General features: G+C 38.8%; 2 protein-coding genes and 1 long non-coding RNA gene across 5 annotated transcripts; 2 read left to right on the top strand and 1 right to left on the bottom strand.

Moving 5' to 3' along the window:
• The first annotated feature begins 11876 nt into the window (after nucleotides 1–11876).
• LOC145991600 (uncharacterized) lies at nucleotides 11877–23323 on the top strand. The gene is made up of 2 exons (XR_014442076.1): nucleotides 11877–12055; nucleotides 22133–23323. It is a non-coding gene; the product is annotated as an uncharacterized LOC145991600 (long non-coding RNA).
• Nucleotides 23324–29232: 5909 nt separating this feature from the next.
• On the top strand, nucleotides 29233–55489 carry LOC145991599 (uncharacterized). Its single transcript, XM_083127661.1, has 2 exons — nucleotides 29233–29637; nucleotides 54035–55489. The coding sequence occupies exons 1-2, from the start codon at nucleotides 29565–29567 to the stop codon at nucleotides 54514–54516; spliced, it is 555 nt and encodes a 184-aa protein (XP_082983787.1). The 5' UTR covers nucleotides 29233–29564; the 3' UTR covers nucleotides 54517–55489.
• Nucleotides 55490–81755: 26266 nt separating this feature from the next.
• Nucleotides 81756–136682, bottom strand: Psf2 (DNA replication complex GINS protein PSF2-like protein). Of its 3 annotated transcripts, none has more exons than XM_083127660.1 (5): nucleotides 102503–102522; nucleotides 99434–99698; nucleotides 95944–96052; nucleotides 91148–91309; nucleotides 81756–82231 (listed from the first exon to the last, which is right to left on the bottom strand). In XM_083127660.1, exons 2-5 carry the CDS (start codon nucleotides 99679–99681, stop codon nucleotides 82190–82192), a joined length of 561 nt encoding a protein of 186 aa, XP_082983786.1. In that variant the 5' UTR covers nucleotides 99682–99698; nucleotides 102503–102522; the 3' UTR covers nucleotides 81756–82189. The 3 variants fall into 3 exon arrangements, with proteins under 3 accessions (XP_082983786.1, XP_082983784.1, XP_082983783.1); XM_083127658.1 differs by lacking the exon at nucleotides 102503–102522 and adding an exon at nucleotides 136576–136682 and having other exon boundaries at nucleotides 81757–82231; XM_083127657.1 differs by lacking the exon at nucleotides 102503–102522 and adding an exon at nucleotides 103223–103297 and having other exon boundaries at nucleotides 81757–82231.
• Nucleotides 136683–144179: the final 7497 nt, after the last annotated feature.

The following is a 144179-nucleotide window of genomic DNA, read 5'->3' as shown; positions in this document are numbered from 1 at the left end:
GGATCCCTTGATTACAAGGCGATGACGTAACAACTACGCCATCGGGAAGGCCACTCCTGTCCCATCGATCTTCAGCCGTTTCAATACAATAAAAGGTGTAAAAAAAAGTTGGGGAGACTTTGCCCCCCATTCCATTATGACAACCACTAAGTGCCCGAAGCCATTTCAAAACATCTCAAACAACCGCGTACGATTTTCTTCGAAACAAAGTATGACCCAATTCTTGAAAAATGTTACTGACTTTACATCATGTTTGACATGCCCTCGTGGACGCTCATTGGTCGCAAGGGCAATTGCTGATAATCTCATTGGTTCGTTGTCGTGGCAACGGAATAAACAAACCCATTAGCGGCAATCGTTAAATCAATTTCGCGCTTGGTCCACGAGTCGTAGAAGACGTGGAATTCTTCGCACTTAAATATTGACGACAGAAAACAGAACATAGTGGGGGGCATATTTCCATTAAATTTCTTGGTCATTTTTTTTCAGGTGTTACAGGTCTTGTGTACGGAGGATAAATAACATATCCTGCTTTGTTGTATCGAAGTTTTCTAGGCCTTTCCAACAACCTAAGATCGATTTGTGTACACACGACGAAAGGTCACGAGTTATTTACCTCGACTTCGCTCGATACAGCAAGGGAACAGCAGAAGTTACCTGAAGGCGAATTGGACTTGTTCCTTGGGAAGTCACTGAAGTTACTATACTCTGTCCCGGTAAACTCTGGAGCAAGACCGCGCATAACGTTAGAAAAGGGGAGAAAGCGAGTGGGAGGAGCGAAGCCGTACACGCTGCTGCAAAGGCTGGTAACTGCGATCGCTTTCCCTCCCTCCACGCAATCCCGTTCCGTCTCGAGCGTTCATTGGTCGAGCCCTCTCGAAACACTACTTGCGCAGACACTTGCTTTCGTTCGTTGCCTGCAGAGATTCCTGGGACAAGTAATAGTTTTCTTAGCTTTGGTGTTGTCTTCTTTTTTCTTCCTGAGGGAGATGGAGGGGGCTCCTTCCAGTGGCGTGTCCAGCATTTTCGAAGAGGGGGTGGGGTTACGTATACTTTATTTAGTAGTCAGTCCATATCTTGATCTTTCCCTACTCTTTTTAAGAATACTGGGCCTAAGGTGACGGTTATGACTAGGGAACGGAACTTTAGGTAAATAAATGTTGTTTTTTTTCTGCGATAAGCTAGAGACCCTCGTTTTTGCCAAAATTCTGATCATAGCCTTATATGTCAACACAGCAATTTTTTATTTTTTACATAAAAACACACATTTTCCAGTTTTCCGTATGTAAATACATATTTTGCGAATTTTCATTTTAAATACATAAAATCGCTCATTTACTTCAGCTACCTCGAAATCCTCGAAGGAAAAATGTTTATTCTCCGCACATCTTTCATATCGAGAGTGTTAGGTTTGTTTTGTCTTTGAACACGCTCGCTGGCAGACTTCTGGCGCCTCGCCTATGATCCTATTGGGGGAAAATATTACCCCCACTGGATCTAACGCACAAGTGCTAAAGTCTAAATGTACAGAAATTTTTCGGAAAAACAAGATTTTCGAACTTTGTGCCAAATTGCACGTGTTTTGGAAGGTGAAGTCGAGGAAGAGGAAGCTTTGGAAAACTTCATCGTTAGTGGCATTTCGTGCTTCAAATATGCAAGAATTGTTTCTTGTGACGTGGAGCGATATTTCTCACAATATAAGATGCTTTTTAGAGATAATCGTCACAGATTTACAATGGAGAATTTGGAAAAAACTATGGTGATCCACTGTAACTCTTCCAAAAAATAGCTCACTAAGAGGTAAGCATTTAGAAACTGATTTCAGGTGTTTAAAATGCATGTAATATTTTGTTTCTCTTACCAAATGTTTTTTTTTTTAAATTTTTGTCACATATTTTCTTGTTTTTATCACAATATTTTCAACATTTATGACACATAAAAAAAATTCTGAGTTTTTTAACACATAAAGTTCCGTTCCCCAGTTATGACTCACAATAACCTCCCCTTGGGCATGCTAATGTCTCTCCCTTCTCTTTGAAAGTTAGGGAGGAAGAGAAGGGGTGAGAAAGAACTCCAAACTTAATTCCGGCACCGAGGCTAGAGAGAGAGAGACCCAGAGATGGTTTTCTTTCTCTCTCTTTGGCGTAATGTCGCGCAAAAATAATCGTGAACATGAGCAAAAATAGTGGATATGGATCGAGAATGAGGGAGGAGGAATTACGTGGATCTGTGTGGGGCAATAGAAAGATTAGGATTGGCCAGACTGGGGTGGATGGACACAAGTTAAACTCAAACGGGTGAGCAGTGAGCTTAGAATGTCCGCTATGCGGTGAAGACGAGACGAAATTTCACATTCTCCTCCAGTGCAAAGAAACAGGGGAGGCAAGACGAAAATATACCAGGGCAATAAATGAATCTAACATTGAGAAGATAATGACAACCGTTATTAGGAGGGAGAGAGGCACAAATAAGGAATCTGTGAACTTTCCTACACTTTCCAACGAGAGCAAAGAAGGCTCAGTGAGGATAGCGAAAATGAGTGAATAAATAGGGGGTTACTAAATAAATAAATATATCCAAGATAAATCTAGGAATCAATTAGGTAAGAGTTTAGTGAAATACTGTAGTGAAAGTAAGGGAAATGAAACACGGTGTTTGTGAACTCCCAAGCAGTGCGAAGAGGAATTAGACTTACAATGGAGGTTATCTAAGTGTCCCCCTCCGATATCCATGAAACTTGGCAGGTGTATAGAGGGGTCCAAAAGAAGAAGTACGTGTTTTTGTGTTTCAGCTAAAAAAAACTGTTTTAGGGGGCAACCCTTCCCCCTTCAAATGTCAAGATGAGGAGAAATTGAAGTGGGGATCTGACCCCGAAACCACGTAAATATGGCATAGGAAGAAACAGGGGGCATAGGGCCCCTCTATACACCTGCCAAATTTCATGGAAATCGGAGGGGGACACACGGGTCAGATCCACACTTCAATTTGTCTTCATCTTGACATTTGAGGCGGGTTTTGCACCCTAAAACCGTTTTTTAGCCGAAAAAAAACCACATATTTCTTCCTTTGGGCCCCTTTATACACCTGTCAAGTTTCATGGAAATCGGAGGGGACACAGGGGTCAGATCCTCACTTCAATTTGTCCTCATCTTAACATTTGAGGGGGGGGGGGGTTGCCCCCTAAAACAGTTTTTTAGCTGAAACAAAAAAAACACGTATTTCTTCCTTTGGGCTCCTCTATACACCTGCCAAGTTTCATGGAAATCGGAAGGGGACACTTAGATAACCTCCCTTGTCAGAGGAGAAGGGGTTTAGGGAAATTCACTACATTTTTTCATCATTGTATGGTATGCACAGCTGTAAAGGCTCATACTTGAAAATAAATTCTATTCTATCTTTCCATATCTGTAATTTCTTGTTTTTTTCTGAGGTATAAGGGGTGACATATTTTAGACATTCCACACAAAATAAATTTTCCAAATTCCTTGTGTAAATACGTATTTTGTAGTTAATGAATAGAATAGACAAAATATGAGGAAAATTAGTAAATTACTATCCTATTTGGGACTCCACAACACACCTGTCACTATCGTGGGCGTTGTTTTGTCAGTCTGTGGCAAGGCAATTCACGCAGTGTTCTCTCAGGTCACCTAGCATTTGTCAGGAAACGAACATTGTGATGCACCTTTACATGTACTTTCAAGGGAATGCTAATAGAAGCCTTAATATGTTCAAATGAAGGACGTTCTAAAAGTTCGCAATATATTTTAGATTTAAGTAGAACATTAGATCTGTGTGCGAATGTGAAAAACTGTCGGTCAGTCATTTTTTATGACTTTTGACAATTAGGCACATATTTCCGTTGTTTTTAAAGCATAAGAAATAAGTATTTTTCAGTTTTTTTAGCACCAGAAATTCTGCTCCTTACTTACCACCATTCATCCTCATCTTCGCAATTAGCCAAAACTGCAAGAAACGCAAAGTAAAATGAATCAATTCTTCTGTTACTCTATATCTTTCTCGTTCTTCCTATGTTTAACTTTCTTTCCTTCTTCCTCTTCCATTCCTATATTTCTCTTTATTTACATTTTCCTGTTCTTCCCTTTCCTTCAATCTTGCATTCTCCCAATTCTTCCTCTATCTTCTCTACCATTTATCCTTCTGTGTATGATTATTTATCCACTATGGAGCCTCTCAGATGGCGTAGTCGTAACGCTGCCACCTTGTAGTCGATACCCGTTAAGGCCATATTAGTGGTTCGAATCCCACTTTAGGTCCAGTCCCGATAAGCCTATCTGAACACGAAGTGGACACTTAGGCAAAAGAGCCTGCGCAGACCCGGGACACCTCCCGCGAGAAGAGGAGCATGCTTCCTTATCGCAAGAGTTGAATCGATGGAGACTTTTGGCCGAAGGTTCTTTTCCTTGAGGTCGCGCTATAGTTCGATGAGCTATCATTAATGTGATACTTATGACGTTTAAGTTTCTAAGCCCACTTTATGCACAGATATTCTAATCGGAGCAGGTCCTACAGTGGTATCCGAAGCACTATGTGCCCTTAGCCGATATCGAACACGCGACCTAATGTATGAATATACAACATACATATCCAAGCTCATATGAAAGCTTGTTGGGTATACCTTGATTACCATTTTTTCTTTCGAGCCTATTTCTAGCACATGCTTTTCTTCCAATTTTAATTTTAAATAATAACAGCAGTAGCCAGTGGCGGCGATTGGGTTCCAAAACCAGGGGGGGCAAGGTGCCAAAACTGAGGGGGGCAAAGATAGTTTATTTCCCTTTGTAGATAAGGTTTAGCGTAGTCCGGGGCAAGAGTGGCGAAAAGTGGGGGGCGAGTGCCCCCTAACCGCCGCCACTGGCAGTAGCTATTCTCCTACGGCGTTCTATCTCAAGAGGCTTGTCTTTTTAGCTTGTCTGCTCTGCGCAATGCCTTGTGGGAACAAAAGTATACCGACAAGAACGGTAACAAGCAAGGTGCGAAATCCTGGGGGGGAACGGAGGAGATTTCCCCCCACCAACAATCTTGGCCTCAAAAATCTCCCCTACCAAAAATTTCCGGGGGGGGGAGAGTTTTTGTTTCAAAAAACAAGAAATAAGCAATTACTTTTAATTTCAAGTATAATTTACTAAGAATATTATCGAAAACATACACAAACATGGGCGTCCGGAAGGGGGGGCAAGGGGGGGGCCGTGGCCCCCCCCTGGAAAACGAAAGTCAACCAAAAATTACATATTTCACACATATAATTAATTTCAGCCATAATAATGTGTGTTACTTATTGCACGAACATGATAAATTCAAATTAAGCAATTTTTTTTGAAGGATGAACACTATTATTGCGGAAAATATGCCATGTTGGCCCCCCCTGGAAAAATACCTTCCTTGCCCCTCCCTGGGAAGAATCCTGCTTACGCCCATGTACACAAATTAGTGTAGTTGTGAGTGTTCAATTCCTTTTCTTTCTCAAGAGATCATTAACAAATCTACATCAATACGCACAATTAAAGTAAAACAAGAATGCTGTGAAAGTGTCGCCCCCCTATCCCTCGTTTCTATCCGGCCCTCTGGATTACTTCCTGCTTTATCCCTCAATCTCTCCTTTCACCTCACCCTGGGTGCCAAGCGAGCAGATTATATTTGCGCCGGAATTACAAAGGGGGGGGGTTTCACATAACAATTTATATTTGTATGTCCCTGGTTCGTTTACTCATATACAGCAAGTGAATATACAATTGGTTAAATGGACAGTACCGTAGTTCTTGAAATTATAACATTCTCGTAGGATATATTGGTTTATTATACGTAGTTATATATATACATATTTTACAGAGCGTTTCCATGAGTGTCTTGCATAGACCAAAATTACCAAATTTCTAATAATATAGTTTCGCACCTATGGCATAACCATCGGCCCTTCCCTTACCACTGAGTTAGCAAAACTATCTCGGTGGGCCTATCCTCAACTTAAATGATATTCCGTTACAAATGCGTTTTCTTACGCCTTCACTCCTCCTTTTGGGCATCAATTAATCAACAACCGGGGAGGTAAAAAACAGGGGAATCTAACATCCAGCAAAGCACAATCCAATAATATACACTTACATGCAATAATAACATAAAAGTACACTCATAGAAACATATTACTTAACCCTACACCTTGTAGCTGGCCAGCAATTAATTATTACAATATACCAAAACCAGTAATGGTCAATCCGACCGTTACATAGTTCCCCCCTTCAAGAGGAACAAGAAAAAACAATACACTCAAAACCAGATTAGCATATTTACAAAATCATCCAACACAATTACGCAATACCCACTAAAGTATTCAACTGTTCTCAGAGTATCTGAAAAATGAAATAGTCACTAGTTCATTCACTTTATCACGTTGTCCACAATGTTCACAGATTCACCAAGCTTCCTCTTCCTTGTGAAGTCCGCCACTGAAGTATCCTCTCTAGGATGAAGTCTTCCTGACAGCATCTTCCTTGAAGTTGGTTTTCTCTGGTTCCTGGTTCGACTACCCAACGAGTCCCTGGTTCGACTCTCGACTGAGTCCCTGGTTCGACTCCCGACTGAGTCCCTGGTTCGACTCCCAACTGAGTCCCTGGTTCGACTCCCGACTGAGTCTTGGTTCGACTCTCAACCGAGTCCTGGTTCGACTCTCAACCGAGTCCTGGTTCGACTCTCGAACCTAAATCCACAATGTGTATTTCTGTTTACAACTTGGAGACACGCAAATAAATAAACAGTGTTGTGAAAATGAAGAAAATGGGGTAAGTTATATACAAATGAAAACTAAATTTTTTTAAAAAATAACAAATAAAGGAAGATCGGCGGTCGGCTATTATGACAGCTGGGATTGCTGTCTAGGCGGCCAGACGGTAGTCTTCCTAACCCTCATTAGGAGTTGTCGCGTGGCTCCCCTTGGCTGTTTTCTGTCCCTCCACCTCGCAGCAAAAGCTGGTGGTTTATGGCTGGACAACTGGCCTGGTCCACCTTCCACAATCGGACAATCCTTCCCATTCTTTGCTCTGAAAGTATCTTCTTTAATCCTTCCAGACATTAAACATGGACCTGAGTGTTCCGTTTCAAGTTCACCATTAACACCACGCAATCTGCCAGACATAGTGTGATCTTTCAGCCACACCTCGTCTCCAATGCGAAATTTACATGGCTTACGTTTGATCTCGTTCTCTTCATCTGGGAACATCTGATGTAAGGCTGGGCTCGTTTTCTTATATTTCGGTCTCACTTCTTTCTTCATTTCGCTGGAAACTGTACAGGGAACGCAACTTCTGACGTAGCGAGCGATATCTCGTGTCATTCCAAGCCACGAATATTTCTCCCTGACTTTCGACAAAGTTTTCCGCTTCCCATTGTGTCCTGCAAATTCAGAATCGTGATGTGACGTCAATATTTGAGATTTCAAACTCAACGGGACCCATATCTTGGCTGTTCCCTTAGAATCTTGCTTGTAGTCTATCCTTCTGCACAAAACTCCCTCCTCATCCAGAAACGACTGATTGGCCAACTTAGCAACTTTCTCCTTATACTTCCTACTCCCAGAGAAATGCTTTCCCTTCAGTTGTTTCATTATTTGAGATAACAAACTGTCTCTCATTTGCTCTGAAACAATCGATGAAGTTTCTTGTAGCCTCTCAGAAACCAGTAATTCATCATTTTCATTGTCCTCTAAAGCAAAAGGCAAAAATGATAATGCATGGTTCTTCTTGTTCGTAGAAATGGAATTTTTTCGAGGAAATTTGCATTCCCTTTTTATTCCCTTCCTCCGTTTTCTCTTTACCTCTTTCGAGATTTTCAGAGAGCATAATGCACCAGCGTTTGCAGTCTTCTGAACTTCGAGTCCTTTGGAATCCACTAATTGGCCCGTATCCTCATTCGTAGACTTCCCGCTATTCTCTTGTGCATGTGTGTTGCATCCATCCAGGCTCGAGGGATCTGACGAGTTATTCCTTTCCTGTACCACGTTATTTCTCTGCATAACTGTAACAGCGAATTCTCGTTTACATGCACGCTTCGAGAACGTGTAACTCACGTCGCTATCCTTGAACGACCAACCGTTCTCCTCAATGTGCAAAATTATCCCACTCTGCCTCAAAAAATCCCTTCCAACGATTATGTCACGGAAACAATTCTCAAGGATGATAAATTTATGCTTAAATTTCATGTTATTAATACAAACAGTAGCATACATCTCGCCAGCTGATGTAACGCTGCCCACAGCCAATGAAATGTTCCATTTTCTCGTCTTCATGAATTTATTCCCATCCCTCTCTAACAACTTGGCTGTTTCCAAACTTAGCGTAGAAGCTGAAGCTCCCGTATCTGCAAATAATACAAAGCGTTTCTTGTTAATCTTACATTGAATGAGAGGTTCGAGGTCTTGTTGAAAACAGCTTTCTCCATTCAAAAAACGGCCTTTGTTTCTGCGTTTTCTCCCGGCGGGTGACAGAAGGTTTATTTGGGGACGCTGCTGACCTCCCTTTCCAGCGGGTTGGTTCCTTTTATTGGTCTGTTGACATTCCTGAAGTTTATGGCCCTCACAACGGCAGCCCCAACAAATTATCTTTGCAGAATTTTTATTGGCCCCCGCTTGCCCAAAAGTTGCATCAAAAGAGGGTCTCTTTTGCCCTACGGTCGCATCACCGCCAATGCCCCTTCTTAGAAACGCGGTTGTTTCACAGCCCTTGATCCTTTTTCCTAAACCTGGATTGAGAGAGCATAAGGGTAGCTGGTCACTCTCGGTTCCCCCTTCGCTTGTCCTCGCGGACAAAGCCAAATGTTTTCCTCCTGTTCTTCGTGAGGTGTCCTCTTCAGTGTTGCTAACTTCAGAAAATGATAATTCCGTCTCACCGGCGAGCGGTGAAAAATAAAGCCTTTCTGAATACAACCTTCTCTGAACAATGGCTGCTTCAGATTCCAATTCCTTCAAAGTCTGAAATTGCATTCCATACAAATGCCTTCGGAAACTAGGGTGTGCATGAGATAGAATATGTTCTATTACTTCACATTCGTCTGTCTCTTTTTGCCTCATAGAAAACAGTTTTCTCATTCGACGAATAAACAAAACAAGAGATTCTTCGCTCATTTGGAAGCAATTCAGAATCAAACGGTCAATTTCATTCTTATAGTCTACAGAATAATATTCTTCTAAGAAAGCATATTCAAAGTTCTTGAAATCTTCAAACGGGCGTGAAAATCTAAACCAATCCCCTGCAGCCCTCCTTAGCGAAAACGGAAGAATCTTGTCAAACAATGACTTCTCCGAAATGCCCATGACATCTTTATAATTCCGCAACTCCTGCAAATAATCATGCGGCGAAATCTTGTCATCGCTCCCTGTGAAGACTGGAATCGGTAAATTTGACTTATCGAGAATTTTCTGAACTTTTTTCTCCTCTTCCTTAGCACTCTGCTGTTCAGTGCGCGATAAAGCAAGATTATTTAATTCCCTAATAATTTCCTCCTGAGATTTATCGCTTATATCCTGATTACCCAATAGCTGTCCAAGCAAATCTCTATCAATTTGTACTGCCATTTTTTCTACTTTACTTTTTCCACTACGTAATAACATTCACTTCTGTACGATCTTCGTTGTAAAAATTAAAAAAATCTATCCGTCCGTCAGTCCGTCTATCTTTCAAACTTATAGACCTGACGACAATTTACACAACAAGATATATCCTGGACAATAGAGCCCCCATATGTGAAAGTGTCGCCCCCCTATCCCTCGTTTCTATCCGGCCCTCTGGATTACTTCCTGCTTTATCCCTCAATCTCTCCTTTCACCTCACCCTGGGTGCCAAGCGAGCAGATTATATTTGCGCCGGAATTACAAAAGGGGGGGTTTCACATAACAATTTATATTTGTATGTCCCTGGTTCGTTTACTCATATACAGCAAGTGAATATACAATTGGTTAAATGGACAGTACCGTAGTTCTTGAAATTATAACATTCTCGTAGGATATATTGGTTTATTATACGTAGTTATATATATATACATATTTTACAGAGCGTTTCCATGAGTGTCTTGCATAGACCAAAATTACCAAATCTCTAATAATATAGTTTCGCACCTATGGCATAACCATCGGCACTTCCCTTACCACCGAGTTAGCAAAACTATCTCGGTGGGCCTATCCTCAACTTAAATGATATTCCGTTACAAATGCGTTTTCTTACGCCTTCACTCCTCCTTTTGGGCATCAATTAATCAAATCCGGAAATATCCACATAATCAAAGCTTTTTCTAAAAGGGGACTTGGGACAGCAACAGGGGCTGGCATAACCAGATGCTACAGTATTTTATCCAGTCTAGCCACCAAAAGTGGACTAAACTTGAGGAGACGTTCCTCTTTCGTCGATCAATGGGGAAACACTGTTTTTTTGCTAAAGCCCACTGGCTCTTTTTATAGCCGGGGTAAACGTCCGTGGACGTGGACCCCGTAGCGTTGGAAAATTCCACTGCCAACGGTCCTTTGTAAGGCAGCTAGCTCCCCCAACCGGGGAGGTAAAAAACAGGGGAATCTAACATCCAGCAAAGCACAATCCAATAATATACACTTACATGCAATAATAACATAAAAGTACACTCATAGAAACATTTTACTTAACCCTACACCTTGTAGCTGGCCAGCAATTAATTATTACAATATACCAAAACCAGTAATGGTCAATCCGACCGTTACAATGCAAAACAATAATATCTACGAAGTCTAATTGATTTATATTGGCATAAAGCAAAAACTAATTTTTGTTTCCATAATAGAAACACTTCAACTATTTCATAATTTATTAACATGTTTAACCAGTTAGTAAGGGAATTAGTTTGCTGCGTTATAATTTATCAAAGTAACAAGTTATTTCTTTATGTGTAATTAATAATAATAATGGTAGTGTCTGCTGCCACGTTCTTTTTCTGCTTGAACCTCAAAAGAGATGCTCGTGGCAGCAAACTCGGTCTTTGTTTCATCGTGATTTCATCATGCTATGTATGCAATTACGTCTGTAACACATACTGTGAAGTTGTAGTGATAACTTTCACATAAATGTTTTAAGATTAGGTCCCTTAGCATTCTAATAATAAACCTAAATACTCTCGTAGTTAGGTTAAGTTCCGTTAGCATTAAAATATGTACATTCATTCCCACTAATCATAAACTTGCATTTTTCTCGTCTTCATCTGCTCTTAAGATTTGTAACATCCTTTTAGCAGACGAATTACGTGGCAGGAGCAAATTTGACGGTTATTCTTACTGCTGACACGTGCGTGGCTCAGACTCGGCCAATAATAATACTTATATTTTTAATTTAGTAATTAATTTTTACTTTTAATAACATTATAAATATGTATATCGTCTAATTTATATATATGTTTGTGGGGGGGAGGGGGTTGTAGATGAAGATCTTTCTCCCCCCCCCGACCAGTCTTAAATGATTTCGCACCCTGGTAACAAGTATCGTATGAGGCGAAAACTAGCAGATGAGCAAGTACTAGTGCAAGTCCAACTGGAAAATCCACCAGGAGATCTAGAATCGTGTGATTAAGGCATAACCGCAAGTGTGCTCTTGAACTTGTTGCAGCCTAACAGCTAAACGAGAACAGTAGACTTGCAACAATGTTAACCTTTGAATTCCCCTGAAGACTATTATCATCTTTTAACAATAGCCGGATAAGGCGTTAGTCAGAGGAAATAGTGGAACGAGGAAAAGAAATGGGAAAAATCGGGCACAAGAGATGAGAATTAAACAAAGGTTATTTTATTGGCGGGAAGCACGGTTCGCTCCTCCCCCGGGTTTCTCCGTTGACACGACAGAGGGCGTTAATGTCGCACGGCGTCTGGGTGGTCGATGGTTCTGCTCAGTGAGCGACGGTTGAGCGAGGGTTGTGAACGCACTGAGCGACGCTTTATAGGAAAAGATGAGGAAGCTGCTTACGTCAGCACTAGTTGTGCTCCTTCTGGCCGTGGCTATGGTCTACGCCTTGCCGCCCATCATTCGACGAGGTGGTGAGTACAAGATTAATTTTGTCAGATTTCCAAACTAAGGGCGCGTCTACACGTGCGCTTTGTTCGTGGTAGTAATGGCGTTTTCATTGAGTTCTCGGAAAATTTCTTCATGGAGGAATTTCCTTCGGTGGCCAATCTTACGCATATCTTCCAATTTTATTTCTAGTTTTAATTTCCTTTCTAGCCTCCCCGATGGCGCAGTGGTAGCGTCGTTGCCTTGTAATCAAGGGGTCCTGGGTTCGATACTCGGTGGAGGGACTGTAGGACCAGTACCGATTAGCCTTACTGTGCACAAAGTGGACTTAAAACACCAAATCAACCAACCAAATCTATTACTTTCTATCTCCATTTCCTTGTAGTTGACACGCACCAACCGGTCTGTGTAAAGTACCAATAAGTTTTTTACTCTTCACAATCGGACTTCTCAGATTTTGGCAACGAAGAGAAACGTCATCTCACTTTACAATGACATCATGCGTATAAGAAGAATTTTATCAATTCTGTTGATGATATAAACGTACACTTAATGGCTAATCACAGCAAGGCAGTTTCCAAATAACAAACTTCACACACGGATCATATTTTAATCTTCCAACTCTCAAGAAAATCAACTCATTTGTACACGAAAACGAAACAATATCTCCAAATCCAATATTTTGAAATACAAAAGAAGTAATTATCATTAAACTTACATTTCATAACATCTTCAATGTCCACAACAACATCTCTTCTTCTTCTTCATTTTATGGCTCACGCCGCGTTTGCAGTTTCTAGCCAAAGTTGCTGAGTTCAGGTGCTATTGTTAATATCTATGTTCCAAACTGTTGTTGAATATCATTCACATTCTTCGAAACACTGTCTTCCTGTTCTTATGGTATAACAGTTTTGTGAGGTTATTAATTTAACTTGCAGTGTGAATCATCGTGGCTGTTTAAATAGTAAGCCTATGTTTTCTAGCGAAACTATAAAGAATCCAAATAACTGCAGTGCGAGGTTCAGGTATTAGTGTAGATAAGGATATCGGAAATCGTACCTGTGCATGTCGTAAGTTTTTATATAGAGAGTCTTGATATCGTTGTCTTAAGGGACATTCAAAAAATATATGATTAAGTGTTTGATTGGCTTCTCCCCATTGGCAGGAGGTTGAATGCACAATCTTTAAACGAGCCAAATGTTGATTTACTAATACATGACCTGTTTGCATTCATAATATAAAAACAATCCCTGCCCGAGGTAGATTCATGTTTTGGTACCAAGATCTATTATTTCTGACTTGAGCATTCCACTTATAGGATGTGGTATTTTGTAGCTAATTTTGCACCATTACTCCAACTGTTTTTGTAACTTATATTTTACTCTGGATAAGAGATCTGTATAAGGTAGTCGGAAAGGTGTTACACAATCTTGGGTTCTCGCTTTCTTTTGCATTTGCATCTACCATGTCATGATATTTATTTTGATTACTATGCGCACGGATGTAAATGAAAACCACTTTCTGTCCATTTTGTCGAAGATGTTTCATCGTGTATGAAATCAAGTATTCAAATGTTGTTAACTTGTAAGCAGAACTGCCTGTTCTCGACAAAGCCTGCAAGACGCTCAATGCATCAACGCTCCACAAGAACGAACATTCCACATTCATATCAATGTCTATCTTCCAACATTCTAGATTGTTCTCTTTTCTATCACGTCAAGAGTTCCACACACAGGTTGGTCGTCAACCATAGTTTAACAAAAATGCGTCATCACTGACGGCCGTTACATAGTTTTTTGTCTTTATGTAGCCCGACCCTGTGGCCGAGTGGTTAGCACATCGCGCTGCGACGCCAAGGGTCCCGGGTTCGAATCCTGGTCGGGCTTGGTTGTTTGTGAATGTCCATTCATCAATTTCATCATTTCATCACTCATCCCCATCTTCGCAAATTAGCCACGAGGCACAAAAAGCGAAGTAAAATAAACTAAAATCAAATCAATCATTTGTCTTTATGTACTATTTTTCCTTTCTTTCAATCCCTTTCCTCTGTTTTCTTCATCTTTTCTTTTGTCTTCCTCTCTCTCTCTCTCTCTCTCTCTCTTCTCACACTTTATTTATCTTTATTTTGTTTCTGTATCGTTCCTTTTGTCTTTCTGCGGTTTCCTTCTTCTTCTTTCTTCTTGTTTAAACGGCGATAACGTTAGGTGGTTGTTCTTGCATAGATAATATTTTGAATACATATTATTGTATTCGTTACAAATTTTGTTTGTCGCTTTGTATATACAGAGCTCGAAAGAGGGGAATCCCCCATTTTGTCTCGTTGCCGCAATGTTAAACCATAGGAGCCTCTTCTTGCCAGGGTTTAAGCGGACAAAGCGCTGTATGTGTGTCGCATACGTACATTAGTGTCTCTCTTATTAGTCTAATTTTTCGACTTTGAAATTGCCCACAATATTGTTCTAATTGCTTTAAAAAAAACTCTTCCAAATCTAAAAATTTAAACCCGTGCCGACTTGACCTTAAAAATGTGGCACCGGGGAGAGGGAAAATATCTTGACAATTTGGAACTCTTATTTGCTTAATGTTTAAAAATTACCAGTTAAGCTTAGCATTCATATCTGAAAATCATGTCGGCGCGGGTTAACACCATCCGTTTGACCTTTTTTTTTATCTGAGTAAGTGTATCCATAAGGAACAAAATTATTGTGCATGCGCAAAAAATATATACTGGCTAAGAGTCCAGACGCCACAGCCTCGTTAGTTTGCGAAATGCGGTCCAAGATGTACAGCTTGGAAGATAAACTACTAATATATGTATACAGGGTGTCTCATAAGTAATATCGCAAACTGACACAGTTGAAAGTACACGATAATAGAAGCAAAAAAGTCTCAGTAAACATGGGTCTGCAAACGAGCCGTTTTCGAATTAATCGCGAATGTGTGATTACAAGCCGCCACTGACTTCATTGTTTGTAAACGTCGTCCTAGTTGGTAAAATGATAATAATGTGTGCAAATGTGTGGTTAGAAGCCGTCACTGATTCCATTTTGTAAACACCGAGTGCTTTACTCGTTGCGTGTTCCGAGGTTTGCTCTTTGTTTACAAAACAGAAGATTTCCGAGAGGTGGCGTTGTAATCAAACAGGATGGATATAATCAGTACACAGTTAGAGTAGACTGTTCAATAAAAGCAATGAGATCTCCAATGACTTTTCTTACTGTATTATTAGCATTTTACCAACTGGGACGACGTTTACACAATGAAGTCAGTGGCGGCTTGTAATCATACATTCGCAATTATCTCGAAAACGGCTCGTTTGCAGACCCATATTTACTGAGACTTTTTTTGCTTCTATTATCGTGTACTTTCACCTGTGTCAGTTTGCGCTATTACCTTTGAGACACCCTGTATATTTTTTTTATGTAGCCTATACAAGGAAAACATTATTGTAGAATCAAAAATAAAATTACCGAAATTCACACGAATGCTCTAGAATCAAACGTCATTTTACAGAATTTGAAATATCAAAACAGTTTTTCGAAGGAAGAGGAATTTCCGTCCGATGCCATTTCGAGGGGAGGGGGTTGTTAAGGGAACAATATATATATTCGCAGTGGCACCACATGTAACCACGCTTTCGCTAATCTTTCACAAGACCGCGGTAGAAACGACGCAAAAGGCGATATGGCACATCCGGTGGATGTGGAGCAAGACTTGAGGTCATGAAGATCCTGCCAGTCACACAGTGACGCTCTCTTGACATGCTGACGAGGTGTCGCCACCATTTCGTTGCCTGAATCTCACTTGGGCGCTCAACTGAAGGCTATGAGCGTTTTCGAAAGTGTGAACTGACAAATGGTCTCTTTATGGTCGTGAGGTTTTTGCTTGTTTGCTTGACATACGCTCAACAGCGTCTTTTGCACTTGACAACTAGTAACTCTGTGGATGATATTTATTTATTTATCATACAACAGCCTTTTGGAATGTGCCTGATTTTCAAAAATGTATATTTGTCCTGTAAACTTGCTGAATTGGTTGGGTAGTCTGTAGAGCAGGGAACGCTGGATGAGACATAACCTTGGCTTCTGAAACTCTGTCCAAAAGGTACGAAGTACGTACTTGAAGCATGAAGTGACGTCACCTAGTACAGTTCGAAAGCGCCAAGAACAGGAGTACGCAAGTGCATAGCTTGCAGTGCAGATGGAAGCTGACTCGGTCACGTGATTTCCACACTCGTTGTTCGTTTGTTTAAAATTGCGGAGATAGAAAGCCAGCAATACAGGTTGAATATACGTTATTGGTCAGCAAGTTGTTGGTTAAAGTGCTTCTAATGTGTAGAAATGTATGTGTACGAACATTTGAAAATGCAACGTGATTTCTATGGTGAAAGACAAGTGTTTAAAACGTGGGGAAAACAACGAGTACTCAGTTTTATCAACTGATCATATTTGGCGCTGTAGTCGAGGTGCAATTCGAAAGACTTTCACTTCCAGTCCACGACTTGAAGACCGCACTCCAAGACCATACTCGGAGGATGCTCGTTTCAAGTACGGTCTTGCACCATTGGGACACACACGGCCTGAGGAGCGAAAAGTTGAGTGCTACTTGTTTCGCGAGATGGCACTCGAAAGGGAATTTCCTGAAGAAGGCGGTAACTTCTGATGCTACCATTAACTATTTTATGCAGGATACATGGCCCGCCAGTTTATGTCTCTCGTGAGGTGGTTGATTATTTACATTTTTCAGAAGAATACGCTTTTGTAGGTGTTTAGTGGATAGAATTCGGTAATGGCCAGGTAGAAATGTAGAACATAATTTAGCCCATCTAAATTTGGATGGCATGCAATAGACCAGATCGGAGGCCAGTATTCAATTTTAGGTGAAACGAAAGATTTGGAAAAAGTGCCGAGAGCAGACAGGTTGTTTATTTCGGTAAAACGATATAGTAGACCCAGTATACGCATGGAGACCTTAGTGAGTGCGGAGATGTGTTCAGAAAATGGAAGTATGTAAAAGAGGAGGACGCTGCATCATAAAAACATTTTTTTTAAGAGGGACAAAAATAACCTCAATCATTAGGGCTCGCAACGTGATGAAAATCATCTTTTTTTCTGAGCCTTAAAAACAATGCTAAACATAGTCCATTTCCCTCCAGTTAGAACAAGAAACCTGTGTTTCTATTTTGCAATTTCCGTCTTTTTTGGCTTTTACATCATTTTTCAGTATTTTTTGCAGTTCTTATTGTATTTTTCTTATTTTTTTATGCTTTCCCCACCCTCTCTTCTGTTCCATTAATTTTAAATGCATTTACAAGCATAACTTACATATTTACATTTTCTGACACAATCCTTTTAGCATGTTCGCCATTAATTGAAAATACGGTCAGTAGAAAAGCACAATATTTTTCATAACTGAAATGTTTGGCAGTGGATTCAAATACTTCGTGTGAAGCCTGCCTGCTTTCACGTTCCCTTGCTGGACACTATTATCGCTTTAATCTGTGGTTTTAAAGTAAAACTATTCACAATATTAAAAACAAATTATACTCGTATGTACGCTAAACGTAACTGTATTTTCAGATGCTGGCCGACTGCGGGGAATACCCTATTCATAATATTAGGCGCATCCAGAAAGTAAGTTTCCCTCGGGTTGTGCACAAAAAGGAAACATTATTTCATTCAATGATTTATTGCCACAGATACAGCACTTGTCCAGTTACTTGTCAACATAATTCCCGCCGGAATTCAGGCACTTGTCATAGCGTGGACCAACCTCTGTGCTGTATTCCTGCGTCGCCTGGGCGCCGAACCACTGTGTGACAGTCGTCTGAACCTCTTCGTCGCTGTTGACCGGACAGGAACTTTTTCAGGTGCAAGAACAGGTGGTAATGACTGGGAGCGAGATCCGGGCTTTACGATGGATGATCGAACACCTCCCAACCGAACCTGTACAGATGTGCTGCAGTGCACCTAGACATATGCGGCTTCGCATTGTTGTGCAGCAAGATCACCCCGGCACTGAGCTTACCGCGTCGCTTACTCTGAATGGCTCGGCGCTATGTGCCCAGTGTTTCACAGTAACGGTTAGCGTTCACAGTCTCGCCTCTGGGAAGAAACTCGATGAGCAGAATGCCTTGCCTGTCCCAGAACACCGTGCACATCACTTTTCGCGCCGACACAGTCTGTTTGAACTTCGTCCTGCATGGAGATCCACTGTGACGCCAATGCATGGACTGCTGCTTGCTTTCCGGGGCGCTGTATGCAACCCACGTTTCATCCCCTGTGATGATTCGGTTTAGAAAATCGTCATCATCATGGTAACGCTGCGTTTTCCTTTGTGTTCGGGCGTCAGTTGTTTCGGCACCCACCGGGCACACACTTTCCGAAACAAGAAGCCTTTGGTAACAATGTCGTGCAACAACGACCGAGAAATCTGCGGGAAATGGCTACTGAGTTCCGTGATCGTGACGCGCCGATCCTCCAATATGCGCTGCTGCACCTGCTCCACAAGCTCGTCCATAACGGCCGATGGTGGCCCACTGCGCTCGTCGTCATGGACATTTTGCCGGCCTTCAGTAAATGTCCTGCTCCAACGACGCACCATCTGCTTGCTCATGACGTCTGGCACATACACCTGGCACAGCTGACGATGAATTTCGATCGGCTGTATGTTTTGTGCGTTCAAGAACTTGATCACCGAAGGAACCTCGCACGCGGCGGGAGATGGAATATGAGCCGCCATGTTTCATCGCTGCCGCGACTCTACTGAGGACTTTCGGGAGGCGTCTTCTAGGACATTCACTAGCCAGGGCATGTGCCTCTCACGCATGCGCAAAACCGGTTTCAATACACATGGCCTGCCACCTGTGGGCGAGTGGGAAACTTACTTTCTGGATGCGCTTAATATAATAAATAATAAAGAGGATTACACAAGTGACTTTTTTTTAATGATAACTTCTCTTCCACGGAGTATAGTCTGGACTACATTTTGCAGACTAACAAGGCTCTGGCGCCTGGACTTGCAGCCAGTATAATCCTGCGTGAAGTCGGTGATTTATCTACACACTTCCACCAGTCCTAACACTCCCTAAAATTATCAGAGGCCCAATTTACGTTCATTTTTGCTGTAAATTTATACTTACACCCTCCCAAATACGATGGAAAATATTGGATAAATCACTCTATGTACTGTTAGAAATTCCTATAGAATTTACAGTTTTTACATTAAAATACTATAAGGCCTTCCTGATGGCGAAGTGGTAGCGTTGTCGCCTTGTAATCAAGGGGTTCCGCGTTCGATTCCCGATGGAAGCACATAGTGGTTCGGATCCCACTTTAAACTGTAGGTCCAGTCCAACTGAATCAATCAATCAATTTAAAATATAACTGTATGCCTATAAGTTTACAAAAACTGACACAATCGTTTTTATTTGAATTTGTATATTTCATCATACTAAAAGATAGATAATGATTGTAAATCGCAGTGAGTACACCAGAAATATAATTTTGAAAACTGAATCATTAACATTACATTAAAATGTAATGGGCTTTAATACGTTAAAAATGACCATGGTAATTTTTACCCTAGTTAGATGACGTATTGCGTCCTGTCGTCAGTGGCGTACCACAGCAGGGATTGGTTGGAGTCATAGCCCCCAATTGACCTAGAATTTCTAAAAAAAAGAACATCAAGGCAGATAAAGATGCCAAAGCGAGGGCTGACTACTAAAAAAGTATATATAGCCTCCCCCTTTAGTAAACCCTTGGCAAGCCACTGTGTCTCGTGCCCTGTCCATAAGTGTTCGTGGTGGTCCTCTCATCATTTATCACAATTAATCCTCATCGTCGGGATTAAAGTAACCATACCAAGTCAAGAAGCAATAAACGATTTCAAAATATATTTCTTATAATTTACCTACCACTTTTCTATTTCTTCGTATAAAAATTGGAGGAAGGTGATTGATTTGCTTATCTATTTTTGTTTATTGAAAGTAATTTCTCTAGCTGTTGGTTAATCGTAATAATATGGATAAGTGGATGCTCGGTGATGTGGTGAAGGGACTCGCACAAATATCCAAGCGACCTTGAGGGGGAGAATAGAGTTTATTGCCACCAGTGCATAAAAATTAATTTACAAAATTTCAGGATTTTGTAATAGTTTCAGATCACGAAATTTTATCTTTGTAGCACTAAGAGTTTCTGAAATTTCGATGTGTGAGGAAAGGAAAGATTGTATTCAGACTCTGTCATATATGCACGTTCATATTAATAGAAAATGAGAACTAAACAGAAATGATATCTGTTCAGTACCAAAGTTAACAATCGGTTTTGAATGAGCCACAGATATATATCATAGGTGTAACTTTGGGGGAATAAGGGGGCACTTGCCTCCAAACTTTTCAGGCTTGGTAAACATTTGCACATTTTTTTAGCCTTCTTGGACCTGGGAAGCAAAATAATACAGAGTAATATTTGTGATTTCGCAAATGTCACAGTTATTTAGCAAATAACCCTGGACGCTATTTTTATGCGATGGAAAATTTTTCGATCCTGCGACACCCTCGCAAATTAGGCCAAAGTTACGCCCATGTCTCATATAAATTAACTAATTCATTTATTAATTGATAGAACTTAATACTTAAAAATCCAAAGGAGGACAGTCCTATGAGATGACTTTTTGGTGGTTCCAAATTTCATGATGGTCATATTTTGAGGAAAATGGCATTTCTAGGTTCACCTAGAAACTGCTAGATTAAGACCTTCGCAAGGACTAGATTCACAACCACTTGCAACATGTGACGGGTTCGTTACTGGCGAGATAGGTCACCTCACGTGACACGCACTCAAGATGTCAATAGCAATTCACGCGTGTCGAGTCAGCCAGGGATCAATAATGCAGAAGTTCGCAAATAAAGAAAGGAATTTTTTCATGCAGCATGAAGTAGAACAAAATTATACAGGATGATTCTCTTAAGACACGCAAAGGAAATATTTCGAAAATTACGAAAGATATTCATTTTCGGTTTTGGGCAAGAATGTAAAGACCCGAAGAGCACACAAAGTAAAACATATATCATGATGACATGCCCAAGTGTTCCCACTTGAGAAGAAAATTTTACTATTTTTTTTTTTAATATGTGGTATGAATAGTTTACGCACACACACTTATATACACATATAATGTACGTGTGTATAAAGCTAATCACTCCCCCCTCCGTAAACACTGCCAAAGTTTGTCAAAGGTTTGTTGAAATCCACTTTATGGACTGGTTGGCTAATTGGGACTGGACCTACACTTTAAAGCGGTATCCTAAATAATATGTGCCACCGAGGATCGAACCCGGGTCCTTATTATATGGCTACAGCGTTAACACTACGCCATAGAGAAGATCCCTGCACATTGCAACATACCGCCAGTGCATATGGGTGGGACGTGAAAATAGGACTCCACAGATTCAAAATCCTGGGCAATTTTCAGGTGGTGTGGTCGACACCACGCTCCGACCACCTTGACGCCCTACATACCCATTTATTAGAGGCTGGGAGAACCGCAGAGGTGCTCCATGCAGTAAGATTGTCGAAAAAAGAACAACAGGAAATCGAATCCGAGTCTCTTTTGTGGAGGCCAGACTGCCTATCGACTAGACACTGTGACTCTTTCTGTCTGTGTGAGTGTGTGTGTGTGTGTGTGTGTATATATATATATATATATATATATATATATATATATATATATATATATATATATATATATATATATATATAAACACGTGTCAGGTAATTAATAAGTGAATGATATTTCGATTTTCTAAAATATATATCTCCCTATTTGCGGACAAAGAAATCTAGTGTAAAATATTTCCAACAATTTGAAGAAACGAAGCTGTTTTGGGGGTGGACATTGCCCGCTTCCTCCCTCTATCGCGCACTGCTTTCACAACTGAAAATTTATTTACCATCAATCGTATATTGTCATGTGATAAATCTTGGTCAATGTACGGCAAGGAAGAAAATGTAAGGTACATGTCACGTTACTTTAGTTTGAATTGTTCCGAACGCTGGTAAACATGCGCATGTATTTAATAAAACCATGTTCAATTTCAGGGCTGTCACCACACAGGTCATTCTACAAGCAACACAAAAACCCACCACCCTTCGTGTCCGAGGACAATTCGGAGGACCACATGAACCGCATGTTCGAGGAAATGATGGCATACCCTCACGGACTGGGCGACGACCAATACATGGATGAGTTTGGCAATGGCATTTGAACTCCCAAAGAAGCTACCACAATGATCTCTGCTTCACAATCTTCATCGGTGTGATTGTATCGAGTGAGACCACGAAGCATATGTAGTTTCATTTTTACAGCACAGGTTGCTATTTATTGTTAAGTTATATTTATGTTGTAGTTTAATTTCTCGTTTTTTTAAATCATAGATGACGAATGTATAAAAATATGTCCGGAAGATACTTTTATCACCAACCTCATGCACAAGATGGTACCTTATTGTATGTGAAGGAAGAAGGTGTCTTAAAAACATCTGTACAGGGTCAACGAAGTTAGTAATAAGGTGTGTTTTATACAGCGTATATTGACACACTTGCAGTTCGAATTGTATCTTTTGCAAATATGCTGTATAAAGAAACAAACTGCCTGAGTACTAATTGAGGTGAGTGTACAAGTTGCGATACTTTGTCGCATTATGTAAAATTGGTACCTACTTTTATAGTTCTGTGTTCAGCACTATTTCACAATTTTGATTTGCTTCTCTTGTAAAATTTTAGCTTGTACACTTGTAAACATACACCTGACTTAAAAAATATCATTCACCAGATCTATTAAGACAAAAATTCAATATGTCGCAGTGATTTTACATACTTATTAGCACGGCGTTCTTTCTATCCTTCACGTTTCGTTTGGCCCATGCAAATAATAATTATATCAACGTTTGATTTGTCTATGTGCTTACACAACGGGAAACATTGGTTTGTTTTTCCCCAAGGTATAATACTAATGAACAGACAATTGAATAACATTTATAGAAATAGTAAAAGTATAACTACAAATCTGTACATCACAACCAAACTTAAAATTAAAGGCATTTTATAAACAACGATTTCATGTTTGTTACAACATGCAACTTTCGGACAAATTCAAGACTAATTGTGATAGCGTAAAGGCCAAAATGAATATTGAAATGAAATTTTGTGACAATAACATGTAATTAGATAAAACTTTCACAGTGTAAGAAGTAGTAGGAAAATAAATATTTTATGTTTTACATTCACGTATCTAGAGTATTTTATTTCCATATGAATTATTCTTTTGAACTTTGAAGGGATGTTGGAGCATTAGTCACAAACAGAAATTGTATGCAATGTGCAGAGGAAAGCTTTACCTTGATACATATAGGTACACACGCACACACTTTGGAAATTTTAGAGCATTTTGTTACAGATGTTCGATAATCTATCTATCTATCTATCTATCTATCTATATATATATATATATATATATATATATATATATATATATATATATATATATATATATAAATGGATGTATGTATGTGGGTGTGTAAGTTTGTTTGTTCCAGCATAACTCTCGAACGCCTGGAGCAATTTCAACCAAACTTTGTACACGGATCACTTGCAATCTGGAAAGAATACTTTGGGGGTAAGACACCCCTGGCACCCCTAGAGGTGGGGTGGGAAGGGGTGACATGTGAAAATAATTGAGAACCACCGATATTAAATTCCGCACAAACAGACATCCGTGACTCTATGCAATCTGTACAACGATAGTGTTTCTCGGGTTGTCTAACATTCAGGCTGTGTTGCGAATGGAATCCATAGTTTTCGTGACACTCCCAATGCGGTTCAACTTCAAGTTTATCACCTATCGTCATGGGGGGTGAGAGGGGGTGAAAAGTAAAATGCCACATATGACCTAGATTAGTGTCGAATCCATAGTTTTCGGAGTCGCTAAGCTAATTGGTGACATTCACGATCACATTTAAAATTAGTTACATTTTACACTATAGTTAGAATTCATTATTTTCCTCTCTAATACAAGATTGGGATAAATAAATACCCGGGCAAATGTTTTGTAATCAGGTAGTATATAATAAAATTCTCCGCTTTTATTTACCCGTAAAGTGTACCATTTTCGAGTTATTACATTTTAAAAATGTCGCAGTTTTGGATAGGCAGATTAGATTATTTCATATGTTATGTTGATTTTTCTCCAAATTATATTGCATATATATAGTATGTACATATGTATAGCCTGTGTCTCAGATACTGTTGAGTTAAGAGTTTTATTTCTTGCTCCTAGAAGTTATTTTTATTTTATTTACAGTAATAATATTCTTGAATTAACGTCGAAATATTATGCATATGTATAATGTACAGTCGGCGGTAATACCAATGGGACACACAGATCCCGAAATACTCGCTTCCCTGCAAGACGTTGTGTGTGTTGCATAACTCTACGGCGATAATATTCTTTTAGTTCCAAATTTTCAATGGCAACTTCTACCACCGCCGTAGGGTTAGGCAACACACACATCTTGCAGGGAAGCGAGTGTTTCGGGATCTGTTTGTCCCATTGGTATTGCCGGTGACTGAACAGGTTGAAAGCACAAGTGGTAAAATTTCGGTACTAGTATAGTATGGGGGTGACACCTATAAATCATATATTTCGCACTTTTTTACATTGCTAACGTACTATTTTGGAATGCGGAACATTTCCTAAGGTGAAATAATGCATTTCTAACTAAGATAATGTATATTTCTTACATTTACGAGTACTTACTGTTACTTGTTATTTCGATTCTGTAACACACATTATGGCGACAGTGTACTGGTTCATCGCGCGTTTTGCAAGTGTTTTGTCGATTTATGCAGTGTTGCAACCTTGTTCACCGGAAAATACCTACTTTCGTGCCCGGATTTGAAATTATGCTAATACCTCGCAAACCATTGACGTTAGCCTCACAAACCATTGACGTTAGCACCACGAACCATTGACGTTAGCCCCACAAAAGATTCACCTTAGCCCCAAAAACCATTCACGTTAGCCCCCAAAACCATTCACGTTAGCCCCAAAAACCCATTTTCCGTAAGGTTAGGTTAGGTTAGGCAAACATAGTTTAAAAAAAATATAATAATACTCGACACGTCATGTTCTAGTGAAAACACGGCGAGTTTAAAACACTGACTACGGGGAACATTGTGCTCTCGTGCAGAAAGCAAATGGCGGCAGCAGAAACAGCGTGTCGGACAGAGAATTTCGCAGAAAACAACATGTATTCGCATTAAAATGGATGAAAACTACATTCACGAACTTCCACAACGCTACAGAAAATAATTTCCGTAAGTACTTTCTCCTCTAAATTTGAAGAAATCCGTCACCCCTATACTATACTGTTACCAAAATTTGGAAAGAAATTTTGGAAGTGTTTTAAGTGGTCTCCTTAAAATGATGCATCTGGATATCAGCAAATTATTGATTTTCCTACCGTCTAGAAGCACGTGAGCAAAGTACACGCACACATTTCGAAGTCTGAAAATATGCCAAGGACATTCATGGAAATTCTTGTATGGATCATATATTATTGTATTTGTAATGATTTAGTGGTGTCCGCATTTTAAGCAAGTCAATTTCACATTACAAAAATTTAAACATTCCACACAAAAATTCTCTAAGCCTTTTCTAAAACACTTATATGTGTGCATAAAACCATCTTCAGGAATATTGTAAAAAGTCTCAAACAACTACAGGGAGAATGAAAAGTCGTTCATCGACAACTGTCATCGCAAATATGTTTTCTTTCCTCTATCCCGGGGCGAAAAGGAGAAATATGTAAAATTTAAAATCAAATATTGAAAACGCAGTAGAGTGTAATCGAGAGGAGAACTAGAAATGTGCAATATGTGCAAAATACCGACTGTAGCTCATAACATTACATTGATTGTAATGTTATGAGCTACAAAAATATGTCATATTCTTTGAAAACGCTAATACAATTAAAATACTGTACTACATTGAACGAGCGGATGCTGACAGCCTTAGCACCTTGAGAGATATGTGCTAACCATACATACTTGCGCGCAAAGAAATAGACCCACCGCACACTTTTGACATAAAATGTTTATTTGTTCTTACTTATCATAATAAAGCAATGTTAATAGATCTAGGTTCACTTTAAGCGTTATTAAATGATCTTTCAAACAACATACCATACTTCTTGTATTGTCTTATTTTCTTATTTTTTTTGAAAAACATTTTATGTGAAAAGTGTGAGATGGGTCTATTTCTTTGCACGCAAGTGTATATTAAAACCATATCGTTACTTTGAGCGTACAATGTATTGATGTATTGCAGTGATTCCGCTATTATTGTATACCATTGTATACAACAGGCAATCCATTGGACCTGAAAGAGGAATTGTATTTACTTTCCTGTAGTGGAGGCGATCTAATCAAATATCAGCAGCTGTTGTCTTTCTTGCATCACCATTGTTGTTGTTATGCAGGGGGCGGCGCCAGGGGGTGCTTAATTTTCTTTCGAACCCCCTACGTTCAACTGAAACATATTGAGCGCCGAATGTTAGGTACTGATGCAACACGCAAACACTGAAAGAGATTCCAATATACATACTTTACTGTACTGGCAGCAGCCTCTATAAAGATCAGCATTCATTTTTTTTTTTATTTCGCCATTGTTGTTGTTTTGAATATTTCTTCTTTTGTTTCTTCAAGTGGTCTGTTTGGTTTTCGATAATTCCCTATATCTTAATGTGAGTTATGTTTTTTTTTTCTTTTTTGCATTGTTGATAAACGGTTTATTTTCCGCCTGCTTGTTCATCCTCGCACCGAAGCAAAAATTTCAGCTGCTTTCAAAGATATCCTCTATATACATTTGGTATCACCAGGTCGTGCTCGGGAAATTGTATTTAATGCGAGTTGTAACGTGAAGGGTAGATTTCTTGTTAATACGTATATGTTCCACGTAACATGGCTAGTAAACGTACAATTTCAGGCTTTTTCAAAAACTGTTAGGAAGAGGCCCAGTGTTCACGAAGAAATTTTACAGTTCGTTTGGATAGTGTGGCAGAAGGGATTTCAACGAAGACGAAATTGCTGTGCACTTCGAGTTTTGTCCTGAAGTGGCAGACGGAAGGTACATATTAATGTACTATGTATTTTGTACCTCCATTGGTTACATTGAAAAGGTCAAAAAATTGTTTTTAAAGGCAAGGATAATTTCATTTTGTATTTCACTACATAGTTCAATAAGACTGCAACGTGTATCCGAATGTTTACATTGTATGGCCACTTTCTTAGATTATAAGACATTATCATCATGGACGTCCAGGGGGTGGGCAAGGGGGGGACAGCCTCTCTGGAAAATGAATGTCAATCTAAGTTATATACTTCACACATATAATTTCATTTCAGTCAGTAATTTAGGTTAATCTGAGGCGGCGAATAGGGGTGGTTTCCCCCCGCTCTTGCTCTTTTTGCTATTTTTGCCCCCGCACTATGCTAAACCTCATCTACCAAGGAAAAGTAAATTGTCCTTGCCCCCCCTCCCCCGGTTTTGGCACCTTGCTCTCCCAGTTTTGAAAGGTTGCATGCGTGTTTCATGTTTTCTTTATTTTCAGCATCGCACCCCCTAAATTTCTTTCCGCACCCCCTCAGCACCCCTAGATGATTAATCCTAGCCCCGCCGATGTTGTTATGCATATTCCGGTGACCTGTTTGTAGTTTTCGATAATTACATACAGCTCAGTGTGAGTTGTGTTACATTGTCTATATGTTGATAAGAAACCGTTTAATTTTCCGCCTACTTGTTCTTCCCTTTTCGCACTGCAACAACAATTTCAGTTGCTTTCAGTAGATCATCGGGTTGTGCTCCGGGAATTATTTAACACGAGCTGAATCGAGACGGTTTTTTGTTTTTTTTTGTGTTAATGCACACTTCTGTGTAAGGGAAGCAGTCTTATAATTACATGGAAGTCACTACATGATTTCGAATGTTTTGTGCGTGTTATTTCCATTTGCAAACAGCAGAACTTCAGGTTGCTTTGCAATTTTTATTACCCAACGCACACAAATTGAACAGTCAGTAGTGGTCTCTGATATCTGTGCATCGTGAAAAGGTTCGAAAAGGCAAATAACTGTTTATCAACAAAATGTCAGATGTTTATGGAAAGGGGCGAATACAGTATTTATATAGTGGACTTAAGCCTGAACTTGGCACGAACGTCAAAGTATTTCCAATTCAATTTCAATTTAATGACATGTAGGCTAAAACGACAATAATAATAAAGGTAAAATATAAGTTCTTGAAAATATATGAAATCTCACTCTACAAACCCCCCCCCCCCTACCCGGAGAAAACTCCTGCGGGCAGCCTTGCATGCTTGTTTTCAACATCGTACCCCCTTCATTTCATTCCGCACCCTCTCAGCACCCCTAGATGATTAATCCTGGCACCGCCGCTGTTGTTAATGCTGTCGCTAGCCGCTCGTCTACATTCACATGCAAACTTCCCAGTCAGGTTATAATAGCTTTCATTACTTCAAATGCATATATTTGGAATTTGAAATACATCAAAACTATTACTAGAAAATAAATAAATTAAATCTATTACATTACTTATCATCACAAAAAATAGAATAATAACTTAAACAAGCAAAACATTGAAATTAACACCTTCGCTTCCCTTTGAAATAACGTTTAAATGAATAAATTTTAGTGATGCAATAAAATATGAAGTGACAAAACCATTGCTTCGTTATGTGCATACAATGTGTTAATGCTTTCTAAATTTTCAATTTACGAACACCAACAATTTCCCAATCTTGCAATAATCTCACGTAATTTATAATTATATAGCAGCTACAAAGATTACATGATAGCTACTCAGGAAGACTGGTCAGCAAATTCAATTTCCCTCTTTCTCATTGGACAAAAAAAAGGTTGGGAAAAATAAACTGGTTCGGAAGAAGAAAAAGAAATAGACTTGATAGTCTGTGGCAGACAGTTAGGGGAATGTTATAAATCACACGATTTTACAGGGTGCCATTAAAATGAATGCGCTCGGGAACATTCAGCTGTTTTATCTACCTTGTGGATCTCTGTGATAATTTTTCCGGTATAATGGAGGCTGTTGACCCTAGAAAGACTCACACCGAACTGCCTCAACAGGCTACACGAGCATAATATTGCGTGCAGGGATTTCAGAATGCTACCTTGTAGATGCTTCTGCGTGTGTGTGTGTGTGTCATGACAGCATGTGAGGGAAGTTCATTGGCAATTTAAGTACAAAACAGCGAACTCCTGGGCAGCAGGACTGGATCTCAGTCAGTCGGTGGCAACCAGAGCTTTAGGAAGAGTACGGGCGGTGTTTCGCAAAAAGGTTTTTGCATTCTCTGTATCTATCAGGACTTGATTGCACGTTGCTCTTGCTCTAATCGAAAGGAAGGCTGGCTTCGAGTAAAGTCTTCATTCTGAAGTGAAGATGATGTTGTCTGTCTGTCAGATATTGCTGTTGGTTGCGTCTGGATTATCTCATCCTTTATGGGATTCTTTTGGTAAGTCCGAAAAGTCATTTACTTTCGAGAACTAACAATTATTTGCGTAGCGATGGTAACGAGACCGAGAAATCGAAACGAGAACAAGGCCAGACCGAGAACGAGACAGGCATCTGTAAAGCGAGACCATTGATTGCTTTGGTTTATTTTACTTCGCTCTTCTTCCACTTTTTGGCGAAGATGGGGATGAGTGATGATATGATGTAATTGATGAATGGACACTCACAAACATCCATGTCCAGGCCAGGATTCGAACCCGAGACCCCTGACGTCGTAGCGCGATATGCTAACCACTCCGCCATGGGGGCCGGCAACATTTATTACATAATCGATGGTTATTTGTTTTCGCCGAACTTATTGGAAGGCAAGAAACTGGGATCATACGGCTTTGAAGGACAGTTCTAAAGACTTAGGCACTCTACTGGTACTTATGATAATATGCATAACATATTAATCAGGAACTTTACTTTTCGTCAATTGGATCTAATCCTTTTTTGTTATTCAATAAATATTCAAATCTTTATATATTTGCCATTAATTTCCTTGCCAGGACAGTTGTTTTTATACTAATTAGGTGATCTAACTACACGCGAGCTAGATAGATAATGAATACGTGATGTGCTATTTTATACCGGGTGGTCCAAAAGTCCCGGAACAGTCACATATCGTAAGAAATACACATCGAATCGAAAAACGAAAAAATACGTGTTTAATAAGTGAAGGAAAGCAATTCAATTATATCACACTTGATTCCCCACCCCCAACCCCTGGGGGTGGGGCGGGGGGCAACTGTGAAATTTTAAATGGAAATCCCATTTTGTATTGTAGAATCGGAAAGAGAACTTCTGTTCTAATTGATTTAGACTGAAAGCGATTCCAGATTCGGAATCTGCACGTCAAGACCTTTCAACAGAATATATGGTAGACCCCCTTCCACATATGGGAAAATTTTAAACCGCCATATCTCCGTTCCTAATTGAGCCAGGAGGATGGTTGATAGCTTGTTGGACTCGGAATGAAGTCCTCTTTCAGATTCTACAATATAAAATGTGGGTTTCCATTTAAAATGTCACAGTTGCGGGGGTGGGGAATCAAGTGTGATATCATTGAATAGCTTTCTTTCACTTATTAAACACGTATTTTTTAGTTTTCCGATTCGATGTGTATTTCTCACGATATGTGACCGTTCAGGGACTTTTGAACCGCCCGGTATATATTCTATTACCATCCTTTTACCCATTCACGTAATAATAACAATTCAATATTAATTAATTTACACATTTCATTAATATTATTTTAATTTAATTTAATATAATTATCATAGTTATGTTGTTGTTATTATTATTATTGAGACACTTGGTCGAACCCACCCATATGAAATGTATTTCTAGGTACGTGCGTGCCTGACAGGCCGGGACCCCCGGCGTCGTTGCTAACCACTCCGCCACTGAGGCCAGCTAAAGCGAGACGAGACCAAGACTTAGTATCCGAGACCTCGATCTCATTCGAGACTTTGGTATAATATTGAAAAAAATACATAAACATGCCAAGTTGATATCTGCAAGATGTGTCACATATTTTGTAATTATTACAAAACCAGTCAATTGGTGAACATGTGCTGCACGGTTCCATATATATTAAGGGTAAATTCCCTTTTTTTCAAGGGTTCGTAGTGTCGAAACGAACATAAACGTCCGTAAAATTTCTCCCAGAGAGGGACAAGGAAGGTACTTTTCCGGTGGGGCCAGGAATATATTACCCGAGAATTGCGTTACCCCCTCAAAACCACGCTTTTGGTTTGAAGTTATAATTATATTATACGAGGGCTGAAATGAAATTACGTGCGTGGAAGAAAAAGATTTGAATTTTTCTCATCTGGGAATTGATTGAATAACGTAGCCAGATGTTGGGCACACTCGCCTCAATTACTACTCCGGCTGTTTGTTTCTTTATACAGCATATTTGCACAAGATACAATTCGACATACAAGGGTATCAATATACGCTGTATAAAACACAACTTATTACTATCTTCGTTGACCCTGTACTGCACTCTGAAACGTTCAATGTTGCCAATACACCTCGTAATTTCGAAACAACACATTTTTTTTAAATATGTCATATATAACCCCATAAATCGCCTTTAATGCATAAAATGAGTAAAATTTTTTCGTTCTTATATCAGTTCGATAAATACCCACAGAGACCATAGATACACATCGAAAATCTTTGCAATTTACTTTGTATAAAACATATTTTACACCTTAGTAACTTTTCCCGCACACTGAACGTTCATGTAGAGCATGATTTTCTTCATTAATATTAAGAAAATATCCACATGGACAAAGGAAATGCCCAATATAAGATTCGTATGTCTATCGCTATTTGTACAAAGATTACGTATGTTCAAAGTCTCCGCTGCGTGACTTTTTGGACACACTGTACTTGGTACTAAAATCGAATTAGGAACTATTGATTGCAAGGTGGTAACGGGCAGGAACTGAAAGTATAATGTAAATTTACATTGATATACATAAAGCGAAAATGTTCTAGAACACGTCCATGGATGCTCGGGAAGCATTTTCTTTTTCCAGTCAACTTGTGAATGCGGTTTCATTTCTTGCTCTCTGATTGGCTGTTGGAAAGTTACGGTGCTGTGATTGTGAGAATATCTTGTTTGCGCTGTAGGTTAGTTTAGGTTAGGTAAGGTTAGATTAGATTAGAAAGCATCAAATTTGAGCTAAAAATAGGAAATAAGACATTCTCACAACCACAGCACCGTAACTTTCCAACAGCCAATTAGAGAGCAAGAAATGAAACCGCATTCACAAGTTGACTGGAAAAAGAAAATTCGCGCCCGGGAAGGGCAAGGATAGTCGATGTCACCATTGAACTTGGGTCTCGTCTATTAAATAGCCACGTGCGCTACGTAGACGATTTTCGATCTTGCCACCGAAGTTATTGTGTTCGAGTCCCGGCCTCATAATGGCTGATATTTGTAAGTGTCCTTCATCAATTTCATCTCATCATTCATCCTCGTCGTCGCGATTAGTTAAAAGGGGAAGAAAACTGTCGCCAAACAGATTGTCTACCAAAACAAGACAGCCATTGGATTTTTCTTGACCTCTTTTTCGTTTTTCTTAACCTTTATTTATTCGAAATTAGCAATTGAGAAAAATAAATATTTATTTAATGAAAAGCTCCTATAAAAGGCCAGTTAAGATGAAAACTGAAGCTGTAGAGATCTACCTACATAAATATAGTATATATGAAAGCAATAGAACGAAATTACTTTCTAGTTATTCGATTTTGACAAATTCTAGGAGCATTTTCTTGTTTCTTTGTTACGAAATAATTGTGTAGTCAACTAGGTGAGACATTTTAAGTGTGAAGAAAATCCATACAAACAAGAAAATATATTAAAATAAATTGAAATAATCGAAGTATGGAACTCATCCAAGGAGCTGCGGTGGTCTGGTTGGCAGGGTGTCTGACAACCACGCGGGAGATCAGGGTTCAATTCCTGGAATTGGTTGGAATTTTTCAGCCCTTGTCCCTGCATAAATGTCCCCGATAATTCATATCTGGATTATCTCGCTGTTCTTACCAACAAAACATTTTACAATAGTTAATGTTATTGTCGTTTGAATTGAGAAATTCAAACGTGCCGGTGTAAACAATGGGAAGGTGGACTGGTGGCTGTGTATTCTTATCCGCCTAGCTCTTGTCTATTTATTACCCGATCACAACTAACCAAGAACTTCCTTTACACACACACACACACACACACACACACACACACACACACAAAAAAAAAAAATACATGTTCATTGAACATTGATGCAGCTGAGATACAAAATAACTTTTTTCTCTTTTAAATCATAGGTGCCCTCATATTTTACTTTCAAGAATTCGTGTTTATTTTCAAGGCATTTACTCTGATTTGGAATACTGTGCTTTTCTCCATGCTGCATGGGGATATTATTATTATTATTAGTAGTAGTAGTAGTATTGTCGCAGATCTTCGACTGTGATAAATTGGCCATTTTGAATTTTCTCCGCAGCATTTTTCATATTATTTTAAAAGCTCAAGGGGAAGGTTAAACCCCCTCTTGCGTACGCCACTGTCTTAGATAGGTATAAAAGTCGACGTAAAGTAACAAACAGAATTTTTTCATCTCATCTAATTCAATCTTCTATCGCCATTCACCTTCGTCGTCAAGATTCACGCAAAGAAGTAAAAAAGCGGCGTTAAATACAAAACCGGAGAGTATCACTTTGTAACTTTATGATATTTGTATTTTTGTTATTTAACGTTACTTTTCCTTCGCTTTGGCAAATCGCGACGATGATGATGGCCAATAATTAGATGAAACTGATGAAGGGACACTCACAAATAACACCCATTCCTGGTCCGGGACTCGAACCCGGAAGCTGGATGGCGAGACCGAAAATAGACCATTGAGCCGGCTCTAAACCACCTTAAAGTCAGTTTTTCTATACTTCTATCTTTCTACACTTACGAGGGAGAGTCTTAAAAGTTCGACAAAAGTTGCAGGACAGACTGTAACGACCTCAAATTTACTTGAAGTATCGACTGTTATTTACAAAACGACCTCAAATCTGCAACACTGATCAAATTAGCTTCACATCCTTTTTGTCATTTTAAACATGGCGCCTCCTGTATACACATGCACCAGCGAAGAGCAGTGATTTTTTGCCCTCTGGAAGCCTATAACATGTAGACATTCTACGGCAAATGAAATTCAATGTGTCTATGCATGCTTACCACGCCAGCAAGTTTACAAATAGAGGATGAAGTTCGACAATGGCCTCAGTCCGCACGCTGTGTCGAAAGGCCTTCGCGATGGCTGTGATTGCACACTGCATGTATACCCCAAAGACTTATTCTTCTTGAGACATACAGACACGAACTCAAACTTGAAAATGTATGTGGATCAGCAATTGGTCTATGCTAAAATGCAGAAAACTTGTGCAACTTTACATGCAGAAATCTATTTCATAAAAAAAAACATTTCATTTGACAGTCCCTCGCATATACTAGCTTTGAAAAGCAGAAGCAGAATCGCATCACAGTACACGAAAAAACCTGATAAACTATCGTAATAATGCGGCAGTTATGTGCAAGAAAACAATATAAAAAACCTCAAAGAAACGAATAACGTAACGAATATAATGTTGAGTTTCACAATTGTTCGATCAATATTTTGATCCTTATTAAATTATCGAAATAATGACATGTGGTCAGATGTAAAGCAACAAAAATTGTAGCAACGTCGAAACTATTGAATATAAAGCTAACTCGTTATTTTATGGACAAAGGAGGTGCCAGGGGTTGAAAAGGTTAAACTCTCATCTAAATATGAATGCTAATCATGAGAGTTAAAAAAAATAGTAACAGTAGTTAAATTGCAAAAATGTTCTTTGAGAAACTCTCCTCATTAGCTCTTAGTTTACAATCTTCTATATGTTTTTCTTTTTTTTAAAACACGGGAGCACAATTTATTTTTAAAGACAGATAGGTTGCCTTTAACATGTGCAAGTATTTCAGTACATCAAGGGCAAAAATAAATTACTGAAGCAATAAGTTTGAAACTGCTTTTCCATCATTCAAGTTTCTTCTTTTTAACTTTGTTAGCTTATGTGAATTGAGATGTAGCTTCAAGCTTGTCGGTTCCTCGTGCTGCTACGCCAGTGCAGTTTGTACTCTAAATATGTTCTTGAAACGCATGATTTATCAGGATTTAGGATATCTACGAGGTTCTTCAAAATTAGTCAAACTTTTGAAAAATCTACTGAACAACTGAACGTTCATGGTTTAGAAACGCAAGAGTAAAATGGACGAGGGATTAACTGTGTCTAATTAATTATTGTGTAATTTTACGTTAAGGTGAAAAGGCTAAAAAAAAAAAAAAAAGTGGTTTGAGAATGGCCATCCATCATGATTACAAATGGATTTCCTGCTCGCAGCAAGTGTGTACAGAATAAGCAAAGCCTGTGAAGATGTATTCAACTGCAACTTTCAGCTGTGGCATCCCCGTTGCTGAAAACCGGTTCTCTTGCATCCAGCTTGATGGAATCTGCATTCAGGTTGTTACCATGTGAATCTTACTTTCCTTTTTGCTCAATTTGGGGAACAAGTTTCACTCCACATCAGGGTGCGAAATCCCGGGGGGAATTCCCCCACCAACGATCTTGTCCTGAAATCCCCCCCCCCAATTCTTCCGGGGGGGGAGTTTTTGTTTTAACAACGAACATAAGCAATTAGTTTGGGATTCGAATATAATTGACTGGAATAATATCGATAACATACAAAAAGAACGGACTAGACAGAGCCTCAAATCCCCGAACACAGAAATTAGACTGACTTATTTCTTCTCCATTTCTCATCGCCTTTCGTTAGCAACCACGAATATAATAATATATAAGTATACTAATAAAACACGTAATAGCAGTTATGTGAATTTTATACAGGAAACTATTATCTTCTTAATTTTTGTGCCTCCTGTCGTACGCAAATCATTGTTCATAGCATCAGTAGTATGGCATCAAAATCTTCAATTTGAAATTACGTTTTGAATGAAAGAGTCGATATAATATATTGTATATTTTATAATTTGATTATTTAATAATTGACACATATTTAATGACATTATATATATATATATCAGGCGCGTATATTCTAGGCTACCTAGGCTATCGCCGAAGCCCAGATTAAATACAGAAAATAATCGACTATCAAATGTGACTGATGCTTCACTCTCAAACAACGACCGCGGGAAAAAATGATAGTATAAAACCCGCGACTCCTGTGCACCGTACTCCCGCGAGGAGAGGAAGGGGAGAGTGGACCATGCTTCCTTATGGCCCGAGCTGAGCGGAAGAAAAGGCTGCGCGGGGATTTTTCGTCCAAGGTTTGTTTTCCTTATGCTCGCTCTATACATGGGGATGGACTCCTTTCCTTTAAAACTACCACCAGGCTTCAGCGGTTAAATTCTTCCCCGACCAGCGCCTGGAGGCGGTCGGTGACGTATTTGTAGTGGCTTCTTAGACAGGGAACTCTTCGTTTTACAACGGCGGTAAAACGTTACAGCGATGCCAATGCGCTAACTAGCATGGGATTTTCCCAGGTAAGGGAAATTTTGAAACTAAACTACTATTACAGGAACGGGAAAAGAGTGGCTGGCATGTGAAAGGGAATTTGTCCTCTAGGCCAAAACAACACTGACCCATCGAACACATGCAGTACTCACAGGCCGCTGACCTTCACCCAACCACGTTTTACGATGTTTTCAACCCCTCTGCCTCTACATTCCTTGCCCCTCTGCTGCTTTGTTTATGACTGGCTGGGGTAGACAGACTGGCCGGATATGCCAAAGGGCATTTTGCAAGTGGAAATCCCGTTGAAGGAAGTTTAAGAACATTAGGTTTCTTACTGCGTGGATTTTCTTACGTGTATTGAGTGATTGAATTACGTCGTATGTTTTGAATGATCTGTGCTGCGTCGTGTAGTGAACGAAAATGAATGACATAATTAACGAACTAATGCCGAAACAATTTACTCTGCTCTTGCATGAGGATAAACTTCAAATCGTGAAGATATGCAGGCCTCTGGCATCGCAAAGAAGAGAAGAATGAATTTGATTTGTTATTTTGCGTTGCTCTTCTGCCACTTTAGCTAATCGCGACGATGAGAACGAGTGACGATACGATGAAATTCATGAAGGGTCATTCACAAAGAATACCCATGTCCATGCCTGGATTTGAGGCCGGGACCTCTGGCGTCGTAATGCGCTGTGCTAATAACCATTTTATCACAGAGGTTGCCAAGAGGAGAATGGAGTTCCTGTCCAAATTAAATATTCAAGGTAAGAAGTTTATTATACGCGTATATTTTATTCTCGCACGTAGGCCTACATAAATATTTCACAATATAGGCCTCTATATTTTATAAATAACCATGAAATATTTGAAATGTTTTCCTTATTGTTTTTATGTTAATGAAACAGTGATATTTTTATAATTATCAGTAAATTGTAATGTATGTATTTTAATCGCAATGCCACATTACCTTAAAATCCAAGAAATTGAACGAAAAAGAGCCTCCCATTTGAACATTATGATAAAAAGAAATAGCCCAGGTTTTAAACCCAGCATACGCCACTGATATATATATATAGTGTGTGTGTGTATGTGTGTCTGTTCCTTTTCCCCTCCAATTTTAACGAAATTAGTATCTATTGTCGACATATCGAGTAATTATTGTTCGTTCTTTTCTCGCTTCCTGAACACGCAAAATGGCGGGCAAATCTTGACTAGCGTTGTGTTTCAATCTTCTTAACAGAAAAATTCCCGCATAGCCCCGAAAACAATTCGGGATAGTATGACCATCCACGAATAGCCCCAAAAACCATTCTGGATCGTATAACCATCCACAAATAGCCCCACGCACCATCACGGTAAGGTTAGGTTAGGTTGCTTTAGGTTTGGCAATATAGTGAAAAAACTGTGTGTTTGGAAACACTTACCGGGGATTACGTCATCAGATGCTCGCAACATCCAGTTCAAGTACATGGATGGAAATGCAAGCAACAGCTTTCGTGCATCGGACGGACATTATTATAGAAAAATACATGATTTAGCGTCCAAATATATTGGAAAAATGCGAGAAAACACTTCTACGACCTTCCGAAATTACACAGAAATTCAATTCCGTAAGTACTTTCTTCCGTAAATTTGAAGAAATCCATTTCCCGGCTATGACATTTTAACCAATCTTTTTTTCTTAATGAACTCGGTAATCAACAAAATGTCACTTACCATATATTTCACCAGAGCCCTTCATTTAAAGCGACGGGCGTTGTAACGAGAAGGGTAGTTTTCTTGTTAATACGTTCTGCGTATTTGTTCCACGTAACATGTCTAGTAAACGTACCATTTCAGATTTTTTTTTCAAAACCCGTTAGAAAGAGGCCCAATGTTCACGAAGAAATTTTACAGTTCGTTGTTGGCGATAGTGCGGCAAAAGGGATTTTAACGAAGACGAAGTTGCTGTGCACTTCGCATTTTGTTCTGAAATGGCAGTCGGAATATACAATGTAAGTACTATGTATTTGGTACCTCCATTGCTTACATTGAAAAGGTTCAAAAATTGTGTTTTTAAAGACAAGGATAATTTCATTTTTTTATTTCACTACATAGTTTAATAAGACTGCAACGTGTATCTGAATGTTTACACTGTACGACCACTGTCATGGAGTGCACGACTTAATACATATCATCATGTATAAGTCCAGGAGGAAAGCAAGGAGTGCACAGACTGCCTGGAAAATGAATGTCAATCTAAAGTTATTATGTTTCACACATACAATTTAATTTCAGTCAGTAATTCTTGATAATCACTGCCGGCGATTAGGGGTGCAGTTGCCTCTGCTTTTTGCTATTTTTGCCCCTGCACTATGCTAAACCTTATCTACTAAGGGAAAGTAAATTGTCCTTGCCACCCCCCCCCATCCCCGTTTTGGCACCTTGCTCCCCAGAAAGATGGCATGCGTGCAGTGGCGAAGCGTCCTATGAGGCCGGGCCTACCCACACCATTACTCTTTTAAAGGTGTATTTACTTATTTCGTCAAAATACATGTAATGCAATGGAAAAGTTTGGAATTTTCATTTATGATAATTACAAAAAAATTCTAACCCTGTCCAGTATATGAACTTTCCACGGAGTGAGGCACATTTGCTGATGCCTCTTCTCTTTACATTCCGTCGTACGGTCACATATGCGGAAAGCCTAATCTTACGAGTACTGTACGTATGACTATAACGTGCTCCTGAGGCCGGCCTCGCGGTGTTGCCCACTAGGACGAACAGAATACAGTATGTAACATTGTTATTCGTACACATAGAATTTCCGAGGGAAAAATGTCATATCTACTAGTAAATATAATAATTTTCGTATGTACCTGGAAATTAATGTTAATGAAGGTTTCACCAACAAATGTCAATAACAATTTATGTTCAAAGTGTATAAACAGAGCATATAATTTTTGTGAAAAGAGAAAAACACGCTGTTTCATGCAACATTGTTATTCGTACAGGCAAGAGTTTCAATCTTCCTTGCATTCAGCGCCACCGTTATTCGGGCGATTTCGTGCAGTTTGCAACTTCGTAACAAGTTTGAACATGCAGGCGCGCTCCCCGTCAAGTGGAATGCTGGCGTAGGTATTGTTGTAGGCAGGCACGTATCCAGAGGGGGGGGGCTCAGGGGACTCGAGCCCCCTCCGAAATTTTTCGATTTACACCAGGTAAAATGAGGTTTTTGGCTTGTGTGTGTGTGAAAAAATATTGTGATTATAATTTAAGGAAAGATATAATTATCCAGCAAAGGCGCAGAATGTTGTAGAACCCTGAGGGATAACCCTGTTATTGATAATATTATATGTAAACTTTTCTTGCTCTTTCGGTGTTGTCGCAAAGAACTTGAGCATTATTTAAAGATTTGTCAGCATTTGGAAGATGCACAACAAAGCACTGTTGAAGGTAGCGCCATTCGTTGCATTTCTCTGAAAAGCTCGAGAGAGAACGTTCTTGAATAGAAGGTGGAGTCGAACTACTGGCAGTATTAAAAAAAAAAACATTTTATGAGCGGAACATTCCAGAATATAATATGGATATAAATACGCGGATTCAATTTCACAGTTGGTCTGTACAACAAAATAATTCAATAAGACTTCAGGAGTAAGTGTGACAGTCGATTAGTGATCAGTCAGTGTCCATTGACAGTTTTATAGATGTAGAGATTCGGGTGGGGAGAGGGGGGAAGAGGACTAGTGACACATTTTCCTGGAAAGTGCTGAAGTCTACCACTAGTACAAGTTCGGGTCCAAAGCTGAAGACATTGCCGACAGTGTAGTAATGCTAGTTTCGGCTCATGGGCCGAAGAGATCGAAGGTCTCTAAAGTAAATATTTCAGCAGTAATGGGCACTGGAGCATCATTTTTTAAAAAAGAAAAAAAAAAGAATTAAGCTGCACAGACCGACTGAAAATCTAAGTTTTGAATGATGATTTATTAGTGACCGGACCAAAAACACTCAATCACTAACTACCACAAAGGGGCAGCCATGAAGGCCGAAAATTTTATGAATGTCGAGAAGAGAAAGCAAGAAGTTGTTGCATATATGGAAATTTTAGCGGAAAAAGCAAGCTCGACCATGACTCCAAAACTAGGGTCTCTGGCATATACCGTGCCATTCTTTGTTATACCAAGTGAGCTACCGAGTCACCCTTGGCTTCGCTTGATCTTTTGCTGTCGCTGTAGAGCAATGGCACAGTATGCCTGGTGGAGCCTGCATTTTCCGCTAAAATTTCTGCATAACACATCTCTTGTGTATGCCCAATCGTAAGGTGTTGCCTGTTTAATTAACAAGCACAGAAAAAGGAGATAGAATAAAACATTCCCACCGGTTGACAAGATATTTTTCTTCTGTGGTCAACACAAGCTGCCGTTTCAAGGTGACAATGAGATTGACCCACCAGGTTTCACACCGAAGCTACAAGCTATACGTGTCGCTTGAGGATTTCACAAATCGAACACAGGCTTGTGCAGCCTGTCGTGCAGCTACGGTGTGAAAAGTTTCTGTTGATTGGGTCACTCATTGCAAACGACGTGTGTGTGCCTTCGGTCTGAATTCTTCCTAAATCTTGAAGATCCAAGTCACAAGTTTGGAAAATTAGGATTTTTGTTAAGGTTACGTTTCGAAGGTAGGCGACAACACCATAAAGGATCATATCCAAACCTGGGAGAACACATTCGAATGGATCGTCCATTGCATAATAGCTTCGTGAAACGGACACACATACATACTGAGATGGTTTCGGCACAAACACAACGTTCGTACACTGCAACAGAGGAGTCGAGTGATAAAAAATGTCTCGATATCACGTTCTGGAAGGGGAAAAAAAAGCTTAAACAGTGGCAGATTTAGGAGACAGTTGCTCTCCATTTTTGGCCCCGCACTATGGCTTTTTAATGCTAACCTTTGTCTACCAAGAGAAAGTAAACTTTTCTTGCCCCCCCCCCCCCACCGTTTTGGAGCTGAATCGCCACCATCGACCTTAAACCTTGCGAGGTTGTATCTATACCCCTGTAAAAAATAATATGTTTAGCCCCCCCCGAAAAGAATTTCTGGATACGTACCTGGTTGTAGGCCTATCGTCTATCTATCAGCGTGTTCGAAATGGGCAAGGTGAAGGAACTTAGTTCCGATCTGAAGGATGTTATTATAAATTTGGCCCTTAGAGGTTATTCGTTAAGAAAAATTGGACAACAGTCAATAAATCACACTCCACAGTTGACGGTTGAATAAACGTGATGAACGCTTTATTTTAAAAAGAGTAAGAGAAAACCCCCGACTAAGTGTTCCTCAGTTACGACCGTTAGTAGAAAATGTTTGGTTTGGTTTGGTTTGAGTTGGTGTTTTAAGTCCACTTTATGCACAGTAAGGCTAGTCGGGACTGGACCTACAGTTTAAAGTGGGATCCGAACCACTTGTGCCTCCACCGGGTGTCGAACCCGGGACACCTTGATTACAAGAAAATGACGCTACCACTACGCCAAAGTAGTAGAAAATGTTGCTGGCAAGATGATGTCCGATCAAACTGTCCGACGTGCCTTGTGGAAGCATGGATATCATGGCAGAATACCACGAAAGAGGCGGTATGTAAATAAGGTGAATCGCAGGAATAGACTTTCATTCGCGAAAGAGCACACCCACAAGGACCAGGAATTTTGGGATAGTGTCATATGGTCAGACGAGTCCAAGATTAAGATATACGGACCAGATGGGATGAATAGGGTCTGGAGAAAATCAAATAAAGACAATGATCACATTAACACAGTTCCAACAGTTAAACACGGTGGTGGGTCATTAATGATTTGGGGCTGTATGTCGTCCAAAGGTGTTGGTACCATCTAGTTTATTGATGGTATCATGGATGCATATGTCTATTTGGACATATTGAAGAACAATGTAAAGCAGAGTGCCCAAAATATAGACATGCCGCCTATCTACAAATTCCAAGCCAATGACAGTAAGCATAAGGCGCGAGTTAACATGAATTGGCTAATATGGAATGTGCCCAAACTACTACAAACACCAGCTCAAAGTCCAGACTTAAATCCCATTGAGCATTTATGGGAAATTTTGAAGAGGCGAGTCCATAAAGCACGCGTCAAGTACAAACAAAAGTTGAAAACTGTTGTGCAAGCCGAGTGGAATAAAATAAGCTCTGAAACATGTCGGAAACTGGTTAATTCTATGAAGAACAGGTGTCAAGCAGTAATTATAGCCAAAGAATACGCATCAAAATATTACAACTGTCAGTCAATTTGCTCTGAATATACTTTTTTTTATATATTATTAAGTGTACGAATAGAAAAGTTGTACAAAAAATGGCATGTTTCTTTTTCAGTTTCATTTAATTTATTATTGTCATTGGTTATACAGAATTTGGGTAAGATTTTATGTTCCTAATGATATTAGTTAGTGAATTGTAAAGAAACAATTTCAAAAGAGTGTATTTCCTTTCAGATATTAAAGCATTTTCTTTGAAAATCCGTGTGTACAAATAAGAATGTTACATACTGTATCAGCAACACTGCATTTCCGCCAGGGTTGGAAATTTGTGGTGTACCGGCATTTTTTGTAAACATTAGCCTGTGTTCGTGCAGAGATATTTCTATTTCATTGTACATTCTCCATATTTTGTACGAAACTTAGGTTTTCCTTCCTTTCATCGACAAGTGTAAGTGAAATTGAAAATTACGGAGTACTGTCGTTCTGACTTCGTTTTCTGGTCAGAGTGCTGATGGTCTTGTCGATTCACCCAACACCGTAGCGTAAACAGAAAGTCTAAAGAACTTATATGTGTAAAGTAAGTCTTCATACCAAATTATGTAAATTAAAATGCTAGCTACGCCTTATATTTACAAAGTAGTTTTACTTTCACTGGAAATAGAATAATTTATTTTTATCGTGAACGGGGATTCCCTCGCTCGTTCCCTCTTTGTGAAAACTTGCCTCCTGCTCAGGACGCTACAAGGGAGCGAGGTTCGTTCGTGGCGGTAGAGCTTTGTTTGTGATTCGTGTCTTGTGCAGCGATCAGATTTATGACAGAAGTGCCGAACTGAAATGCAAGAACAATCAAGTTCTTAATTGAGTGAAGATGTAATCATTGGTAAGGTAGGACCCACTTTTGGTCTTTTATGTTGCCTTCTTATAACAATCATTTCTAAAATGTTTTCAACTACGAGTATATTTTCCTTGGCAAGTAGCAGTGGCAAGTGACAGCAAAATATTAAAAAATATATATTAAAAGTTGTTGAAACGTTATTTAATGCGTTAACACTGTCGTCGAATAGATATTACAAGCAGATATTTTTTTTATGCAGCCGACACAAGCGAAGAGGTAGGCAGTTTCGTTTACCCTGAAGGGATAACAAGAGAAGAGGGCGGGGAATTAGAGTACAATGCAAGGGAAGAATTTTTTTTGGGGTTTAGGACAAAGAGTGTTGTGTTATGGGGTTATTGCGCGGGCCATGTCTGTTTCAGGTCTGGCGGAACAGGCCAGTGCTACAGCGCCTAGAATAACGTAGTGTGGAAAACGGCATGCTTCTGCGCTCTCTGGTTGGTTCCACTCGAAAATGATCCGCTAGAGGCGCTGGTGTTGACCCCGGTGCTTGGTGTTCGACTGCTTATAATGGAAGTAAATGGAGTTTTCGCTGCAACGTCTGATTCTTTTACATGAAGCATTTCTATGAATGTGATAATTGCTATGATATTTGGTACAGTGGTCGCGAAGATATTAACGAACATTCTAGACAGTCGACCACGTCCTGTTATCGACATACTTTCGTTAATAATACGGGAGAAAAAATACGCGTGGAATGTTCTTGGCAACTAAATTTTTGTGTATGAATTAGGTTCATTATTATTATCATCATCATCATTTCTTTTAAAGATATACACACTGAAGCATTTGTATTTTGGATATTTACTGTCTCTTTTCTTCCGCTTTAAACTAATCGCGGCGATGATAATAATGATGATTGCATGAAACGACAAGGGAAACCCCACAAAACTTTCTTAGTGGCATCGACATGAGTGTAAGGCAACTTTCAAACCAATGGGACAAGCGACACGGGATGTTCACACTGTCACACTAGTGACACACACTTCCAGACTGTAAAATAGCATTCATTGCACATGAGGGTCCAAACAGCAAACGACACGTTCATATGGCGTATTCGCGTGCTACTTGTTACTTCGGTTGGAAAGCTCCTTAAAGGAAGGGTGCTGAGACCGAAGCGACGAGCTACAGGGGGAGTTCCCAACTAAGTGACAAGCGACATGGTGCCTTCAGTCTATTAGCAAGCGTTGCTTATAACGGACAAATATTGAGTGACAAGTAATTAATCTAATTGCCCGTTAGTAGGAATTAATTGCAATTGGTAATATTAAAATCCGTCGCGAATACAGGTGTCTAGCGAACTGCCTTAGCCAGCACTAGCTTGCTCAAACACCGTTTTTCGCCCGAATTCGGATTTACATGCATTCTTATGGGAATATCAAGAAAAATGCAACTTCTAAACCAATGGACCGAATTGGATGAGATTTCAACCAGCGGAAGACCACATCATGAAAGTACTGATTCCAAGATTTGAGCCTAATCAGAACAGAAATACGGGAGTTATGATTTATTAAAGATTCATCGCCGAATTGAAAGGGAGGCGCTACCCTACCGAGTTGTTCCTGCTTTTCGTGACTGAATACAAAAGAGGAAGAGTTAGCCTAATCTCTGCGCGAGGGGCTGCTGCCAGGGGTTAAGGACCTGAGTGAGCATTGGCCAGGATAGGAGGACAACGGTCAAAGCACCAGAAACAATAAACAAGCACCTGATCATAGAGGGTACAGCGTCACTACGTTCAAATCTGGAATAAAAGGGATGATTTGGAACAGTTTTGCACAGTTTTGCCTAGAATCGCCACCAGAGTGTGAGCTACGCACGACCGAGCTGCGAGTTGCAAGCAGACTCGTGGTCTGGATTTGTTTTCCTCGAGTGAGTGTTTCAGAGCCATGGAGTAGAGCAAAGTAGAACCAGGGGATCCTTCTCCCCCTCGCCGTCAACGCATCCGTGCACATACGTGTGGTTATGTGAGAATAACGCCAGACACGTCCACCTGTGTCAATCGTCCGAAACAACGTCCAAAGTAGTGAAAGTTAATAACATTTGATATTCATGTGAAACCGCGAATGGCTCATCGCGTATGTTCGTCTCACCGCCCAAGTCACGAATCTGTACTTACGAGTGACCGCGAAGAACTGACCTATTATTGCGCAAGTTGTCGTATGGAGTCGACAGTGAACGAGTGAAGCCAGGATCCGATGAGGCCAGATGGAGCCGCCGACCGATCCACTTTCGCCAACCAGGATAACCGCGAAGTGCAACACTGGAGTGCAGATGTCTTCCAGAACTGTAGGACCACTTCCGCCCAACCCAGGTCAGAGGGAATGCAGCTAAGGTAAGATCCAACCATGTGCGTGTGTGAGAAGGATGACGACTATCTACCGCGAATCTGCGTGAATCAGATCATTGCATAACTTAAATCAGTGCTATGGCAACCCTAGACATCTGTTTTCCGGCGGAGTAATCAAATGTTAAAGATGAGAGTTTATGTTAACAGCAAACAATAATTCATTGAATATATTTATACCTTCAGAAAAGATAGAAGGGGTTCGCACAAGCAACAATTATTCACTTTATACTTAAAATCCTAAAAGATAAATTGTAATAGGCAATGTAGCCAAGACATAGCAAGAGTATGGTCAAGGTAGTAATTAATCTAACCTTTGTATTTGTCATATTGTCGCAATATGCCATAGAATGAGAGAATGAATGTGAGATCGAGTGAAAGAGGGCAAGATGTAATGTGTATTTATCTGTGCTTTAATATATGTGTATATTCAGAAACACCGTAGTCTTATGTAACGTCATTTCAGGTATTTAAAATCAAATCCTCCTAGGTTTATTCTCGGTAACTCCGACTGTTAGGCACTTATCCTGACCGTATTATATTTCATGTAGTGTTTAATTCGCCCAGCAGGTGAGGCGAAAGATTCTTGGTTGTTGCGTTGCTAAGCTCAGCTCAGTTGAGTTAGTTGAGTTAATTATGGCCGAGTGCACCAACGCCGATTATTTCGAAGTTCAGATGAGCGGGATCAATTTTGATCCACTCTAAATGAACTTGGTTTAAAGATTTGCATTGCACCAACGAAAAACGACGTTCAAGAGATTCCGTTCAAATGATCCGAGATTAATTTGTAAGGCTATACCTGATTGGTTGGCTAAAACAAATGACAATCAAGAATCCCACCGAACAGTGTGATGTGTTAAAGTATCAACATGTAGGAGAAGAAAGTAATTCGGGCCGCAAACTTATCTGAATTTGAGAAATGTACTGATCAACCTTGTCGACGAGTACAAGGATGTAGTAGGGTGTAAAGAAATAATAATCTTATAAAAGAACTGACGGCATAAGACAAAACAATAAGGAGAAAGCATGGAACCTTCTTCTACGGGACTTCAATGCCTTACGAAATGCATTCGCGAGAGAACAGCGTACGCTGAAACTCGCCCGCTCAATAAAGATATTTTATTATTATTATTACTGTATTGTGGTAAGTATTTGAATTTTTCATTTCTTAATTCTTATATATTTATATTGTCATGTCGTGTAGCAACACCATGTAGCAATATCGTAACATTGGTCTGTTCTAATTTACCTTGCACTTGCACATGTTTTGTGTTCTGGGATAGAAAGTACAGTATTTAGAAACATTTCGACTTTGCACCACAGAACCACAAATTATTATTATTATTTTGGCAGTTTTTAGTTTACTTTACACAACTCTCGAATTATCAGCATTGTACATCCAACATCTCTAGCGTTTGCACGCCCTCGATATCACTTTCCGCTCTTTTTATATTCAAAAACAACTGCCTGCGGTCGAAGCGTCAGTATCGTGAACCAGGATCGGCCACCAAAACGGTGGCGAATGGCCGTTCAGAAGATAAACTCGTTTTGATGTTCGTAGATCGCGATCAAGTGTTGAACCGTCTTCGTGCAATGGAATTTTCCAGTGATCCTTTCCCGATCCGAGTTTAAAATTTGATCTTCGTTCGTGCACACGGCCATTAGTCATTTATTAAATTAGCAGCCCGTAACATGCTTGCGAACAACAGATAGGCGACACGATAAACCGCGCATTACAACAACAGATCTAGGCGACACGATAAGCCACACGTGTCGCTTTGTCGCTTCTGCGTCGCTCAAACTGGCCCATTCCCTCAATAGCTTGCAACATGTTGCCGTGGTTTGTTGTTCGCGCATACGCGATGCAATGAGTGTCTTGCTTTAGTGAGATTGCGCACCAAAGCGACAGGCGGCACGCGACACTTGTCGCTTGAGGATTTCACCAACCGAACGCTGGCCTGTGCTTTCCGTCATGCCGCTACGATGTGAAATGTTGCTCTTGATTGGCTCCTTTCCAAGCAACATGTGTCGCTTCGGTATGAAAGTTGCCTTGGACCGAATGACCCGTGTCGCTTTGGTGTGAAATCCTCGTATCGTTTGTCGCGTGTCGCTTTGGTGTAAAATCTCCTTGAGGAAACGGTGCAGTCAGAGCTTTTGTCCCTACGGTTCGAAAGGCTGCATTGATTTCCGACTGCTCGCTTTCAAGCGACATTTGTGGTTTGTCGCCTCGGTATGAAATATCTCTCAGGATACTATTTATATTCTAATAACATAGAAAAATAAACTCTAATACGCAGTCCAAGACCTGACGTCCGGAATCACATTGCGATGTTTCTTCTTGTGTTACGCATGCTATTTATTTATTAATTTTATTTTACTTTTCTTTCCAAATTAATGCCATTTCGTGACTGCAAATCACTCCACAAATATAACTGTTTCCATCAATTCACTTACCGCCTTTCTAGAGAAACAAATCTACACAATATATTCCAAAAACTAACTAAGCCGCATTATTTTCATAACAAAATTAGCACCTGGGTCGATCGCACTGCCATCTACTTGTCATCGTCTCGGGGAACCAGTTTCTTGGGTCGTTTTCCACACTACGTTATTCAAGGCGCTGTACCAGTGCTGTCACATTGGATTGGCAGAAAAGAGCTAAATTGCGCCTAAAAATTGGGATTCTATTCTCTCAAGCAACTACATTTATTATAACCTGTTTATATGTTACATAGTAAACTGTCGTGTTGCCGGGTCCCAAACAAGGATCCTATGTTCTATTATCACGTAAAGGTGTCTACTAACACAAGGGGTAGAACAAACTAGGATGCGAAGTATACACACTGAATGAGAGAGGTCACCTTTACTTATGTTTTTTTCTTGAAAGCCCCGTGTTGGTCATCCTAACACGTTACGAAGCCAGGTGACCTAATTGTGGTCATGTCAATGTTTCCTGATCATCTTTAATTCATTCTCCATACATTCTCATCGTCACGATTAGCATAGAGCAGAACAAATGAGACGAAAATATTCAAAATTTAAATTATGTTTACTTGCACATACAGGTATCAGAAATTCATTTATCTAGAAAGCCAAGACTGGAATTAACTACAACCATTCCTTTAGTTAGCCAACAGATAACAATGGTGTTTTCCTCGGTGCGAGAAAGTCTTGCTAAAAAAAACTAAGTTGGCAGCAGTAGAACGTACCAAACTGACAGTCGCTGAAAGTGCGGAATTCTGTCGTCTGCTCACGGCACAAACGTCAGACTGACCCGAAAATTATGGGGGGGGGGGGGGGGTTCTAGCCCTTTTCACCTCAATTGCAAAATAAATTTAGAAAAAAAGTGATGAAGAATTGACAACAGGGCTCGAGCACTATTCGTTGGATTTTCGCGATGTCCCATGATTGGTAGTTCTTTCTGGAGGTGTGTGCATAAATCAGGGGTTGAAAAAATACAAACAAATAAAAAACAAAAACGAAATGAACAAAATCTAGATCGATGACATCTGGTGGGCGGGAGGAGAACGTCTAAGACATAATTATCGCACTGATGGCCGGTAAAAACACTTTTGAAAACGTCACGCCACTGCCAAGTAAAGAAGCGGCCTGGTGAGACATTGAACCACTCTCCATGACATAGCCCCCCCTCCCGTTCTTTTTACATATTCAAGCAACTAATGGAAATTATCGCACTTTTGTGCCTACCCTGCTAGGAAATCTACGCTTCGCCACTGCATGCGTGTTTCATGGTTTTCCTTATTTTCAGCATCGCACCCCCTAAATTTATTTCCGCACCCCTTGATGATTGATCCTAGCACCGCAGCTGGGATTGGTGCTTTCAGGAGTTGTGCCTCCCTCCCAAGCTGGAAATGCATAACAGCCAAAGCATGTTACATTCGTAAATACAGATGGGCACCCAGAAAAGGTAATCAATTTAATTTCCTAGTCCCTAAGTGAAAACCGGGGGCTAGAATCTAGAAGATAAGTACTGTACAGGGTGTTGCTGTATTACTCGAACACTTCCACAGCATATAAAGTTGAGCGGGGTAAGAGTGTGCGGTAGGTAAAAGTTCACAGTGGATCAAAGAATGTTGAAACCATGAGGCCAAGTGTCTGAAATCATAGAATATAATATTCTATGTACATTTCTACTTAATTTTAGTTACTATTACAAATAATTTCAGTACAAATTATACACCGATTTTCCAGTCTAATATCATTTTTAATTCCTTCCTACATGCAAACTTTTGCCCCACCGCATCGGTGGAGCAAAAGTACGTTTTCAGCATTCGTTACAAGAATATATGTTACAACAAAAATAATGTTTCAGGTTTGTTAGGTACAAATTTTAAGATTGTAACTGCTGTGATAGCTTAGATACATATATGAAATCAAAAATTAATTGTTTATTGATTTGCTTTATTTTACTTCGCTTTTGTGCCACTTTTGGCTAATTTGTGAAGATGGGGATGAGTGATGATATGATGAATGGACACTCACAAACATCCATGCCCAGGCTGGGATTCGAACCCGGGACACAGCATGGTGTGCTAAGCACTCCGCCACGGGGGTGGGCAAATCAAAAATTAAGTGGGTGCAAGGCATCAAAACAAACAACTTTGCATAATGCATTGTTCCTTGAAATCTTATGATGCCATACATTTGTCAAAGTGTGCTCGATTACTGGAGAAACAAGTTCTGGTAGTCTTCGTAACGCAGTTTGCTGAGGTGACACAAATGATGTAATCGTAAGAGCTACTCAAAATAATGTGTTGTGGTATATTCATAGATGATTATTTGTTTCTACATATTTATATACATATATTGCATTAAACATTTTATTTATCATCTATGAACAAAACTGTGTTACTGTCAGAATAAAAGCATACACACAATCATGTATGCATATCTATATTTGTTAACCCAAATGATTAATAATAATAACAACAACCCATGGCGCAGCAGCCCTTGAGGGCCAGGGCATATCTACCGACTGTTGACCTCATTTTCACATGCCTCAGCAGATCATCCAACCAGTTATGGAGCGACGTGTGGTCAGTGTAATGAACCCCAAGTCGTCCTTGTAGGTTTCCATGACTGGATTACGCTACTCATTCGTAACCCCCCAATTTCCTTATGATGCGAGTGGCCACCAGACTCACTCACTGGCTGAATATCCACTATTAAATTCTCAGAAGCACACAATTTCTTCTAAATATTTACTGTGCCCCTCCCCCATCCAGTTTTGACACCCAATCGCTGCTACTGATGCCATCCATTCATAGTTTAAAGTGTAAAGAAGCACTTTTAAAGAGAAGAAAATATACTTTATTAATATTTATAATTACAGGAAGAAAACATTAATATAAAAACTTCAAAATTACTTTCCTCACACAAAAATATTTCCAAATGTTCCACTGGGATAGCAGGATTTTCTTAAGAATGTCTTTCTTTTGTTAGTACTCACTCCCATACACCTATTTGTGCATTTGACCTTTTTTAAAAAAAGAGATCCATGCCCCTTGGATGCTAATCCACCATTAGTTCTACTATATTTTGAATTGTACTGTTATCGCAATTTGTAACATATTTATTAGTAATTTCTTTGTTTTGAAACAAACGTACATTTTCAATTTTCAACACCCATTTATTTCGGACAGATAAGTTTCTTGCAGTCCCGCACCATGGCTGTGCGGTATAAGGTGTCATGCTTTGGGCTCCGGTTATAGGATGCACGCAGGTTCGAGTCTCCTCGAGGAAGCGTAACAACTTTTCTCTTCAGATTTCGGCCTGTGTATGGGACCAGTGAGCACCCACCATGGTGAGGAAATTGGGAAGCTACGAATGAGTAGCATAACCTGGTCATGAAAACCTACGACGACAACTGGGGGTTCATCGTGCTGACCACACGTCACACCGTCACTGACTGAATGATCTCGCACCTCGGGTGAGTGAGTAGGATCAGGTGGGAGTAAGGTTGGCAGTCGGTAGGTAGGCTTGGGTCCTCAATAGGCTGTTTAAGTTTCTTGCAATTCATATTTAAAATGTAAAAGGTACCCCTGTGCATATGCACACATGCTATGAAGTGAAAAACTAAATATGCTGACCAATGCAGTAATTTATTTTATTATAAAACATAAACTAAACGTAACGTTTCAACCTTCTAGCAAGGTCTTCTTCAGACTCTGCACCAAGTACAAATGTAACAAGGTACAAAAACAAGACGATATATATATATACACAAACATTACTCCCCTCCAGATGTGTACATAGGAGAAACGAAAAAGAGGCTGAAAGACAGGTTGAAACAACATAGGGATTATGTACGACTTAAGATAGAGAAATGAGATATTTAAACACACGAGAGAAACAGGACATGACATAGAGTTGGATGAGGCTAAGCAGGGAGAAAAGAATACTAGTGAGAAAATGGAAGGAAGCCAAGGAAATAAAGAAAAAAGGTGAAGAAGACACAATGAACTGGAATGGGGGACTGAAGTTAAACAAAGAATGGAAGTTGTTAGAGTGTAAAGGACAGGAGACAAGAAGGAAGAAGAATGAAGGAAAAAGAGCGTGAGATAAAAGAGTCCAACCACATTCTATATGGAAGTAAATATGTTTAGCCTTTTTGGTGAAAGTACAGTTGACAAGGGAATGCCACCTGCTAGAATGTTCCAGAATAACTTCTAATAGTCTGGAGGGGAGTAATGTTTGTGTATATATATATATATCGTCCTGTTTTTGTACCTTGTTACATTTGTACTTGGTGCAGAGTCTGAAGAAGACCTTGCTAGAAGGTTGAAACATTACGTTTAGTTTATGTTTTATAATAAAATAAATTACTGCCTTGGTCAGCATATTTAGTTTTTCATATCATGCACACAAGGCTTAATGGTGTTATGCTATGAAGGCATATGGGGTGATGTGGAGGTTGAGCTCCACATATTCTTGATCTCGGTCATAGCTTAAATGATATGATCAGCATCACAGCCAGCTGCCTTTTACCCCCAAAGGTAAAAATCTGGTGGTCCACATCACCTGCCCTTGGATTCGAACCCAGGACTTCCACGTGGTAGCCAGATGCTCTACCAACCGCAGAATTTAAAATAGCCATTCAAAAAATTACCTCTTTTAGCTTTATACATCCTACAATTAGACTACGAAAATTTTACACAAATTCTCTATTTTTATGTGTACAAACTGAAGTCAACATAAGTGACAGAGGGCTTAGTAGAAAGATTTTCTTCCAATAATTCTAGCCATAAAGCTTCACTGCATTTATCGTTATTCCTTGATGTTGAACAACACTAACAAAGTTAGGCACTGCCTGATGGCAGAGTTTGAATGATTGTCAGCCAAAGGATAGGCAAAGAATCCATGAGCCAACTACTCATTTTGCTGTGCCACTGAGATGGAACCTTAGCCTTTGTCTCAATTATATTTCTGAGTGGTACAAAAATGTTATTTTGCAAGGTAAGGTAAAGTTCATTGTGCATATAGCACATTGAGGCCACACACATTCTCAATCTCGGCCATTTTGGAGGTGACGTGATCAGCACCATGCTACCCCACCCCTGGGTACCCATTGATTTGAGGCTGGATGAGCCCCAGAACCACTTCATGCGGGTACAAGGCTGGAAAAATTCCGACCATAGATCACCTGCCCCAGGAATCGAACCTGGGTCTCCCATGTGGCAGTCAGACACCCTACTGACTAAACCACCACAGCTCTGGGTGTGGTTTTGTGCATGTAATAATTCTGATATTTTTGTTACTTTTCAGGTTCACAATTAGATGACATTTTGACCCGTGGATACAACCCTCCGCCAATTGAATTGCCTAGACGATCCATTATGTTTACATTTCCAGTGAGCGAAGTTGGTTCGTATGCAGTCATCCCACACGAACTCCGTATAAAAGAAGATGAACAGGTGCTCAACTTGCTAGAGTTAGGAAATGAAATAGCTAACAAATTAGAGGAAGGTCAGTTTGACGTTAACCTCCCAGATGGAAGTCGGATAGCAGAAGTTACGACTGTCGTTGATCAATCTTACACAACAGAGAGTGAACTTAAGGATGAGAAAGAGGTAGGAATTAATGATGATGATTCCACACCAGCAAACTCACGTGATGATGATGCAATAATGACTCAGACAGAGAACGAAGCTCAGGTGAATGATGATACTGCAACTCCAACAAATCCAGAAACAACAACAATTCAAGACATGTCGACAACAGAGGAAAACATTGAGACTGAAAGTTAATCATGCATGCATTCTTGGAATAAAATAATGTATGGTGTATCTCAGTATGTAAATCATTAAACCGTACCAGCTGGCTGGATGGTGGTGTTGTAGTCTACGCTTATGATTAATGACAATTCGCTTAAGTTATTTAAGACTTGCCACTTTGACAATAATGAATGTAGCTGTTTCTTTCTTAATTTTGCAAATGTTTGGGATTATGATTCCAGAATATAAATCTGCTGTATGTGAAACAGGATAATTTGTGAACTATGAAACAGGATAATTTGTGAAGTAACAAATTCTGTGCATTAACCTATCTCACTCTTGAGCAGTGGTCGGAGGAAGCGTGCTACTTGTAGCTGTAGCTGTAGCGAAGCTACAAAATTCCTGTAGTTGTAGCAAAAATTTCGCTACAGCTACATTTCTTCTCGGAGTTTTGAGGTAAATTTTATATGCGGCAACAGTGTAAAAAAAAATCGACAATAACGAAGTATAACTGCTAGGGGCTTCTCTTGAATATCCATATTTTTTAATAAAAAAAGTAGTGCAAAGTAGAGAGGAGCAAAAAGGAGTAGTGTAGCGAGCTACTTTTCAGTAAATGTAGTTGTAACTGTAGCAAAGCTACATTTTTGGAAGAGTAGCTGTAGCAAAGCTACTTTTAAAATGTAGTGTTCTGATCACTGCTCTTGAGTAGCCTATGTATTGCATAAATATTTTTACGAGAAACTCTATTAGGTTTGTGAATCAATTGGATCATCTACAATTAACACTCTTTAACAGATTAAAAACTACATATTTTCTGTACATTTTTCTCTCTCCAATGTTAATATTTTTGAATTGATACTCAAATTTTTGGGTCTTATTATGAACTAACAGAAACAACTTTCCTGTATACAATTGTCTACATTGTTACAAGCTAGAGTAACATTAATTTTGAAACCACGTGGAAAAATCATGCTACATGTAAATAAAGTTTTTTTGTTTAATACTTTCTTATTTGTTTTAAACATTAACTTCTATGGTGTGTTTTGTCTTTATGGATACTCGAGAATCTACAATTTGACATGGTATGAAGCCACAGTGAATAGGAGAAGGATAGCTAAAGCAAAGTGTTAAAAAGTTGGTTCGTTGGTTCTTAATGTCACGTGTCAATATATTAAAAGCAAGATAAAATCACAACAATGATCTTGATTTGTTCTCCGAATTTTCAGATTGAGCTCAATCCTTCTTTGGAGGGATTGCAGAAAAGAATGAATGTTGCAAGGAATGGCTGATCACTACGAACATTGATTTTATGCAAATGTCATGACACTGAAAAAAAAAAAAAAAAAGAATTTATACATGTGAAGTGACATGTTACGAACACATTTTTAATTTGAAATTTCAAAATAATGCAACTTTGGCATAAAATGTGGATTGTGGACTTTTTCATGTGCTTAAAAAATTTAAAAATACCACAAAAACCAACATTCTCACGTTTCAGGCTTAAAATATAAACTGGATCATATTTATGCATGTATAATTTGCACATTTTCCAAAATTTTATTCCCCTCGCACGAAAACAACCTGTAAATTGATAATTCCCATGATTTTTCAATTTATATCAGAACATCTTGCATCACCGACCAAAGTGACAGGTTCAAACGGAAGATCGAGTGTGCACCTACAATTACATGGAAACCGTAACATCGGTATTTGTCGCATAAGAAACGTTTTACGTCATCGAGCCAAGTGGTGCAGTTCTGGTGGTAATAAGAGTACTCATCTATCACCACACGGGAGCCACAACATTGATATTTGTCATGCAAGGAAAATTGTCCATCACCGAGCAAAGTGGAGTGGTTTTGGCACAGATCAAGTGGTCACCGCATATCACATGGAGCCATAAGATCGGTATTTGTCACATGAGAAATAATGGAAAATAATTTCCTAAAAAATCGTTTCCAACATATAAAACTGTCATCAATAGCCATATAGCCATGCAACCTACAAATTAAAATGCTACTATAAAAGCACAATGAAGGTGTAATTCTAGCTATATTTTGCAGAAAATGTGCTAAATTAAAATGTTAATTTTGGTAAAAATAACATCGAAAAGTCAGGACATCAAGTTTTTATACAGACAAAATCAGTGCATGATCTACACTATATAGCCAAAAGTCACCAGACACAAAAGTGAACATGACAGTAGTGTCATGGTCTGGCCTCTGGTCATTAGTTCTGGTCAATGGAAACATGAAAAGTGATGTTTATGAGAACATTTTAGACAATAGCATGCTCCCCACACTGTGGCAACAGTTCGGAATATGCCCTTTTCTCTATCAGCACGATAATGTCCCTGCTCATAAAGCAGGCGCCATTGCATCGTAGTTTGCAGACAATCAAGTGGATGTGCTTGGCTGGCCCCCTCAAAGCCCCGAATTAAACTCCATACAACATCTTTGGGATGAACTGGAGGGTCGGTTGCATGCCAGACCCACACGACATAAAGCCACCCACGAACTATTCACGAGGCTACAGGATGGATGGAAAAAAAAATTCCACCAGCAATATACCAGAACTTAGTGGAAAGCCTGCCCCAAAGAGTAAATGCTGTACTAATAGTGAAGGGAGATCTGACATCTTATTAGTCACCTGGCTGGTGTCTTTGGAATGAACAACGTTGGGTGTCCGGTGACTTTTGGATATATAGTGTACATATTCTACATTCTAATAGAGAAAATATTATCAACATTCACTACTTACGCTGAAATATCAAATCTGTGTTACATAGAAGAAAAAAAAGTAATTGCCACCATTTGCAAAATGATATTTGGTTTGGGCCAACTCGACGATTGCACATTAGACAATACATAACCCAGAATTTACTGTTACATCTTGATGGTTGTTGAGGATATGAAAGTTACGTACCAGCAAAGACTTCTCTTCAAATGAAGAACTGCAAAGTCAGAGCAAGAAATGAGATATGCTTATTACCACAAAAGGAAGAAAGTCGCACATTGTTGTAACAATTGTCTCAGCCCAATATGTAAGTAATACATTGCAACAACTGCTTTCAATTGTAGACAATGCACTATACAAAAAGCTCTCTCTCTCTCTCTCTCTCTCACTCAAAGTAGAATTCTGAAACATAAAATGATTGTAATCATTTCTGTGTGTTGCAGATATCATCATTTTGTGTTTCTATTATGTCAGCGATTCAAAGGTTTTCACAACTTATCCAATAACCAATAACAATCACTATCATAATTATATTTTGTTAATTTTACATTAAATTTTGATGTAGTGAATTTACATTTTTCATGTAAAATAATATTTTCACATCATGAATTCATTCTGTAATTGAACAAATAATGGATGTAAACTATGATTGAAAATTTCAACATTATTTTATGTAGGTAGTACTTTGCTTAAAATACGATTTCAGTAATTTTGGATTTTTTAATTGAGTTAAAACAACCCATGAAGTTAAGAGAAATCATATGATTTGCTTAATTGGAAGTGCGAGCATCTTATAAACTCATAATAAACTGTACACAAACCAGTAGCGTACGCAGGATTTCATCAAGGGGGGTGTTATTTCGAAAACTTTCTACAAATTCACATTACCATTGTTTTATTATACCTTATTTAATTAATTAATAATAATAATAAATTAATTAATAATTATTATAATTAATTAATTTAATTACTACTAATAATTATTACTAATGCAGCTGCTATTTATGAAAGAAATAGAACAAAATTACATTTCTTTGTTACAAAATAATTGTCTAGTCAACGGTTATTTGTATATGATAAGTCAGACATTTTAAGTGTGAAGAAAATCCATAAAAACAAGCAAATATATTAAATTTGTTGAAATAATCGAAATATGAAACTCATTCAAGGAGCCGCGCTGGTCTAGTCTGACAACTTCGTGGGATATCCGGGTTCGATTCCCGGAATTGGTTGGAATTTATCCAGCCTTGTCTCCGCACCCAGCTTCATAGCAATGGGTACCTGAGAGCAACCCTGGGGGATGAAGGCTGCCGGAGCATGGTGCTGATCACATCACCTGCAAAATAGTTCGAGATCGAGAATCTTTGGGGCCCACCACACCACTACGTGTGCCTTCATGGCACGGTGCTATATGCACGGGGGAATTTACATTACCTTTACCTATGGAACTCGCCCAGGATGATGATGAAGCACGAGAATACATGTTGCTAAATTCCACTGAGTCTATGTTTTCGTTGAAAAGTAAGTTTATAGACATTCCAAAACATTTATCACTTCTAGGTGATTCACAAAGCACTTCTTCAACATTATTTAATGATGTGGATGTAGACTCAGCATCACTTGAGAGTTCACAAGGGGATGTGAAATCAGTACCGGGAAGAACGTTTGCAATAAGGTCGGCACACTGCAACGAAGCAAGGAATTTTCACAATTCTCGCGAGAGTCACTGCGAGACTTTTTGCAAAAAAAAATTGCAAAATTGAACTTTGCGGCCGCTTAGATTGTGTTTGGAATGTTGTTTTTTTTCTTCATGCTGCATGGGAATAATAATTCAAATTATTATTATTATTATTAATATTATTACTGTCGCAGATCTTTAACTATGATAAATTAGCCATTTTTAATTTTTTTCTACAGCATTTTCCATCATATTTCAAAAGCTCAAGGGGGGGGGGTTTAAACCCGGTAAACCCCCCACCCCCTTGCGTACGCCACTGACACAAACAATTACTTTTATCTGGCACAGGGTCCTCAAGCGACTACCTGAGTTATCGCTTCCTAGGGCCATGCTGATGTTAGTGTTACAACATAGCTGCTGGAAATAATTTCAGATTGGATCACTAGATTGTTTCATAGGGATGCGCACAAAAACTTCACACAGCACTTATGCAGTCTAAATGTCCTGAAAATTATCGAACATGCATAATTTTCACTATTTATCAAATTCATTCCAGAGAGAAATTAATTTTATGACTAAATGCTTATCTCAAGTGAACTTACGAATATATTAAAGCAAAACTCTGGTAGGTGGATACAATATACTCCAAATAGAAAAAAATATACGTGGTAAGTCATGGAGACTATTTTTTTCTCTGCCACACAGGTGTCATTACTGTAATGTCAGAATGTTGTGCTTCTGAATGCCACCACTAGATGCGGCATATGGGCGGTTGTTGAATGTTACCAAGCAATCAAACTTCCAGTGTGTTACCAGCACCGTTTGAAGATGGAAGTCGGTAGAGTGGAGGAGCGATCATATGTGAATACTACAGTTCTCGGTGGCAAAAATGCAGATGTCGTGCAGAGCTATGAGAAGCAATGGATCAGTGCATCACCATATTGAACAGTGGGCAAGGTAGTTACAGTAGTTCCACATGTGGATGACGATCAACAGCTAACCTGCTGTGTAGTGGAAAACACGTGTCTCTTCAAAGAGACATGTCGTCGGTGGCAGTTATCAGACTTATCAAACAATGCTTGAAGAAGAAGACAGGTGCTGGACTGTGCAGGAATTAGCTGAGCATACAGGAATGTCTACGTACACAGTGTTTTGTATTTTAACACACATCCTCAAATCGTGCAAGGTTGCTGTCAAGTGGGTTCCACATGAATTAAATGAGGTATAGAATGGTACCAGGTGGTCATAATTAGTTCCCCTATTGAGCCCTCTGGGTTGATTGATTTGTTTTCTTTTACTTCGTTTTTGTGCCACTTTTGGCTAATTTGCAAAGATGAGGATGACTGGTGATATGACACCATATTGGTTATGTGCGTATTACTCACTATCTATAAACAAAAATACATTAAAAGAATTAAATTTCGTCTACTTACGTAAGTAGACAAAATTTAATACTTTTAATGTATTTATGTGGTGATATGATGAAATTGATGAATGGACACTCGCAAACATCCATGCCAAGGCAGAGATTCGAACCTGGGACCCCTGACATCCTAAGGCTTGATTCACATCTACGCTCAAGCAACACTCGGTTCACTCTCTCCTAATGCTCCGCTCATGGTCAGGTGGTATCCACACTAGCGATCAAGCTTCACTCCGGTCAAGGTACGATTAATGTGAGTCTGGTGTCAGTTTCTTCACAGAGTACACAAATTATTCTGTATAAAAAGCCTGCCGATTGTGCCAGGTACAATGTTTACAGCACTGACATTAATTAGAAGAAAATAAAGAAGAAAGAGAATTGCAAAAATGGGGATTGATTGATATGGGCGATTTACTTTATTGAAAGTTTAAACTAATTTTTAGGATGAGGATGCATTGTGATATGATGAAATGGATGAAGGGGCATCACAAAGAACATCCATGCCCAGACCGGGATTTGAATTCGAAGCACCTGGCATAGTAGCACGTAGTAGCATGTTGTGCTAACCACTCGGCCACCGATTGATTGATTTAGTTTATTTTACTTCGATCTTCGTTCCACTTTTGGTTAATTTTGCGAAGACGAGGATGAGTGATGACATCATGAAATTGATGAATGGACATTCACACTCCCTCATGCCAGGTTTCAAACCTGGAACCACTCGGCTATTAAAATATAATACTGTTTATTGATATACTTTTGGTTTGAAATCAGCAAATGTTTATTTGCAGCTACAATGTACAAAACTGGAAATGTCAACAGTGGTAAACCCTACTTTGTTGGTCTAGGTTTGACATGAACATTTTCCACCTTATTGTTTCATATCAACATTGCTGACAATTTCTTTTATCAGAAAGTTTCCGACACAACACGTGACAGATAAACATCAGGTTCTAAGCCTAGTTTCATGGACCTGATTGTTACGCACATCGTGTGAAAAGTCATCTTCCTGAACTAAAAAAAAAAGGAATAATTTTGTTTAGTATTCCATAAATGAAGAACAAGTTCTAGATATCAAGAATGATTTTTTGCCTTGGCAGTTGACCAATACCTCCTTTCTCTTTCCACACACACAACTAACTAACTAACTAACACTCTAGCCTTCTTAAACTCGAAGGTTCATGGCTGCAGCAACACGGGCCTTCCATCTGTCCCTATCTTGAGCAATATCTATATACTCTTTTCCATCCCTACAGATTTCCTTTAGGTCCATCTCAACGTTGTCCCTCCATCTTCGTCTTGGCCTTCCTACAGGTCTCTTACCATCAGGTTTTCCAACAAGAATCCTGTAAACTCCTCTTTCCTCTCCCATTCGTGCCACATGGCCTGCCCACCTAAGTCTTCTTGATTTAATTATTATAATAATATATGGACATGAATAAAATTATGTAGTTCTAAATTATGTAACCTTCTCCACTCACCTGTCTCCTCATCTCTTTTAGGTCCAAATATTTTCCTAAGGATCTTGTTTTCAAATACTCTCAATTTATGTTCCTCTTTAAATGTAAGGGACCAAGTTTCACACCCATATAATACTACAGGCAAAATTACTGTCTTGTATATTTTAACTTTTAGTTTCTTAGACATTAAATGAGGAGACAAAAGTTTATGAAGAGAGAAGTAACATGCATTTCCTGAATTAAGCCTACTTTTTATTTCCTCTTTAATATAATTTTCACTTGTTAATATTACTCCTAAGTATTTGAATTTGGAATTTGGTTCAAACGAGTTATTATCAATAATTAGATTTTGATTATTACCTAACACTTGGTTTAGGCCTGTAAGCATATATTTAGTTTTCTCTTTGTTAACTTCCAAACCTATCTCTTTAGCAGTTTTGAAAAATATTTTAGCATTATTCTTAATTGTATTTATATCATCCCCTAATAAGTCTACATCATCTGCATATGCTAACAACTGAGTCACACCATTTAATTTTAGTCCTTCCTTAGTTTCTTTTACCTTCCTAACAGCATATTCTAAGGCAAAATTAAAGAGCAATGGAGATAATGCATCTCCTTGTATTAACCCATCATGAATTGTAAATTTGTCACACACATTAATACCCACACGAATTTTACTTTCTGTTTCACTGGTGCATACTTTTATCATACTAACAAGCTTCTTAGGTATTCCAAACTCTACTAATATATTATATAATTTCTCTCTTTTGACCGAATCATATGCTTTTTTGAAATCAATGTATAGCTGATGGACATTTTGATTATATTCCCACTTTTTTTCAAGTGTTTGTCTAATGTGAAAAATTTGATCTGTTACGTTTAAATCCACATTGATAATCACCTATAATTTCATTAGCATATGGGGTTAGTCTTGTTAAAAGAATGATAGATAATATTTTATATGTTGTTGAGAGTAGAGAAATTCCACGGTAATTATATTGCACACACACACAAATGACAATTTTGTTGTCCGGAAAAATGTGACCATCAACAGGTTTGTGTTTAGTCCCAAATTTAATTTTTTCATTGGTTATAATTGTAATTTGTTTTTTTCTTAAATTTCTTTTACTTGGGTTTATGAAATCTCAAATTTTGACCAATATTTTACGAACAGAATTGAGAGGAAAATATTTTGGGATTTTTTTTGCACAATGCATCAATCAATTTTATCTATACTAGCCTTTCTCTGTGTTTCAATAGGTCTGACTTCAGCGCGCTCATCTTCTATCCACAAAACTGGGTTACGTATCCGCTGCAACGGGCTGAAGACTGCTACTGAAACATGAGTTGAGTGTTACACACGCTCACAAGAACGATCGAGCTTCAGCAAAGTCAAGCTCCGCCCCCTCATGCTCCAGTCAAATATTATTTCCACCTGATCATGACCGAAGTGCGAGCTGAGCGTGATTGATGTGAACCTTGACCCAACTGCTAGGTGTGAATGCTTCTATTTAAAAATAATTTAATACTATTTGACCGCACCGTGATGGGAGGGTGATCTGAGCGTTACTTGAGCATAATTAGATGTGAATCAAGCTTAACGCGATGTGCTAATCACTCCACCACGGGAGGTTGGCTGAGCCCTCTGGAGACCATGGAGACCATGGGGAAGCCAAAGCTGACCGAAACAGTTCAATTTACACCAGCAGGTGGAAATATGGCATTGAAATCTGGTGTACAGTGAACATCCCAAGAAACGATCCCTGCGACCATTGATCATGCTGTGTTACGCTTCCAAAGGGTCATTCATGTTGATGGCATGCATATTGAACAATGCTGTACATACTGACATAAACTAAAAATAACGTTTGGCATGTCCAACTTCTGGTGATTGTTATTTCAGCACCACATTTCCATCTGGTGGTGAAAATTTGAACTAATGTTGTTTTATCAGCACTTGCTTCCGCATGGTCTCCACAGGTTCTAGACCAAGTTTCACTGCAATCCGTTGCTTCAAACGAGCGCCAGAAGGTGCTGAGTATGGGAACTTTGATTCTGACCACCTGGTACAAAACATGTCGCATCCATCTAGTGATACCATCGTGTGGGGAATGAGACATTAAATTACATAATTGCAATAAATAAAATATGAACATGTGCAAACAAAACTGAACTGAAATGGCAGTCACATGAATGAAAGCATGGTGCAAGGTTCAACAGAAACCCTCCCCCCCCATGAACCTCATGATCATTTTGGCTTATGGCAGTAAAGGTTTTCTTGTGTGGCACACAGTTTGTGAAGGTCATGCTATGAATGCACAGATCATTTCCGCAGTAACAGCTTTATCATGACCAATTTATTCAGGTCGAAGCTGATTGCTTTTGCTTGTCATCTGTGAGAAAACTCCAGAATTGCTGTCCAACACAGCAGATCCTGTAAAGGCATTGTTGCATCGATAGGGGGTGGGAGGTCTTAGAACACACACTGTACTCCCCAGATCTCAGTTCATGCGACTTTGATTTGATTTCTTAACTAAAGAAACCACTGTGTGGAAAAAGCTTTGCAAACAAGGACACATGTAGCCATTGGTGTTCACTGCTGACAACATACTGTGGACGACCTAGGAGACTTCTTTGAGGGGAGTGAGTTTGTACCAAGCATTAATTTGTACACTATCTTCCTTTATCAAAAGGTATTTGCCTTCTGAATTGATGATTGTCTTATGGTACCAGTTTGCAATATCCCCTTGACAATCCTCCCTTAAACCAGAGCAGCACATCAGCACACCAAAAAGGCTTTCAAACCTGAACTCCGACAATGCAGTGTTACCACCTGTTTGGCAGGAAAAAACATAGTTGCTATGAATTTCACAATAACTGATGAATACTAAAATTGAAAAATATTGTAAATATTTTGAACTGTTACAATTTTTTAAGTATCTGTATTGGCTTCAGTGGGAGTAACACCACACCTACATGGCACACAATTTTAGAAGCGATCTCGGGTGGCGACACGCAGAGCGTGTCCTTGGCAACCAGCCAGTGGCAGGAGTGCAACGTTCTACAGTTAGGAAACTGAGGCTTGCAAGTTAAACATGTCCTCTGTTTTTCTTGCACGCAAGAAGATTTAATAAAAATGGCCACTTTAAAGTTTGTCATAAAATGGGGCAAGACATTTTGAACATGACTGTCCAAGTCCCATAAATTTCCGTCGCTTAAAGCCGGAGTTATCGTTTCTCAAAGAAACACTGGGAAACAACATATCTCAACACACACACAATGACTCCTTTATTTTCCTTCAGTCTGCTTTGTTTTCATTGCCACCCTGTTGGCAGCTGAGTTGTTGTTGTCTTGGGAAAACAATGGGTGTTAAATTCGTCTCAATATATACAATGACCCATTGTCATGGGCGTTCTTCAACACTGCGAGTCTGAGTCCGTTTCAGTTCTTGTATGCTGCATTATTCTGATATTATAATCCTGTGAAGAAATATTCACTGTACTCATACATACTGTGTATGCACCATAAAAAAAAAAGTTTAATATTGGACAGTGAATTCTCTCTATCCGTTCCGCTAACAGTTAGTTTGGCAACAGCGCAATTGCACTGGCTGCGTATTGGCTGAACTTATGTTCCTTCTAAATGCCTACGTACACTGTATAGCAACACAACACAATGGATGACCCAACCCCTCAATTGGCACCCGGCAATGCCACCAGACAACACAAAATGAACTACCGCTGCCCGTGAACAAACAAAGAAGTGAAGCACCATCTCCCTCCCAGATGCCGTATTCTCAGTGATATGAAAGCAGTGAGCCTTCGAAATTAATCGGAAAAAATATCAAATTAGCAGTGTGGAAAAACAAAATTTCTCGTACAAAAGTGTATCAATGTTGGTGGAGATCATGTTGAAAAATAAAAATGAGTTTCAAATCAATATCTCACATAGTATTTTCTAAATAAACATTTGTGACCTACTTACTCTCGAATATTCGCATTTCAAGAACGGTACACACCAAGTTCCAATGTATATTGACCGCAGCTCTCAAAATTGTGGAACACCAAGTAATAATGAATGTCACGTAAAAAGACACACAAGTAATATCGAATGTCAAGTAAAAAGACACACAAGTAATACACAATGACAAGTAAAAAGAGACAAGTATAAAGAATGTCAAGTAAAAAGACACACAAGTAATAAAGAATATCAAGTAAAAAGAGACACAAGTAATAATGTCAAGTAAAAAGACACAAGTAATAATGTCAAGTAAAAAGACACAAGTAATAAAGAATGTCGAGCAAAGAGACACACAAGTAATAAAGAATGTCAAGTAAAAAGGCACAAAGTATCAAGAGTGTTAAGTAAAAAGACACAAGTAATAAAGAATGTCAAGTAAAAAGACACACAAGTAATAAAAAATGTCACGTAAAAAGACATACAAGTAATACAGAATTAACAAGTAAAAAGAGACAAGTATAAAGAATGTCAAGTAAAAAGACACACAAGCAATAAAGAATTTCAAGTAAAAAGAGACACAAGTAATAAAAATTGACAAGTAATAATCTCAATTAAAAAGACACAAGTAATAAAGAAACGAGCCAAGAGACCCACAAGTAATAAAGAATGTCAAGTAAAATGACACAAAATATCAAGAGTGTTAAGTAAAAAGACACAAGTAATAAAGAATGTCAAGTAAAAAGACACATGGATAATAAAGAACATTAAGTAAAGAGAGACACAAATAATATAATTCCAAGTAAAAGGACAAATGCACAACCAATGCCCGGTTCGCTCAACGCACGTTAAATTTTAAAGAAGCGTTAAATCAAGTTAACGCTACATTAGCACATTGAGGCATTTCTCCAACCTTCGATAAGGCTAACAGACCTCTAATGTCGTCGTTAAATCTAAAGGCATTATTTTGCTTCATTAAAGTGCTTAACAGCACGTTGTGTTGTGTCGGAAATAAGATGGCGAAATTGCGTATGCCAGCTGTTGTGTTGAAATGTTATCCCAAACTGATTTGAACACATTATTTCCATACTATGTCTTTCTACAGCAAAAAATTATTTTCTCATTTCGTATTTCATATTATAAATTCGTACTGCAAATCAGAAATCACATGTAAGTTAAATGAGAAATATTGTATCAATGTACTTTTTAAAGTTTTGTTAATAATGGCATCGTGAGCATCACACATTATTCAAATTTTATTAATTTTGCCTGTCGAGCCAAAAATATATGCTTATAGTTAATTATACGAACTTGATGTTTTTAAAATGCATATATTGGGCTTCCACCTTTAATGCACTGTAACGATAAACAAAAAATATCGCGTGACTTTTTAAAATAATGTAACCTCCTTTTACATATTTCAATTTCTATAAGGTGAAGTTATTCACCAAAATATTCGGTGTCGTCGTCCACGCTGTTTTCCAGTGGATCACATAAAAACTGGAGGAAGTCGTGGTTTCTTGTGTTTATGCTTATGTCTGCTTATAACTACCATTCCAATTTTATGTTGTTTTTTAAACTGAAAAATGTCAGAAAACGTAAGAGATAAAATTAAAATGAAGCAACTGTCCTAGAAATAGGCAATACACGTCATGTAATCACATTTAATGTAAAATAAATTTGTGACATTACACAACGTAACCTGCAATCTTTCAAAGTAGTAGGGAATTGTTCTTTCGAACTTTTCAAATTATTATCCACCTACTCCAATTAACATAATGGAAAAAAATGATTTTGTAGTGACGAGAATGCTCGACACAAATGTTCATCATTCTATATTCTGAATCACAAGCGGCTAGGGACAGCTGTAGCAAACTGGAGATGCTAAAAGCACCAAACCTGACCTGCCTAACCTAACCAAGTACAGAAATAAAGAAAACCTGCCTAAACTATTTACTTATCTAGCTCGTAGCTGTACGTAAGTACTGTAGAATAAAACATGTTGTTTAATATAACGTGAGTCTTAATATAATCACAAAATCAAAACAATTATTATGCAGTATATTGAAAATGGACTGACATATAACGGTGCAAATGGAAATTAAATTGTACTCATAACAAACTGAAAGAGCACTTAAAAATAGAAAAAAATAATGAACCATTACATGTACAAGGTACATTTACGAATGACTACCATCCGTAATATAGCTTACATATGTTGTTTCATTAAGAAAAAAAAAGCTTGAGGTCCTAAGCAGTTTCAGGTATATAGTTTCGTGCATGGACATTGTAACATTTTGACATAATACACACTACCATCCATTCGGAATTTATTCCTTGTACATACGTACAAGTGGTAATGATATTGTCTGAATGCACTCGTTATATTTTTACCAGTTATAAATTAAATGTAAAATATCATATTAATCAACCGTTCCATGTACAAGGTACATTTTCTGAATGACTACAATTTCATCACATAATGAATAACCAAACATATTGTAAAGAACCGTACTACACATGTATGTTTCATTAAGGAAAAAAGCTTCAGGTCCTAAGGAGTTTAAAGGTGTTGTCGTTTCGTGCATGGAAATTGTAAGAGTATACATATTTGTTTGAAAAACACACTACCATCCATTCGGAAATTTTTCTTGTACATACGTACAAGTGGTAATGGTACTGTCTAACAGTGCACTTGTTTTTTTGTTGTTGTTTTTTTTTTGTCTTTTTTACCAGTTATGATAAATCAAATGTAAAATATCATATTAATCAACCGTTCCATGTACAAGGTACATTTTCTGAATGACTACAAATTCATCACATAATGAATAACCAAACATAATGTAAAGTACCGTACTACACATGTATGTTTCATTAAGAAAAAAGCTTAATCCTAAGCTGTTTCTGGTAATGTAGTTTCGTGCATGGACATTGTAAAAGTATGCATATTTGTTTGTAAAACACACTACCACGCATTTGGAAATTATTCTTTGCACGGTACGTTCGTACAAGTGGTGAGGATACTGTCTAACAGTGTACTTGTCCTTTTTACCATTTATGATAAATCAAATATAAAATATCGTATTGTATTATATATTTTTTTCTTTGAAAAATATTTGTACGAAACAAAAACACAACCATTCAGAAACCTCCCTTGTACATATGCATGAACCGTAATCATACTGGTAAACATTTTACGTGCCTTCTTTTTTTGTCAGTGATTATTTGGAAACAGTAGATTTCTTGTTTGAAATGCCACATTCACATCAATGCCAATAGAAGTGACTTGCAATATTTACATATTATTTAATTGCCATGGCATAGTAAGTTAAGTTATGCATGGTGTACATTTCGTGAAACGTTCTCTTTTGTTGAGGAAAATTATTATAGCAAACACGTTCATTTCCACCTTTAGGCCTCTTTTGCAATGCCATTTTAATATAATTAAATTTATCAAACTTCAAACAGATTACCCTAACCTAGAACAGTAATTTTTATTTATACAGGGTGTCATTTTAATGGCGCCCACGGACCACAGATTCGTGTAGAGGACATCAAAACAAACAACTTTTCTCAGTAACATTTTTCACGTTGGTGCGTCAATTCGACGCTACAGCCGTTCAAAAAATACCGTTTTGCCGCCTGGATGCTGGCAACCCAACACAACATTTGATCGTATCTGTGACGTCATTTCCTGCGGCGAAACAGCGCACGGTAGGGTTGCAAGGAACACACAAATTTTGTGAAAAATGACAAACTACCAACCACATTATTAGCTGTAAAACGAAGCGAGAAACGCGTCCAGTAAACCGAACATCATAGCCTACCAGCCAGAAGATCAGCAGTCATCTCAGGGGAAGGGGGAAGTGACCCAGCGATATGAGAAATGGTAAAAACGTATTCAAAATGAAGAGTCAATATCGGATTTTGTCTCAGCCTACATGTCAAATATCAACAACAATAACTTTTATTGTACTTACAACTTACATGTGGCTGTTTACGCCCAGCTACATGTCAATTATATTTGCAAATCTCGTTGCAAGGTTGATATCTACAGGTTTGTGTCCAGATGCCGTGTGATACTTTGTGCTGATAACGGAAGTATCTGAGGTTCACGTTGTTACATTACGGCTAAAACATGTACAACCACAGTAACAATCTAATGATGAATCAGTAGCGAATATACTGCCCTGTTCAGAGTTGCAAACTATTACATGTGTATCCGGTGCGTAGATAAACACAGTCGTCGGAGAGTTTGTTTTACTACTATTTATATCCCTGTATTTTCAACCATTTTTGTCACTTGCCTCATAATGCCCTGAATATACATTATATTATGTGTTGCTTACCTTTGGAATTTTGAGTTCTTTCATTTCCATTTTGTCATCTGTTCAGTGTGTCACAGACAACTTGTATGAGAAGGACGAAGTGGATAGACTAAATTGTAGATGCCAACTTGGTAACTAGATTTGCAAATATTTGACATGCAAGCTGATACAAAATTCGATATGACCACTTCCACTTGAATTCTATTTTCTTTCTACGATTTTTCGTATCGTTTGTTTACTTCCTGTTAGGTTACAGAACGTGTTTTCTTGTTTTGTTTTACGGTACATAATGTGGCTGATTGTAGCTATGTCATTTTTCAAAGAATATGAGTGATCCTGGCAACCCTGTAACGCATCGCTTCACGACGGGATATGACGTCACAAATGCAATCAAATGTTGTGTGTGGTTGCCAGCATTCAGGCGGCAAAACGGGCTTTTTTGAACGACTGTAGCGCCGAAACGACGCTCCAACGAGAAAAATGTTGCGGAAAAAAGTTGTTTGTTTTGATGTCCTCTATACGTTTCCGTGGTCCGTGGGCGCCATTAAAATGACACCCTGTATATTTATGATCTTGTATTGGCAGTCGGTAGGCATTTAAATCTAACTTACGAAATTACAATGTAACTGTTAATCCTAATACATAACATTTTCGGTGTGCGGACGTAAATACATAACTAACATTCATTTCTTAAACATATATTTATGTGTTACACATTACTTTATTTATTTTTGTTCCTGGGATTTCATACAAAAAAAACCAAATCCGCTTACGGACAGTCTACTGTCCACGGTGCAGCCAATGAAAACGTTGCATTTCTCGTATCAAAGTATGAGAATAGCAAGGCATCAAAGCAAAACGTCTCTAACATGTCGTTACTTAACGGGCCTATAAAATCGCTTGAGCGAACATTAAAAGTTTAACAGGCTGCTAAGATTTTAGTGATGCGTTAACTATCGACTCGTTAAGAACGTTTTAAAGATGGTTGAGCCAACCGGGCACAAGACTGCCAAGTAAAAATAAATTAAAGAATGACAGGTAAAAAATACACTGATAATATAGAATGCCACACAAAAAGACATGAGTATAATCTAAATAAGCATTCTACATTCAAATATTCATCTAAAATATTACGTGTAAAGTATTATGAACACAATAAAATAAATAGTCTACAGTAGTATGTTAGTCTGTCTAATGCTACATGTAGTAAGACAAAATTAACACTGAAAGTAATTTGTAAATGAATGCATCACAATCATTGAGTTCCAATCCACTCTACAAACATATCCTTCAGACTAGGAGAATTTTATCCAATATTCAGATATTCTCCAGCTAGAAAAAATAGATTATTAAATTAGAGCTATATTCTATATTCTTGAAGTGATTGCAAATCTAATAACTTGATTCCTTTTCAAAAAAATATAAAAGGTGTTTCTGTAGTGTAAAATATTTAAGAATATTTACAGTACAGAAAGAAAATGGTTTACACATGCTAAAAATGGCATTCTGTCAAATGATCATGTATATCAAAAGTAGTTCAAACAATTGTTGGCAAGTACACTGGAATTCGAAAGAAACGCCCTCCCTTACCCGGAATTTTATATCATCTAATTTCGCCTGGTAGTGTAGTTCCCGAGAGGAGCAGTGTTTCCAAACCTATAACCGTAGTGTTTCCAACCCTGTATTGGTTGGTTGGTTGTTGATTTGGTGTTTTAAGTCCACAATGCACAGTATGACTAATCGGGACTGAACCTACAGTTTAAGTTGGATCCGAACCACTTTGTGCCTTCACCGGGACCCGTTGATTACAAGGCGACGACGCTACCACTGCGCCATCCAAGCCTGTATTGCTTCATAGAAGACGAAACCTTCACTTCTTCATTCGTTAGTTACATTTGGTTTACAGACTCACATTACAGGACACTCTTTTCCTTTATTGCATGTTTTCTGTAGCATTTATTTTTCCTTCTGCGGAGAAAATTCTGTAATTATTTTTCATCTTATGTTTCGCAGCTTGTCTACCATTTATTGGCTAATCGCAACAATGAGGATGAATGATGACTCGATTAAATTGATAAAAGGACAGTCATAAAGGAACCATGGGGGCTAGATTCATATTATTATTATTATGACTATAATTATTATTATCTTTCTTTTTTTTTACTTTACTTTTGGCTAATCGCAACGACGATGATTAGTGTATGATAAAATTCATGAAGGAACACTCATAAACAATCATACCCAGGCCGGGACTTGAACCCGGGAATTTCGGCAGCGAGATCAAAAGTTGACGGCTTACCCCGCTCGGGCATAGCGGCGGCCAATTATTATTAGTGATATTGTCTCAAGTAGTGTAATTTTTTCACCATATTCTTTCATACAATCATGAAACGGATGAAAATTAAAATGTTAAAATACCTGCCTACGTTTTTTTTTTAGCTTGCAATATAAACCCCTACTGCACGAAGCCAAATAGTGGGAATATGAAACAGAACCAAGTTAACGTATCTTGACCGTGGAAAGCGTTAATACAAAATCTAGAAAAGAGCAATTTAACAGTTACCTGATTGCTTTTCCATTTGTTGTATGGGAAGAATTGTCTGAAATGTGTGTGTAGTGGCAGGCAAAAGAGAATACAAAGATCGAATAGAGAGGCAACACTGTCACTGTTCTGCACTGCACAGACAACGCATCTCGTCGAGTGGGCGGGGCACTGTGGGTGCGAGCGAGCTGCTGTTGCTTCTGCAAAAAGAACACTGACAGACAACTGAATGATGCTCCGCATAAAATCTAGTCAATCGAGAAAGGATTTGTTGAGGAAGTGAATTGAAATATAAACACCAGAATTTGGTCTAAGCCTATAATGGTTACTTGCAATAAGAGCTGATCAATTTTTAGATGTGGAATTCCGTAATGAAAAACAGGCCGCACTCCACACCTTTAGCCTGGTAACACTAATAAATCATCTCATTATATGTGTTCGGTTATGCTGATAGTCATGTTTAATATATTACCTTCAAACATAAACAATATCATGGACTCACTCAGAGGAAGAATTCAATTTTACGCTTTACTTTCCTGAAGATATTGTAGCAATATAATCATTCCGCTCCATTTTCGTATTCTCAATTGAACTCGCACTATTTTTTCCAGACGTTGAGCCCCACCTCCCTTCTCCCACCTTAAAAATTCTTGGGTGAGAGGCTACAAACTATACTAAAACTGAATTACGGACAATACTTTACGACTCAAAGTGACATGACCTAGAACGTAGTGAAAAATCACTGGTGCAAAATTCAACGTAATGATGATAAAATGAAGGTAGGAAAATGGCTGTGCTACAAAGTTGTACATACATACACACACATAGTTAGTTACGCGTAGAAGACATTTCTTCACATTTTTCTCACCTTGGCTTCCTTGAATTCACGAAAATGTAAAGCCATGAACGTGTTAACCCCCTATATTCACAGAGTCCCAGGTTCGATTCCTGGTGGAGACACACCTGCCTAGTGGTTCGGATCCCACTTTCAAGTGTATGTCCCACTTCGGGTAGCCTTTCTGAGCATGAAATGGAATTAAAACAAAATTGGAACACGGTAACCCATCACAACACACGTGCAGAGGGCGTTGAACTTAATGACTGACAATTATTATATACATCGAACTTTCAGCGAAGCTGGAATAAGGTCTATTTGCCATGCCAAATAGTGTGAATTTTCAGTCTCGTGGTGCCTTCTATACGAAGTGCACACAAGTTATCTAAAAAAATTCAAATTTGAGGGTGAGTCGAGCTATGTTTCTTTCAATAAGACTCTACACTTCAAACATATTTTGCTCTATAGCTGTCGATTTCGAATGGGCAACTAAAACTGGTTGTTTAGCTGACCGGATTTGGAGCAAAATCACAGACTATCATAGTTCCAATCACACTAGAGACGTAGCAAAAATTGTTCGCCTGAAGATGAGAGAAGAGGTGATCTCTTGAAATGTCTCGAAATTTAAAGATAGAATATATGGTCAATCAAAAAGAAAAACAATGGATAATGTCCAATTAAGTAGAAACGCTGTTAGAACCGGTGTTCATTCACAGAGCAGATGGGTTATTTTGACAAAATCCTGTTTCCCTGCTGCCTGCTTCGGGGAAGGGGGCTTTGTGAAGATATCGTTTCTTGGCCAAGCGGTAGGCCTAATTGGTTGATTGACCACGAGTTCCTTCGTAGGTAAACGCGGCAACAGAGGATCACTGCCATAAATGTGGTTCCCGCGCCGGGAATTTAAAGAAACATTGTCACTAACTTCAGACAAACATCCAATAATTTCCTTAGGTTTTGAAGCTGATCCGAAGGGACAACAAATACCAAAAAAAGACATAAATTAAATGATCGATTGGTCCAACCTTCTGTTAATGGACGGAAATTCATATTAACAATAATAATTGTAAGCTTATCACTAAAGAGTCAACAATCAAAGCTAATACGCATCTATTGATCAGAAATTACTAGTGTTAAAGTTGTTTTTGTATCTTTTGTTATTTTATGTCGCTCTTCTGCCACTTTTGGCTAATGAGGATGAGTGACGATTAGATTAAATTGATACTATAATACCAATACTGAAGCTGTGGCTCGAACCCGGAAATTTCGTGGGATCGGAAGTGGACCACTTAACGCGCTTGGCCACCAAAGAGAACCGGCTCTGCGGCCAAAAGCGGTTAGTGGTGGACTAACGATCCAGGCACTGAATGTTCCGGGTTCGAGTCCCGCCCAAACCTTTGCCAATTTCTTAATCGTCAGAAATCCCTTCACAATCTAAGACATAACACTTTATCAAAACTTCATTCCCCTCCCCTCCACCTCAAATTTAATACTCAATCTTTCCATGCCAATGTTAGACTTCCTGTTGATATTGCTCCCTCTAAAAAAGCAATCTAAGACGTAATATTAATACACAAGAGTTGAGATTCCCTGCCCCCCCCCCAAATAATTATCAATCCAGCTAGCTGAAAATCCCGCTAACTTCATTAATCGCCCACCATAATTTCCCTATCAATGTAAGGCCTAATATGTAAGAGTTGGATGTTGCCCCCCCCCCCCCTCCGATATTACTTATTACCCCTAACAATTCCCCTGACAATCTACAAATTACTATTTGTATAACAGCAATGGCTAATTGATAACGTAATTCATCAACGTGTGCCCTGTTTACTCAGTCAAATTTCCATCACAGTCTGCGCTATAATGCATTTCTAACAACAGTTTACCTAAATAGTGGGGACGTGGGGTGAGAGATAGGGACGGAGTTGGAAGAGAGAGAGGGAAAGCACACAATTTTCTGTTCAGTGCGAACCTTTGGGATTGCTTTTTCCTAGCGCACCAAAAGCACAATACGTATAACCCAAATCTTCAATAGCGAAATTGTGAGTCAATCACTCAACTGGAATAAAAAGTATGGATTTAAATCTAGGAGGCCAGAAGATAGTTATTGCGCTACCATGTCCCAATACTACAAAAAAAAAACACTTTGCCCGCCAGAATTGTCATGCCTGAGTGACATGTAGTTTACGTTAGTTGTGAGAGTTGCTTCAATTCCATTGCCTGCCAAGAATAATGATAGCGCTGAAAGCATAAAATACGGAAATGTGTATGTTTGGCGAGCAATGAGAAAAGTAGATCCTTGTGTTTTCTTTTGGAATTTTACTCATTTTATGTCAACTTTTACATATAGCCAATGGCGACAGAGGATGCATGATGCTTCAGGGAAATTGATGAAGATTGAAGAAACAACGAAAGAGAGAACATCACAATTATCAGAGGCTAGGACCCAAGAACCCTGGCTACGCATCATGTTATGATATTTAAGTATATCACGGATTGCTGCTAAATCCTTTCCTAGATATTTGTAATGAATGAACCCCGCCCCCGTTACGAGAAAAAAAAAAAGACTATAGGATGTGAAACATTCACAATGTAATTGCATTGCTTTACATCGCTCTTGGCTGTATTCCAAATGTAGTAAGAGATCAGCGATAAGTTGATTTTTTTTTTCTTTTTGGCCAAGGTATAAGTGTATTTGAGCGCAAGGGACTACCTATTTCATCATTCATAAAGAGTTAACTTCGTTGTTACACTATATAGCACCAGGCACAAATGCATCAATTTCTATTTCGGTTATTTTACATCACTCTTCTGCCTCTTGAGTTAATCGCGTTAATACGGATGAATTATCAATTTTGAAAATTGTGACGGGACAAACTAAGTGACATTCATGCCTGACCAGAGTTCGAATCTGGAACATATGACCTCGCTTCGCTAAAAAGGCTGGCAGAAATGTATGGGAAAAGTGTAGGAGCACCAAGAACCGGTTTCACCCAGCACAGACAATGAAATCATTTACAGCGACTCGCTGTGGCAGTGTTGCTCGCCACCCCCTCGCTCGCAGGTAGCTTTCTCAGCACCCCACCTGCTGATGGAAGAGTACTGTCAAATGCTGGCACCCCTCCTCCCCCCCCTTCCTCCCAAGGTTAATAAATGAGACTCTTGCACTTTCAAAACCCTTATCGCAAGAAAAAGCTGGCATCAATTTTACACCACCATACAATAAGATTTACACGGGAAACATTTCTTAACATATTTTCTTGATTCGGACTAAGGTCAAATTAAAAATAGTCAAAGGAATTATACACAAGAGAATTAAATTACTGAAAATATGGAAAAGCGCGATACCGAAATCTGTAGTGAGTGCGAAGGGAAAATCGAGAAAAGGGGGGAAAAAAAGTATATAAGTATTTGAATAACCAGATTAAGAGAGAAAGTTATCATGGCTCGAACAATGCAAATGAAAAAAAACGGGAAGAGAACTAATATGAATTGAAATATACGAGAATCAGAAGTAGGCTGAAGGAAGCAAATTTTAATAAACGTGAAAAGAAAACATAATGAAAGGAGCGCTGGTTCGATTCGCGACGGAAGCTCATATTTGTTGTTCGAATCCCACTCTACACTGTATGTCCACATCCATTTACACTTAGAACAAACTTCGTGGAACTTTTTCCAAAACAGATGTCGCCAAAAATTTAAAAACAAAAAGAATAACTGAAGAAAAAATGCCGAAAGCGTTTTTGCAAAATGAAAAAAAAAATGGGTGTAATTTGTGAAAATAGGATACAGTGGGAAAAGACAAGCGTGACAGGCATAAGCACACTGAACGGGGAGGGGTTGGTTATGGGGGCCAGAATCCTCTCTTTGGACTTACCTATGGTGGCAGGACCAACGAGAAAAAAATCCCGAAAAGAATAACTGCAGAAATGGAGTTCGGGGGTCCGCATTAGCGCGAGTGATGTAAAAACCAATCACAACTTCCACGTCATTTTACGTGTTCCGAGCACACGTAAATTTTTAAGAAAATTCTTGATTTCAATTTATGCACAGATACATTAATGGAAACGGAACTTATGATCTAGAATGTGGGCCACCAGTGGGAATTGTATCTAGGACCGCTTGATTACAAGGTGACTTTAGGCTATCGGAAGGGCCTTTTTTTTCTGAAATAGATAACAGAATTAGTCATAATGCTATCTTTTTCGTCTGCAGGACTCTCCCATGGGAGGTGTCAAGTATCCGAGCAATAACGAAATCCGTGATACCTCCTTTCACATATTCATTCGGAAGTGGTAAAAAATTAATAAAAAACTCAAGCACAAAGGTTAATAACACTTGTTATTATTACCAGACATTCTCAAAATAAACTTGTCCGTTGAAATCAAATCAAGAGGAAAGCAAGATCTCCACCCGGTCGCGTGAATCTGTGGCTAGATTCAAGAGTTGGAAACACTATGCTTCTCGCGAGCTGCTCTTCCTGGTGAAACTAGATGATATAAAATTCCAGGTTGCACAACCGTAAGGGAGGGCGTTTTCTTCGATTTCCCGTGTACATCACAATCAGCAAATTTCCTCCTTCAACACATCACCATTTAGCTTAGTAATCCTTTGGTCAAACTGGACACTTACCTTGAATATAGTTGGGCTGCAATTAATTCGCACATAACATTGATATACACAACACAGAAATTTAAACACTATATTTTCAGTTTCACAAACTCTTGTTCGCAACAACAGGGGCTGAAAAAACTGAATTTCAGTTGCATAAATGTTTGTTTCTCATAATTATGTTCTTGCCCTTCTAAATAATTATTGGTGAATTACCTTCTCTACAAAGAACCTAAGGAAAGGTTTGAATGAAGCCATGAATTACATTTTGCTGAAAGTACAATATAAAAACATTGTTAATAATTTTATTTCAACATAATTTATATATTCTAATTTTGGGTGGATAGGTACAGTAAAAATCACACTGTTCAAAAAAGTATAAACATCAGTACAAAAGCATAAGCATACATCTTTTTTAAAAAATACATAATATTAATCTGAAAAAAAGTTCATGACATCACACACACACTTCTTATCACTCATACTCCACCTGCTGTAACCTTGTTTGCGTAACACAGTTTTTTCTGCTACCTTAAAGCTCACTCTTATTTATTTTTCAACATAATTTATATAAATACGGAGAAACTAGTACTCACTTTTATCCGCGAAGCTGTTTTTTCTTCTTTTTCGATTAATTTCAGTGGCCACTGCCACCATCCTCGTTGGAACTTGCTGCGCTGTTGCTTGGCGTGCGTCTTTTGTTCGTAGTTCTCTGGTTGCCGTTAGGTGCGCTGTGCGTCTTGGTACGTCGTCTGCTATTTCCAGGCGATAACTGCTGCAGTAGTGGAATCCAAGTATGGTGCGCTTGCCCGCTATCGATGTTTAGTTCGTGCGGGAAGTGCATTATGGCGTGCGTTTCCTTGATTTTGGTGTCTATGAGCGTGTGGGCAGTGTGTTTGACTCGAACCTTTTGAATTTTATGGCTATTGTATTTGATATGTCTAGCAAGACCGGTAGTGGGTTGGGCTTTTTTCGCATCTGCTAGGTGCTGTTGGATTCTTTCATTGACAGATCTGATGGACCTGCCGATGTAATGAGCCTTGCACTCACACTCAGCATCATATACACCTGGGTTGTCAAGGGGGGAGAGGAAGTACCGTTTGTGCTTGTTCAGTTTGTCAGTTATTTTGGAGTTGGGTTTGTGCGCTACTTTGATGCCAAATGGGAGAAGGGCTTTGGCTATGCGGTTGGAAGTGGTGGGATGGTAGGGGAAGGCAAACCATTTATATTGGTCGCTGGGGGTTGGTTGTGGCTGGGTTGCTTGTGGATGGGTTGATTGTGGTAGGTTAGGGTGTCTGACCTGTATTTCCGCCTTACTGCACCAAGTGGAGAGTTGTGATTCAGTGTAGCCATGCTTCAGGGCTATTTCTGTGATGGTGGCTATCTCCTCTCGTAGATCCTCTTCTTTGCCACAGTAGGAGAAGGCTCTTCGATAAAAGTTTAGCCACACATTGGCTTTTTGCTTAGGGGGATGGCTAGAGAGAGCATGTATGTACTGGTTGCCTGCATCCGGTTTTCTGTAGACGGTGGTTGTGAATTTGTTAAGTGCACGGCTGATGGTGATGTCCAGGAAGTTGATTTTACCAAGTTTTTCATGCTCTACGGTGAAGTTGAGCCTGGGGTGGATGCTATTTAGTTTGTTCACTAGGAGGTTGAGTTCTTCTGCCTTTTTATATACAACTATTGTGTCGTCCGCGTACCTTCCATATCGGATGTGTTGTAGTTCTGGAGTGTGGAGTATCTCTTTTTCAGCCAGGTGCATGACGATGTTGGCTAAAGGAGCTGATAGCGGGTTGCCCATCGCAAGGCCCTCGGATTGGTTGTAGAATTTATCTTCAAACTGAAAGTAATTGTGTTTTAGACAAACTTCCAATAGTCTGGTTATCTCCTGAACCTCTAGGGCCGGGATTCTGTTAGTTGTCAGCCATCTTTCCACCGAACGCAGTGCTAGGTCTATGGGGATTGAACTGTACATGTCTACTATATCAATGCTGGCTACTTTTGCACTGTCAGCTTGCACTATTGAAGTTACCAGATTTTTAGCATCGGCACTGTTGCGGAACACGTATGTAAGTTTGTGGTTGAAAAGAGACAGGTACAGACAGGTACAATAGAATTGTGAAAAATGCAGTGAAATCTAGTGCCATACTTAGTGAACAAGACCACAAATTCCTCCTCAATCCCCACCCTTCACCTGCCATTGCCTATGGCATTCCTAAAACTCATAAACCTGGAATCCCCATGCGACTTATAATAGCTGGCTTCAATTACCCCACAGTTCACCTAACAAACTGGCTAAAAAACAAAATATCTCTTTTCAACCACAAACTTACATACGTGTTCCGCAACAGTGCCGATGCTAAAAATCTGGTAACTTCAATAGTGCAAGCTGACAGTGCAAAAGTAGCCAGCATTGATATAGTAGACATGTACAGTTCAATCCCCATAGACCTAGCACTGCGTTCGGTGGAAAGATGGCTGACAACTAACAGAATCCCGGCCCTAGAGGTTCAGGAGATAACCAGACTATTGGAAGTTTGTCTAAAACACAATTACTTTCAGTTTGAAGATAAATTCTACAACCAATCCGAGGGCCTTGCGATGGGCAACCCGCTATCAGCTCCTTTAGCCAACATCGTCATGCACCTGGCTGAAAAAGAGATACTCCACACTCCAGAACTACAACACATCCGATATGGAAGGTACGCGGACGACACAATAGTTGTATATAAAAAGGCAGAAGAACTCAACCTCCTAGTGAACAAACTAAATAGCATCCACCCCAGGCTCAACTTCACCGTAGAGCATGAAAAACTTGGTAAAATCAACTTCCTGGACATCACCATCAGCCGTGCACTTAACAAATTCACAACCACCGTCTACAGAAAACCGGATGCAGGCAACCAGTACATACATGCTCTCTCTAGCCATCCCCCTAAGCAAAAAGCCAATGTGTGGCTAAACTTTTATCGAAGAGCCTTCTCCTACTGTGGCAAAGAAGAGGATCTACGAGAGGAGATAGCCACCATCACAGAAATAGCCCTGAAGCATGGCTACACTGAATCACAACTCTCCACTTGGTGCAGTAAGGCGGAAATACAGGTCAGACACCCTAACCTACCACAATCAACCCATCCACAAGCAACCCAGCCACAACCAACCCCCAGCGACCAATATAAATGGTTTGCCTTCCCCTACCATCCCACCACTTCCAACCGCATAGCCAAAGCCCTTCTCCCATTTGGCATCAAAGTAGCGCACAAACCCAACTCCAAAATAACTGACAAACTGAACAAGCACAAACGGTACTTCCTCTCCCCCCTTGACAACCCAGGTGTATATGATGCTGAGTGTGAGTGCAAGGCTCATTACATCGGCAGGTCCATCAGATCTGTCAATGAAAGAATCCAACAGCACCTAGCAGATGCGAAAAAAGCCCAACCCACTACCGGTCTTGCTAGACATATCAAATACAATAGCCATAAAATTCAAAAGGTTCGAGTCAAACACACTGCCCACACGCTCATAGACACCAAAATCAAGGAAACGCACGCCATAATGCACTTCCCGCACGAACTAAACATCGATAGCGGGCAAGCGCACCATACTTGGATTCCACTACTGCAGCAGTTATCGCCTGGAAATAGCAGACGACGTACCAAGACGCACAGCGCACCTAACGGCAACCAGAGAACTACGAACAAAAGACGCACGCCAAGCAACAGCGCAGCAAGTTCCAACGAGGATGGTGGCAGTGGCCACTGAAATTAATCGAAAAAGAAGAAAAAACAGCTTCGCGGATAAAAGTGAGTACTAGTTTCTCCGTATTTATATACTACCGCGTCTCTCTTTTCCCAATCATGAATAATTTATATATTCTAATTTTGGGTGGATAGGTACAGTAAAAATCACACTGTTCAAAAAAGTATAAACATCAGTACAAAAGCATAAGCATACATCTTTTTTAAAAAATACATAATATTAATCTGAAAAAAAGTTCATGACATCACACACACACTTCTTATCACTCATACTCCACCTGCTGTAACCTTGTTTGCGTAACACAGTTTTTTCTGCTACCTTAAAGCTCACTCTTATTTATATTCACAAGTACACACACAGTCAGACTGTTCCATTCATATGTCTTGTGTCGAAGATGCTTGCTGTTGTCCAGTATTCTGAAATTGCAAGAAAAAACTACACGTGATGCATGGAAACATTTGTTTTTACTTTTTCTTTACATACTTCTAAAAAACAATGTACAGTTAAAATACATAAATATGACAATAAATGAAAGTGAATCAAATTAGTTAAAGGTTATCTATGACCTGTAGGATCTACTTCTGAACACACAACAAATACTAACAAAATTTATTCAATTTTACCAAATCAATCATTTATACGTATCTTACATACACAGTGTGTCCCATAATTTTCTGGACTAAAGTCGTAGTGCATTTACATATTGCATGATTTGGAAAAACACCCCTTCTCCAATTACCCTGATGTTTTCTCTCTATTGCTGGTAAATTTGAACGTTGGGGAAGGATCCTTTTAAAAGTTACAGTAACACAAGTGACTCCAGCCTAGGTCACAATGTCGGAAATGACCAAAACTTTTAAAAGGATCCTTACACAGAAATACCTTTTAGGAAATATAAAGAAAACTACATTAACACTTAATTGCTTTTTTTCTCTTTGCTTCAGTTGTTTAAAACACCAAACAACGGGTTTTGACAAATTATTCAACTACTCTGTTGTAAATACAGAAAAACTAGTACTCACTTTTATCTGCGAAGCTGTTTTTTCTTTTTCGATTAATTTCAGTTGCTGTTCCAACCAGGGACCTGTAACGTAGCCCAACTTGTAACGCTGTTAAGTTACTGGCATTGGCGTTCCACACAGTACCGGACAGTTTGGACCTACCTACAACCTGGGTAAATTAGGCGTAACGTTACTCAACGACCCATTCGCTTCAGGTACTGAGTGGAACGGGTCTCGGATGGAACGGGTACGATCGTACTCATACATACTGTACCTGAACGGTGGCTACCGGGTACGAAATGGAACCACAAGTTGGTAACCGGTACTGAAGCACAATGACCAGCGCTTGTTATTAAAATACGGGTACGTGGATAGAAATGGATGAAGCGGGTAACATTTGTAACAGGAACTTACAGTACGTATCATAACATACTGAGCGTATCCGAATTAAGTTTACTGTCAATCAAAATTCCACAGCCGCAAATGGAATACCGATAAATATACACTTCTTTGTTTAAAAATTATTATAATAACTTCAGAAAAAAGTAATTCGTGATCTTTCTGGATATTATTTATCCGAAAAATATGTATAAATACTATCTAGTTTATCTTTCATTAATTTGTTAATAATGGTATCAGCTATGCAAAAATTTTGAAGACCGTCACTTTGGCAAACTATTAACAATAGAAACAATTAGTTTTAACAAGCTCATGTATAATATACTAATTACAACGACCTGCGCAGAAGGTCGATATTCGTCATTCAGGCAACCTGTTACTAGGAGGCATGTGCAGTAGGCCCCATTACTTTTAAAATAGGTAGAGAAGTGAAATTGAGTTTGACGGTAGATTATGCTAATTAGAGCATGGCAAATCAACATGATTGTGGAAAACTGGAAGTTGATGGATGCCATATTGAAAAATGTTACTTCTTAAGATAGAGAAGTAAAAATCGGCTTGGTGGTAGCTTATGGGAATTAGAACATGGCAAATCAACGTGATTCCGGAAAACCGGAAGTTCATGGACGCCATATTTAAAAATTGTTATTTCTTAAGATATACGAGTGAAATTCGGTTTGATGGTATATTATGGAAATTAAAACTTGGCACATAAACATGATTCTGGAGAACCGGAAGTTGATGGTCGCCATATTGAGAGATGTTAATTAAGATACAGCAGTGAAATTCGGTTTGATGGTAGCTTATGGGAATTAGAGCATGGCAAATTAACATGATTGTGGAAAACCGGAGGTTGCTTGTCGCCATATTGAAAAATGTTAATTCGTAGGATAGAGAATTGAAACTCAGTTTGATGTTAGTTTATGGGAATTAGAGCATGGCAAATCAACATGATTCTGGAAAACTGAAAGTTGATGGACGCCATATTGAAAAATGTTATTTCTTAAGATGGAGGAGTGAAATTCGGGTTGATGGTAGTTTATGGTAATTAGAGCATGGCAAATAATATGACTCCTGAAAACCGGACGTTGATGGTCGCCATATTGAAAGACGTTATACTTAAGATAGAGGAGTGAAATTCGGTTTGATGGTAGCTTATGGGAATTAGACCATAACAAATCAATATGGTTTTGGAAAACCGGAAATTGATGGACACCATATTGAAAAATGTTACTTCTTTAGATAGAGCAGTGAGATTCGGTTTAATGTTAGCTTATGGGAATTAGAGCATTACAAATCAACATGATTATGGAAAATCGGAAGTTGATGGACGTCATATTAAAAAATGTAATTCCTTAATATAAAGGAATGAAATTCGGTTTGATGGTAGCTTATGGGATTTAGATGACAAATAATATGATTCTTGATAACCGGGAGTTGATGGTCGCCATATTGAAATACGTTAATTCTTAAGATAGAGCAGTTAAATTCGGCTTGATGGTATCTTATGGGAATTAGAGCATGGCAAATCAACATGATTCTGGAAAATCTGAGGTTGAAGGATGTCATATTTAAAAATGTTATTTCTTCAGATACAGGACTGAAATTCGGTTTTATGATATTATGGATATTACTGCATTGGAAATCAACATGATTAGGGAAAACCGGACGTTAATGGAAAAAAATTACTTTAATATTCCTCTTTCCTTTGGTGATTGCTTATGTTAATTAGAACATGGTCAATTAATATGATATTATAAAACCCAAAGTCGATGGACGGCATAATGAAAAATGCATTTTATTAAAATGAAGAATTGAAATTCGGTTAGATTATTGCGCTTGCTAATTCGAACATGGACAATGCATATGCTGTTTGTAAAACTGGAAGTTGATAGACGCCATGTTGAAAAAGAAGTACTTTTGAGTGTCGATTTAGTTTTTATTTATTAAAAATTAAATATGAATTCCATCAAACTCAGGTTTTCCAGAATCATGTTGATTTGTCATGCTCTAATTCCCATAAGCTACCATCAAACCGAATTTCACTCCTCTATCTTAAGAAATAACATTTTTCAAAATGGCGTCCATCAACTTTCGGTTCTCCAGATTCATGTTGATTTGCCATGCTCTAATTCCCATAAGCTACAATCAAAGCAAATTTCACTGCTCTATCTGAAGTATAACGTCTTTCAATATGACAACCATCAACTTCCGGTTTTCAGGAGTCATATTATTTGCCATGCTCTAATTACCATAAGCTACCATCAACCCGAATTTCACTCCATCTTAAGAAATAACATTTTTCAATATGGCGTCCATCAACTTTCCGTTCTCCGAAATCATGTTTATTAGCCATGCTCTAATTCCCATAAGCTACCATCAAACCGAATTTCACTCCTATACCTTAGGAATCAACGTTTTTCAATATGGCGACCATCAACCTTAGGTTTTCAAAAATCATGTTGATTTGCCATGCTCTAATTCTCATAAGCTACCATCAAGCCGAATTTCACTCCTCTGTCTTAAGAAGTAACATTTTTCAATATGGCGTCCACCAAATTCCGGTTTTCCACAATCATGTTGATTTGCCATGCTCTAATTCCCATAAGCTACCATCAAACCAAATTTCACTGCTGTATCTTAAGTATACCGTCTTTCAATATGGCGTCCATCAACTTCCGGTTTTCCACAATCATGTTGATTTAACATGCACTAATTAGCAAGATCTACCACCAAACCGAATTTCACTTGTCTATCATAAGAAGTAACATTTTTCAATATGGCGTCCATCAACTTCCGGTTTTCCACAATCATGTTGATTTAACATGCACTAATTAGCAAGATCTACCACCAAACCGAATTTCACTTCTCTATCATAAGAACTAACATTTTTCAATATGGCGTCCATCAACTTCCGGTTTTCCACAATCATGTTGATTTAACATGCACTAATTAGCAAGATCTACCACCAAACCGAATTTCACTTGTCTAACATAAGAAGTAACATTTTTCAATATGGCATCCACCAACTTCCGGGTATCCACAATGATGTTGATTTGCTATACACGAATTAGCATATGCTACCGTCAAACCGAATTTCACTTCTCTTTCTTAAGAAGTAACATTTTTCAATATGGCATCCATCAACTTTCGGTTTTCCACAATCATGTTGATTTGACATGCACTAATTAGCAAGATCTACCACCAAATCGAATTTCACTTCTCTATCATAAGAAGTAACGTTTTTCAATATGGCTTCCATGAACTTCCGGTTTTCCACAATCATGTCAATTTGCCATACTTTAATTAGCATAAGCTACCGTCAAACCGAATTTCACTTCTCTATCTTAAGAAGTAACATTTTTCAATATGGCATCCATCAACTTCCGGTTTTCCACAATCATGTTGATTTAATTAGCAAGATCTACCACCAAACCGAATTTCACTTCTCTATCTTAAGAAGTGACATTTTTCAATATGACGTCTAATTTCCAGTTTGACCAAAATCATATTGATTGGCAATGCCAGGTCAACCCGAATTTAAGATCTGTAACTTAGATGGTAACATTTCTCAATATGGCGTACATTAACTTTCCCTTTTTTTTTAAATGTATTAGTTGGTAATATTCTAATTACATAAACTATCATCATGTCGAACTTTCAATATCTTGCTTGAAAATATTTTTTTTTAATATGTTCACCTTGCACCCTAATATTACGTGTATTGGTTATATAAAAGTAACATTATTAATAACAAATCTCACGATTCCATATTTATTTTTATATATACAATTTACATTTTATTACCTACAACCTTTTATATTACAACCTTTTTTTATATTAGTTCTTATCGATTTTTCAAGAATTCAACAATGAAAGTTTTAAAATGAAGAGTTACGTGAAATATATTTTCTGATTCATTCAATACCCATTTGATTTGTTGAAAATAGGTTTTGTTACAATTGTACCCGATCCCAAAGTTTCAGGTATACCCATCATGAATTTGTACCGGTATGATTCTAAGGAGAGGTACTTACCGTAACGGAACCGGCATTCAGATAAGGAACAAGTTCCATGCTTTCTGGTACGGGTATTTTAACGTTCCACTCTGTGTACCCAAAGCTGTCGTCCCCGAAGCACTCTCGGGTACGAACGGAACGGTATAGCAGAAGCGTTACTGTTTGCCTTACCAAGAGGTTCTGGTATTTTCCTTGGAATGGTCCACAGCACTTGGGCCGGTACGCGGTATCCGGTACGGAAATAACGTGGAACGGTGACAAATACCAATGAATTGCGTTACGTTACAGGTCCCTGGTTCCAACGAGGATGGTGGCAGTGGCCACTGAAATTAATCGAAAAAGAAAAAAACAGCTTCGCGGACAAAAGTGAGTACTAGTTTCTCTGTATTTATATACTACCTCGTCTCTCTTTTCCCAATTATGAATACTCTGTTGTAATTTACGAAAAATCCAGATTTCAGTTTAAGAGCAAAAATTAATTTTAGGTCATTCTTTAATAATTTTAAGGTCAGTCTACTGGTCATTTTATTTTAATTTTTTTACATCATCGACTTCCGAGCCCAACTTACATGCAATTCATCATGAAAAACTAAATATGCTGACCAAGGCAGTAATTTATTTTATTAAAAACAAACTAAATGTAACGTTTCAACCTTCTAGCAAGGTCTTCTTCAGACTCTGTATCAAGTACAAATGTAACAAGATTCAAAAACAGGGCATTATATATACACAAACATTACTCCCTCCAGACTATTAGAAAGTTGTTCTGGAACTTTCTAGCATGTGGCTTTCCCTTGTCAAATGTACTTTCACCTAAAAGGCTAAACATATTTACTTCCATATAGAAAGTGGTTGGACTTTTTATCTCACGCTCTTTTTCCTTCATTTTTCTTTCTTCTCCTCTCCTCTTTCTCTCTTGTCCTTTCCACTCTTTCTAACACCTTCTTCCATTCTTTGTTTAACTTCAGTTCCCCATTCCAGTTCATTGTGTGTTCTTCACCTTTCTTCTCCATTTCCTTGGCCTCCTTCCATTTTCTCACTATTATTCTCTTCTCCCTTCCTATCTGCTTAGCCTCATCCCACTCTATGTCATGTCCTGTTTCTCTCGTGTGTTGAAATATCGCATTTATCTCTCTCTTAAGTCATACATCATCCCTATGTTACATTTGTACTTGATACAGATTCTGAAGAAGACCTTGCTAGAAGGTTGAAACGTTACGTTTAGTTTATGTTTTTAATAAAATAAATTACTGCCTTGGTCAGCATATTTAGTTTTTCATTATCATGGAAACAAGGCTTAATGGTGTTACAATTCTTCATGCAAAATTTATCCTACACATTTGTTTGAAATACCTATAACCTCAGCAATTTCACACACTTTAACTTGCTGGTCGTCATGTATTTACTCAGTGATTTCTGCTGTTGTTGCACTTCAAGACTGGTACAGCCTAATTCATATTCCGCAGACCATTTTATATTGGTTGAACAAGTCCCCATAAACTTTTACAGACTCGGAATGAATTTCCTTTGCCGTTAAACCTTTTACGAATAATTATATCACTGCATGATATTCAATTTTATTCATTTTAAGGAATACACACAACACATCTGCTTCAGACAGCTGTATTACAGAAACTATTTGATTGAACGATTTGTATGTACAGTGAAACCTCAATTTTATATTTTTCAGGAGATTAAAAATGTAAAATCCAGGAGAATTTTACACATTTTGCACTATTGTGACCATGAAGATTGAATGTATAATAATGTGAGGGAAAAGTCATGAACATAATACTTAAAATTATCATGTAGCAACATGTAACAAAATTAATGGTAATAATATAAATTAGGAATGGACTGATATTACGTTTTTGACAACAATAATGAGAGGTAGTTCATTCTAATGAAGTAAACCCATGGCAACAAGAATTAATTAATTGATTTACTCAGGAATAAAGGAATAATATGTGGTGGGGGAGATGTATACAAGGTGTTACTGTGTACAACTGATACAACTTTCACAGCATTTAGAGGACAAGAAGGTTCTACTCACTTGCAGTACCGCACAGTCTTTGTTTGTGATTGATTTTGCCACCTGTCTGGTAGCTTTGTCAGGCATGTGGTAATAACTGTTGACTGGTCAACTCATAATTTTGCCACCAAAGGTTTAAATATCGGCTTGAGAGTAGATGCATTTTTGTGTCTCCCATTGTAGGTAGCATTTAGCTTCAGAAGGCAGGGAAGCAACGTAAAATACAAAAAAATAGGGAAATGTGAAATAAAATAGTAAAACGTTCCCTGAACAACCTACATTTTTCATTCTTAATTGAGCATGTAACCACATGACCATGCGTGATTTGCATTATAAAAAGAAAGGGAAAAAATGTATTTCAACATTTACCTTAGAAAATCGGACAATAACGAAAAGGTGGCATTTTGCACTCAGTTACAGGCTATATAAACATATTAGACTCGTAAAATTGTCAGCAATCTTGCCAATACACCAGTATGCCTACGCTGACCAAAATTGTTAAGGGTACCCATTAAAACCACAGTACATGCAGCACAACCCTACCCGCTTAGAAATTGTGTTGGTGATCATAACTGTTTTATACATGGGGATGGCATTCTAGGAGTTCTTGTATGAATATTCTCTCTACAAATTGTCACAACATGCAGTCCTTGGAAGCTACAACACTGATTCTATTCATTTGGCTCTGTGATGCAGTATTATACATTTATAATTGAGTTTTAAGAGAACGTGGAAACTTTCCTTTGTTATTTATTTTAAAAATTGATAATCGAGGTGAATATGGACAGATCAGAGAAATTAAGTGAAACAAAATAGCAACTACACAAAAATGTTGCCAGTGCATGATTAAGAAGTTTCTTATTGTCACACAAGTGCTGTTGAATATTAATATATTCTTGAAATTATGATGGTGAGCGCAGTTCTGTCCACGCATGTGTATGTAATGACATTACCAAAAACTAACACAATGGAAAGAAACAAGCAAAGTCTTTGTGTGTGCCAACTGGCACTAATGTTTAGATTCCACTAGGGTTTGGAGGTGACAGATCCATGGGGCATATTATAGTGTTTTCTGCTAGAGTTCATGGTCTATAGGCACTGTTCCCGAGTTTTCAAAATGCTAAAGCAGGCAGGGTTGCAAGCTACTTTGTGTTTCTGGGGGAAAGAGATGAATGGGAGCAAGTCACATGTTGAACCAAATCTCATTACAGTTCTATCCACTTCTATTAATGCTTTTTTGTACTGTTATAAGCATTTAATTGTGCAATAGTATGATTACCTGTGGACAAGTGTTATACCGTATATTGTGCTACTTATTCCATGATGAATGCATGAATGAAATAGGCCAGGTCGAAAGAGTTTAAATTTACAAGAGAAGAAAACTACTGCATGGATGTACAGCAATATTCTACGCAGCAAAACTATTTGCCATGATTCATAAAAGTTTGAGAACCGCTGCTCTAACAACAGCAGCAGCATTGTTTTTTGGTTGTTGTTGTGATGCAGACATTTCAATAATAGCAATACTACCATGTAGATAATGCAGTAAGATCCTTTGGTACGACTGAATTTACGATTAACTTTATTTGAATATTCCTTATTTTACATTACATTTCTGCCTCCGTGGGCTAATTGCTATGATGATGAATGATGAAGATTAGATAAAATTGTTGAACCGACACTCACACACAAAGGACATGGCCACACCAGGGCTCAAACCTACAAGTGGGGAAGTAGACAATAATTCTAAGCCACTTCCCCACTTATTTTTCTGTCGTAATTACTGTGCATTACCAAAAATATATTACACTATACACTTGTTATATTTCGTTCACTATCATGGTGTTGTTATGCACCACAAAGAACCGATTTGTAACTTACTTTTTGCAGCCGATGCAACTGATCTAGTGCATGTGGAAGAAGAGGTCGTACACTGTTGATCTCCATTAATGTCAAGTGATCCAACTTAGCATGGCTGCCTCCGCTTTTGATAAAAGCATCTACTGAGGAACGTAGCTTTGCCATCCGCATATCCCAAATATCCTAAAATAATATAAAAAATAAAATATAAAAAAAAAATAAAAAAGAGGCCCTCACAGATGGTAGAGACATTGACGGCGTTGTGAGGCTTTGAACTGACATCTACCTGTATCAACGCTTGTTGGCCCCATCTTTTCAGGACCTTGAGAGACATAGATTGCCCACGAACCATATCAGATGGTAAGCACATAAGATATCTAACTTCACGGCCTCAAAATCAACAATGCAAGGATCCATTCCAGGTCCAGAATTGTGGAATCTAAACTAGGAGCCATCTCTCAAAAAAATTAGAAAATATTTCGGAGATCAAAAGCACAATAGACTATGCAGATCACGTAATAATTGTTATGGAAGGTAACTCAAGAACAGAGTTGGAAAGAAAGTCCAGTATTGCAATAAACTCTCTCGAGGACTTGTGTGATACGGCGAAATTGACAATTGCCACCCAGAAGACCTACTTTATAATCCTAAAGGGTAAACTGAATGCTAATAAAAATCCACAGATAAAAAAAGCTTACAAGAGTATAGGAAGCTAAATATCTAGGTGTGAGATTATGAGAAATGCAACAATGACATGGATTACAAAACTTTAAAAGCTGAGCCTGTAATAAATAAATTGGTAGCAATAGGTTCAAGCACATTCAGACTCCCTATGTCGCTTATAAACCCATACATATTCATAATCTACAACATGAGTGTTTCTTTCGACGGACCAATCAGAGAAGACTACCTAAAATATACAACATATGCAACAACAAGTGAAGAGAAGAATGGACTAACAGTGTCCACGGCAGGAGACTGTACCACTTCTTCCCATGTATAAGAGAGAGGCTGATAATGACAGATTGCTGTCGTTGATGTCTCCAACGATGACTGGATACTTCACTTGCGGCAAATGATCGACCGGATTCACGGTTTCCAAATTCCTCAGCATACAAAATAACTTTATGTTTAAGTGCTGCATCATATGAGTGATGCTTCTGTACCTCCATTTTTAATGTCTGTTTGATGTGCACTTTGCAAAATCTGACTCGCTGACCACCTATTTATAGGAACACCAGCATAAGAACAAATCAGAGCTCACTACTCAAAATAGACCAACTCTTTGTTGTGAAATGTTGATTTTTCTAACACAACAGATATTGTAGAGGTATAAATTGTGTTTTTTTTAGCCGATTCACAGCTCGCGCCTTCAACATGCACACCCATACATTTCAAAACCTTGTCCCTAGGTTCAAAACATGCAGTATCTGAAGTTCTGTGGATAAAACTATTGGCAACTATTGAAACAGGTATTTCTTCCAATTATAACTCAATGCCCACTTTCCTTTAGATATATACAGGTTTATTCATATCATCTTATTAACATAACTTAAATCTTGGCTGTTATTCGTAATATCCACATTTCAGTGGGCACTTCCTGAAGAGTGGCTTCACTGGCTTCACGAGTAAAAAAAATTAACTCTTCGGTACCATAAAATGTGGCTGAAGGTATGTGTACGTGTGTACCCGGTTTCCCACATGAAATGTACTACTGACATAATGTGAAAAGAGCAAGTGTGTCTATTAAAATAAAGAAAGATAACATCCCCGTCAGTTCATATAGTAAGGAAAAGAAAGCTTGCCCAGCCACTTCCCTTAGAGAAGAAGATACTCTTAACCTCGCCGTACTATACCAAACATCTGACACGGTGGAGGCACAAGTGGTTCGGATCCCACTTTAAACTGTAGGTCCAGTCCCGATTAGCCTTACTGTGCATAAAGTGGACTTAAAACACCAACTCAACCAAACATCTGAGAGCCACTGTTCCCTTCCCTTCCTATTTATAGGCCCCGCTAATGACCTAAGCCGTTACTGGAAACTTTCTGCGGGTCGGTTGTCCAGCGACACGCTTACCTACCCCAATGGCCAAGAATTCAAACATACAGGAATACATAGACATACCCAATTTATAACATAAAAAAGGATCCAGTAATGATCGCATCATTACAATTTAAAGGAAACACAATTTCGTTAAGGGTGATTTTTGTACCAATGCTTGTACTTTGAGGAGAAAACATGATTACTGAAATTTGCAAATACTTCATTCTATATTACATGAATACCATGGTATATTTATCCACAGTGTTAGAATTCAGGCACCAGCCCCTTTTTCTCAGGTCAGGAGGCAGCTCTTTTCTTTTATTTGCAAATATTGTCTAAAAAAGCCATGATCCAACTAAGATAAAGCTACACATTTTGAAATATGATCTTAAAACATTTAATTTGTTAATTGGATTGGATTAAAGTTAATTAATTATTGCGCGAGAGTGGCCTTGCTCAAGAAGGCTCAACTGGTAACAACATGAAAAAACTATGCAGTAATTTTAATGTATGACCCACTATGTAATGTTACACGTGATACAGAAAACACACAAACATTAAAAAACACACACTGTGCTCGTTAATAAAAAAATAAGTTGGTAAGGAAATTTCCATAAGCGAACTAGAATTATTTTTTTAAAAAAACTTTTTTAACACTGAATTTGAAAATTCAGGCAGCAGGTGAAAATTTTCTGGCATCCTGTATTTTTACCCCTATTTATGCATACATACTCTGATCAATATGCCATCGAATCCAAGGTTCACCTAAATTTTCAAGATCAAAGACAAAAAAAAGTACACCTGGAATTCGTATAATTACAGTATTTAAATTTCATAATACCTTTGCTTAGAATGCCTGAAGATTTTGTATCTATGCACTTTGAAATGTAAATTTTAAAGAACTGATCGGATTCTGATCTCGCCCAGGCCCCATAATATGTTGCTATGGCAATGGATAACAATTTGTAATAATAACCCTCTCTTTCTCCCATGACCCCTTAAAAGAGTTAATCCGTAGAGCGTAGTTGTCTCCTGCTAAAAGAACCATATAGCTATTGTTCACATAAAACAGTGCAATTGTACGATTGGTGAGGTACCCAACTCTGAAATTCGCCCCTCCCAACAATAATTTCTGGATCCACCACTGCTGACACTTCTTGAAGTTTGAATTATCCTTTGAGTTATGCAATTCAAAGAAAATTGATTAATTCTGCTTAAAATATTTGAGAAGAAAAAATGGACTCCTTTATACACAAATAAACTTAATACTCTGATAACTACCATAAATGTGCTATTAGAAGGGATATGTTTATTTTGTGTAATAAGTGCAGTTTGTATATCAAATTTAGAATTATATTCACAATTTTAAAACCCAAATGTCATTTTATATACTGCTTTTTCATCGCTATAACAGCAAAATTTTATTTTATTTACCACTTTTGAACCCGAAATTGACTGTTTTTGCAGCGAAATTTTGTCTCAAAAACAGGGTGCATCTTATATGCCGATACTCGGCAAGAAGTAAAATGCGTAGTATTTCACAAGTTTGTGAATGTATCAAGGCTTCATGGGATGCTTTCAAAACTAAGACAGTGCTTTAAATCATTTAAGAAATGTGGAATTAGTAATGCACTGGATGGTACAGACAATTTGTGTTCATATTCTAGTTTAGAGGAGGTTTCAAGTAACTCTTCATTTAGCTGTGAAGATGAATGTCTGGGTTTTGAGAAGAAGATTAAAATGTATTCTTTCCTAGTTAGATTAGATAATTTATTGGTTAAAAGTAGATCGACATGTTACTTTATAAACAAGGGGTCCCAAGTTCGATACCCGATGGAAGGCACATAGTGGTTCGGATCCCACTTTAAACTGTAGGTCCAGTCCCGATTAGCCTTACCGTGCATAAAGTGGACTTAAAACACCAACTCAATCGATCAATCAAACATGTTACTTTATATTTGATATACTGCAAATTAATTATAATATTCAGTGATACAGTGCTTTCCTAAAAATAATGTGTACAAAATGCATATGCCGGCAAATACAGTGCTGTTCATATTAGTATTGTGTTGCATAGGTGTGTTATTGTTTTTTTGGTAATGTATAAATGTGCATGTAAGAGCTGTGATAGTCCATTCGGTAGACATCTGACTGCCATGTTGGGAGACCCGAGTTCGATTCCCAGCTGAGACACCTTTTAATCAGGGCCCCTGAGTTGCCCCAATTAACCTACCCAAGCATACCCAACATGTTGCTATGGCAACCAGTTTAATTTCCATGCCCAATAATATATAGAGGCATGCATATATTGTTTTCGACGAAAATCCGAAATATGAAATAAAACATTCTAATGTTCATTTTTCATGTTTCTGAAAGGTGAGAGATGCATTTTCCTACCATGTTTTATCACGAAATGATGCGAAATGAACTGCAAAATGCGAAATAGACTCAAACATGAAATTTAGGGTTTATTTACCAACGCGACACAGATACAATTTAAACTGCAAATGTTCATGAAGACCATGAATCTTTCATTTGTCTTCTTAACAAGTGTATCGAGGAGCCTGCAATAGGTGTTCTGTGTACTAAACCATTAACTTTACAAAACCAGCATGTGCGAATTAAACCTTTAACTTAAAAAAATAACAAAAAGGTAGAATTATTGGAAATTACACTGATAAACCAAAATGACTTACAGTCTACTAAGAGTGCTTATTAATCTCTCCCATCCCTTATTCAGATCACCGTGACTAGAAACCAGCAAAATAGCTACCTTAAGAACAGTACGGATTTCATCTGCCCTTGGAATATCTTCACCTGCCGCTCCGAGGAGTAACTGGGCTTCTACCATGTAATGTTCACTGGGCATCTTCGTGAAAAACCTGTACGAGATGGAGAATTCATTACTTTCTTGCACAAAACTTTGTTAGAAAACCATTTGAAAACGAAAAGAGCATTTTTAAGGGGACCAAAGTGAAGAATTTTCTTTGTAGAATTGTGCTCCATTGGAAACAGAAGAATTGAATGTACAGAGTGTATCATAAGTAATAGTGCAAAATGACACAGTTGAAAGTACACGTTAATAGAAGCAAAAAAGTCTCAGTAAATATGGGTCTGCAAACGAGCCGTTTTCGAGATAATTGCGAATGTGTGGTTACAAGCCACCACTGACTTCATTGTTTGTAAAAGTCGTACTTGTTGGTAAAATGCTAATAATACATTAAGAAAAGTCATTGGAGATCTCATTGCTTTTATTGAACATTCTACTTCCTTTAACAAATGTTAGTATGTTACATGTTACAATTACTGTACCCTTGTACCTGTTAAGGGGTGTGTTCAAAGTGTCGTCCTTGCATCTGGATGCAATACTGTACGCGATTCGGCATTGAGTTTCGAATTCTTTCGAACACCCCCAGTTCATTTCAAAATTGGTCACAAGCATGTATAATTATCTGTACCGATTGTATCCATCCTGTTTGTTTACAGCGCCACCTCTCGGAAATGTTCTGTTTTGTAAACAAAGAACAAACCTCAGAACGCGCAAGGAGTAAAGTACTCTGGGTTTACAAAATGCAATCAGTGACCGCTTCTAACCACACATTATTAGCATTTTGCCAACTAGGACAACGTTTACAAACAATGAAGTTAGTGGTGGCTTGTAACCACACATTCGCAATTATCTTGAAAACGGCTCGTTTGCGGAACCATGTTTACTGAGACTTTTTGCTTCTATTATCGTGTATTTTCAACTGTGTCAGTTTGCACTATTACTTATGATACACCTTGTATAAAGCTGGAAAATGTACCATGTGGGAACATAAAATTGGCATTCCAATGGAACTGAAATGCCCAATACCAACATCACCAGTACAAAGGAAAAACAATTAATAAACATACATAACACATAAATGAAAAATAACAAACAGATTAGCAAGTACAGTAAATATTATTAAACAATGAGTTAATCCAGGAATTTGATGAAGAATCAACCCATAAGAATTATTTTTGCACCACACCATGACTTCATGCAACCATTAAATTTGAATAGATATAAAAAAGAACTGTTCTAGATAAATATGAAATTGCACTAAAATAATAAATATGCAAAATAATTGTTAACTTTTTGAAAAACATGCCATTACAAACAACCACAGTAGAATTTCAAAAAATGCTAAATTTGATCCACGTTGCCCCTACAATGTGGAAACATAAAACAAGACTGACACACATGACAAAGACAAATTAACATTTTTAAAAAATACAATCTGCAAAGAAATAAGCACATAAGAAATAATTGTTTTAGAAAATGGAGACAAACGACAAAACATCATGGCATACGCTTGTTAAAACAATTTCTTGAATATAAATAGGAAATGTAAATGGAAAAATGACAGGCATACAATAGTATTAAACTAAATATGTGATATTTACTATAACACAATTTTAGTTACATGGCTGCATGAAATTTAAAATAAGCACACAGAATAATAAAATGACCAAATCTACACATAAATATAAAAACACAGGCAAACACTAATCAATCACACATAAATATTCTCTCACCAGTATTCAGTTTCATTCCCATAAATATATATGAGGGTGGATCAAATAAAAACGAACAGTGGATGTACTGGATTATATTTATGTATGTGTGTGGCGACAACCCCGTGTAGAGTAGAGCAGGAGGTAAGGAAGGAAACCCCTACTGCATAATGGACTCACTCTAGATAGTCGTGCATGAGCACATGATATGCATAGGCGGTCGGGCAGCAGTATCATCCGACAAGCAATCAAGGCCTGTTGTCCTCTGGAGTGGTTTTGCTGCATGACAACGTGCAGCCACATACGTCAGCTGTTACAAAGAGCATGGTGACGACGTTTAGGTGGACAGCATTGGAACACCCACCATATAGCCCTGATGTATCACCATGCAACTTTCATATCTTTGTTCCTTTAAAAAAGGCATTGAAGGGTTGGCACTTCCACTCAGACAATTAAGTCATGGACAATGTTCGCAACTGGTTCCGCTCTCAGCCAAGTGAGCTTTACGAGCCAGTTATTCACTGCTTGGTGAAACAGTGGGACAAGTACTTGTGTAACTTTGAAGTTTACGTTTGAAATAAACCTTGTTGATTTCATTGTGTGGCCCCCCCTCAGTTTTCATTTGACCCACCCTAATATTTCATTAAAAATGCTGAGTAAGAAAAAGAATTCACATTAAATTCAATGACAAAGCAACATAGAATCAAGAACATGTTGAAAAAAAAAACTGAACAAAATTAGTAAACATAAATATGATTAAATAAATTACCACACCAAAAAAAATTAAAAAGGGCATGAATATAATAATAAACTGCACAAATTCACAATAAAAAAAGGTGGTATTTCACCCCATGTGTCATCAAGTATTAAAAACTGAGATAAAATCACAACACATACCTGTTGGTTCTCTGAATTTTCAATCCCCCTTCAGAGATTAGAAAGAAAAAAAAAATTGTGGAAGGTTTAAAGCATGGTTAAAATAGACAGAGACATGATCAGGATATTAGATTTGTATACTTTTAAGTACAATTAGTGCCTATGTTATCATCCTTCCACTGTTCATATTTCTCTCCCGTCTCTGAGAAAGGATTGAGATCAATTCAAAATTCGGAGATGTGTGTTGTGATTTTATCTCAGTTCTTAACAAATCCACAAACTAAGGGAGAATTCACACCGAAGCGACAAGTGACAAGGCGACATGTGCCGCTTTGAGGATTTCACCAATCGAACGGAGACTTGTGCGGGTAGCCTGACATGCCACTATGGTGGAAAACGTTGCTGTTGATTGGCTCGTTCGGAAGCGGCATGTGTCGCATCGGTGTGAAATCTCCCTAAACCACACATCAAAAAATCAATAATCTTCCTACTATTCAATTTAACTCAGGGAAGCACTGAATTAATGGTTATTAAGTTGAGAAAGAAGATATGAAATTCAATACATTTATTATATTAACACCAAGAAAATATTACTAAATCCATTATATAGATGTACTGCAGGAATATTTAAGAAAATCATATTGTGAAGTTACGTAGAATATGCACAAATGCGCATGTTAAATAAATATGTTGAAATGATACATCTACAAGCACTGGCACAGAAAAAAATCACATTCAATAAACAATTGAAGAAAAATGCTGAAAGAATAGTCAACTATTAATGTAAAAGAGTGCTTGTGTGTGCAAATGCCAATAATAAAGAGTAAACAAACAAAAATACATACTTTGACCTTGCTTCCTCTTCTTTCACTTCCTCCAGCTTTTCCACATCCATCCAATCAGGAGCCATGATGCGACACTTCTGCCTTTGCCGGAGATTTACAGCCATCCATATCGGAACACGAACTGGTAGGCCAGCTCTGAAAGGTCCTATATCGCCAGATATAAGGTAAATGCGATCAAAATTAAAGTTCGGAACGATGCTCACCATCTCCTTCTCTGCGATAAATTCAACCTCTGCTGGCTCCAACATAATGTTCAGTTAAACTCCTAAAAATAAGAAAAAAATAAAAGAATTAGTATATGAAATAAAGCGAGAAAATTTCCCTGCAATTATTAAATAACTGGGGATTTATGATGATTCAGTTCATTGTGAGTAGGTATTTCGTACGGGAGGAAGAGAGAAGTATTTGTAAGGTATAATAAAATTTGTAATTGTGCTTCTTAAATATTTTAATTAATCAGGATTTTCATGCCTTAGCATATTTTTTTTGATAAGGGTGATCTGTTCCATAAATAAATAGAAAGTAATATTATGAAGAAAATAATTAAATTAAGGGCTTTTTAAGAGTATATTTCGACATATTTGGTCATGTGATAAGCATATTTTGATAGATTTTCGGTCACATTCAGCATATTTTCTCTTTTTCAAGGAATATACAGCCATTTTCGAAGTGGATTCATTCCTACTCCCATGTTCACTGAAGTTGTTGATTTTTTACAATTATATTTTATACAGGGTGAGTCATAAGTCTCCACACAAATGATGAAAATGGTGACTAATGTTTATTTTTCCTTTTGAGGCAGGTGAACCAATGAAAAAGAGATGCCACTAACGAAGGAAAAATGGATTGACATCATTCTGTTGGCTGGGAGTGGTACCACCCGTCATGTAGCACGTACATCCAATGCAACTCACAGAATGCAGATAACCCATGTCACCGTGGCCAAACTTATCAGGTACCGTCGCCGACGAAAGCAGGCCTGGAAGACCAAAGACAGCAACATATGAAAGGAGGGTAACGTAGGTGCTACGGTGTCATGGGTTATCTGCATTCTGTGGGTTGCATTGAATGTACGTGCTACTCTCGAACCAAACATGCTTAACCTATTCATGTAAGGTTCGGTAACAATTTACTATCCTTCGGACACCTCTAATTTTTTCGTTTCGTCAATTTTTCACATTCGTACTTACGTATGTGCTTCGCGGAACATTCCTGAAGGTGTATTAACGTTGTTTTCATAAAATTAATTGCAATTTTTCACATTACAGGTACGTCTTTTTGCTTGCCTCAGACACAATATCGCGAGTACACCTTCCTACATAATCGCGCGTCGTGCTTGTCTTTTGTCAAATTTTTGACATTCGTACTTACGTATCTGCCTCGCGGAACATTCCTGAAGGTTTATTAACGTTGCTTTGATCAAAGTAAGAGCAATTTTTCACGTTACGAGTACTTCTTTCTCCTAGCCTTTCCGCTTGCCTCACACACAATATGACGCGGACACCTTCGTAAATAATGACGCATCGGCCTTGTCTATTCTCGATTTTCAATTGTTATGCAGTGTTTCAACCTTCGGAACCCAAGAAATGCCCGACACCAAATTTTAACTATCGATCTCAACCTAACTGAACTAACCTATCCACGTGCCAATGGTTCGTGGGGCTAGCGCCAATGGTTCGTGGGGCTAACGTCAATGGTTCATGGGGCTAGCGCCAATGGTTCGTGGGGCTAGCGCCAATGGTTCATGGGGCTAGCGCCAATGGTTCGTGGGGCTAACGCCAATGGTTCGTGGGGCTAGCACCAATGGTTCGTGGGGCTAGCGCCAATGGTTCGCAATTATTCTCAATTCCTAGATCGTGATTTTAACTATCGATCTCAACCCAACTGAACTAACCTATCCACGTGCCAATGGTTCGTGGGGCTAACGCCAATGGTTCGTGGTGCTAGCGCCAATGGTTCGTGGGGCTAACGCAAATGGTTCGTGGGGCTAGCGCCAATGGTTCGTGGGGCTAACGCCAATGGTTCGTGGGGCTAGCACCAATGGTTCGTGGGGCTAGCGCCAATGGTTCGCAATTATTCCCAATTCCTAGATCGTGATTTTAACTATCTATCTCAACCCAACTGAACTAACCTATCCATGTGCCAATGGTTCGTGGGGCTTGCACCAATGGTTCATGGGGCTAACGCCAATGGTTCGTGGGGCTAGCGCCAATGTTTCGTGGGGCTAGCGCCAATGGTTCATGGGGCTAGCGCCAATGGTTCGTGGGGCTAATGCCAATGGTTCGTGGGGCTAGCGCCAATGGTTCGTGGGGCTAGCGCCAATGGTTCACAATTATTCCCAATTCCTAGATCGTGATTTTAACTATCGATCTCAACCCAACTGAACTAACCTATCCACGTGCCAATGGTTCGTGGGGCTATCGCCAATGGTTCGTGGGGCTAACACCAATGGTTCGTGGGGCTAGCGCCAATGGTTCGCAATTATTTCCAATTTCTAGATCGTTATTTTAACTATCGATCTCAACCCAACTGAACTAACCTATCCACACGCCAATGGTTCGTGGGGCTAGCGCCAATGGTTCGCAATCATTTCCAACTTCTAGATCCTCATAATAACACACCAACATCCAGCACACATCATTCTCCTACCTCCCGTTGCACCGTTCTAACTCTCGTCGCAAACGCCGACAGTTCGAAACACTGCACACCAACAAAACACAATCACGACGCGTCATGATAGTCACGACGGTGTACGAAGGTGATGGTGTACGGAGGTGTACGAATGCGATGGTGTAGGAAGATGTATGCGCCAAACGCTATCACCGTCGGAGAATTAATTTTCAACGAACAACATGAATTTCAGCTCTGAAACATTCCCACATCACACAAAACACCTTCCCGATGTTCGACAATGCTACAGGAACGTATTACGGTAAGTAGTTTCTTCTGTAAAAATAAATAAATGTGTCCGAAGGATAGTAAATTAGTACCAAATATATATATGCCCTGAGATTTTGCTAGTTAAATAATGTATAAAGACCACCATTTTCTTACCCCATGTTTGTTTACTTTCTGATCCTAAGTTCGTTGATGGTGACCCCCCTAACACCCACGAGAAAATAGAAAATTTTGAGTGCGTTGGGAAGATTGTTTCATATGAAAGCTTGCTGATGATGCCCTAACCAACTGACATGCATTACATGCAATTATAATAAAGTCTACGTTGTTAGACAAGCCCCTTATCATGCAGGTGCAGCTGTCGCACTCATTGTAGACGTGCAACAACAGAGGGAACTGCATATTTAACAAGGTATGTATGTAAATGAATTTTACCATCTAGTTAGGCTGGGAATTTTAGGTGTGCCGGTGATAGTAATTTTCGCTAGTTTTCTTTAATTTGCACGTGTAACGAAATTTGCGTTGAAGCAAGTAACAAAAGTGATGTATCATCAGTGCTTTTTTTCTGGAGGTACGCAACAGTGGCACCTTTTTAGAATAGAATAGAATAGTATTTTTATGAGAATGAAACTAATAACATTATTTTAAGGAAAGAAATATGTGTTTAACTTTATGGACGCAAGATCACTTATGAACATACCATAATATTTGGAGTAGTTCTTACAATGAACATAACAATAACAGAACAACTTGAAGAGTACAGAACTTTTCTACTCAGAAAAAACACTGGGTTTCGATTTCCCTCCTGTCCATGCTGTGCCGAATGTACACCTGCAGTACTAAAGTAACAAAAAAATTCGAAATAATTTCATTTATAAGAAAAATACTTACGAATTATTTAATTAGAAATAGCATGAACAAAATTTCACAGCAATTTACTACTTCCTCCAGCGCGCACAGCAGTGCTGCCAGGTTAGTTTTGTGTAAATCCTTATTCCTCCTTATAAAATTTCACAAAATGATGTTATACCACATGGATGTGCGGGATAGAATTTTTTGGCCGGGACGGGAAATTCTTTTAATCCCGACATTCGGGACGGGAAAAAATCGCCATTTCCTGACAAAGTCGGGAAATGTTCGAAATTTCCCGAAGCTCTGAAAATCTCGAATGGACATTTCCACTCAATTTTTTTAAAAGCAATTATATAAACTACACCCTGAGAAAATGACCCCTGCAATTTTTCGCGTTTCTTTGCGTCCAGTTTAATGGGAAAACCAGACTTCCAAAGTTGCGAGGCTAGCCTTGCGCTGGAAAACACGCCCCGCCATGTTAGTACGTCACTACTCTGAGATAACTCGTTTGTCGTCTGCTTCGAGCGTCCAGTTTACTGCGGGTAGCCCACGGTGAGCGAACATGTGAAGCAGTTTTACAAATCTGTACAGATTTAAATAATGGAAGAAGGAGCGATAGTGGAAAGGAAAGCTATGCTTTGTAATGGTCATTCTTTCATGAAATATTCCTGCTGCTCACGTGCAAGATAAATGAAAGGGTTCTGCTGCGTGCGTCTTCTCAGGTCATGCGAAAAATATTGCTTGTAAAATTGGTTGCTGACCAAACTTTCAAAAATATATATATATTTTAAACTTATATTTATCGAAATTTACCGTAACCTATGTAGTGCAAAATAAGAATTTTCACATTCTTCACTTTATTTATAAAGCCTATTTTACTTTATTTTCCATAAAGCAATTTCAGTTTGCGTTTCATTTCTGTTGCGCAAGTTATGATCAAATATTTTTGGGCAATTAAGACAAAATACACTGAGAAGATTACATCAGTTGCACTGTACATGTTAATACTTAGTAATTATTACAAGGAAATAATGTGTATAACCAAGGGCGTATTTAAGGGGGGCTTCAACGGGTCCACCCCCTTTGGTTCAGTAAAATTACCAGAGTTATTTTATTCTCTTAAATTAGGGACATAGGACGGGATACGGATGGGAAGGAAATTACGTAATTCAACACACCAGATGGGACTGCAGACCAAATGTCTGCAATTTCCTGATAGTTTCGTAATTTCTGCAATAAGAAACTGCATTGAGACTGTGAAATTAGTTATTTTTCCCCCTCGAGTCATCTTAAAGATATTTGGTTTTCTGAAACGCAGTGACACAAGATGAACAGAAAAGTATCAATACTAGCGTGACTTCGTGACTACATACACACAACTTTGTCGGGTGCCGGCACCCCTGCTCCCCAACAAGCTTCCGGCCAGCAGTGTTCTGGATTTTCACTTACGAAATAAAGCAAACCTAATCATACCAAAAGTTGATCCACCCCCCCCCCCACACACACACGGTGAACTATATATACGCCCATGTGTATAACAATATTCAATACTGAAATGGTACGATATATTTTGAATTTTGTACTGCGAAAGAAGCCGCCTCACCCCGAACGCATTAATTGGTTGGTTCACAACTTCACCATTAAAGATCCTATCGAGACGAGACATGGCAGCCTTGGTCTCGTTCTCGTTGAGAGTTGTAAATGTCTGTCTCGTGTTTATTTGTAAATGTCTCATTGACAGTCTCGTCTCTATTTATAAACATCCGTCTCGGTTTTGGAGGGCAATTCTCGTTTTCGTCTCAAGTCTCGAAAAATATAGAATTAACAACGTATGCAAAGGCTTATCATTATAAATACAAAAAAAAAGAACTTTCTTAATATACATTTTTTTGACACCTCGTTTCGACGCTACGAGCCCTCGAAAACTGAATATTATCCTGCTTATATATGCAAACCAAACCACAGATTCAGAATTACCAGGAATGAACTGGCGTTGTAATTATTATACACAAAATTCATGATTTATCTGAGGAAGTCGCATGTTCCAGGTTTGACTCTCGACCTGGGCATATCTGTTTCATTGTGAGTGACATTTCATTGAACTGGAAATTGTTACATGGGAGGATGTTTGCTCGAGACTTTGGGGACAGCTAGGAGGATGCTTCTATTGTTAATGTTAGTGTTGCTCACAAGACGAGACATTTTCCGTCTCGTCTCATAAAAGGAGATGGGACAAGTGAATGTTTTCGAAATAAGATGGGACAGAAGAAAAAGTTCATCTCGTATCGTGGCAGGTTGGGTGATACTTAGATTGTGCTTGTTGTTGGTGGTGGTAGTGTGTGGGGGGGGGGGAGGGGTGTCCTCCTGCACCCCGACTTCGAATACTGCTTGTAGTCATTCATCTTACCTCGTGTCTGTGGAGAGGACGTTTTCAAATCCGTGACGTAGAAGGTGAATTTCAGCGGTGTTTGAAGGTGTGTTTCTCGAGAACCAAAACAAATATCGCCGAGATATTTTGCACATCTCATGTTTGTGTCATTATCTGTAAAATGAATGGATTTAAAACGTTTTTCATGTCAAAGTTGAAATGTCCATTCTACACGTCATTTTCAACTTAAGTGATTGCTTTTGGATTTTTGTAATAAAAACAAACAATTTCCGATAAGTTCCAGACACTTGCAATGCAGAAAACGGCCAGAATTAACAACTTTTTAAAATGATCATTCGGTATTTCCCGACTGCTCGGGATCCAGAAAAGTCGGGAAGTTATTTCCCTAAGTCGGGATCGGGAGGGGAAATTTTTTTCCCGATACCGGTCCCAACTTTTCGGGATCCCGCACACCCCTACCACACACCGTCAATCACAAACATTCGAAACACAAAAACGATATCTTCTGAAGCTCAAACCTGTATTAAGCCCCTATCACACGGAACTTGATTTCTAGTTGGAATGCTCTAGTTGACGCTGGACTGGCTACCCATTTGCTAGTTTTCGCCTCACACGGTACTTGTTATACCGTACTTGTCGATAGTCTTTCGTTCCCATAATGGCGGCCGCGCGAGATGTAAACAACGTATCACTTCACACTTTTAAAATACGATAACTATCCAACCGAGAGGAATATCGCATCGCATTAAATGGTTTTAGGTAGAGAAGAACGGCGCTGATAAAATACATACTTTACAACTTTTACTATACACGTATGGAAGAATATTTTAGCTTTTTCAATTGTAAACATGCCTTTCGTGTTGTATGCACTCGGAAGCCACAGACAAAAAAAGGCTACTTTACAAACTCACAGAATATCTTCACATGGCCAAACTTTGCTCTGATTGGCTGTTCCACAGAATCTAGTCGAAGAAGTTAGTAGCAATTAGAACATGTCCTATTCCTCAAAACCAGTCAAGCAGTCAGCCAGGCGGCCATGATTACTAGCCAGAAAGTCAGTTCATCGCCAACTAGGGCATTCCAACTAGAAATCCAGTTCCGTGTGATAGGGGCTTTAGGCAAGGTTGAAGTTATTTCGGCGATTAAGTGAGCAACGCTCGCCGAGCAACGCTTTTTAAGCAGTCAAGTGGCTGAGCGATCGCGTTGCTCGCTGAGCGCTCAGATACTTGACGCGCCCCAGAGCTTGAAGTCGAAAATGTTAATGGACATTTCCACTCAATTTTTTTTACAACAATTTTAAAAACTACACCCTGGAAAAATGACCCCTGCAAGTTCTCCCGTTTCTCTGCGTCCAGTTTAAGGCAGAAACGAGACTTCCAAAGTTGCGAGGCTAGCGTTGCGCTGAAAACACGCCGCCGCCATGTTACTACGTCACTCCTTAGGGAGAGCTCGTTTGTCGTCTGTTTCGAGCGTCCAGTTACGGATGGGTAGACCACGGTGAGCGAACACGTGCAGCAGTTTTACAAATCTGTACCGATTTAAATAATGGAAGAAGGAGCGATAGGAGAAAGGAAAGCTATGTTTTGTAATGATCATTCTTCTATGAAATATCCGTGCTGCTCACGTGCAAGATAAATGAAAGGGTTCAGCTGCGTGTGTGTTCTCAGGCCATGCGAAAAATATTGCTTATAAAATTGGTTGCTGACCAGACACTCAAAATTGTATTGTTTAAACTTATATTTATCGATATTTACCGTAACCTATGTAGTGCAAAATAGGAATTTTTACATTCTTCACTTTATTTATAATGCCTATTTAACTTTCTTTTCCATAAAGCAATTTCAGTTTGTGTTCCATTTCTGTTGTGCAAATTATGATCAAATATTTTTGTGCAGATAAGAGAAAATACACTGAGAAGATTACATCAGTTGTACTGTACATATTAATACTTAGTTTATGTATAATTATTACAAGGAAATAATGTGTATAACCATGGGCGTATTTAAGGGGGATCCAACGCCCCCCCCTTTTTTGGTTCACTAAAATTACCAGTTTCCTTGTTCTATCCGCTTGTTCATAAAAAATTCCTTCGGACTTATTTCATTCTCTTAAATTAGATACATATACGACGGGATACGGATGTGAAGGATGTGGGACTGCAGACCAATATCTGCAATTTCCTGATAGTTTCGGAATTTCTGCGATAAGAAACTGCATTGAGACTGTCAAATCAGTTATTTTTCCCCCCCGAGTCATCTTACAGATATTTGGTTTTTAAAAACGCAGTGACACAAGGTGAACAGAAAAGTATCAATACTAGCGTGACTTCGTGACTACATACACACAACTTTGTCGGGTCCAGCACCCCCTGCTCCCCAACAAGCTTCCGGCCAGCAGTGTCCTGGATTTTCACTTACAAAATAAAGCAACCCTAATCATACCAAAAGTTGATCCATCCCCCCCCCCCCACGTGAACTATATATACACGCCCATGTTTATAACAATATTCCATACTGATATGGTACGATATATTTTGAATTTTGTACTGCAAAATAAGACGCCTCATCTCGTTATCCCGAACGCATTAATTGGTTGGTTCACAACTTCACCACTAAGGATCCTATCGAGACGAGACATGGCAGCCTTGGTCTCGTTCTCGTTGAGAGTTGTAAATGTCTGTCTCGTGTTTATTTGTAAATGTCTCATTGACAGTCTCGTCTCAATTTATAAACATCCGTCTCGGTTTCGGAGGGCAATTCTCGTTCTCGTCTCAAGTCTAAAAAAATATAGAATTAACAACGTATGCAAAGGCTTATCATTATAAATACAAAAAAAACAACCTTTCTTAACATTTTTTTTATTTTTTATTTTTGATCCCTAGTTTCGACGGTACAGCCCTCGAAAACTAAATATTATCCTGCTTATATATGCAAACCAAACTGCAGAATCAGAATTACCAGGAATGAACTGGCGTTGTAATTATTATACACAAAATTCATGATTTATCGAGGAAGTCGCATGTTCCAGCTTTGATTCTAGACCTGGGTATGACTGTTTCCTTGTGAGTGACATTTCATTGAACTGGACATTGTTACATGGGAGGATGTTTGCTCGAGACTTTGGGGACAGCTAGGGGGATGCTTCTATTGTTAATGTTAGTTGTGCTCATGTTCCGTCTCGTCTCATAAAAGGAGATGGGACAAGTGAATGTTTTCGAAATGAGATGGGACAGAAGAAAAAGTTCGTCTCTTATCATGGCAGGTTGGGTGATACTTAGATTGTGCAGTTGGTGGTAGTGTGTGTGTGGGGGGGGGGGTGTACTCCTGCACCCCGACTTCGAATACTGCTTGTAGTTATACTCATCTTCATTGTAGCGATTAGCCAAAAGTGGGAAGAAATGTGATGTTAGATATGATACATAATAAATGAATCATGCGTTCTCATCGTTGCGGTTAAACAAAGTGAACGGGAAAGCGACGTAAAAGTAGGCTAAATACAAAAATTTGCAATATATATATATATTAACTGAAGAAAATTGTCATTTATTGCAGGAAATTTAAAAACTCACCGTACCTTTTTATGCCGTATCACCTCTTATATTGCAGAAATTGGCGTGTAAACCAGTGTGTTCTAAATGTATTATCTTAAAATTTGTGAAGAAAATATTATGACGAAAATAATTCTAATTCCAGAAAAGGCATTCCTATAACATTAAGTTCTTGCCAGTCAGAACCAACCTATGTATTCGCAATGAACAAGGCTGTTCACGTGTTCAGCGATTGACTGTTACAAGGTTTGCTTTGTCACCCTAATGAGAAAACCCTCTACCGAGTGGCTGAATTATAGTAAATACTACTATACTGCTAGGGCATAATTCATCTCCAAGAAATAGAGCACAGATTTTTGCACTGGAAGTTGTAAGATACTTGTTTTACACAGTAACAAGTGAATATGCTGTCGCTTCCGCGGCTCATGCTAAGTTGACGGGACGAGCAGAAGCCCCGCCTGCTTGGATTTCTAAGTGATGACGTCAGAGGACCTCCTGTCTGTGGAGAGGACGTTTTCAAATCCGTGACGTAGTAGGTGAATTTCAGCGGTGTTTGAAGGCGTGTTTCTCGAGAACCGAAACAAATATCGCCGAGATATTTTGCACATCTCATGTTTGTGTCATTATCTGTAAAATGAATGGATTTAAAACGTTTTTCATGTCAAAGTGGAAATGTCCATTGAGGGCAGGCCCGTAGCTAGAGGGTGGCAGGGGGGGGGGCAACTGCCCCCCACCCCTGTGAAATATACAGAACACATTCCTACCTAAAATTCTCAATAATCTTTACAATTATATCATGTGTTACTCTAGCAACATAACAAAGACACTTATTGATTTTGTGATTTATTATGGTGTATGGGATTCCGTATAATGTCGTATCATGGTTTGGGGGAAGGGGAATTCCCTTCCAGATTCAGACTTCGGAAAATGATTTCGCAATTTTCAGTATCTAGAACAGTTGTGACATTTTGAGTAATTTTGTATTAAAAGTGCCTAAAGGTGTCGGATGTTTTTCTTGGATGTGTTGCTATGAACTTGGAACTGCTTAAATTTTTGTTTCATGTGCTAGAGAGAGGGAGTGGATATTTGATTTTTGTTACTTATCGTTGATTTTCTGCCACTTCTAGCTAATCGCAACAATGAGTGATGACGTGAAATTGATGAAGAGACACTCATAAGCAGTGCCGCAACCACAGGGGGCATTGTACCCCACCCCCTACCTTGGACGGAAGTCCATTCTAGGGGAAGCAAACACTGAAGTAAAAAAACAAGACTAGGAGAATCTAAGGATAGTAGGACAATTGGATACTCATGATGGAATTAGTTTTTACGTGTTCCTTCCATTTTTCTTCCAGACGGCCAAGGTCACTTGCAAGGGGCACAGAGGGGCAATTGTCCCCCGCCCATTTCAAATTTTATACAAATAAAAATACATTTCGTAAAATTTCCTTGCTCGCTTCGCTCGCAATGTCTGCTATCCTTGTAGTCCAAGTTCAGAGCCATAGCTATGGGGTGGCGGGAGTCGGCCCTGGGAGCCAAACAATCTATAGTATAAAAAAAAATGTTAAAAAGAATGCCATGGCGCCCCGTAAAGTTGTTTGCGCCCTATTAAGACAATTTCTTTCTATGAAACTTAATATGAAATATTAATGATGACACTGTAATCCAAGAAGTCATTGATCAATCAAGGGATTCCTATTTGTTTGTCAGGTGTCAAAAAACATGTATTTCAACTATAATATAATGCAATTCACACAATATTTTGCAAAATGGTTAACGTAACCAGTAGGCAAACATTGTCTGTAGTGATGCAAGAGTCTCCCCTCAATTGTCCTGACGATGCTGGGTCAAAACAGAAATTTTGGGAGTTCTCGCCAAGACTGGGACCGCTCGCATCAAAGCTAGAGTTATAACCACTACGCTACGCGTGACCCCTCTTCACAGTGTTAGGTAACCTTAAATTTAAGTTGCTTTTTTTTTATAAATCTAAAGGACCTTTCTTCTAATTTCATCTAACCACCATTCGTCATCACGATCAGCCCAATAATAGAAAAGTGCAACTTTTTTTCATTGTGTTGTCCATTTGGTTAATTGTTTTAGGAGGATTTAGTGCCTACAATACAAATCCACACCCCTCATTAAGGGGACCGCGAGAATGGGGACAAGTAGCGTACATCAAGAAGGTGAGCATGGTGGCAAGAAAGGGGTTGGCATGGATGAGGCTGGGGGGATGGAGACACAATTCAGTAAAAAAAAAAAAAAAAAAAAAAAAAAATGAGAAAGGGAGATATAAATGCCTATTATGCAATGGTGATGATGGGCCAGAACATTTATTCTTATGTCAGGACACGCGCGTTCTGAAGGAGGAGAAGCTACGCAACATAAGCTTGGAAAGTCTGTTCGAATCAATTGTAGTGCAAAGGAGCATGAAACTATTGGAAAAGTGGGGGTATATTTACAAACAGTTAGGGGAAAAGAAGTGTTGCACAGAGACGGGATAAGGAAGAGGAATAAGTGTTAGTTTAAGTGAGAACAGTTAAAACGACCAGAACTGCTATTTAACACCTATACGGAATGTAATGGAAAGTGTAGTCTGTAAGGAAAATCATAGTTGTGTAATACGAATAGATGTAGTGCGCACAGCCGATGGCTCGCACATGAGACGAGCAATAAATACTTACTTACTTTCCTTCTAAACAAGAGCGGTACGTGCTTTGCACCAAAGTCCATCGACCGCTAGTTTCCCTCGCTCCGAAGCAGGCGGCAAAGACATGTCAACAAACCTTTCTTTCATTCCTTGCACTAATGGGGTGGAGTATCAGACACTCGGAAGACAGTTTCATCTTGCCGTCAGAGAACCCCTGCTGAGGTTGTAAACACGGAGGCTTGAAAATAACCCAGCGGACTTTCAAAACCTTATTTTCATATTTTCTCAATTTAGCAACATCGTAAATTCCAAGAGCGCGGAGCGGCACACCCTCAAATTTGTTATCCCTCAGCTTCAAGAGTAGACAAATGACCATTTTATGACGCCTGTCCTCTGTCGAGCAATACTATACGACAGGAAATCAAGGAAAGCTGGATTCACAAATGCATCGCTGTTCCTTGTCGGCAACCTTTTACTGGTGGCTTCACAAGAGTGAACACACAGTTGTCCGTTACGAGAAATTCAACTTTGTTATAGCGAAATTTTTCTTTTCACAGCAATTATGTTTGTCTTCCCTTGTTGCGGCCCTGGAACTTTTGTTGGTAAGAACAGCGAGACAATCCAGATGTGAATTACCGTGCACGTGCATAGTAGATTTTGAGAACGGTCTTGGCGCGTTTCTCATTTGAACATAAACCCTTTACAGTGTCGTGTCGTTTGGGATCCGACGATATGTCTAAGCGATCGCAAAGTTCAATTTTTTTTTTTTTTTTTTTTTTTTTTTTTTTTTTTTTTTTTTTTTTTGCAAAAAGTCGCGTAGTGACTCTCGCGAGAATTGTGAAAATTCAACGCCATCGGAGAGTGCTTCGTGTGGTGACGTTATTGCGAACATTCTTCCCGGTAACGATTTCGCATCCCCATGTGAACTATCAAGTGATGCTGAACCTACATCTACATCGCTAAATAATGTCGAAGTGCTTCGTGAATCGCCTGGAAATGATAAATGTGTTGCTTTTGTTCAGGAATCATCTACATCTCCACGTTCTAATGAACCACACGCTTATGACATTGGACTTTACGTAGGAAGAAACTTGACCAATGAAAAAAAGTTGGACGTCTTGAACAATGTCTGGGAACCAGATCCAGGATTTGTGTTTCCACCAAAAGGAAAGCGAAATTTGCGATTTCAGTTTAAGTGGCTTTATCGCTGGAAGTGGCTTGCATATTCCGAATTTAAGGGAGGAAGCTTTTGTAAATTTTGCGCCCTCTTTGCTCCAAGTGATGGTGCTGGATCAGGTAAGCAGCCCTTAGGTCAACTGTGTAGTGTGAAGTTTGAAAATTGGAAGGACGCCGTCGAGCGGTTTTCAGAACATGAAAAGTGTCTTTATCAGAAGGAAAGTTTGGAGGTTGCAAGTACTTTGGGCGATATCTCGTGTGGTAAGAAACAGTTTATCGATGTTTCAATACATACTGCAGCTATGGATAAAAAACTTGAAAACAGGGAAAAAGTTGTTCCTATAATTGAAACTGTTCTGTTCCGCGGCAAACAGTGTCTCGCACTGCGAGGCCACAGGGATTCTCTGCGAATAGAAGTTGATCAAGAACCAGAAGAGAATGACGGCAACTTCAGGGCACTTCTTTGCTTTCGAAGTAAGACTGATTAAAAAGTACATTGACTAGTAATGCCGGAAATGCGCAATATATAAGTCCTAGAATACAGAACGAAATAATTGAAGAGTGCAACGACCTGATTGTTCGAGATCTTGTTAACGAACTTAATTCCTCCAGCTTCTTCTCTATCCTTGCCGATGAGACGTCAGATATAGCAGGCATAGAACATTTATCACTGTGCGTTCGTTATGTTGTCACAAAAAAATTCGTTGTGAGAGAAAACTTTTTACAATTCATACCATTGTATGATGTGACCGGAAAGGGAATCGCAAAGGCTATGTTGGACAAGTTGCGTTCATTAAATATAGACTTATATAAAATTCGTGGACAAGGATATGACGGAGCTGCGTCAATGTCAGGAAAACTGAACGGAGTCCAGGCACATGTAAAGGAAATAATTCCAACTCCCTTGTATGTTCACTGCTCTGCTCACAGTCTCAACTTAGCTGTATCCGGTGCTTGTGAAGTTGCTGCTATTAGAAACTGCATGGGCACAAACAATATCGAGACTGTATGAATTTCTTAATAGACCTAAAAGGCAACATGTTTTAAAATCGGCGATAAATTAATTGGAAACTACAACTTCACGGCGTGAAAATTAATGAAACTCTGTGCAACGCGTTGGTTGGAAAGGTATGACTCCGTGGCCGTGGTGGTGGAATCGTATGACCCTATTATTGCAACACTCCAAAACATATCAGAATGGAAAGACAAAGACTCGTCGACACAGGTAATTTCAATTTTATGTGCTCTGAGTGATTGTCAATTTGTGATATCTCTGTTTTGTATTCTAAAGCTGTTTTCTTTAAGTCTGCCTTTGTGTAAATTCCTGCAGAATTCGACCATTGATCTATTGGAAGCCGTAAACCTCGCTGAAGATATTAACAATGAAATGAAATCCTTGCGCGAAAATGTCAATGAAGAATTTCTAAAAATCTTCACTTGTGCTTCCGAAGTCTTAGATTGGTTGGGGTCCTCCATTCAAATCCCCCGCATGGCAGCACGACAGAGAAACAGTGTGAACTTGGACTTACCATCTGCGACGCCAGAAATTTACTTTCGCGTCTCTACTTTTATCCCATTTCTGGATGCCTTTATGTCCCAATTGGATTCTCGTTTCTTGAAACATAAGGACATTTTAAAGAGTTTTCAGTGTATTTTACCTAGCACCCCAGTCCCTCTGCCTTCTCAAGTTGCTGCTATCACTTCGCTCACGGAGTTCTATGCCAGCGACGTACGAAGCGATTGCCAAGAAGACCTGAACACTGAATTAAAATTACGGTACAGAAAAATTGCACGTCATGAGAAGGTAGACAAACAAAAACTGCTAAAATTGGATTAGTCATTTGCAATCCAAACATAATGCCAAATATATTTGCATTGCTAGAAATATTGGCTGTGCTGCCCGTGTCCACGTGCACAAACGAACGATCTTTCTCAACATTGCGCGGCTTAAAAACATATTTGCGCAATTCTACAGGAAATACACGATTAAATGGATTGGCACTCCTGTACATACATAAGAAGCACACCCCAACTGCAGAAGATGTGTTGAATGAACTAATGAAAAAAAGTCGTCGTTTGGACATTGTGCTGTGATTACCAATGTGTAGGGACAAATACGTACATATTATTTGATTTACAGTATTTATTAGTTTAAACTTACTTTTGAACGCAAAAATAAACTCAGTGAAATTGACCTACATGTATATAGTGAGTTTGAATTCTACATCGTGCCTCTTTATCCTCCTGCTGGGTGAGTTGCATACTTTGATTCTTTAAATTTGTTTTAATATATTTGCTTGTTCTCATGGATTTTCTTCACTTTTAAAATGTTTTACTTATCATATACAAATAACCGTTGACTAGACCGTTGTTAAAAATCGAATGACTAGAAGATAATTTCGTTCTCTTGCTTTCATAAGTATATTTATGTAGATCCCTACTACTTAATAGTAGTAGTAGTGATGTTAGAAGTAACAGCAGCAGCATTAGCAGTAATATTAGTATTAAGTAAACTATAATAAAACACTGGTAATATGAATTTGGCTTAACAGTTTTAGAAATAACCCCCCCCCCTTGATGAAATCCTGCGTACGCTACTGACCATATATCCAAAAAAGTCTCAAAATTCGGCAACTCAAAAGAGCCTTTCTGCCCACTCTGTCCTTGAACAATGCCAGCACAAAGGAACATCGAAGAGATTCAGCAAAACCTCACTGGAGGGCAGCACCAATCAGTCATAACAGCTTAGCAGGCATACACAATTGTGAGGGTGGGCAGGGAAAGTCATTCTTTTACAGTTTTGAAGAAAATATTGCAAGGGAAAATGAGCTTCACAATTGTGAGGGTATCTGCTGAAAGGGTTAAATCATTTTCCCTTACTTGTTTATCACTGTCATATAAATTAATAAATAAATTAATAAATATCACATCCAGAAGTGTACATTGATATTTTATATTTAAGAAATCGACTAACGAGATCTATCAAACAGTTGCCGTGGTGTGATTTATTGTCTGTGATGATGTGAAACGCCTGGTTTACAACTTGACACAAGAAGAAATTTTCGTAAAAAATATTCAAGATTGTCCATTCACAACGTGTCCATTTCGGTTGATTGTCAAGCTCTATTGTTATAGAATTGTAATCATTTATATGAATATAGTGTTATTTCACAATATAGATCTCGTTGCTTTATAGACTTGTTTTATTTACGTGTACATTTGAAAAATCACCATGTTTTTTATTAATCCAATGATAAATTTGTGGCCATAATCGCTTGTCAGTACTAATTTAAGTAATGTACATTATGTAAATTATGTACATTATTATTGTAGTCGGTAGGGTGTCTGACTGTCACTGTCTGACTGTCTGACCCTGGTTCGATTCCCGGTGTTTAGTGTTGCCCACGAGACGAGACGAGACGAGACTTTGGTCTGTCCCGTCCCGTCTCGTGAAAATGCTGTCTCGTCTCGTGTCTCGTCTCGAAAATATTCGTTTGTCCCGTCTCGTGTCCCGTCTCGAAGGGTTCTGTCTCGTCTCGTCTCGTCCCGTCTCGTTTTGTCCCGTCTCGTCTCGTAAAAGTGATCCGGAATATCATGCCAACAAAAGTCAAAAGTAGCAGAAACACGAAATATTTTTCCGGAAAGTGGGATAATGCTCCAAATATTTTACCCATTGCGTGGTGAGAATAAATAAGGTTCGTTAATCATGAGGACATCGCTCGACAGTTTCGGTGCCAATGAGAAACGAGAAAAAAGTCGTCTGCTGGGCAGCGAGGAGCGAATGGAAGCCAGAAGAGAGGAGCTTACGTAGACGTTGTTGCCACGTTGCGTATTTTAATTTGCTGCCTGGCTTTGGCTTTCCCCAGCACGGAGTTCTGGCGGTCTTCAGCAGCAACACCGCTTGGTTTATGCTAGAAAAACCAGCGATCAGCTACCGCGGGAAGCCGGACAGGTTGAAACAAACACGGTATAAGTGAGTGCTCTTTTTCATTACTGCTATACCTTTTGGAAGTCTTGAAATGTTTTCCAATAGACCTTCTTTCTTTCTGAATGTCGAACTTCCGTGCACTATGAAAATGTACATTTTTTCTTTATATTCTAAGCTTGGCGCTGGGAGCAACAAAAAAGTTTTTAAATGTGTAGTACGAACACAAAAGACTATTTAAAATTTCAATATTTAGTATATTACAAATAGAAAGCATTTATTGTTCTTAATATTGTTAAACATCTTCTATGACATAAGTTTCAACAAGTATTTCTTTGTGATATCGTGCTGTTTCGTATGCTCAGCTTATGACACACATACTTCTTTGTTTTCCCTTTAGCCTCTAAGTCCGGTACCACCACCGCTTGATCTAATTTATCCTTCGGCAGGCACGCATCTAGAAATATATGCCGAGGGAGGGTGTCCGAGCCAAGTGTTTCAGAAAAAATGATAATAATAACATTAACGATAACAATTAAGCATATGTTTAAATTAATGCATTAATATAATTCATAGGTCTATTCACTTGAATATGTAAATTAATCAATTCTATTATTGTTATTGCATGACATGTTACAAAGATGGTAGAAGAATAGTAATATAACAGCACAAATATTAGCTAATATCTAGCTTACGTGTAGTTAAGATCGTCAAAATCTGCATAAAAACAGCTGTCCTGGCAAGAAAATTAATGTAAAAAAAGGTGATGAATTGAATATTTGCTGAATAACAAAAAAAGATGTTACATCCAGTTGACGAAAAATAAAGTTCCTGATTAATATTTTATGTTCATTATTATAAGTAGTAGCGTACATAAAACTTCATTGGTGCTGTCATTCAAAGCAGTATGATCCCAATAGAATCCTTGTTTTCTAGTAAGTTCGGCAGGAATATGTAACCCTCGATTATGCTAAACAAATATATTTTTTGTTTAGCTAGAGCAAGGCCCCAGGAGGATGCAAGAACCCTTTCCTGCAAAAGTGTATGTTTTACGAAGCGAAGAAATGTGACAAAACCACCACGTATGGAAGGCAAACCTGCATTAATTTTATATCGCACGTTTACAGAGCCGTGCCTCCTGAAGTTATAAAAATCCCAACTTCAATGATTCTTTTAGACATGCTATAGTTGAAAAAAATATGTTTAGATGCACCCAAAGTGCATCATTATCAGATTATGCATATAACGTGTTATTGGAATCAACATATTTGTGTAATTTGGGTGCCTCCCCGATGGCGTAGTAATAACGTCGATGTCTTGTAATGAAGGGTCCTCGCGTCGATACTCAATGGAGGCACAAAGTGGATCGGATCGCACTTTAAACTGTAGGTCGGTTCGCGATTTAGCCTATTTGCGAATCAAGTGGACTTAAAAAAACAACAAAAAAAAAACAAAAACAATATCAACCTTAAGAATATTAGAATAAACTAATTCACCCGCAGGTAAGTCAAATTTCACATATCCTTCTTCATCTTCGTTCATAGACTTCCTGCAATACTCTTGTGTTGCATCCCACCAGGTGCGAAAAATGTGAAGTTATTTTTTCCCCCTACTGCGTTATTTCTTTTCATAAGAGTAAGGCTAAATTCTCGTTTTATCTGAACTTTTAAAAAATGTGCAAAATACGTCTCTATCTTTAAACAACCACCCTTTCCCATGTATGTGTAAAATAATCCCACTCTGTCTCAGAAAACCTCTTCCTAAGATCAAATGAAGGAAACAACTCTCAAGTCTCAACAATTATAAATTTTTGCTTAAATTTCCTATCATTTATACAAACAGTAGCACATATCACGTCATTTGGTGCAACACTGTCAATAGCTAATGTTACTTTCCTCGTCCTAATAAATTTACTTCCAACCAGTGACGGCGCCAGGGAAATTTGACTGGGGGGGGGGGGGAGGCTGGCAACAAAATATTGTAAGAGGGCAGTCACATTAAAACGCCCGAAAACACTACACATATATATACTTATATAATAATAATTATTATTATTATTATATTCATGTATGGTGTTTTGTGTGTGTGTCTTTTATTTAGAGTGGACGTTTACTGCCTAAATTTACTTCTTGATTACGAGTTTATCTCCACATGATTCGTTTTAATAAAGACATTAATTCTTTTTTATTGGTAAGTTGCGTTGTCTCTAGTGGCCTATTTCAGTATTGAAAGACATTCATAATTTTATAATTCATCATCTTTCTTGAGATGAAACTACTGATATAAATATTTAAGTTATAAGATAATAATATAAATGATGAAAATAATGCTTCTAAGAGTTTAATTTTCTTGCAAAATAAACGTGACGTTGGAAGAAATGAATCTTCTTAAGTATTAGAAACAATGTGAGGCACTTAGTGAAGTGCAATTCTCTTGTAGGAGAATTCTACTCTATGTGCTTTGGAGAACACATTGCGCACCTTTGGTACGTCCAGGACTTGACATTTCTTCTCAATGGCAAGAACAGCCAAATGAGGCAGTTTGCTTCCAGCATCCTGTTTCGAGCAAGCCTTTTCAAAGATTTTAAGGACAACCATCTTCGTAACGCTGAAGAGTTTTGGGCAAAATTTGTGTTTCACCTTTCAGGGAAATGTTATCACAGGATAAAAAATCAGACAAAAGGTTACAGTTATCTCATAATTCAAGAAATATTCTGACCCTGGCAATACTTACTCTTACTCTACCACTCCAACGTAAGTCTGTGTTACCCAATTACAGGCACCTATGGAGTTCGTGGGAAGAAGTTCTTCGATTTTGATATGTACGAGAAAGAGCGAACCTGCATCTAATGATTGAAGAGTGGCAAATCCTAATAAGCGTTCTTTTACCTGCCCGCGATATGTTTGAATCGAATTTTAAGTGTAATTTGCATTTTAAGGTTCACGTTCAATACATTTCCAAATAATATCCCCTCATTAGCTTCAAGAGTATCGAAGAAATTCCCTTTGTTAAGGTTTCCTCAGACTCATCATCTCGAAATTCAAGTCCCTGAATAGTAAGAAACCGCGATGAATCCACAACAACTGACATGTAGTGTCGGTTTTTCTTCGATCACCTTTGGTCCCGGGTTCGATACCCAGTGGAGGCACTTTAAACTGTAGGTCCAGTCCCGATTAGCCTTACTGTGCATAAAGTGGACTTCAAACGCCAAATCAACCAACCAACCAAATCTTGAATCAACTTTGAATGCCTTTTAATAATTAGCGTTGTCACTAACGACCACGATTAGAATAATTTGCCCGTGCTACAGATGATGTCTTGTGGTCCTGAAAATATTCGTGATGTTTTAAAATCATTCACATTCAACACTTTTTCCCAGTTCTTAAGACTGGTTAAAACTTAGGTTAATCTCGGCTATTACAGGACATAAATGAATGAGAAATCACCTATGCCCAGGTCGGCGCTCGAATCTTGGACGAAGCAAAATAATATTTGTTAATCAAGTTGGTATTATAAGCAGGAAAGTGATATCATGCAGAATACACCACTTTGAAAAGGTGAAAATCGTCATACTCTTATAAATGAACTCTCTTATTATTCGATATTTAATTAACTTCAGTTCGGGGGCCCGGGTGGGGGGGGGGACGAAGTGTCTGACATAGGGCGTCCCCCTGCCGCCTCTGGCGTCGTCACTGCTTCCAACCCTCTAATAACTTCGCTGCTGATAGCCTCACCTTCGAAATGGAAGCTTGTGTGTCGGCGAATAATACAAAGAACTTGTGTTCACTGTCCCGCTTTCATTCAAAGTCTGCCGTTTTCCTTTTCAGCTTTTACTGCAAAACTTCCTGTCAGCAAGCAAACCAAGTTACAGAATTTTTATTGCCCCTACCTAGCATCAACTTTCATTCCTACTTTAGGCCTGGATTTATGGCACGTACCCGCTACTGCAGGTTAACCTCACCCTATGTTTGGGGTTTGCCCCCTGAAGCAACGGTGTCCATTGTTCAAAGCGAAACCTTTGTCAGTGGGGAACGGCGAAAAATAGTCTCGGAATACACCCTGGTCGTAAACAAGCTCCCGCCACCCTGACATTGGTGTCAGCTTCCCTCTGAAGTTCGATAAAACTACTTTGTGAAATGTGTTTAATAACGAGTGAAAATGTAGACAGTAGATACTACATGTATTTTGATCACAAACTTGAAGGCTAAATTTACAGAATAAAAAGAACAGCTACAACATTCCTTCATCTGATTTACAGAAAGGCTAATCGGGACTGGACCCACAGTTTAATGTGGGGTTCAAATCACAATGTGCCTTCACCGGTATCGAACCCGGGACATCTTGATTACAAGGCGACGATACCACCACTGTATCATCGGGGAATCCCCTCATAGAACAAAGTTTCCTTCTACGACGATTATACAGAACTTAGTGCACTTCCTTCATTTGAAACCTATTCTATATCAGCCTCAGTATTTCGTTATTACAATCCAAGGAATAGTATTCTCCTTAAATAAGAAATAAAGAATTAAAAAAACATTGGAAATAATCTTCAAACGGACGTAAAAAAATCAAATCCAACCACCTGCAGAATGCCTGAGGGAAACAACAAGAATTTTCTCAACAAAGACATCCGAAATTTCCATAACATTGTAATAATTTCGCAACCCGTGCAAATAATCATGTGGTAAAATCTTGTCGTGGTTCCCTGTAAACACTAAAATCACCAAATTACTTCTTTCCATATTTCCCGTATTTTCTTCTCTTCTTTAGCTCTCACCTGTTCGGAGTGGGATAATGCAAGATTATTTGTCCCTAATTATCTCCTTCTCTTAGTCTTGCTTATATCTTGGACTCCTTAATAACTTTCCCAACAACTCCTTATCAATTTGCACTGCCATGTTTCCTACAATGCTTTTCCTACTTCCTAATAACAATCACTTCTGTACATCCTTTGATGTAAAAATTAAATAATAAAAATAAACCATATCCGTCTGTCCGTTTATCTTTCCAACCTATAGAGCTGAGACTATTTTTACAAGATAAATCTCGGACTCAGACACTCCACGATGTTTTGTCCCCTCCTTCCACCTTCTCTACCTGCCCTTTTACTTGATGTTATTCAGAATTGTATTAGTATCTGGAGTACTATCGTAACATAAAATTATTAACCTGGAATATTTTTTTTTTTAAAAAAAATGGGGAGTAACGCTGTGTTTCGAAAGAGTATAGGAAATACGTTTAGGTATTCATTCAATCCTCTCTCTAGAATAGTCTTCTTATTTTGACTTAATACACGCTTATCAACGTTTCTAATTGAAATACTTTATTCCAAGCAAACAAGTATTTGCAAATGATTAAAAATTTTGCTTTTATTTTTTCGAGACATTCGAGACGAGACGAGACTTTTCAAAAGCCGTCCCGTCCCGTCTCATGTCTCGTCTCGAAAACGAGACGAGAAAGGCATTCCGTCTCGTCCCGTCTCGAATTTCAAAAGGCTTGTCCCGTCTCGTGTCTCGTCTCGAAAACGAGACGAGACACGAGACGAGACGGGACATGTCCCGTCCCGTGAGCAACACTACCGGTGTTGGTGATCTAAAGTCGGAATTTTCCCTGCCTTTTACCCCCATAAAGCGGCCCCGAGGCTCATCCAGCCTCAAATCAATGTGTACCTGGGGGCAACCATGGGTGGGGGGGGGGGGAATAGGCGACCGGAGATTGGTGCTGATGATATCACCTCCAAAATGGCTGAGATCGAGAATGTGTGGGACCCTGTCCCCACGTCCCATAAACGTGCCTTCGCGGTATGATGCTATATGCACGTACATTCTATTATTATTACTATTAACATTGTTATTAGTGTTTTTATTACCATTCTTTAGGGAAAATTAGTTCACAAAAAAATGCTTTGCGAGCGTAGCAAGTAAGGAAATTTTTAAATCTATTTTTGGGAAATGGTAAATATCATTATTTTAATGACAAATATTTTCATTGTAATATGTAGAAATTCTGTTGTGGTCAAAATGAGCTACAAAATTGTAACTATATACATTTTTCATTTTCTAGTGACTCATAGAAACATAAAAGGCACGAGTGTAGCGAGCAAAAGCAAATTACCAAATTCTAGGTCAAAATTGATAATTTAGACCGACTTATTGGTGCAAATTTTGAATTCCACGGGGAAAATTTACCCTTTTTTGCTCTCTCTGCGGATGTCCTGGGGGGGGGGGGGGGCGAGTGCCAGTATCTGTAATAGCGGATAAAAATCAGTAAGCATTCATACACAATTATATTTAAAGGCAGAAAATTGTAATGAAAAATGAAGAATTGCCTACCAGAAAACGAAATACTCAAATATGAAACTACCACACACGTAGAAATTATATAAGAAATAGTAGATATCATATATAATTAAAACGTCGAAGAGAAAGATAAAAATCCTTGTATAAAATTCGAAGCTTGTTCCTGTATGAGTTTGCCTTCGTTCAGTGACTGGTGCAAATCAAGTTGCACTTAGTCCTATGAACGAGACAGTCGCATCGTATGATTTGTAACGAACCTGAGAGTTTAAGATTTTATATTTGTAAGATGTTAAGATTTTTAAAATGTTTGTTATTTCAAATAATGTGCAAGTTGTCACAGATAATTATAGTTGAAGGTGAAGGTGAAGGTGAAGGATCAACAAGAACGTGGTAACAGTTAATAGAATGCCGGAATAATGTAATTGGTAACTATTTTCGTTTCATTCTGGCTATACTCGAAATAATAATTAAGTACAGAAACTTTCGTGTATTTATGTTTGTCTTGTCCAACGTTAATTCTATAAGGAAGTGTCTTTAGTGATTGTGATGTGATTTAATATGATATAGAATTGTTCCTCGTCAGTCAGAAACGTAAGCAAATCTGTGTCTTTCTTGTAAGTACACATACGATAGGAAATATAAGTGCTTATAAAACTACGTTTAACTTTGAATACTGTGTAGTGTTTCTTTTTGGCCCAGCAAGCCCTGATGATTTGCAAAGATTCTCATGTTCCCGACTAAAGGAGTAGCGGACTAACTTTGTGATGACTGGTGTCCAACCGGGGGACGTTGCATAGTTATTTTGGCGCCCAACGTGGGGCTCGAGTGCATAGTTATTTTGGTACAATCGTGGGGGCTTGAGTGCAAAGTTATTTTAGCAATTAAAACGTGATACCCGATTTAGTGCATACTGAAAGTGTTCGTCCATAGAATTCACGAAGGTGATATTGAAAGTCCTTGGAATTCACGAAGGTCAAAGTGTGATAGTGAAGTGAAGGTATTAACTGGTAAGAGTCATAGACGGTGTTGTAGAATGGAGAAAGACGCGACAGGAATGAATCTGCGAAGCAGAGGAAGAACGACAATGGATGCAGAAACCAAGTTTGGATGCTGTGATGATCTTACCAATGACAGGGAATTCTTCCAGTGTTGCCAATGTTTGCTGAGGTTTCATAGTAGTTGTGATGGGCAGGAAGTAACGTTGGCATCAAATAAAGAGATGCGATGCACATCATGCTGGTCAGCACCAGAAACAGAACCAGAACCGAGCGTTCCTACCAAACCCTCATCAGATCACTGGCTACTTGATTGGTTGATGAAAGATAAAGCAGAGCGAAACCAAAAAGAAAAGGAGGATGAAGACCGTAGACAGAAGGAAAGGATAGAGGAGGAGAAACAGCGTAAGAAAGAGATGGCTCAGATAGAGAAAGTTCGAAAGAAGGAGATGATGGAGTTTAAGCTCATAGTTGAGTCTATAGAAGAAAAGAGAAGGAAAGAGAAAGAAGAGGAAGAAGAAAAGAGAAGGAAAGAGAAAGAGGATGAAGATGAAAAGAGAAGGAAAGATAAAGAAGAGGAAGAGGAAAGGAGAAAGAAGGAAAAAGAAGAGGAAGAAGAAAAGAGAAGGAAAGAGAAAGAGGAGGAAGAAGAAAAGAGAAGGAAAGAGAAAGAGGATGAAGAAGAAAAGAGAAGGAAAAAGAAAGAAGAGGAAGAGGAAAGGAGAAAGAAGGAAAAAGAAGAGGAAGAAGAAAAGAGAAGGAAAGAGAAAGAGGAGGAAGACGAAAGGAGAAAGAAGGAAAAAGAAGAGGAAGAAGAAAAGAGAAGGAAAGAGAAAGAGGAGGAAGAGAGAAAGAGAAAAGAAGACTTAGATATTTTCCGTTCATTGATTGAAAACCAGGAAGAAAGGAGGATGCAGGAAGATATAAAGCTAAGGTCAGAGTTACAGGCTCTATTCTCTCAACATAAACTTGAACAGGTAGAGAGCATCAGAGGAGAGATAGAAAAGCTTAGTATTAAAGTCACTGAAAAGGTGGACGAAAGGGTAAAGGAAATTGTGGAAGAGCAGCTAGGTTAACAGTTCGGCAAGGACGGTTAGAGAAAGAACAGGATCAATTGAAGAAGAATATGGAAACCTGCCTTGAAATTGTCCAGTCTGAAAGAGAATCTGAATGTGACCCTCCAGAAAGAGTTCAAGAATTAAAGAGTTCTGTAGAGTCATTTAATGTAGCACTAAAAACCTTTGGTGAACGAACAGAACTCATAGAAAATATAGTGCAAGAACAGAAAGTTGAAATAAAGGCAGCTGGAGAAAAGGTTAATTTTCTCCATGAGAAGGCTAAGAAGATGGAAGTATCTCTTCGCCAAGAAATTCAGGAACAGACAGTTACAATTATAAGTAGGGTCAGTGAACTGCAGGAAAAGATCCATAATTTACAGATTCGACCAGAAACCTCTTCCGATATAGTGCCTGATCCAATCCGAGGACTGAACCCAGAAGCTACTGCATATGAACCTGCTGTTGTACTTCCAAACCCATTCTTCCCCGGTAATACCACAACTTCTGATAGATGCAAGAGGCCTAGAGAAAAGGATAGTATTGACGGTTTTTCTCCTCGACGCAGAACAGAGTTTAAGATGCCCAGAATGGCTGATATCGCGAACATTCCAAAGTTTAAAGGCGATATCGAAGCTCAATCTGCCGAAAGATATCTGCGTGAATTAAATGTCAGTTTCGACTTAATGCAAGTGCCTGAGCACTATAGATTGGAATTATTACCTCGGGTTTTTACCGGCAAAGCTGAGCATTGGTTAGCTGGTAATATGGACAACTTTGTGAATTATGCTGATTTCTGCGCACGCTTTAAGGATGAATTTGCATCAGAAAAGGCAAAACAAAGACAACTAGCTGCTGTGAGGAACCGAAGGTATTCTCGCCTGGTCCACGACAACTTAGAGAGTTTTGCCTGGAGTGTCTACGCAGCGTACAGAAACCTAGCTGACAATTTTAATGAGAGTGAAGTTCTTAATTTGATCATTGGACAGTTGCCGTATCGCATTCGGAATCTTTGTCTGGCGCATGCTCCACGAAGTGTGGATGAATTGACACACTTCTTAAAGGACTTCGATATTTATGATGACCCTGATTCCTGGAAGAATAAAGAAGACCCTAAGAATAAAGAGGCTGCAGGCAATAAAAGTTTTAAGATCCGGAATATCCAGACGGATTCAGAGAGTCGAGGAGGAAATTTCTCACGACCTCGAAGATTCAACAGAGGATTAGGCAGGAGAGGTTTCAACTAAGATCAAAACCAAAGACAGCGAAATTTCTACAGGCCTCGTCCAGAGCAAGAGCGGAATTCTCCAGACGGATGGCGTTACCAAGAACGACGTAATCCTACTTCGCCCAGACGGTACTCTCCACCACGTAGAGGTGACAATTGTGGTTCCTTCTCACCAAGACATGACGTTGCCTCAGAGCAGGAAGAAGCAGTGGAGACTACTAGAGAGTTTCTGCAAAACCAGCGATCCCAATCATGTCAAACAAACTAAGACCTTGTCTAGATGTTTCGCTTCCGTTTAGGCAAGGAGCCTCTGAGGAGCGTCCCATACAGGAATTACATGTAAATTTTCAGTTAACAGAAATGGAAGAAATTAATTTACAAAGCCAATTAAAATCAGCTCGAACATCAAAAACTAAGTACAAATCTCCTGCAGTACCTGCAAAATTAATGGACATCCCGGTGACTTGCATTATTGATACTGGAAGTGAATGTTCAATATTAAGTTACGAGATCTGGACCCAGTTAATTAATCTGATACCAGGCATTCAAATGCAAATAGTTTCTGACATAAGACTGGTAGATTTTTCCGGAAGTCATAAGAAGAGAGTGTTCGGATGTAGACGGGTAGAACTGGAAATTGGTGGCATGAATTTTAGCACAGAAGTATTCATCTTAAAAGGTTTTCGTACCGATCTTCTTCTAGGTATGCCTTTTCTAAGACAGCACGAAGCAGAAATAAGTTTCAGGAAGAATTCAGTTACTTTGTTGTTCGGTAGGACTCCTGATCAAGAAGAAGGGAATCCTGTAGATATAGAAATAGTGCGGTACATCCAAAAAGTCCAGGATGAGGATGAGAAGTGGATGTATAAAACCGCGGACCTCAGAGAGAAGGTTGAAACTATTAATATTTTAAATGATTCCCAGAAGCAGGAGCTATTAAACGTGCTGACTCGTTATTTAAAGGTATTCTCTGAGAAGCCCGGAACAATGGAGAGCGCTGAGTGTGAAATACTCTTAACAAGCACCGAACCAGTCCATCGCCCACCATATCCCGTGCCACTTTCAAAAAGGGCTGCTCTGGAAAAGGAACTAGACTTATGGAAGGCCTGGAATATCATTCAACCGTCAGTATCTCCTTACTTAAATCCTCTATTGGTTGTAGACAAGCCAGATGGGAGTGTCAGACCATGCATAGATTTCAGACTGCTAAACTCTATCATGTTAATACCTAAAAGTTCGGTTCCGCCAATTGACGAGTCTCTTCAGAAGTTTAAAGGATCGCGGTACTTTACAAGTCTGGATCTTGCCTCTGGTTATTTACAGATTCCTTTAAAACCAGACTGCCGCAAATACACAGCGTTCTCATATAAAGGCAGACAGTATGAATTTTTGAAAATGCCTTTTGGTTTGTCAAATGCTGTGTCCACTTTTGTATACGTAATGCATCGAGTGTTTGGGCCAGAAACAGAGCATTTCTTAACAGTTTATATCGACGACCTGTTGATTTTCGATGCGGATCTTAACACTCACATTCAGCACATACAAGAAGTACTTCAAAGACTGAAAGACGTAGGTCTTAAAGTGAAACTTAGGAAGTGTAATTTTGTTAAGGGAGAACTAGTGTATCTAGGACACTTGATTTCTGGAGACCATGTTAGAGTTGATCCAAAAAAGAATGAAGCAATTTTAAAATTTCCACAACCTAAATGTAAGAAGGATGTTCGAAAATTTTTAGGTTTAGCAAATTGGAGGCGGAAGTTTATAAAAGACTTTTCCATCAAAACGGAGCCTTTATTAAGATTGCTCTCAAAGTCTGCTAAATGGAACTGGGGCCAGGATCAAGAAACTGTTTTTGACCAGCTGAAAATTGAATTGACAAATACTCCAGCCCTAGCTCAGCCTGATCTAAACAGAGAATTTTGTATTCAATGTGACGCCTCTACCAAAGGTCTAGGTTGCATCTTATTTCAAGAACAAAGCCGACGAGAAAACTGTCGTGCAGTACGCTAGCAGAAAATTAAAAGAAAATGAGAGACACTATTCTATTCACGAATTGGAATGTTTGGCTATTCTTTTTGGTATCAACAAATTTGAAATATATTTGAGAGGAAGGCATTTTAAAATATACACAGATCATCGTGGATTAATGTGGCTTCAAAATTCTAAAAATTGGAATTGCAGGCTTACAAGATGGTCTCTAAAATTGCAGTCTTACTCTTTTGAAATTAAATACATCCAAGGAAAGGATAACGTGGTACCGGATATTCTGAGTCGCTATCCCATCGATGAAGGCAAAGGGAAGGAAGAAGCTAACTATTTCCATGTAAATTATATATGGCAAGAAAGAGGAGAAATGGAGGACATAACAAATTGGGCTGAAGCACAAGAAGATGATGTTTTTTGCCAAAGCATAATAAAGCTTTTGAATCAGCCAGAGACTGAAGACTCTCCGACTGAAAGTAAGGTGAAAAACGTGTATCAGATTTATGGAAGTCTGTTATTCCGAAAAACCTCCGGTGAAGAATTAACTTGGAAATTGTGTGTCCCTATAAAGTTCAAAGAAAAAGTGCTTCGGGAAAATCACGACGAACTAGGACATTTCGGGGTAGCAAAAACCCTAAATAGAATAAAAAGTAGATACTTTTGGCCAAAGATGAAACAGGATGTTGTTAAGCACATTAGGGATTGCCTCGTATGTGCCAAGACTAAAATGGACAAGTTAGGAATCATCAAAGACAAGTTACATATTAATCAAAAGAGTCCTCACGAACTACTATCAATAGACCTGATCGGTAAATTGCCCATGTCCCAAGGATTCCAATACATTCTATCCTTGGTAGATTTAGGAACAAAGTTCGTCTCCGTTTACCCACTGAGACGTGGCACCGCCAGAGAAATAATCAATGTGATGGAGAAAGGGTACTTCACCCATTTTCCTAAAGTCAAGGCAATCTTATCGGATCGAGGTACACAATTCACTTCTGCGCTGTGGAAAGAATATTTCGACAAAAAGGGTGTTAAGTATTTATTCACTACGGCCTATCACCCTAGTAGTAATACTATAGAACGTATGAATCAGGAGATTGTTCGACTGCTCAGGTTATTTTGTCATCACGAACATCAAAGTTGGTCGAAATATTTATCAGAAATTGCCTGGTTACTGAACAATTCTGTTTCGGACACTACTGGGTATGCTCCTTCAGAACTATTTTTCAATCGCCCTGTGCCCAATGAAATATTGGACCACTTTTGTTGGCCTGATAACGACGATGATCCTCATTTAACTAACTGGGATAGAAAGATGTTTATGGCGAAGAAAAGGGAACGCTCGAAAAGTGATAGGAGAAAATTCAAAGTCAAGTGCAATGCTCTTCAGCTAAAGGAAGGAGATTTGGTGCTCGTAAGAAATCACAAACTAAGTTCTAGGAAAAATAAAACCATCGCTAAGTTGTTTGAGGTATATATTGGTCCCTACATTGCTACAGATATTCGAAGCAATACTACCCTACTGTTACATCCCAATTCCAAGAACCCGATCGATCGAGTCAATTTTGACAATCTTAGGATCTTTAATTGTTCTCAAGAACACAGACAAGCTTTGGTTGGTGAAGTTGACTGAGTGTCAAGATAATTTCTATATTTAAAGTTTCATGGTATACTCAAAATTTTTTCAGAACTTGTAAATTACAATTTCTTCAAAAATTTTCCACGGACGAGGGGCAATTGTAACGAACCTGAGAGTTTAAGATTTTATATTTGTAAGATGTTAAGATTTTTAAAATGTTTGTTATTTCAAATAATGTGCAAGTTGTCACAGATAATTATAGTTAGATTGATACAGTTATTGTTTGGAATTTGTGTAGATGTTTATAAATACGTCATAATCTGTTCGTGTTGACGTCACTTTCTCATCTCAGCAGAGGAAGTGAACACACCTGAATGTTTCTCAACTGACGACAGACTGAGTTTGGAAAACAGGTGAAGGTGAAGGATCAACAAGAACGTGGTAACAGTTAATAGAATGCCGGAATAATGTAATTGGTAACTATTTTCGTTTCATTCTGACTATACTCGAAATAATAATTAAGTACAGAAACTTTCGTGTATTTATGTTTGTCTTGTCCAACGTTAATTCTATATGGAAGTGTCTTTAGTGATTGTGATGTGATTTAATATGATATAGAATTGTTCCTCGTCAGTCAGAAACGTAAGCAAATCTGTGTCTTGCTTGTAAGTACACATACGATAGGAAATATAAGTGCTTATAAAACTACGTTTAACTTTGAATACTGTGTAGTGTTTCTTTTTGGCCCAGCAAGCCCTGATGATTTGCAAAGATTCTCATGTTCCCGACTAAAGGAGTAGCGGACTAACTTTGTGATGACTGGTGTCCAACCGGGGGACGTTGCAGATTTCAAGACGACAGTAGATATTTGGCATCAGTTTTCCATAAAACTAATTCCATCTTGAATATCCTCTTTCGTGAGGTTGCTCTTAGATTTTTTTGTTAGTCCTACTTCTTACCTCATTGTTTTCCCGTTCTTGCCTGTTCTCCAGATAATTTATTTCAATCTAAGGTTAAGGGAGCAATGCCCACTGACCCCACTGTGTTGCGCCACTTATTCAATCATACTTTGCAATAAGCTGTAGATTTTATTCCGCCGAGTGTCATATTTTTATTCTTATTATTCTTTTTCTTTCACTAAAAAATCATTTGCAGGAAATGAGTAGGACAGAATTTGCAAATGCAAATAATTACATTCCAGAATATTACTCATTATCATGGTCACGATATTTGCGCACATTTTGAAGAGCATATCAGTGAAAGGAAAAGGCCCAAAAAATTATGTAAGTCACAACGCAAAGTATTGGGCGTATGCTTTGACATTACAGGCAACTGGGATGAAGGCGTCCAGATTTGCGGGTGCTGCCGGATCTAGGGTTGCTAGACATTCGTCTTTTATCTTTAACCTCGCTGCTTATAATTGAAGTAATATCCAACATTAAACCACATCGTTTGTGAACTAAATAGTTAGTTTACACAGTTAAAATGAAATCCGTTTTGTTACACCTTAGGTCAAGCATTGTTGGAGCAGCACGGGAGTCGGTTTTCTTGCTTTTCTTTCGACCGCGGCAAACATAAGAGTCAGACGCAGCGGCAACCATGTCAGCGTAAGCTCCGCCAGAGCCGCTACTGCTATTTATAGAATATGCAAGGGCGCCCGTAGGATTTTTTCTCATGGAGGCAGTCATAGAAATTTATTACTATTATTATTGCTATTATTGTTTCTATTATTTTTGTTATTGTTATTATCATTATTACTACTAATACTACTACTAATGTTTTTATAATTAGCTACATACATCTGTAATTTCCATATTTTGTATATCTATATACAATTTGCATAACTGTAAACTTAATATATTAATTTATGTACAGTGGCGCACCCACAGGGGGGACAGGGGGCATTGCCCCCAACCTTCGACGGAAGTCAATTCTAGGCGGGGCAAACGTTGACGGCCAAGGGCACCCCTCTCGATTTCAAATTTCTTGCAAATAAAAATACATTTTTTAAATATTCTGGCTCGCTTCGCTCGCAATCCTTCCTTTTTCTCAGTGTCGTCAAGTTCATAGCCGTTGTAGCTAGGGGGTGGTGGAAGTTGGAAAAGGGGCCCGAATGATCTAAATAAAAAAATAAAAAAAAACTGTGAAAGAAAGAATGCCTTGGCGCCCCGTGATATTATTTGCACCCTATTACTGGCAAATAGGGGGCAAACATTGATGGCCAAGGGCACCTACAGGAGGGCACATAGGAGCAATTGCCTCCCTTGAGTTCAAATTTTATGCAAATGAAAATACATTTCGTAAAATTTTGTTGCTCGCTTCGCTCGCATTCAGTACTTTTCTGTCTCGTCAAGTTCAGAGTGAGGTAACGAGAGTCAGGCATGGACGCCAAGGGATCTAAATGAAAAAAAATTGTAAAGAGAGAGAATGTCATGGCATCCCGTGAAATTATTTGCACCCTTTAAATCAATATTGTTGTCAGTTGCAAAAATTGGATCTAAAAATTTTCTTCCTCGCTTCGCTCACAATATGCTTGTTTTCTGTAATGTGTTTAAATAATATGTGTTGTATTATGTATTGAATAAACTTTGAATACGTACACATTTTAGTGTTAGCATGTTGCATATGTACTTTATTATTTTATGTCGCTCCATGTTGTATATATGTGTAAAACATATCTTGAACGAGAAAGTTATACATGTTAGATACAAAATAATTATCTTTGGAATGCATTTATCATTCATTTTCTGCCATTCAAGAATATAGTTGGTGTTCTTGTTTTCCATTATTAGCTAATGTGAAATTGAACGTGTTGAAAAATTATTTAAAATAGTTTGTTCCAAACAAATGCTTTACCACAGACTTCTACCCCCTTTTTGAGTAATTTATGAGGATAATCACGTCTTTGATACTACTGCTACTACCACCATCACTAGTAATAATAATAATAATAATAATAATAATAATGCCATTATTGTTATTATTAGCTATTAGTATTAGTATAATTATTATATATTAATATTATATTATATATAATAATTATATAATACTAATAGTAATAACAATAATAATGACATTACATTTATTATTCGTTCGTTTATCCTGGTACTTGCCCTCCAGACAAAAAACCGTGGTTGCGCCTCTGTTCATGTAGGACAAAAAGCTGTTTTTTTTATAGCTAGATAATTATCTATTGATTATAATTAATGTAAAATAGACTGTAAGCTTAAATGTAACCCTACTTAAAAACAATAATAATAATAATAATAATAGTTGCTGTAACTTACTGTCTGTATGTCACAGAAAACAATACTTTTTGTTATAATATATTGCATCAATTTCACCATTCGAATTACATTAACTTTTCCCAGAAATCTCAGTGGGTCAAGTCCCCCCCCCCCCTTGGTCCCTCCCTGCGGGCACCCTTGAGAAATATGGAGACAACTAGTGCGCTTACTTTTGACGTCATTTTCATCGGTGCCAACTCCCTGTGATATGAACTAAATACTAAACTACGGAATAGCCTCTGGAAAATCCGAAGAGGCAAAAGAATGAAACAATATAACAAAAAGAAAAAAGCCGGCCCCCGTGGCGGAGTGGTTAGCACATCGCGCTACGACGCCAGGAGTCCCGGGTTCGAATCCCGGCATGGATGTTTGCGAGTGTCCGTTCATCAATTTCATCATACTATCGCTCATCCTCATCGTGGCGACTAGCCAAAAGTGGAAGAAAAGCGAAGTAAATGAAATCAACGAATCACGAGCATTGTTATGAATCTCGTTTCTCGTACTTCCGTTGCTCAGTACAGTAGCAACAACGATGTAAGGAAAAAGATAATTATATAATGTGGAACTTATACCTTGAAACAAATGGCCAAGTTCTTCTGCTTCGGGACTTTGCATTGCTTCCGATGAGTAACGTCACGGCATCGTCTGAACAGCAGATTGTCTGTAGATGTCGCCTCTGACTGTTGTCCTACGTAGTGCATATATATGCGAGGGTAGAATTCGGAGTAAGATGCGAAGGAAACCAAGTCTCGGCACTGCAGCCTTCGCTCAGGGGACTCAAACAAGGATGCATCCTTTCACCAGTGCTATTTTCACTTTTCATAGATTGGGTAGCGCATGAAACTAAAATGGACCAGGATTCTATCCCATGTGTAGGAGTGCAAAGTATACCAGTCCTTATGTATGCAGACGACATAGTCATCTTGTCCGAGACAATAGAGGGTCTTCAAAGGGGCATAGATAGCATATATGAGGGGTGCATCAAATATAAAATGAAGGTAAACATTAAAAAAACAAAAATTATTGCTTTCAAAAATGGCTACATATTTAGCAGACAAGAGACATGGACATACGGGGGAGAGTTAATCGAGCGGGTTAAAAACTTCACATACCTGGGGGCAACACTCTCCATGACAGGGAGTTGGACACACCACATAAGGGCAAGAAAAACTAAAACAAAATTTGCAATAGAACAAGTCATAAGGACAATAAATAAGGCACCCCAAATGCCTTTCCCGGTCATTCAAAACCTCTATTCATCAATAGTGTTAGGTACATTAAACTATGGAATAGAACTGTGGGGGTTAAGGGGGGACAACACAATAATTGGCATACAAACAGAATTTTATAAGAGAGTAATGGGCGTAAGCAGAGGCACGGCTAACTGTGGGATTCTCAAGGAATTGGGCCTGAACAGAGACGCGGTACAAGCACGGATGAGGGTTGTTAAATATTGGATGCGATTATCACAAGAGGGCCAAACTACGATGAGGGGACAATGTTTGGAAATACAGACAAGAGAGGATAACGTTTACAGCTGGGGCCTGGAAGTGAAAAATCTCTTATATAATAGCGGAATGGGTTGGGTATGGGAAGAGGGAGGAAGGGGGGGGGGGGGCATCTCAACAGAAAATCAAATCAGGGACAGGTTACTCGACATAGACAGACAAGAAATAATAGCAGACTGCCAAACAAAGACCTCAATCAGGGAACAGCTAAGAGTAAGAGAATGGGGGAAAGCGAAATATATCCAGGTGGTGGGAAAAAATTAAAGAGGCGCGCTGGCATGGTTCAGATTAGGGGGATGGAAACAACTAAGAAAGAAAAACGAAGCAGGGGAAACGATATGTCCTTTGTGTGATGGGGAGGAGACGGACAAGCATATCCTACTGAACTGCCCCTCTACACGGGACCTAAGGGACAAATGGATGAAAAACTTAACAGGTAGAGAGGTGATAGAAGTGGTAGACGACAGAATAAAGATAAGAGAAGCGGGGCAGCAAGTGGGGAAATACCTGGGGGAAGTAAGAGAACGGCGGGGGAAAGCTATTAGAGAAGGCAACGAAATGAGTGATCATGCTCCAGACGAGCCATCTTTATAGTGTAAGTGTGTGTAGTGTGTGTAAAGCAACATGTATGCGTGTTTTGGTGAGAGTGCAGGAAAAGAGAAGTGAGGAGAAAGACTGGAAGAAGAACTGTCGAGGGAGGGGAAGAATGTGTATATAGGGAACAAAGTAAGAGACAGCTTAAACGAAAACTAAATGTAACAAAATAGTGTAGAAAAATCAAAAACATGTAGTGCGTACAGCCTATGGCTCGCACAAAAAGAAAATAAATCTAATCTAATCTAATCATTACCGCCTCCAACGCAAGGCAGATTTCTTTGTTAGTTTCATTAGTTTCTTTGTCTTCGGATCATATGATTACCAAGACTGGAATTAACGAAACTCTATTGCAGAGTGCAAAAGCCTTTGGGGGAGAGGGGGATTTTCCCTTCACAAATAATATTGTCCTAAAAATATGCCCCCACCAAAAATTTCCTCTGGGGAGAGTTTTTCTTATAATAACAAAGTCAAGCAGTCAGTTTTAACTTTAAATACCCTATACTTTACTGAAGATAATATCTTAACACACACAAAGTAGTGTGTTACATCTATCTCTCTCTCTCTCATTAACAAATCTACATCTATAACAATTTATATCCAACAAAAATAAAGAAAAAGGAAGAGACACATTTAGCTATAAAATCTAGTTGATTTATATTAATGGAAAGCAAGAACTAAACAAATCGAATACATAATGAAACCATTTAAACTATATTGTAATTTTACCTAGTTAGTGAAGGAATTACAGTCCTGTTGATGTATCTCTAGGCGCGAAGACCGCCTTTATGGCAGTCACCCGCTGTTAGCCAATCGGGCTTATCGCTGCCAATCCCTCCTCCCAGGAGCAACCAGCAGGGAGACAGGATTTTGTCAAAATTGCCGATCTGTGCTGTGAATGGGGCCGCTTCTTACCGTGGCTCTATCGTAGTTTGCTTTCATATGTAATAACATAATAACTATGAATATCACATGCATATATATATATATATATATATATATATATATATATAGCTATATATGTGTGTGTGTGTGTGTGTGTACATTAAGATCCTCCCCCTAACAGGCTTCTATTGTGAGTTTCTTTTTGCGTTGGATTATACGGAAACGGAACTCGAGATTCGAATCAACGAGACTTTACTGTGTACATTTTACATAAAAATGCAATTCCTACCTGTCATCCAAGTCAAAGGACGAGTCAACCAGAACGGCGGAGATGGTAGCCATGAGAACGAGCAGCAGGAATATTGTCAGACCTAACATCCTGCGTTTCCAGCTCCCGAAAAGGATCACAAAGAATGATGAAGTCTACAACCTCTGTTCCCCACGGTTGCACTCCGCTGCATTTAACCGTTCTGCGACAACAAACTCCTGAGAGATTCCCGAACGGAAAATGGTTCGGTATTGTGGAGTTTCTGAAGCATGGGATTGTCCCTGAACCTTGCTTGTGAACCGTGCCGTTAACTGGTCACACGGACTAACACTTCCTTAGAGCCGAAAATCTTTAGCTGGATATGAGTTATCTAGACATTTGGACACACTGTTGCAAGACCCAGATAGCAAAATTTCCTATTTGAAAAATCAATTTTCCTTTCATCTAGGAAAAATTGAAATCACAATCGTAAAACTTTATGAACCACTATTATTATTATTAGTTTAATATTTTTACTATTTCTATCCATTCACAGATAACAATTAATTTACAGTTATATTAGGTTCATGGCCGTATATATAAATAAATACTTTGTACTGCAGCCAAGCATGATGCGTACTACAATTATATTCTTACCATTAATTCACTATGAATAATAACTTTTAAATTTTAACAAATAAATTTGCTTTGCACAATTTGGATGCAAATATGTGCTTAATGTACATTAATAACTATAAATAACAATATTATTTTTACATTTAACTTTGTTAGATCGCCTTGTAATAAAGGGCCTCGGGTTCGAAACCCGGTAGACGCAATACAGTAAGCCGGCCCCTGTGACGGAGTGGTTAGCACATCGCGCTATGACACCAGGGGTCACGGGTTCGAATCCTGGCCTTGGCATGGATGTTTGTGAGTGTCCATTCATCAATTTCATCATATCATCACCCATCCCCATCTTCGCAAATTAGCCAAAAGTGGCACAAAAGGCGAAGTAAAATAAATCAAATGAATGAATCAATCAATCATTACAGTGGTTCGGATTTTGCTCTAAACTGTAGGTTCAGTCCCGATTAGCCTATCTCTGCATAAATTGGACTTAAGAAATCTTTTTAAAAAAATTCAAACCTCGTTAGAATTGGGCTTTCATTACTTACTTTGTGACTGATATTAATACACTGCTGTTTGTGAAAATTGCAACACCCAGAAATAATGGCCCAAATGAATCCAAACTCGGAGGATGTGTAGAACAGTGTACCAGCAATAAATGAATAGGAATGCAGAGAGATGGCATGCACGTAGGCCCAGCAGCGCCTTCTCTTGTGTGACCGGAAAGGCCAGTGTTACGCCAAGCTCAGTCAGTGAAGAGCAGTCAAACGAAGTGGAAACGTGAAAGCAAGTGCTGGTATGTCTCGTCGACGTCAAAGGGTGCAATATCAGCATGTGAGTGTGTTCGAACGGGGCAGAATGAGCGGTCTCCGGGAAGCGGTATTTGTCATACCGTGACATTTCGGCTCGTACAGGGTATGCTGCTACAACAGTGATGCGTGTGTAGAGCCAGTGGATAGAAGAGGGTCGTACACAGCGACGAGCAGGTACTGGACCACGCAATGTGACCACAGCACGGGATGACCGCCATCTTGTCCGCATGGCTGTAACGTACCGTACAGCTTCGTCCACAGTGATGGCTGGACGCTGGAGCACTACAACGGTTGTGGACCTGTCTGCGTCGACGGTACGACGATGTCTGCTGCGGGTTTGGCTGGTTGCACGCATGCCATTGCGTCGGCTTCCATTGTCCAGAAACCACAAACGCCTCAGACTGCAATGGGCACGTGAATGCCGTCGCTGGCTTGCTAAGTAGCAAAATGTAGTGTTTTCGGACGAGTCCCGCTTAAACTTGTCCTACAGTGATGGCCGCATAGGTGTTAGACGCTACCGTGGTGAACGCAATCTGGCAACCTGCATTGTTGAGCGGCATAGCGGACAAACGTCAAGTGTGATGGTTTGGGGCGCCATTGGACACAACATGCCATCTCCCCTCCTACGTATTGAACGCAATCTGAACAGCAGCCGCTACGTGAGGGAGGTTTTAGAGCCCGAGGCACTGCCCCTCCTTCAGGGAACTCTACATGCCATATTTCAGCAGGTCAATGCCCGGCCACATGTGGCGAGGAATGTGCAAGCCGTCTTCGAAGAACGACAGTTACCACTGCTTCACTGGCCTGCATGTTCGCCTGACATGTCGCCCATCGAACATGTCCGGGATATGGTTGGTCGGCAACTTGTTCGTCATGGTCCTCCAGCAACCATTGTTGATGCTTTGTGGACTCGCATACAAACCGCGTGGAGGGAGATTCGCCAGGAACATATCCAGGCCCTCCTTGATTCCATGCCACGACGTGTAGAGGCTCTGTTTGCAGCACATGGGGACTTCACACCATACTGAATTCTCAATGTCAGAGATCAGATACAGGTCTGTAACTCTAATCATTTGTGTATTGGCATGTACAGTCGGAGAAAGAATTACCTGGGCCACGGGACCTAGAATTTCGTAACGTCTTAAAGCCTGTTGTTTATGCAACCCAAATAACAAATTATTCGCTTAAGTTTGTCTGGTGGATCTGAGTTCTCGGGAAGGATTGAGCATTGATAGCATGAGTCACATGACTCATGCCCCAGCAACAACAAACAACAGCTGGGTGCTACGTGGCCTCAAGAAGAACATTTTAGCAACTGTTTTCTTAACAAGATCTGCCACACGCTAATTGTTTCTCTATCTGGTATTGAATTCGGAAGCCTTTGATTACATGTCGAAGACGTTACCACTACGCCATCGGAGAGGCAATGGAACGCCTTGAGAAAGACACGAGTGAAACCATATTTAGCGTAAATTTTAAAAATAAGACAATATTTTGTGGTCACAGTTTCGAACCGTGGGAGAGGCATAGATTTTTTTTATCCCATCGTCCATTTCACGAGTTTATAATTCTTCCTCACAGACACATTTAACACGAGTGGTAGAAGAAAAGCGAAGTAAAATAACTGAAACAGAAATAAAAGAAAAAAGCGAAACAAATTTGATCCACAATATTCTGCAGTCACTTCAGTCGTATTCACGGAATGCTACCTTCAAAGAGAGCCGTGGTCTCTAACTTGTCTTTTCCCCTTCCTTTGTGCTCTCGATTCCCTCTGTCACGATTGGTCTAAAACTAATCAATGCGACGTTAATTAAACAATCGAAACAACGAAACAATGCACAATCAACTGATCAACATTCCAGTTTTTTTCGAATCGGAAAACAATTGAGATGCTGTAAAATGAAGCAAGATGCAGTAATAAACAGGGAATTTGGTACCGTATAGAATTAAATCGGTGAAGATGTTCAATTTGATTGGATTTTTGTTATTTAGTGTTGCTATTCTTTCACTTTTTGCAAATAGCGACGATGAAGATGAGTAATGAGTGATGATATGATGACATTGATTAACGGACACTCACCAAGAACACCCATGGCCAAGCCGAGATTCGAACCAGGGACCGATGCTGTCGTAGCGCGCTGTGCTAACCACTCCGCCACGGAGGTTGGTTAGGAGTGGACATTATATCATATTTTGTGTGCGCAATTGGGATCAATCAATGGAATGACTAGACATATTATATTATTAATATATTCATATCATAATATCAATTCATATTATTCGACACGAAGTAACATCAGAGACATTCCATCTTCCATTATTGCCTTTCAACTATTTCTTCGACTTCAGGTTAATAACATCAATAAGATAAATTATGAAACAAATGATAATGAATGTGGGATATTGACAGTTATTTCGAATTACCTGACACAAGCAACATTAAGCAGACTCGGTGGGCAAGCTCATTAAGTGGTCAACCTTCGATCTCGTCACCAAAGTTCCCGGATTTGAGTACCGTTCTTGTCACAGGTGTTTGAGTATTTCGTCATTAATTTCATGTAATGGTCACTCGTCCGCGACTAGGAAGAAAAGTAATGTTACGTAACAAAACTAATAAAAATAAACATGATCGAAGAGTACTTATTTCATCTCTCACGAACTCTATAAAACGGGGATATATGAAATATATGTATCTTCACATACTTTTTTCGATTTCTATATTTAACTAGCCGAGACCGAGAACGGGAGACCAATTTTCAATTCGAGAAACCGAGAGACGGAGACACTGTAAAGTCTTGTTTCTTTCTTGACATCTGCCTAATTGAGTGCCAGTGGCGTACGCAAGGGGGAGGGGGGTTACGGGGTTTAACCCCCCTTGAGCTTTTGAAATATTATGAAAAATGCTGTGGAAAAAATAAAAATGACAAATTTATCACTGTCAAGGACCTGCGGCAGTACTACTACTACTAATAATAATACTATAATAATAATTTGAATTATTATTCCCATGCGGCACGGAGAAAAGCACAGCATTCCAAACACGCGTCTTTAAGAGTGAATGCCTTGAAAATAAACACGAATTCTTGAAAATAATATATAAGGCAACTATGATTTTAAAGAGCAAAAAAGTTGTTTTGTATCTCGGCTGCAACAATGTTCAGTAATCATGTATTTTTGTGTGTGAACAATGAGCATTAACTAAAGAAAGTTCTTGGTTCGTTGAACTTGGCTAATGTATAGACAATGGCTAGGCCGACAAGAATAACTCAGTCACCAGTTCGTCTTCCCGCGGCACGTTTGAATTTCTGAATTCGAACGACAATAAGCTTAATTATTGTAAAATGTTATGTTGGTAACAACAGTGAGACAATCCAAATTTGAATTATCAGGGATATTTATGCGGCGACAAAGCCGGAAAAATTCCAACCAATTCCGGGAATCGAACCCTGATCTCCCGCATGGTTGTCAGATGCCCTACTGACCAGACCCTCCGCAGCTTCTTGGATGAGTTCCGTACTTTGATTATTTCAATTTATTTTAATATATTTTCTTGTTTTTATGGATTTTCTTCACACTTAAAATGTCTCATCTCGTTGAGTAGACAATTATTTCGTAAGAAAGGAAAAATGCTCTAGAATTTGTTAAAAATCGAATTACTAGAAATTAATTTCGTTTTATTGCTTTCATAAATATTATATTTATGTAGATCTCTACTACTTAATAGTAGTAGTGGTATTAGTAGTATTATTAGTAGTAATTCAATTAATTAATTATAAGTATTATTATTTAATTATGAGAATTATTATTTAATTAAAGTATCATAAAACAATGGTAATGTGAATTTGGAACAAGTTTTATATATAACACCCCCTTGATGAAATCCTGCGTACGCTACTGTGTTGTTCTGCTCGTTATTGGCTTTGTATTGGCAATTGTCATTATTCTTCCCCTGTAGGTAAACCATAACGACGATTTATGATGAAATAAAGCAGATAAAACGGCAAGAACAAGAAAGTCATGCCTGCCCGGGACTTCAACCCAGAACCTTACGTAACGAGATTTGAAATTCTGGAGAAGACATCCGTGTTTCGCTTAACTTTCTCTTTCCTCAACTTCTGTTATTTTATCATGCAAGTATAATTAAAATGGATCTTAGAAAATACGTTGCGATCCATAATTGTGTTGGCTATAAATGTGAACTCCAACATGGAATAAATTATTCCCTTTTGTATGTGGTTGAACATGAAATTTTCTTACACTGTGACAATTTATTTTTTATTTTTTCTGCACAGATAAGCTAATCTGGACTGGACCTTCAGTTTAAAATGGCATACGAACTACTACGTGCATCCACCGTGTATCGAACCCGGGATCCCTTGATTATAAGGTGACTACGTTATCATTACGCCATCGAGGAGGCCCCGTGAGAAAATATTATTCACTCGATCTATACAATAATTTATTTAAACATTTACATTTTCGTTTTCTTCTTTTTTGTTTGTTAACTACTCTTCTACGACTCTTTTTTTTTGTCTTTGAATTTCTTCTTGTTTCAGGAAAAAAATAATACATGCAGGCTGTATACCCCCCCCCCCGTGCAAATAGATAGAAAGCTCACTCTCGAGAACTAATTTATAAATAACGTAACAATTAGGAAACAATTCGAACGTTAACTGATAATAACTGCAGATGAAACAATACTTACAGACGCTAACGAAATATCTATTCTTGTATAAGCTCACAGGCAACAGGTATCTGGTGAGTCATTCACTCTTGCTTACTACGAGCGAAGGTCACTTAACCAAAGGGTGGCAAACAGGCGTCTGCTCTACGAAACTAGGGTGAGCAGGCGAGGCCCGTGTTCCTGTTATCAATGACGTACGAAATAAGGAGGAACACAGCTTTCATATCAAACTAGACCTGTGTTTCGGTTCCGCCATTGCATGTAAAACGCTTTCTCGTCGTGGCCTTGAAGGCCTACGTTAAGCCTTCTCTGAAAGAAAGATATCTTACCATTGAGGGGAGGAAAAGTGTGTGTGTATATCGAGGTCCTTCAACTTTCGTATTCTTCTTCATTTCAGAACGCGTGCTGTATCGTCGATTTAATCCAATCTAGCCGTTCTAGGTTTTAGGTTCTGTTTCTGTTCGGTAATTTCACATTGTCTTCCTGCTTGTGTTATTCGCGACGAAGCTTCTTATTTCAATAATCTGGACAATAACGGGATTGTGTTGGTTGGTTGATATGGTGTCTAAGTCCACTTTATGCACAGTAAGACTAATCGCGAATGCACCTACAGTTTGCCTACCTGCTGCTAGATATTTGCATGCTAAGATGTAGGAAGTGATACATTTTCAGTGTGTGGAATTAAGATTTATTTCTGATACGAAGAATCGGAGAATGGAGTAGTGAGAAAAGTATCACCTCACATGTTTGAATTTTAGCGCCCCCCCTCCACACACACACACACACATACACACACAGGATATCGGCCGTGGTTTTTATAACGAAATATAACATGGATGAATTGTGTCAAGAAAAACTGGAGCCTATTCACATCCCTACGGAACTTGGAAGAATGTTCACGTAGAAATTAGAAAGTTCTGTTCCGACAAAATCGGGACGTATAGTAAATGAAAAAGCAAAGTGCTACCTTGTGCTTTGAACCAAGCCATGAAGGCGTGTAGGGGGTGCGGAGTTAGGGTCCCACCTTTCTTGTTACGGCCGAAGGTGGTAATAATGTGATCAGCACCACGCCCCTGGCCGCCTTTACCTCCTCCCCCCCCCAAGCTTCCTACAGGTACCCATTTTATACGACGCTGGGTGGGCGCCGGAGCCACTTGAACAGGTGGACAAAATTCCAATTCTCCCCAGTCGGGGATCGAACTCAGATCTCTCGCATGGTAATCAAACTCCCTAACGACCGAGCTACTGCGGCACATATAGTATAGTAGCCTTATAAAATTAAGGCAAGAATTATTTTAGCATTTCGTTCGACGGTTTTAGGGGAATGATTTTCAGACATAGGCTATAACTCTTGTCGGTTCTGCGACCTGGCTTGAGAAAAGGCGATTTTATGACGAAGAACATTCCACCTGACAAGTCACGTGACTTTTCTACATTTCCTGTGTCTGTTGGCTATTGCATGAAAGACGAGTTGCTCCTTGAGACAGACTGAATCACCCGATCACCTAAAGGTGCAATGT

The sequence above is a fragment of the Lepisma saccharinum genome, chromosome 8 (assembly GCF_977018435.1).
Source record: "Lepisma saccharinum chromosome 8, izLepSacc3.1, whole genome shotgun sequence".
Lineage (NCBI taxonomy): Eukaryota > Metazoa > Arthropoda > Insecta > Zygentoma > Lepismatidae > Lepisma > Lepisma saccharinum.
The sequence above is the reverse complement of the archived record's forward strand: the minus strand, read 5'-3'. Positions and strand labels throughout refer to the sequence as shown.

Coding starts and splice junctions, on each gene's coding strand:
- LOC145991599 (XM_083127661.1), top strand. CDS start 29,565: ATGATGTTGTCTGTCTGTCAGATATTGCTGTTGGTTGCGTCTGGATTA. Junction 29,638..54,034: donor TCCTTTATGGGATTCTTTTG/GTAAGTCCGAAA, acceptor GTTACTTTTCAG/GTTCACAATTAGATGACATT.
- Psf2 (XM_083127658.1), bottom strand. CDS start 99,681: ATGTTGGAGCCAGCAGAGGTTGAATTTATCGCAGAGAAGGAGATGGTG. Junction 96,053..99,433: donor GAAGAGGAAGCAAGGTCAAA/GTATGTATTTTT, acceptor CATCTCGTACAG/GTTTTTCACGAAGATGCCCA. Junction 91,310..95,943: donor AAATCCGTACTGTTCTTAAG/GTAGCTATTTTG, acceptor ATATTATTTTAG/GATATTTGGGATATGCGGAT.